The sequence below is a fragment of the Mirounga angustirostris genome, unplaced genomic scaffold, assembly GCF_029215605.1.
Source record: "Mirounga angustirostris isolate CCGP_5_RB_7025 unplaced genomic scaffold, mMirAng1.0.hap1 SCAF_2, whole genome shotgun sequence".
Lineage (NCBI taxonomy): Eukaryota > Metazoa > Chordata > Mammalia > Carnivora > Phocidae > Mirounga > Mirounga angustirostris.
In genome coordinates this window covers 177,199,515-177,343,693 of record NW_026991710.1, presented here as the reverse complement: position 1 = coordinate 177,343,693, position 144,179 = coordinate 177,199,515, and the positions used below count along the sequence as shown (strand labels likewise).

The following is a 144,179-nucleotide window of genomic DNA, read 5'->3' as shown; positions in this document are numbered from 1 at the left end:
CACAGACCCAGCCTGTGAGGTAACAGTGATCCGCTCTCCTCACACCCAGCCTGTGAGGTAACAGTGATCCGCTCTCCTCACACCCAGCCTGTGAGGTAACAGTGATCCGCTCTCCTCACACCCAGCCTGTGAGGTAACAGTGATCCCCTCTCCACAGACCCAGCCTGTGAGGTAACAGTGATCCCCTCTCCACAGACCCAGCCTGTGAGGTAACAGTGATCCGCTCTCCTCACACCCAGCCTGTGAGGTAACAGTGATCCGCTCTCCTCACACCCAGCCTGTGAGGTAACAGTGATCCGCTCTCCTCACACCCACCCTGTGAGGTAACAGTGATCCCCTCTCCTCAGACCCAGCCTGTGAGGTAACAGTGATCCCCTCCCCTCAGACCCAGCCTGTGAGGTAACAGTGATCCGCTCCCCTCAGACCCAGCCTGTGAGGTAACAGTGATCCCCTCTCCTCAGACCCAGCCTGTGAGGTAAGAGTGATCCGCTCTCCTCACACCCAGCCTGTGAGGTAACAGTGATCCGCTCTCCTCACACCCAGCCTGTGAGGTAACAGTGATCCCCTCTCCTCAGACCCAGCCTGTGAGGTAAGAGTGATCCCCTCTCCTCAGACCCAGCCTGTGAGGTAAGAGTGATCCGCTCTCCTCACACCCAGCCTGTGAGGTAACAGTGATCCGCTCTCCTCACACCCAGCCTGTGAGGTAACAGTGATCCCCTCTCCTCAGACCCAGCCTGTGAGGTAAGAGTGATCCGCTCTCCTCACACCCAGCCTGTGAGGTAACAGTGATCCGCTCTCCTCACACCCAGCCTGTGAGGTAACAGTGATCCCCTCTCCTCAGACCCAGCCTGTGAGGTAAGAGTGATCCCCTCTCCTCAGACCCAGCCTGTGAGGTAAGAGTGATCCGCTCTCCTCACACCCAGCCTGTGAGGTAACAGTGATCCGCTCTCCTCACACCCAGCCTGTGAGGTAACAGTGATCCCCTCTCCTCAGACCCAGCCTGTGAGGTAAGAGTGATCCCCTCTCCTCAGACCCAGCCTGTGAGGTAAGAGTGATCCGCTCTCCTCACACCCAGCCTGTGAGGTAACAGTGATCCCCTCTCCTCAGACCCAGCCTGTGAGGTAAGAGTGATCCCCTCTCCTCAGACCCAGCCTGTGAGGTAAGAGTGATCCGCTCTCCTCACACCCAGCCTGTGAGGTAACAGTGATCCGCTCTCCTCACACCCAGCCTGTGAGGTAACAGTGATCCCCTCTCCTCAGACCCAGCCTGTGAGGTAAGAGTGATCCGCTCTCCTCACACCCAGCCTGTGAGGTAACAGTGATCCCCTCTCCTCAGACCCAGCCTGTGAGGTAAGAGTGATCCCCTCTCCTCAGACCCAGCCTGTGAGGTAAGAGTGATCCGCTCTCCTCACACCCAGCCTGTGAGGTAACAGTGATCCGCTCTCCTCACACCCAGCCTGTGAGGTAACAGTGATCCGCTCTCCTCACACCCAGCCTGTGAGGTAACAGTGATCCGCTCTCCTCACACCCAGCCTGTGAGGTAACAGTGATCCCCTCTCCACAGACCCAGCCTGTGAGGTAACAGTGATCCCCTCTCCACAGACCCAGCCTGTGAGGTAACAGTGATCCGCTCTCCTCACACCCAGCCTGTGAGGTAACAGTGATCCGCTCTCCTCACACCCAGCCTGTGAGGTAACAGTGATCCGCTCTCCTCACACCCAGCCTGTGAGGTAACAGTGATCCCCTCTCCTCAGACCCAGCCTGTGAGGTAAGAGTGATCCGCTCTCCTCACACCCAGCCTGTGAGGTAACAGTGATCCGCTCTCCTCACACCCAGCCTGTGAGGTAACAGTGATCCCCTCTCCTCAGACCCAGCCTGTGAGGTAAGAGTGATCCCCTCTCCTCAGACCCAGCCTGTGAGGTAAGAGTGATCCGCTCTCCTCACACCCAGCCTGTGAGGTAACAGTGATCCGCTCTCCTCACACCCAGCCTGTGAGGTAACAGTGATCCCCTCTCCTCAGACCCAGCCTGTGAGGTAAGAGTGATCCCCTCTCCTCAGACCCAGCCTGTGAGGTAAGAGTGATCCGCTCTCCTCACACCCAGCCTGTGAGGTAACAGTGATCCCCTCTCCTCAGACCCAGCCTGTGAGGTAAGAGTGATCCCCTCTCCTCAGACCCAGCCTGTGAGGTAAGAGTGATCCGCTCTCCTCACACCCAGCCTGTGAGGTAACAGTGATCCGCTCTCCTCACACCCAGCCTGTGAGGTAACAGTGATCCCCTCTCCTCAGACCCAGCCTGTGAGGTAAGAGTGATCCGCTCTCCTCACACCCAGCCTGTGAGGTAACAGTGATCCCCTCTCCTCAGACCCAGCCTGTGAGGTAAGAGTGATCCGCTCTCCTCACACCCAGCCTGTGAGGTAACAGTGATCCGCTCTCCTCACACCCAGCCTGTGAGGTAACAGTGATCCGCTCTCCTCACACCCAGCCTGTGAGGTAACAGTGATCCCCTCTCCACAGACCCAGCCTGTGAGGTAACAGTGATCCCCTCTCCACAGACCCAGCCTGTGAGGTAACAGTGATCCGCTCTCCTCACACCCAGCCTGTGAGGTAACAGTGATCCGCTCTCCTCACACCCAGCCTGTGAGGTAACAGTGATCCGCTCTCCTCACACCCAGCCTGTGAGGTAACAGTGATCCGCTCTCCTCACACCCAGCCTGTGAGGTAACAGTGATCCCCTCTCCTCAGACCCAGCCTGTGAGGTAAGAGTGATCCCCTCTCCTCAGACCCAGCCTGTGAGGTAAGAGTGATCCAGTGCGGCGCTGACGGAAGGAGGCGGCTCAGGAGGGTTCGTTAGCTACAGCCAACAGAAGCGGGGGCAGAACCACAGCTCAGCCAGTACTTCCCATCACACCAGTACATCTCATACTCACTGGAAATGCTTAGGTCCCAAATACTTTCCCTCAAAGTATGGGCACCACTGAGGCAAAATAGGGCTTCCCGCCTCTGAATTCTCCCAGTGACCGCCTTGGCCTGCCAGCCTCCCGGGGCCGGCGAACACAGTGGCGTCACCGAACTACCAAATGTCCTGCCAAGCTCTCTAAACCAGCTGGGTCTCTCTTTAAACTTCTTGGAATCGTTCTCCTTCCTAAGGGAAAGGGTTGTGGGTGTTTTGTTCTTTGGGGCTTTTTCTCTGTGTGTGTGTGTGTGTGTGTGTTGCCTTCGGTTTTTATTCTGGCATTCTTTTGTGAGCATGGAACTGATGACTAAACAGGGTCCAGCAGCTTGAGCTGCGCTTCCTGTGTGAGCGGGAACGGCGCTGACTTCCAGCTTTCCGTCTGATACGTTATCCGCGGCGGCCGCGGCCGGCGCTCAACTCCCCGATGGCTTCCTTCCGCCTCGCGTATCGCTAGAGCCGTGCGTGTGCGCACGCGCGCACGCGGGCGGCCGCTGGGCGCGCTTTGCCCGTGCGTTTCGTGAGGGGTTGTCAGGTAGCCGGGGAGAGGCGCCTTTCCGTGGAGAGAGTGCGGGTCGCCTCGACGCAGGTATCCTCCGCGTAGTCGCCCGCGAAGGAGGGAGTTCTCGGCCCCGCTCGGCTTCCAGCCTTGAGGTTTTGTTAACTCCGAGTTCTGCTCCCGGCCACGCTTCCTAACACCCGACACTGTGTTGGTTTTGAAGCATTCCGTTTTCTTCTTTCTGACTCACATTCCGTGGGTTCTTTGTCTTCTTTCCTTACCCCCCTTTTAATCCCTACATTAGAGCCTCTTATATTTGAATTCTTCTAGAAATGGTCCTCCTTCACCAGCTCTTGTTATCCAGCTCCCATTGTCCCCAAAATAGTATTAGGAGGGCGGGCTTTTTCTTAGAAAGGGATCCAGAATGTGCTTGCTTCCTGTTCTGTTAGGGGGTTGGGCGTTGGCTTCTGTCTGGATCCTCCCTCTCCCTATAATATGGGCTGGAGTTGCTGGGCTGGCAGCCATTTCTCCAGCTCTGCTCTGTTTTTATCAGATTCAGTTAGATTGAAGTAGGCAGGATAATGGCACACTTAATTCATCTGCTTTCATGTCCGAGTATGAACATTTAAAATGGACCCAGGACGGGAAACTTGCCTGTTTTCCACCACCAGCTAGGGCTCCCCCCTCACTCCGTGGCTTCCCCAGATCCTCCGTGAGTGGGTTTGGCGCCATCTAGTGGTGCGATGGGCGAAAGCTTCGCTGTCCCGTTCCTGCAACGCTTGACGAAAACCTGTTCACCCTGAACAGGCAAGCAGGGATTTAAACAAAATACTGGGAACATTCGCAGCACATCACTTAGTACGCCCAGAGTTCAAATTTGTTATTAACCATGCAAATGTGTGTAAGTTACAGAATCCCTGGGACCGTGCACAGCGAAGATTTATGGGTGTGTTCGCTTCACATAGGAGTCCTGTTGAGTCTTTAACTTTTCAGTGAGGCTTTTGTATGCTTAGTGTGGGATTCAGATGTTGGGTGTTGGTAATTTATGCTCCTGTGAAAAACAGGGGGAAATGGCTTAATTTTTCTCAGCCTCAGTTTCTCTTTTTGTTATCTGCAAAAGATAATTTCTAAGGACCTTTCCAGTCCTTAAAAAATGTCAACCACTACAAATACTTTTGTTCCGTGATTCACCCTAGTGACTGTACATACTTCAGATCGGTGATTTTTTTTTTTCCATCTTCCAAGAGTTTAATCTTAACAGGTGGTGTAGAAATAATACCGATAATTATCTTATCATTTTTTAAAAAAATATTTATTTTAGAGAGAGAGAGAGGACAAGCGGGAGGGGCAGAGGGAGAGGGAGAGAGAGAATCTAAAGCAGACTCCTTGCTGAACAGGGAGCCCAACTTGGGGCTTGATCCCATGACCCTGAGATCATGACCTGAGCCGAAACCAAGAGTCTGATTCTTAAATGACTGAGCCACCCAAGTGCCCCATAGTTGTCTTGTCATTTATTGAATCCTGCTATATCTCTGGTATTGTTTTAGACACTTTACACACGTTCGCTTTGTTATTTGATCTTTCAAAAATTTTGGCTGACCAAAATCTGCAAGATAAATATTATTATGCTTACTTTACAGGTTAGGAATCTAAGTCTACCCCACCCTACTCTTCATGTTTACAAACAAGGAAAGAAGAGAAAAGAGAAACAAGTGAAAAATATGGCATTGTCATTGTTATTCATCATCCCACGATTCGCGGTGCAGAGCGCAGTGCAATTTGCCAGGTTACGACAATAGCAAATGTATTCAGGCCACATAAGAGGAGATATTTCTCTGTTTTTAACATACTCAGTAAGCTGCTGTCATCCGGTGATTGTTAGAGAAGTAGTTAAAAAAAATACACATTTTCCAAGGATTCAGGGGGAAGCGCACATTTATTAAGCTCTAATATGGTGTCCATCCTCTTCCCTGTGATGTGAGCAATGAGGAGAGGTGGAGAATCAGGTCCTCAGAGGTAACTGCCACGTCCCCGCTGCTGATCCGAGGATGGCAGCTGGCCGGGGCCCATCAGCACTGTTGCAGGAACAGCTGTGGGGTGCCCCGACATGGCACAATAACAGCAGTCTATTGTTTTTGTTGATTGGTTTGTTAGAGTCTTCCTTTTGAAAGCTAGAGAGCCCTTCCCAAAGTGCGCTGCATAGGGTGTTTATACATTTTATGTGGAAAACAGAGCTTCCAGGGTCAGTAGTATGGGATCCACTGGGCTAAATAAAGTTAAATGGGTTTGTGGCTCTAGCAGAGGACTTCTTGAAGCGTTTTGTATGTCAATGTGTACTTTTTATTTAATTTATAAATTGAATGTATTTTAACATACAAAATCAAATATCCCCCACTAGGTAGAGATAAGGCAGAAAGTAATTCTTGTCCCTCTACTAGAAACCCTGTCACCTAGTCACTGTTGATTTTTGTGTGTGTAAATTTCCAAGAACATTGGGGCACCTGGGTGGCTCAGTTGGTTGAGCCTCTGACTCTCGATGTCGGCTCAGGTCTTGATCTCAGGGGCGTGAGTTTAAGCCCCATGTTGGGCTCCATGCTGGGCGTGGAGCCTACTTAAAAAAATTTTTTTTTGTTTTTAATTTCCGAGAACATTGTAGTAGCATCATTTTGCTTATGTGGGATAGCACATTAATTCAATGAATGTTGAAAAAAATGCTCTGTAGCTGTCACCTGGCAACCCTGAGCTATAGTCCTACAGAGCAACTGTGAGCCCACTAGCTGCTGCCCCCTATGGAGGCAGGGTTACACGGTCCACCTTGCAAGCTCCTCCCAGCATCCTGCCCTTAGGTTACCCACCTAGTTCCTGTAGGCATCCGTCTTTGCTATCAACGGTTTTGATTAATGAGTGCAACTCTTGATCTCAGGGTTGTGGGTTCAAGCCCCATATTGGGTGTCAAGATTTCTTAAAAAAAAAAAAAAAGTCTGTTAAGGATTCCTATGGTTGCTAAACACTTTTTGGGAAATCCTATATCCTGATTCATGGAATCTTACCATTTTAATAATAACAGCTTTTCTATGTGCTGGACACTTAACATATGCTAATTTGACTAGCCCTTCAGCAGCCCCATAACGGAAGGTGCAACATCTATGATTTATAGAAGAGGAATTGAACCAAAGATTGGTTAAGCACCTTTCATCCCTAGACTACAACTTCCAGAATCTCTTAGCACCTCCTACTGTCTCCCTGCATTGGTCTCTGGTACCCTGTAGGACCTCTGCTTCTTAGAACTTCAACTGATCAGGACAGAGAGTTGTTGAGCATTTCCTAGCCCACAACTTTGCCTTCTTCCACCAGCTCTCCCTTCCCACTCCCACCCCCAGCTCACTGCTCTGAGCATGACACACACAAAGAGTTTCAGTGTCAGACTCTGTAAGATGTTTCTATATTAAGATATGAAGTGAAAGAAACAAAGAGTAGACTTTCATGTACACTCCAACTTGAGTATGGGAAAAGTGCTTTTTTTTTTTTTTTTTTTTTTTTTTTGAGTTTTCCTTTGGTTACATATTGAAGGCAAAGGTGAGCTGGACTTACAGTCAAAACGGATAGGGATGAGGAAGGAAGAGGGGCCATGCTGGGGTTGGAGAGGGAGGTAGGCCCTCCTCAGCCCCTCCACCCCAAGGAAAAGAAGACTAGAAGGAAAGATGGTGATTGTGTTAGAGTTGCAGGGTAATGGATTTTTTTTTTCTTTTGTGTTACTTTTCTGAAGTATGGTTCTATGCATTACTAAATGGGAGCAATTTACCTTTTTCATGCATTTATAAATGTCTTTCCAAAAACTGAAAGACATCTATCAATGCAGATGGTTACCACAGAATACCATGAAATAGTCTTTACAGTAGTTACTATTTATCGATTGATTAATAATTGCTATTTACCTTACATATAAAAGTTTGAATTCCCATAAAAACTCATCAAAGAAGCTATTATTGTGCTTTTTTGAAATTAAGGACACCAAGGTAAAGAGAAAGCCAGTGATTTTTCTAAGACCACATTGCTGGAAGTAGAAGTCACTATTGTCAGGCTCACAAGACTTCAGAGTGCCGTCTCAGATAAACAGATGTCTACAATGCCTGGATTTCTGTGGGCTGTTTTCACATAAATCAGTCATTTTATCAGTCTATCATCATCATTCATCTGGTGGAAACAGTTATTATCTAAGATCCCTATTCTCATGGTACCCCCAAATTTTGTTACTGTATGAGGATCACGTGAAGAGTGGCAAACACATAATAAGAATCTACAGCTTCGACAGTGCTCCTACGTCCAGCTTCTGACATTAATTCCTTAGCAGGTGAGTTGGCCTGTCTCCAAGATGGCCCCCAATGAGCCCAGCCTCCCAGATTCATGCTCTTGTGTAGTCCCCTCCCATGTCATAGCAGAGTTGTCCTGGGAGACCAAATGAACACAGCAGAGGTGATGGTCTGTCACTTCTGAGACTGGGTCATAAAAACCATCATGGCTTCTATCTTGCTTGCTCACTCTTGGATCACTTACCTTGGGGAAAGCTAACTGCCATGTCACAAGGACATTTAAACAGTCTGTGGAGAGATCCACATGGTGAGAAACTGAGGCCTCCAGCCAACAGCTCTGTCACTGAGTGATCTTAGAAGTAGTTCCTCTAGCCTCCTCAAGCCTCCAGGTGACTCAGCCCCAGCTGATACCTTGACTGAATCGTCCTGAAAGACACTGACTCAGACCCACCCAGCAAAACCACTTCTGAATTGCTGACCCACCAAAACTGAGAAGGTGAATGTTTGTTGCTTTAATAAGTTGTCGGGTAACTTGCTACATAGTGATGAATAACTAATAGATATTTCAGTTAATGTGTTTAGTTCACAGGACCTCCAACAGAGAGGAACTGTACTTGAAGAGCTGCACGTCAGGAGAATTAACCTGCACTGGGACCTGATTTAAATGGTGACATTCTGGATTTTGAGCTAATGCCATACAGGGGTGAGACTTTTGGGCAGCATTGGGAGGAATAAGAGTATTTTGCCTATGGGAGGAATATGATGGTTCAAAGTATGTCTACAGATTCTTCAACATCCCTTTAAAAAGGCGGAGCCTCATTCCCCTGTACTTAAGGGTGGACTGGACTTAGCAACTCACTTCTAGTAAATAGATCAAGCAGAAGCGACAGTGTGACTTCAGAGACCAGCTCATAAAAGTCACTGTATCTCCCCTTTGCTCTTCCTGTCTAAGGGCCCACTCCAGGGAAGGTCGTGAGCAGTGTTATAGAGAAGGCCATGTGACACTGAGACCTGCCAACAACCGTTTGAGCCAAACTTAGGGGAAGTGGCTCCTCCAGCCCCGGTCAAGCCTTCGGATGACAGCAGCCCCAGCCAGCGTCCTGACTGCAACCTCACGGGAGACCCAGAACCAGTCAGCTAAGTCACTCTCAGAACCTAGTCCTCAGAAACCGAGTGAGAAAATAAATGTTGCCTTAAGTTACTAAGTTTGGGGGTAATTTGTTCACAAGAGATCATTAATGTACCAGTGGTGAAAATTACGTGGTAAAATTTTCATATTTGGATTAGAAAGAAAGTTTTGAATAAATCTAAGCAAATTTTCCTCCTACTCAGGTCATGGAAATTTCAAATGCTCTGCAGTTATTCTTGCTCCTGGCCTTCCAACATATGCTCAAAAGTTCCTTTTGTCTCTGTTATCTAATTTTTACCCAAACTTTCTCAGTCTTTAGTAGCTCTCAAAGACCTAGAAGGAGAGAGAGACAGACCACATAAACATTGGATGGATAGAAACAATAGTATACAAAGGCAGCTGGTTTGTATATACTGTATTTCATTATATACATATACAGTTGAGGTCAAGTACAAATAATTCTAAGAATATACAGAGATACAAAACAGTCTGTAACTTTAGGTTCAAGTTAAATATTGCACCCTTGAAATTCAGCCCTGCTGTCTGGATTTTAAACTGGCTCCTCTAGCTTATTCACTTCCCATTGTCCTCAGCTCCTCCAGGGAGAAGGGCATGGAGGAGGGCCGACTGGGAGTCCAGGAGGCCTGAGTGTGGGACTGGTTCTTTCCTGATGGTGGAAGACCTCTCCCCTTGGGCCTGTTCTCTCTTCCAACCCCTCCCTGGCCCGCCCTTCCCTTCTCTCTTTCCCCCTTTCTTCTTGCCTGCACCTCAGGTTTTCAGCCCATTAGTTCTGTTGTTGTGATGCTCTGTGTGTGAGATTATAGTGTGCGTGTGTGTGTGTGTGTGTGTACCCAGGAAGGGGGCAGTGACAAGGTAGTGGGGTGATATCTGCCACACAAATAAATAATTGCAATATTCTGTGATGAATGTGTTGCCTGTCAACTGTCTAAAAGGCCACCAGAAAAACTTGATTTAAGAAAGCTAAGTTTCTTAGATCTCCTGCAAGGACAGAGAACATCATCACCCAGATTGTCTCAAGCACATCTCAGAAAAGGAAATTAGAGCAGAGTATTCATCTGGCTTCAGGGCCTGGGCTGGGCGATTTTAAGGTGAGACTTGCAAGCTGGAATCGATCGGGACTGGGCAGAGTTCTGCCTTCATAGCTTTGTCTGGATGGCTGGGCACAGACAAGGGGTTTGAGGCTACTCTTGATGCACAAGCTGTGAGTCTTGTAACCAAACTGTTTAGTTGGTTCACAGCCTTTTCTTCTAGGAACTTGTATTTCCTGAAGTGACTAGCTAGGTGGTTTTTGTTTGATCCTAATATTGTGTAACACAGGTGCAAGGAACTGTTGGTGTCAGCTCTCAGGGGCTGCAAAAGGAGGGACGAATTCATTCCTTCCAGGGGACAGCTGGGAGCGAAGAGGGTGAGGTTGGGAAAGTCTTGGGCGGAGAGGAGCGACTTGAGCTAGGGATCCTAGGGATGAAAGCTTGAGTGTGGATTCTCCAGGGGTGCAAGCCAGGAAAGCATCTAGTGTTTCTCAAATTTTAACGTTTGTATACATCAGCTGGGATCTTGCTGCAATATGGATTCTGCTTCTGTGGCTTTGGATTCCCAGACAGGGTTGATGCTCCCCGTCTGGGCACACACTGAGGAGTTAGGTCCTAGACCCATGGAAGGATGTGGAAAACCCTCGGGGCATGAAATGGTGACGTGCATTCAGGGAACACCAGCAGGGTGTTGGCATGGGTGTGGGGGGAGGGTGGAGAGGGCTGAGGTGGGAGAGAGCACCCCGACAGGAGGCCTTGTGTGCTGGGAGAGGAGCCGGGGGCTTTGTAAGCCAGGCTGCCCAACCCCACTGCGCACTGGCCTGGGCCTGCATTAGTGGTTCTGGGTGGGTCTTGTTAACTAGCGTGTTCTAAAACCTCCAGACATGTTTCTCATCCACAACCAGGCTGAGAACCACTTCTGTGAGCAAGGAGTGCCCCAGGAAGGTCCTTAAAGCCGGCTTGCATCTGAGGTGACCGAGAGCAGCAGAGAGCTGCAGCGGGTGAAGCAGCACAGGAAGAGGCCTAGTTCCCGGGGAGGGGAGCTTCGCAGATGTCCCCAAACTCTTGAATTGACGTGGATGAGGAGCTGCGCCTGGGGGAGCGAGATGGCCTGGTTTGGTGAGGAGAGAGCCCAACTTCTGGAAATTTGCTACTCTAGGCTTGAGATGTTTCCAGGGGAGCGATGGCCTAGAGCCCACTTCCAGTCTCTGGGCCTGGAGGAATGGCACAGGACTACCGATGCCAGCCAGCTGTGGGCACAGAGGAGCCCCAGTGGGCACAGTGGGGGCGGGGGTGGGGTGAGCACAGTGAAAATCTGTGGAGACATTTCCCAGGTTTGCCTAAGCCTGGCCCTGACCTGGCCCTGACCGCGTCCTAACACCATCCAGCAATTCCTACTCAGATATGTTATCAGAAAAATGCCTTTGTGCAAATTAGAGATTTGGAATTTGACCTGTTGATGGTACAGATGCTTGCTTCCTGGATTTCTTCCAATTTTAAGTTTGTCTTTTTCCTAACCAATAGAGAACTATGTTTTTTGCTTTATAATTAGAAGGGGAAAGGACAAATGTGGTAATTTCATTACCCCCCAGTTATCCTGTTGTCCTGTAAGTCCCTTACAACAAATGTCCATACCACACATTTGGTTAGTATATTACATTTTCCCCTGTGCTACTGGCCTTCCTTCCTAGCTCTGTCCTTTCCTGACACTTTGAAACTCAAAACTCCAGTTATATCTAATTCAATTTGCCAGAGACTGTTATCATTAACCTGATTTTACAGCTGGAGATGCTGTACAGATCAGAAAATTGATGCTCAGGGGGCGTCAAGCAATTGGTCAAGGCAGTCAGTCCTACCAGCAAGAGAGCGCCAAGGAAGAGGGAGTAACAAAGAAGGGAAGCCATTAGCTTCCTTTATCTCCTCCTGGTCCAAGTTCACCATGCTCTCTATGGTGTTCACTTGGTCCCTGAGGACTTTCTCCTCAGGCAGTCATGGGGAACCACATTCAGCTGTTGAGAAACAGGTCCCTTCAAAACCTAAAAGCCAAGGCAGTCAGTTCTTGGTTTTTCAACTCTAAAACTCCTGTCCAGGTGCAAGGCAACATTTTTTTCTCATCCCCACGCTAGATTCCCCAGTCTGGGAGGAAGGGCATTGGTCATTAAAGGCTGCAGAGAGTCCCCCTGGGCTTACCCCCCAGCCCGGTCATCCCAAGGCTGACCATGTGGTCTCCGTGTGGGTGAACACTAGATATTGCAGATCCAAGAACCAACTGTAAGCCATCAAATATTTATTGAGTGTTTGCCTTATGCTGAGCACTGTTCTCGGTGGGGAGATAGAGCAGTGGACAAGATGACAAAACAAAACGCCTGTTCTCTCGGAGCTCTATATCTTGGGGGTGGATGGAGCAGATAACATATACAAGTAAAATATAATATTTGAAGATGATAAGGGCCATGGAGAAAAATGAAACATGGAAGGGGAATAGGGAATGTGTATATGTGTGTGTGTGTGGTGGGGGAAGTGTTGGGGAGGAATGTGGTGTGCAGTTTTAGATAGGTTGATCAAAGGATAACTTTGATCACATGACATCTGAGCCAAGCCTGGAAGGAAGTGAGGGGAACATTGCTTATACTTCAGGGAACAGCATTCCCAGTAGAAGGAACAGCGAGTGCAAAGTACCTGAGCCACCTGAGTCCTGAAATGTTGGAGGAATGGGAAGGAAATAGTAAGTCTAGAGCAGAGGGAACAAAGGAAGCCAAGTAAGGTAGTTGGGCCAGTGCTGTAGGTCCTGGAAGGCCACTGTCAATTCTCTTCTTATGACTCCCAGGCCAGACCCGCCATGCTATCATCCACCATTCTGGGACTGCCCTGCCATTTGGCTCTCCCCATGCACACAGCCCCTTTCAATGGCCCAGGCCAGGCAGATGCCCTGGGAGTGGATGTGGAAGTTAGGGGGTTGGGTGGGGAGGCAGACCCCTCGCTGGGGGGTGGGGCATAGGTTGTGAGGGAAGCCCCCCATTCGGTCCTGTTTTCTTCTCCTGCCCTTATCTTTACCAGATTCCACATGTCATATTTTTAAGTTGTTCGAACCATCCACATTTCAACAGTTGATAGCCTGAGGTATTCCACTGTAGCATTAGCAGCTGAAGACCCATCATGATTTCAGTCTTTTAATGCTTTTTTTTTTTTTTAAGATTTTATTTATTTATTTGAGAGAGAGAGAATGAGAGACAGCACAAGAGGGAAGAGGGTCAGAGGGAGAAGCAGACCGCCTGCTGAGCAGGGAGCCCGATGTGGGACTTGATCCCGGGACTCCAGGATCATAACCTGAGCCGAAGGCAGTTGCTTAACCAACTGAGCCACCCAGGCGCCCCAGTCTTTTAATGCTTCTAAACATATTTAATATTCCCAAAAGATAGGCCTTCTTTTTCCCTCCACAGATAAATACTGTCTACTTTCAGTCAAGTACACATCTCTTCGGTCATCCAACTGCTTCCACATCTGGAATGGTGTGCGTGTTGGAAGATGTAACAATTTGCTTTGAGAGCCTTCTGTTTGTTGTCTCTGCATGAGCAGATTGGTCTGAATCACTCCCTGGTTAGCAACTTGTTAAGTTACCAGGTGTTTGAAAGACCCGCTAGTGTCCACTTGGGGGCCTCAGCTGGTTCTGTGGAGACCTGAGGGACCGGCCATGCCGATGGCTTCCTTCTCCAGAAGAGGGCGACCGAGGGCCATGCTGAGTGTGGAGGCCTCCGGGCAGGGTCTGTCTGAGGCCTCACAGCCGCCAAGCAGCCAGGAGGAAGCAAGGAAGCCATGTTCCCCTTTCCTTCTCCAGGCTCTCTAGTCAGATTCTAGTTCATTCTTAGTTTTGCATGTCTCTTTTCATTTCTCAGCCTCCTGTCCCAGCTCCTGGCTGTGTCTCCTCTACCTGCCCCAGACTCCTCCCAATCTCAGTCCCCCTCCCCACCCACACCTTTGCTGGTTTCCCGAGTCATCTTTCTGAAGCACCTGCTCACAAACCTTCAAGAGCCCCATAGCATTATAGGTTCAAGTTTAAAGCCCTCAGCCTAGCATCCGGGCCCTGAAAACTCAAACCACAACTTGCTTCTGCAGTTTTCTCTGCCTTTTACCCCCCTCACAAAAGCCCTCCCCCCTCTCCCATGTGGAGTGAGTAGAACAGGGGCGTTTGCGCGGACAGCCCAAGCTAGGGGCCTTCACCCTTTCCAGCAGCGTGACTTTGGCAAGGAGCCTGACCTCTTTGGGCCCTACTTTCTACACCTATACGTGGGGCTCAGTAATGCCTTCCCCTCGGGTTGGTGTGACAAGTAAAGGACACTAAATGTGAAGTTCTTTGCAGGCAGCACCCACAAGACAAATGTCGTTATTGTCCATCGTCTGTTTACTCTGAGCTTCCCTCCCTCTTTGCCATTGTCCAAATTCCCTGACCTCTTTACCTCTCAGCATTCCACCCTCAGAGGTCCTGCCTCCCTTCTGCCAACCCTCCTCTCCCTCAGAGCCCCATGGTCTCTGTAACTTCCGTGGAGCGCCCCTCGTGCCCAGAGCCAGGCAACAATAAACTCTCCTCCTGAGCACTGCCTGCCCAGCCAGCACGCTGCTAGGCACGGTAGGGTCCTGCAGTGAGAGGGGCAGGCCAGGTCCTGGCCCTTGTGATATGTATACTCTGGTAGACAAAGGAAATGCTAAGGAAATAAATGTGTGAGATGAATTTCAGAAAGGAGACTACACATGGCTCTGGGACCATAACTTCTATTTGGTCTGGGTTAGGCCAGGGACACCAAAGGCCTTCCTGAGAGAGATGCATTTAACCTGTGGAAACATGATTAAATTGGGCCAAATGGAGAGTAGAAGAATATTCCAGAAAGAGAGAACTGTGCGCATCTATTCTGCTCACTTTTAAGTCTGCAGGACCAGGGACTGTATCTTATTCCCATAAAGTCTCCAACAGTACCTAGAAAACCCCTTGCCCAGAGGTATTGTTCAAAAGTAGTTTAACACAAAATACAAAGGAATGAAGAGTTTTAAAATCACCATCTTCAACATGATGGAGAAACAAGCGTTTTCTGTTCCCATGGTTTCAGTACCTTTCTTGGGTTGGTTCTTTTGAATCAGTTACCAATATTACAGTAATAAAAAAAGACCAAAAAAAAAAAAAAAAAGACCTAGATCACCTGCTTTTGAGGGCCGGGGCCTCACAAGATGTTATGGTGAGTTTCTTTAGGATGGCTGTGCATCATGCCCAGGAGCGAGAGAGCGCTACCTGTGTGCGGGTATGCAAGTCTCTTCAGCTCACACACTGAACTCCTCCCTTCAGTAGACTGTGGGATTGGATCAGGACACCCTAACAAGCAACTTCAAGACAAGAGTCTTCTCGTTTAGTTGAAATTTGAGGGTCCAACTACATTTCTTTTGATGAGAAATTTTCAGTTGCCCCAGATGCAGAGGACCACAGGCAGCTTGCCACCTTACCCGGCTCCAGGATGGGCACCCCGGTCCCGCGTACTGCACAGGAACAAGGTCGACGGAAGAGACCCACCATACGAAATACGAAAGTGGCAGCTCCGTGCACTTCGTGCCAAGCCTGGCCATAGGGATCTTTGCCAAGGTCCCCAAAGCTGGGGCTAGTCCTCAGGCTGTGGTACACGGGCTATCCCCAGTCATGTTCCTTCCACTCCCAGGGGAAGTGTCGGGGGCCCAGCTCACTGCCCCAGTTGGCTCCCCGTGAGTGGGGCTGCTCCAGCCTCGCTCTCAATCAGTACAGCATCTCCACTGATAAACCCTTGGGGGGTTCTGGCCTCTCAAAGGCACGGATGGGGTTGACTTCATGGTCTTGTTCTCCTCTGGAGCAAGACAGCTCTGAACATGGAGGTCTGCCTGCCCTAATTTTTCAGGGGTGGCATGTGGGAAGGAAGGGATTTCCCTTTGGATCTCAAAATATCATGCCCATTTTACACTTAGCCAAATATTGCGGCCCCTTTCTTTTCAAGAGAAAGAGCGAGCTAGTAACTGATGGTTAAATATTGGTTACTGGTGATTTCATTTTAACCCTTGATCAGTTAACGCTGAGAACCAAGTACACATCATCAGTTTCATCTGTACTCAAATACAGCGGCCCCCTTTTCCGCGGTTTCAGTTACCCGCAGTCAACCTTGGGCGGAAGCAGGTGCTTCTTCTTCTGATCTTAACGCTGCGTCACAAAACCTACGTCATTAACCTCACTTCAATTCATCATGATGGCGTCTTATCAACTCACCTCGTCACAAGAAGGGTGAGTGCAGTATTTTGATAAATAGATTTTGAGAGACCACTTTCACATAACTTTTATTACAGTATATTGTTATAGTTCTATTTGTTATTAGTTATTGTTAATCTCTTACTGTGTCTAATGTATAAATTAAACTTTATCATGGGTATGCATGTATAGGAAAAAACATAGTATACAGAGGGTTTGGTACGATCCATGGTTTCAGGTGTCCACCGAGGGTCTCAGAACATACTCCTGGCAGATAAGGGGGGACTATAGTAAAAATCTTGAGTAAATGAACCCTTTACACCTGGGAGTCTTAGAGGACCATGAGAGAAGGAACTTAGACCTACAGGATCAAAGAGGAGAGGTTATCTTGGCAGAAGACAAAATAAAATCGAGACATGTCCCTCCATAGCCAGCTGATCCCAGGAACTGAATTCCATCAGCCAGAGCTGGACTCTTCCTCCCCAGAATGCTGAAGACGGGCTGGGAGTCAGTGGGAGTTGGGACAGCTCCTTTAAACCCACTTGCAGCAGGCCCTTTTTTTTTGTTTGTTTTTAAGATTTTCTTTATTTGACAGAGACACAGTGAGAGAGGGAACACAAGCAGGGGGAGTGGGAGAAACAGGCTTCCTGCGGAGCAGAGAGCCCGATGTAGGGCTCGATTCCAGGACGCTGGGATCATGACCTGAGCCGAAGGCAGATGCTTAATGGACTGAACCACCCAGGCGCCCCGCAGCAGGCCCTTTAAAGTGGCAAATGAGACTTTGTTCCTGGAGCTCGGGGCCGGGGCTGACACGGAGGACAAAGATACCAGGTAGAAAGGTGGCTGGAGCTGGAAAGGTCTTAGTCAACTCCCCCAACCCTGCCTTTTTTTTTTTTTTTTTTTTTAAGTTGGAGAGACATAAGGGGAAAAAACTATGGGTGATTCAGGAAGGTTTTTGTCTTTTTTAAGATTTATTTATTTATTTATTTGAGAGAGAGAGGCCCGAAGTGGGGCCCCAAGAAGGTTTTTAATTGCTAAAGGTGAATATGGCGAGTAGTGCCATAAAATACCCTGAATGGAAAGAACTATAGTTGCTGAACAAGAACATCAACCTGGAGCAGTGAGTTCAGGCAATTCTGAAAATGGGACCTGGGCTGGGGTCTGCAGTATGACAAAGATCTGGAAGGAAGTAAACTAACACAAGGAGTGCAAACAATGTGGTGTCTTGGGGGAAATGCAGGTCTGCTTCTTGGCTTGGGCAAATATCTCCTTCTTAGAGTCAGTGACAAGGAAGGTCCCTGGTGGGTCAAACACCTGGCAGTTTTCCACCGGCTGAGGCTGCTCAGCTTTGCTGCTTTCATGGGGACTGTTTCCTATGCCCTGTCTCTGGGGAGTGACTGTACAGTAAAGAGCAGGTTTCCTTCTGATCCAACCATTGAGAAAACCGTAAAACCGGCTAACAAATCTGTTAAGGATATAAGTCTTCATCTGAATCTATGCTTAGATATTTCAGAAAATGGCGGATGAGCACAAAGATGGAAGAAGTGATGGGTTTCTAAGGACAAACAACTAGCAAGGTTTTAAACCCTAGAGATTTCTGCCCAAGAGTACAAGGCACACACGACCGAGGTTTCATTGATACTGGCCGAAAGATTGGCACGGAGTGTATTTTGTTATCAGTACTTTTCATGTTTGCCTCCTGAGCAGCCACCACGAGGGGCAGACAGACACTCAGGGAGATGTGCTGGCTGCTTCCATCACAGAGAATGGGAGGTGGTCAGGGTGGTGCCAGGCCAGGGCACCATCTGCTGCCCGAACGCACTCCTGCTGAGCTGAGTTGTGCACAATGCCTCTCCCTTCACAACCCCCTCCCTCCATACCCCCCACACCCCCTCTCCCTCCACACCCCCTCTCCCTTCACACCCCCATTCTGCTAAGGAGCTGACAACCTGTGGATGCAGTGGGTCCGGAAAGGTGCTTGCATTCCAAGAACGTGAAAAATGGTGTTCTTTCAATATCAGTACCGTATTTCCACACACACTTTTGGATAGTCTCATACATTTTTATTCACCTTAAAAGATTGTTTTTTTAGTCAATAATATTCTTTTACTAAACCTTTAAAGACAACCTATTATTAAATGGTGAGTTTGGTTTCCTTTAGACAAAGATAATAGAATTCAATTACGAATTTGCCTGGTTTGAAGTATCAGGAGAGGTGGCTGTCTGAATGGATGGAGGTTAAGAACAATATCTGTCCTATCACACTCAGAGTGGAGATAAAAGGCATAATTTTCTTCACCTAATAACATTTTTTTAAAAGTACTTGTACACACAATTTAAATAAACTACCTAATGTATATCATAGGCATAGGAATTACACCATTTTAAATAATACTGATTACAAAAAGATCCTCAGCATCATTGGTTAATGCAAATGAAAGGTCTTCAGATTATTACAATGGTCAAGACATTTTAGATCAATTTGTGCTTTTAAAACTATTGCTAGCTGCTTCTGGGAAAGGCAGAAGTAACTGTATATACTGTAGAAAAAAAAAGTTTTTGCACTTTTGATACCAATAGACATGTCAACCTCAGAAGAAGCACAACCATATTTAACAACTATTTTTCAATTTCCCTGAAACAAAAAAAAATCTATTAATGAAATACATTTCTATGGTAATTGATAACTTAAGGTTTTGACAAGTACATTAAGAGGACTACTTTTTCTTGGTCACTCATAACAACAAATACTTGATGTCTAGAAATATATATATATATTTACAGAATACATATTTAAGAGAACATCTAAAGAAAATGGGACAGTTTTCACATCCATATTTAAAGTTTCTCAGAAATTCCACCAGGGTCCACATTAGTGAGCCTTCCCAATTGCCAGTCCTTCCCTAACGAAGTCCCTCCACATACGTTAATAGAAAATCTGATGGAAGAGCTCTGATTCGCTCATTAGAGAAATGCCTGACATTCAACCGAATTCCCTGCAAAGTGAGGATAAATATGAATATAACTTTTACAGGGAATTCAGCATTTAGTTATACTGGCTACAGATCAATGGTAGTGACCCACGGTCTTCTCCATGAGGAGATACTATCCAGAGAAAAACAAATGTTCCATGTGGAGAGAGTATGTTGTTTCATATGGATTAATTAGTAATTGGGTTGAGGTAAGCTTTATTTTTCCCAGCTGTAGTTGAAGAAGAGACGAAATATATATTTATTTGCCAAACGAGGGATCCAGTTTGACCATCAGTTCTCACAGGTGGCCCATCAGATGGGTCAGATGGATGGCATGCTAATGCTACTCCATCCAGAGAGGGCCATTGCTGGAGCCTCATCAACAGAGGAAGGCCTGCATCCAGAGGGGGGCAGAATGTGACAGGATTCTTGTTCCTGTGAATGCATCCCTTCCTGTGGGACCAGTGGGGAATCAAAAATAGGACAAATCACAGTCAGTATTTTCTCTGTGGTTAGTTCTTAGGTTTCTGTGTGTTTTCTGTGCCACACAGAATGCTTTCTATTTGCATTACACTTCTGGTTCTTGGTTGGTGAGAATTTTTTAAAAAATATTCCTGCTCCAGATTGGTGGACAATTGATACGGAGGTTTTGTGATTAAACCAATAATCATAATGTCGTGTCGGGGCCGGGAAAAGAGGAGTGGAGCGTTCTTGGTTGGGGCTCTAGGGAAGTCTCTGTAATGCACTTCACTCCCATGGTTTTTCCATCTGCTGGACGGATGTGTGATAATGCTTACCTCATATGCCCTTTGCATTGGCGGGATGAAGCGTGCGCCATGCATTTTTCTTTGGAGAAGGATTACAATTATGGCATTCAAAATCCAAGTTTATATCTAGGGGTTGTGGTAATTGCTTGTCACTCTGTAATTTCTAATAAAAGCATTGTTTAAAACAGCAGATTGCAGAACAGAAAAAAAAAATTGGGTGCAATTGCAGGGGATGAGCCTGAAAAATAGTCAATTTATGAAGAGCCTGAGTGCAACCCTAGGGGGTTTGCAGTTTATTCTGTCGCACGCATCATTTTCTTAAATATGCTTGTCAGAATGCTTATGCTGGAGGATGTTTATGTGTCGAGGGCAAGCTCGGTTACATTAAGTCCAGACTTACTTTAGGGTAGGCCTTCAACAGGCTAATATGCACAGCAATTCTCTAAGAGGGCGTTTTGTAGATTATGTCAAGTACAAATAGGTGGTAGGTATACAACGACATGGCTCCTTCGAGGCAGTTAATTTTAATATTCTGTGTATATTCAACATACCTGAGGTTCATTGCCTCATATCCTATGTATCTGGCACAGAGCAGGGTTCAGTCAACAAACAAAATGAGTGAAATATCTGAATAGCCCTCAATTTTCTCAGCCACAAAAAGGAAACACAGTAATAACAATGTTTCAAGGGTTGAAGAGTTGGAGCATTTTGTGACAAAGACTATTTTTCTTATTAAAATCAAATTGAAACAGGGTTACAAGTGAAAAAGATAGGTGTAAAAGATGTAAGGGATTACTATCCAATTATTGTGTAACTGTGACATCTTTGCTTAACTTTGCTGAAGTTCACTTGTAAAGGGGATGATCCCACTTACCTTGAACGGCTCTTATAATCGGCCGAGCACCGTGACTGTGTGTATCATACGGTGTTGTGCTTGAGAGCAGAGGATGGGAGCCAACCTGCCCACATTTGAATCTCAACCCCGCCCCTTACTACATGTGGGATACTTGCTATGTGTGTGATATTAGGCAATTTAATTCATTTCTTTCTGCCTCAGTTTTCCTAGAAAACAATAAGTATATTTATATACTTATATTTATATTGTGATGAGGATTACAGATAGAATAATTAATGTTAGATATTAAGGAAAGTTTTTTTTTTTTTTTAAAGAGTTTATTTATTTGACAGAGAGCAGGAGAGACAGCGAGAGAGAGAGCACAAGCAGGGGGAGAGGCAGAGGGAGAAGCAGGCTTCCGGCTGAACAGGGAGACTGATGTGGGACTCGATCCCAGGACCCTGGGATCATGACCTGAGCCGAAGGCAGACGCTTAACGACTGAGCCACCCAGGCACCCCTAGATACTAAGGAAAGTTAGCTGCTCTTATTATTTCACATTTTCTATATAATAGCAGGGAAGAGCTCAGGCCTGCCCTAATTTTTTTTTTTTTTCCCTAGGCTGCAGCTGATTAGACCCCATTTCCTCCAGAGATTTTAATAAGAAAAATAGTCTTTGTCACAAAATGCTCCAGCTCCTTTTGTGGGGATTAAGGAGGGCATCCTCCTCCCAAACTGAGCTCCGTTTTAAGGAATACCTTCCCCAATCAAGTTCCACAACTCTTGGGTTAGCCCCTCTGTCCTCCTCCAAACCCATTTAGTTTTATAAAAAATTCATCAGTGCTTATTTTTTGTGTGGCCATTAAGGTACAGTTACATTAATGTTCCTGGATGATTTGGATTTGGATCGCTTTCTCTCTGGATTACCTCCAGTATTTGCCCATTCAGTTGATGGTCAGCTAAAACATAGAGGAATTCTTGATATCTAGAATTTGGAAGAACATAGAAGGGCAAACTCGAAACAAGAATCCTATACCATCCTGCATTGGACAGTGTGGTAAGAGAGGAGGATGAGACTGATGTGATAACCTGAGACAGTTGTCACAGGGTTTGTTAGTTACATGACATGCTGGTACCACTTCATCACCTTAGTGACAGTTTAAAAAAAATAATAATTTAAATAGAGCACGTGCATGGTTGCCAATGTGGTGTTATTTTGATTGCATCCTTTCCCGCATGTTCATGCAGTTTACCCCAAATCATTGGACTGTGTGTCTCCCTTAAATTAATGGCCAGTGAGGCATCAGTAAGTCAGCAAGAGCTTTCTTTTTTTTGAGATTTTTTTTTTTTATGGGGCGCTGGGTGGCTCAGTCATTAAGTGTCTGCCTTCAGGTCAGGTCATGATCCCAGCATCCTGGGATCGAGCCCCGCATCAGGCTCCCTGCTCCACGGGAAGTCTGCTTCTCCCCTCTTCCACTCCCCCTGCTTGTGTTCCCTCTCTCGCTGTGTCTCTCTCGGTCAAATAAATAAATAAAATCTTTTAAAAAGAAAAAAAAGGGTTGCTTTTTTTTTCTTAAAAAACCTTTTTTTTTTTTAAATCTATTTTGAAAGAGAGAGCGCACATGCATGAGCAGGGCAGAGGGAGAGGGAGAGAGAGAATCCTCAAGCAGACTTGCTGCTGAGCGCAGAGCCCGAAGCAGGGCTGGATCCCAGGGCCCGGAGATCATGACCTGAGCCAAAATCAAGAGTCAGACACTTAACTGACTCAGCCACCCAGGTGCCCTGGCCAGCAAAGGTTTTTAAGGAAGAACCTTCCAGTAATCTCCTAAACACTTCCTGCTACTTCAGATAGTGGGACTCTGCAGGGATGCCAGCAAGGAACAGAGAAGGAACAGGGAAGACACTCTTTGATCCAGTATTAATAACGGAGTCCAAGTTTTCATATTACTTTGGATCAGCAAAATCTATAGCTAAGCAAGTTAAGGCAAACTGAACACTCCTAAGTAACCTGTGTATGCTTAAACTCACTTATGATTTGTATTTCCTTTTGAGGACAGTCCTAAAGATGAGCAAGATTTTTAAATGATTAAGATATTTACATTAGCTTGGCTCTTCAATGACATATATATATAATCTCCAAAGGCGGAAGTTAGAGTTAAGAGTGCTTTTCACGTGAATATACTAAAGCGAGGTTATCAACCATGGAGTGTTCAATATTCACACACAAAAAATATCTGGATGCATAGAATTCTTGTGCTCAGCAGATGAAGAGCAAAAGACTGCTATTATTGGTGGCTTCTTATTTACAGCCTTGTCAAAATTATGTGAAAATCTTTCTCAAGAACCAACCTAGAGAATCATCTAATGTAAAGTAGGGTGTGTGCTTAGGTCGCTCACACAGGTTAGGGCACAGCTATTTTGGTGCAGTCAGCCTAATATGCGGGGTTCCATGTAACTGGTACGCTCCCACCAGAAAGAGGTGACTTCAAGCAGATTTCTAGCAGCAAGGTTGGCATTAAAGATACATGTGACAACAAACTTCAAGGAGAGGAAAAATCCACTCGTAATAAAAAGGCCATCAAGACTTAACTGTAAGAACTTCTCCAACTCAGAGAATATTTTCTTTCTACTAAGAAAGCCACTTATACTCATGTTTAATGTCCTAATTTAAGAAATGAAACCCTATGATCCAGCAATTGCCCTACTAGGTATTTACCCAAAGGATACAAAAATACAGAATCGAAGGGGTATAGTCACCCCAATGTTTATAGCAGCATTATCAACAATAGCCAAACTATGGAGAGAGCCCAAATGTCCACCGACTGATGAATGGATAAAGAAGATATATAGATATATATATCTATATTTATATAGATAGATAGATATAGATATAGATAAATACACACACATACATACACACAATGGAATTATTACTCACCCATCAAAAAGAAAGAAATCTTGCCATTTGCAATGATGTGGATGGAGCTAGAGTGTATTACACTAAGTGAAATAAGTCAGAAAGACAAATACTGTATGATCTCACTCGTATTGGAATCTAAGAAAGAAAACAGATGAACATATGGCAAGGGAGTGGGGGAAAGGAGAGGGAAACAAACCGTAAGTGACTCTTAATGGTAGAGAACAAACAGGGTTAATGGAGGGAGGGAGGTGGGGGATGGGCTAGATGGGTGATGGGGATTAAGGAGGGCATTTGTTGTGATGAATACTGGGTGTTGTATGTTAGTGATGAATCACTGGATTCTACTCCTGAAACCAGTATTGCACTGTATGTTAACTAAAATTTAAAACAAAGAAATGGAAGACACTAAATTAATCTTTAATTTATATTCCACTTCTAGGTCTGTTTTCATTGTCCCTCTAATGCAAACTGAGTACCAAACACTACAAATCCTATATCTCATATATTGTACACCAGACAATCTCACCAACCAAAAAGGTGATGATGGGATCTCATTTTGAAGCCAAAAGAGATAAACACATCAGTCATTTTCAGATAAGCATTAAAAATAATCCTTTAGGTTTCTCTGAAAATAGCAACATTATCTTAAGATAGAGCACAATCACGGAGGAGATAAAGGACCCAAAACAAATGAAATTTTATACAAAACAAGAATTGAGTTTTTGTCCAGGATTACAGTGGTCTATAAATTAAAAAGACTTCTGTCAAATGTCAATTCCTAATTATATCTGTCTCCTGACCCATGACGTAGATTTAAACAGACCCATGGTTAATCTAAACAGATGCAGTGACCATACAACACCCAGTCTATTCATTTGCCTACAAAGTGGCAGAAATTCAACCTTGAATTAATAGGACTTAATTCTGCCTAAATCCCTAATATAACTAATAAAATGTCACTTTCGATAAGATAAATGCCCAGATTTTTTTTTTAAAACAACCCAACAATAGATCCTCTATCAAGGACAAATATCTTGCCCCTTAACAGTGTATTTGTAATGAGAACCAAAATAAAACGGTGCTTCAACCAGATTCTCATTTCCTAAATACCCCTTCAGTTCATAAGAAAAGCATCATTCTAGATGAAAACTCCTCGTTAGTCAACCTTGGTCTTATCTTAACCAGATATTCCTGCTTCGAATGAGGTCATGAAGATACCACCCGGGTACTTGCCATGGCATCTAGTACCCACACCTACCACTCTCTACAGGCTCACAATACCTTTAAAAACCTTCCGTGCAACATTGAAAACCTTGTTATTTGTGTATTTGGAAGCAAGTCTGCTTATCATTCAGAAAAGTCCTTGTAACACTTCTTGTCTCTCCACCATCTCTCACTTTTTGAAAGACTTCAAGTAAGAGCAAGGCCTTGGCAACAAATTAATGTATCGCGTGATTCCATTTACATCTGCGCAGTGGAGTTTACCTGGTATCTTACATATGGATCTAAAGTGTAGCCTGAGAAGCAGAACTCACCCACCCCCTTCATTATAAAAATAAAAACAGAATCTTGTATGGAATTGTCAAATCACTATGTTGTACACCTGAAACTAATATAACATCGTATGTTGACTCTACTTCAATAGTAATAAAAAAAAGTAAACACCCAGAATCTGCTAAAATCAGCATCTAATACTGACAAATGATATACACGTGTCTTCATAATTTCACCTTGCGGGCGCCTGGGTGGCTCAGTTTGTTGGGCGACTGCCTTCGGCTCAGGTCATGATCCTGGAGTCCCGGGATCGAGTCCCGCATCGGGCTCCCCCTGCTCGGCGGGGAGTCTGCTTCTCCCTCTGACCCTCCTCCCTCTCATGCTCTCTGTCTCTCATTCTCTCTGTCTCAAATAAATAAATAAAATCTTAAAAAAAAAAAAATAATTTCACCTTGCAGGGAAAAGAAGATCCCAACAATACTGAAGTTCACTTCCTATTGCTCCTTCAGTTCTCTTATATTAATAATTTACGAATACCCTTTGTCAAATGCTTTACGCGCCAGGCTCTGGGTTCATCCAAAGATTTAAAAGATAACCAACTCATCATCTTTACAAACCAAAGCATACATGGATTAAAAATAATAAAATTGGACACAAATTCAGGTAACCGTAACTAAACCCAGTGAAAAGAACATGGTCCACCTTTTGGAGGAATTGTCTAAAATGCCCCAGTCAGTCACAATTGTCCTTCTTCTCAGCAATGATACACCAGTTGCCATGATCATTCCCAGAGCTCAGAACATGCAGCTCTGCCACGTGCTCCTTCAGCAGGCCATAGAGCTCACCTTCTCGAAACACATGGTAGTAGCGCATAAAGGCTCCGGAATCCAAAACGTTGGGCTGTTGGTCTTCGACAGAAATTGTCTCCTCTGGGTTGGAATCTGTGGAGTCAAGTGCAGAAATCCTTCTCAGGATTCTACTAGCAGAAGGGGGACCTTCTTCCACATCACCTGCATTCATGCCGTTCTCACTAGTATTGGTGCCTTCCAGAAAATTCCCATCTCCATTTCTCCTAACTTCTCCTGGTTGGTCCCCACATAGATGTTTCACTGTGGCTGGTGCTCTCGGCCACTCCAGTTGCTTTTGAGACATCTCCACAAACACATCTTCGTCTAAATTTTGCTCCCTTGTTGAAAATGGTTCTTGGGGACCTGAGTCTAAACTGGCGTGTGGGGAAGGCTGGATGGATATAGTGCTATGGGCCCAACCGTCTGTATTTTTCAAGGGTCTCACCCTTTCAATTTGTTTCCTCAGAGTTGATTCGTCCAAAGACCTGGAGAAAAACCAGGAGCGAAAAGATTTTCCTAACGTGTTAGAGAATCCATTTTCTTCCTCCCCTCCCTTAGAAATATCTGCACAACACATTCTAGCCATCAGTGGCTCATAGTCCAGGCTGTGGGATCGTTGTGAATGACACTGCTCTTGAAAACAAACAGAACAGCTACAGACAGAGCAGGGAGGATGGTAGGGATGGCTTCTTTCTGAATGTGCACACGGCTGCTTTCTCCCAGGTTGGCTGGAGTCTGTGAAAAGCCGGGAGCATAAGGCCCTGTTCCACGGAACAAGCACATCTTGCTTCTCAAAGTGCCGGTTCTTTTGTTCCATGGCCCACACATAAATCATCAGCTGGCCTCCAGGAACTAAGACCCTGGCCATTTCTTTTATTGCTCTGATTCTTCTTTGTTTTGTAGAAAAATGATGTATGACTGAAAAAGAAGAAACTAGATCTCAGTGTGTATACATATACGTAAACTGATGCATTCAGACATTAGTATATTCCATACAATAACGATGCAATTTCAGCATGCAGGAAAGCCTCCTTATTTCCTACATGGCAGGATAGATGGTGGGAACAGCACAGCCTTGCTTTAGGGGAGACATAATTTTTGTCTCTGGCTCCTGTACTTTTTTGACAATTTGGGGCAATTATTTAACTTCTTTAGATTTCAGATTTCTTTGCCTATAATAAGACACTTAAATAATGTGTCCGTTCCAAATCCTCCTAGTTCCCAAATCCTGTGAAATTTGTTAACTAGAAGGATGATCAGTGTGAATTAATGAAATTTTCCTGGGAGCACTATGTTAGTAGCACTATATACTACTATTCCCTAGTATATACTAGGGAATATACTAAGTATTCCCTAGTAGAAAAACTATGAAATAATTCCTTGCTTTAATGAATGATTGGTACTTCTAAAGCACCAAAAGGTTAACACTACTAATCAATGTTAACAAAATTAATAAAGCAAATAGAAGTGGAGAAGAATGTTAAAGATTATTTTTCTATTTAGATAATGCAACAAAGATAAGCCAGCCAAGCCCAAGTCCAAGTAATTGCTTATAATTTTTTAAAAAGTTAATATATAATATTTAATATTTAATTAAATACAGAAGTTTGGGCCCATAGCACTGTATCCATCCAGCCTTCCCCACACGCCAGTTTAGACTTAGGTCCCCAAGAACCATTTTCAACAAGGGAGCAAAATTTAGACAAAGATGTGTTTGTGGAGACGTCTCAAAATTTAATATTAATATAAAGTGGTTGTGTATGTATTTTCAAAAAATCAACATATAAATCATTGTTTTACTTCTAATCCCTGCAAAGTTAAAGTGAGATTCAAGTAGGACTGCCTTTACCCAGCCTTAAGTGTGTTATTAGGCATATTTTCATCAAATAGTATGTGGAAAGCGCCAGTCTATTAGTTCCGAGAGGAGTTTGATCACAGTTCTGTGTCAAGAGAAACTATCAGATCTCTTTCCACAGGCAGGGGTAAGGCCCACCCCATGTCTCAGGTAGGAAGTTGGTTCTAAGGGGAGTCTGGACACTACTGCTCAGGTATGAGTAGTGAGAGGAGAGATGGAGGGGAGGCTAGGACAGTTCCTATAACCCTCACCACAATCCAGCTGGTAGTGGTGTGTTAAGCAGATAAATCTCTAGTTTACCTGCCACAGAGAGATAGCAAATATCTAACGTGAGATTATTATGGAGATAAAGCTGTCAGAGGAAGATCATTCAACAGGCACATTGGGTCTTGTTCCCAATCAGGTTTTTGTTCCTATTAGCAGCACACACACCCTGGTGTCTCCTGCCCCATGTAGCAGTGTGAGAAGCCAGAGGTATGATGAGGCTAAAATGGGTTTGAAGAACAGGAGCCCCATGTATTTTGTCCTAGATCTGTTAGTAACTCACCTTGTGATGTTTGACCAATCACTTGACTTCACGTGGCCTCAGACTATTCCCCACTCCTATCCCCACAGGGCCCTTTATAATGGTCCATTTGAAAGCTTACATGTCTAGAGACAGAGTCTTGAGCTAAAAGGAGGCACAGAGGTCAGGAGGACAAAGACTTAAGATGATGCTAATGTTCATATCTAGGACTATTCATGGTTGTTCGTATCTCCCATGACTTGCACCTAATTCACGCCAGAACTTCTGTGGGTGTATCTTGCAAATATGGTCAATCCTTATTATCTGTGAATACTGTATTTGCAAATTTTGCTACTTGCCAAAATATATTTGTACCCCCCCAAAAATAGCACTCTCCATGTTTTTGTGGTCATTTGTTGACATGCACATGATGGCAAAAAACTCCCATCATGCATGTTCCCAGCTGAGATCGAACCAGGTGACCCCTGCTTCCTTGGTTTGGCTTACCTCCTGTCAACAAGGGTCCTTTCATGGTCTATTTAGTGCCACATTTTTTGCATTTTGTGCTTTTCGTGTGTGATTTTGCTGTTTAAAATGATCCCTGAGCATAGCGCCCAAGGGTTCCTAAGCGTAAGAAGGCTAGGTTATGTCTCAGAGAGAAAATAGATGTGTTACAGAAGCTTCGTTTGGGCTGTTGGCATGAGCTCAAAATAAGTTTTCTTTAGGGGTACCTGAGTGGTTCAGTCAGTTGAGCATCTGACTCTTGATTTCTGCTCAGGTCATGATCTCGGCGTTGTGGGATGGAGCCCTGCCTCAGGCTCTGTGCTGGGCCTGGAGTTTGCCTGGGATTCTCTCTCTCCCTCTGCCCCTCCCCCTCTCCCCCACTCTCTGAAAAAAAAAATACATAAAAATTAAAAAATAAGTTGTCTTTAAACAGAGACACGGGCGCCTGGGTGGCTCAGATGGTTAAGCGTCTGCCTTCGGCTCAGGTCATGATCCCAGGGTCCTGGAATCGAGTCCCGCTTTGGGCTCTCTGCTCCGCGGGAAGCCTCCTTCTCCCTCTGCTTCTCTCTCTGTCTGTCTCTCATGAATAAATAAAATCTTAAAAAAAAATAAATAGAAACACATGTAAAACAAGGCTGTGTATTAGCCAGTTGACAAAAACGCTGCAACCAGAGGCTCACGGAAACCTAGTCCTGTAGTTCCCCTGGGAGCAATGGCTCCATATTCACTAATGAAGTGTTCAAGAGACTTAATACAGTATAATTACTGTGAATAATGAGAGTTGACTATGTTCCTTTTGGGGGGCCAAAAAGGAAAAAAGCATCACTAAAACCAGACTAATACAATAATCTCTTTTTAGCAGATTCGTAAGTCTTCAACATTCCAGGATTCTGGGCTTCAAAAGAAGTCTTTTTTAAAAGGAAAGTCTTTATATGTATTTGTTAAACATTTGTTCTGTGATGATTCATTTTTAATAGCATAATATCACTTTTATATTGCTGCTGCTTTTTTTTTTTTTTTTAAGATTTTATTTATTTATGTGCGAGAGAGAGCACTAGCAGGGGGAAAGGAAGAGGGCCAGGCAGACTCCTCACTGAGCAGGGAGCCCGCCAGGAGGCTAGATCCCAGGACCCCAAGGTCATGACCTGAGCTAATGTCAGATGCTTAACCAACTGAGCCACCCAGGCACCCTTGTATTGTTTTATGTTTATATTTAACATGTAATACTAAGTAACCTTTAGGCCATATTTTTTGGGAAAAGTTTACAAATAAAGATTTCTTCATTATATAAAAAATGTATTTTAAAACATTCTAAATGGAGCCAAAATGGGATATGAAGATACGTTTACATGAATTATCAATGTCAGGAAACTATATTGAATCTTTAAAGGATAAAAAAAAAAATCCCCTTTTGTTTAAAAATCATAATCACAACCTAAAGGCAAAAATAGTACAATATAGGGATTCTATAGCAATGTATTCCTACTGAGACCCCAGAAAATAGGGAGGTTGAATTCAATTACTGGATTCTAGAACTAGATAGGAAGTTACACAAGATCATTTTTTTTTTTTAAAGATTTTATTTATTTATTTATTTGACAGAGAGAGACACAGCAAGAGAGGGAACACAAGCAGGGGGAGCGGGAGAGGGAGAAGCAGGCTTCCCGCCGAGCAGGGAGCCCGATGTGGGGCTCGATCCCAGGACCCTGGGATCATGACCTGAGCCAAAGGCAGACGCTTAATGACTGAGCCCCCCAGCCGCCCCATCACAAGATCATCTTTAAAGTCCTGCTGTATCTTGATATTTTATGATATATTGTTATATAACTTTTCCAGTGTACAGGTCTCAAATCTCTATCTAAAAGCATTCAGAATCCATAGGTTTAGCATAAAGCAGAGCATTCCAACCTCAGCACTCCTGATATTTCGGACTAGATAATTCTTTGTTGTAGGGGGCCACCCACTAGGTGATAGTCGGTTGTACATATACACATCCAGTTGAGCCAGCTGAAAATGTCTCCGGACAAGGACAAGTGTCCCCTAAGGCTGGCGGGGGCAACAACATAAACCCAAGATGAGAACCGTTGGCATAAAATAAATAGTTGATTGGCACTGTTTTAATATATTGCTAAATTTTCACAGAACTGTCAAGCTATTCTTTTTTTTTTTTTTAAGATTTTATTTATTTATTTGCGAGAGAGAGAATGAGAGACAGAGAGCATGAGAGGGAGGAGGGTCAGAGGGAGAAGCAGACTCCCCGCTGAGCGGGGAACCCGATGCGGGACTTGATCCCGGGACTCCAGGATCATGACCTGAGCCGAAGGCAGTCGCTTAACCAACTGAGCCACCCAGGTGCCCCCTGTCAAGCTATTCTAAAACTAAGTGGAAAGAGTGCTTCTTTTTCCAATCTGCCAGCAAAACATAATGAATGTATCATTAGGTATGATGCTTACCTTTCAAAGTATTATGATTAAGAGACATGGAAAAGCAAAAACTATATATTTCTTCATGTGAAGATTAGCAAAAAGTGTCAACATACAGATTTCTAAACAGGGAAGTAAATATAAATGGACATAAGAGAGACAGACTATCAGAATTTTTCATATGGTTCTAAATGTGAAACCTAGCTGAAATGACCACATCACATTAATTTATAGTTACAGTTCCTAAAAATACATGGTGTGTTTCCACCTAAGGAAGCATTTTTCTTCAGAAGATGGCAACCAGGTGTGTTCTGTTTCTTCTGCCGACAAGGCGTGAGACTTCTGTTGAAAGCCGAGAGAGACTTAGAGCATTTCCCAGGCGCAGGAAAGCCGGGCAGTCTCCCCCTGCCCACAGTGGTGCCCAGTGGCACAGCCTGGACGTGGGGAGCCTCGCAGACTCTAAAACTGATGTCAACGCACAAAAAGAGCAAAGAATACGCTTCTCTGACCTCTCCGCGATTTCTCGTTCTTTCGGGAGAATGACCAGCCCCGAAACTTTCTTTCCACTCAAGATTCAAAGCATTGTAATGAGTTGCTTGGTGTAACGGGAATCCCTCCTCTTCATGTTGAGGCCCCAAATGGACTTAACAGTTTCGACTGCAATAAGTGGGGCTGTCGTAGAGCAGGTTTCCATGGCAACCGTCTCCTGCCAGTCCCAAGGACTTTCACGGCTGGGGCATCCAGGCCTGCATCCCCTTGCTAAGCAGAGATACAGTCCCCATCTAAGGTCAAATAGATCGAGTCCTCATTTCCTTCAGGAGAGAGCAAATAGTCTTACTCTGTATTTTTATCTGACAATCAGTTTTGTATCTAGTCAATTTTATGTAGGATCCCCTTGCTTTGACGAAGCTCGCTGGAGTCAAATAGATTAATCTTTTAAGTGTATTGGAGCAAATGATTTGCTGTGCAGAAGATTTTCCTCTTTGCGGAAAATTGCTGCAAGATTCCCTAGCGTATTTAAATAGGACTAACGGACTCGGTTTCAGAATTACGTGCATTGCGTAAGAGAGCCTTACCTGTGTCTATTTCAGGCATGGGGTTTTGTTTTTCTTTTCATTTGTGGCCTGTGTGTTTGTATGGGCACATTTGCTGGGAAAATAGCAACATAATCCCTAGACTTCTGAACAATCTTTGGCATTAAGAGAGCTGAGTGGCATTATAAAAATAACGCAGTCTGGGACCAAGTGGGGCCATCTTCCCTGGTGCCTTATGCATCAGTGAGCTGTAGGCTGCATGACACAGCCTGCCAGGTGACATTCAGTGCATCAGTTTTATAATGTCCTGCTAATAAAGGACACACTCGCGACCTAAAGCAGGTAATATGACTTCTAAAGTTCTACTTCACATTGGAAAAATCTGGCTTCATTTCAATATAACCAAGTACAAAATATTCCAATGAGTAAAATTCCCTTAATGCTTTCTTACTCATAAGTAAGAGAACTGGGAATGAGTCATCGGAGAGAATACAATACCAACTGGAAGGCTTGACTAGTTATCACAATCCCAGGTACCACCATCAAGTACCTTTGAGATTAGTTCAGTAATCCAGTTGAAATATTTTTGATAAAAATTAGATCACGTGAATCACATAGACATTTCTACAAAGAATGCACGTTGAGTTGTGAGAAGGGCCTCCACCATGTAATGTCATTCTCAAGGTGAAGAGTGAACGTGTGGCCAGAGGCTGCCTTACCTCCTATGGAGATGATAGCATCCAAGCCCTGGTCCCTAAAGGGGAGCTGAAGGTTGTCACATACCATGACTTCACATCCTCTGCTCCGGGCAATCTCTACCAATGGCCCACAGTAGTCACAGCCCAGGGTGTACACCTGGCTGTTCACTTTAAGATACTTTCCAGTCCCACAACCTGTAAGAGAAAAACCTGTGTTACGCGCCGTCCTTTCTGGGAAAGTAGAACGCACAGTTTTTCTTATAACAAGCAATAGAAATAACTTTGTATTAATGAACTGAGACCAATGACAGCATGGCATGAAGGTATTCACAAAAGCCAAAGAAAAACCTCCAGAGGGCACTTACAGATTTTCACTTATAGGAGGAGAGGGAGAGGAATCGGGAAAAAGAAATTATATTTATCAAACATTTAATGAGGTCATGCCTGTAGGAGTGAGCACGCAAGCACCACCAGAGACTGTTAGCTGGCTCACGGCAGGAGAGGGGGGTTTCCTAGACCCCAGGAGTGATGCTCAGTCCTTTATAAAATCTACCTTCACATACATATTTCATTATGCGAAGGTCTGTGTGTGATGGCATTTATTCTCATATTATCTCTCCAGACATTTTTTAAAAGATTTTATTTATTTGACAAGGAGAGAGAGAGCACAAGCAGGGGGAGTGGCCAGGCAGAGGCAGAGGGAGAAGCAGGCTCCCCGCAGAGCAGGGAGCCCGATGTAGGACTTGATCCCAGGACCCTGAGACCATGACCTGAGCCAAAGGCAGACACTTAACTGACTGAGCCACCAGGCGCCCCTCTCCCCAGACATTCTTACCACTCACTGGCTGTGTAAAACAAACTACTGCCCACCATTTTTCATTAGATATAAATAAATGAATGTATACAATAAAACATGCTTTTCAGAAATGTTGAATTTGAATGAAAAGGGAATTTCGGTATCTTTTCATCCAATCTATTGTCAGTTCTAGGTTTTAAATGATCTCTGTTGACTCAGTATGCAACTCTTAGAATTACTTTTTTCTTAAACAGACCATTTTTGACATTCATTTTCTGGTGGCAGAGACCCAAAGAATTCAATATTTACACAACCCAAAGATCTAGATCAATCGGATCTGATACTACAATGAAGAAGGAAGCAATAGGAGTGAGTAACCATCATGAAACAAAGCCTTCTAGGATCTGGTACCTAGTATTATATTTGCACAGACATAGCAGCTAATTCCTTTTCCAGAAATATTTAAAGATATCATTAGAGCTGATATTTGTGCCTACTGGCATTAGCTCTAGATTTTTCTCCCTGAAAAAAAAAGTCTACCACTAATCAAGGACGTTTAGTTGGCTGCTTCGGAAATACGTCACAATGCTCTAATAACTCCCTCTTGATAGGCCATTCAAAATTATATGAGACACTAAAAGCATAATTAAAGTTCATCGATGCCAGCTGAGACAGTGGCGAGCCTGTGAATAAAAAAATAAGATTTCCAGTGTGATTATTTCAATGTAAATGATTGGGGTCTTAGAAATATTTTAGATCTCACAGCCATGGTTCCCAAGAATGCTTACGAGAAAAAGAAACCAATATTTGAGGGGAGTTATGGGGAAAATAGGAATCACAAAGTATTTAAAAATGGCAGTCCTGAGTATTTCAAAGATGATGGTCATAGTTGAAGAAAAAATAGTCTTGCAAATCCGTTTGCTTTTTTAATTTTAATTGGCTCAGGGGATACATTTTAAAAAATGGAAAATTATCATAGAGAGACGAATAAGAACAGGTTCGTGATAGACTGCTGCTTATCGGTGGTGGGGGTGGGGGATGGGTGAAACAGGCAAAGGGGGTCCAGAGCACACTTATCGTGATGAGCACTGAGCAATGTACAGAATGGTGGAATCGCTACATTGTGCACCTGAAACTAATATAACACTGTCCGTTAATGATGCTGGAATTTAAAAAGTAAAAAACAAGAAAGAACAACAGGTTTGTGGACCATTCGAGCTAGAGGGAGGTGTTCAGAGGGCATCTGGCAGTACTGAAACCACTCGGGCCTTTTCCTGAAAGGCTTCCAAGGCCCATGGAACCCTTGATTTATCCCATATTCATTATTTTTAAGCTTTTATTTATTTGTCAGAGAGAGAGAGAGCACAAGCAGGGGGAGGGGCAGAGGGAGAGGGAGAAGCAGACTCCCTGCTGAGCCGGGAGCCCGATGTGGGGCTCGATCCCAGGACCCTGAGATCCTGACCTGAGCTGGAGGCAGACGCTTAACCGACTGAGCCACCCGGGTGCGTCCCAATCCCACATTCATTTCTGATGACATTCAGTTTCAAGGATAGTGGTGGATCTCCCAAGTATGATGCCATTATTTATCTTCCAACTGCATACACTGAGATGCTAAAGAGGGGCAGATTCTATCCTAATGAGATGGGGAACACTGCCAAGCCTAGTGACCCCATTATCTTAAATGTGCAAGAAGCCTGTCAGAACATTTTTGATATTGCAGCAAGCTCCAGCACACAACACTCATGCAGCTTTACAAAATCTCATTAAAGGATAACCTCTCGTAGTACTGAAGTGAGCAAACAGAAGGCGCCTGTAGGCTTCCATTCCCTCTTTTCCATTCTGCACCACACTCAGAGAAGGAAACAGATGCTTGCCCCAATTCCACAAAATGCTTTGGTGCGTGGTGGGCAAGTGTTTGCTAGAAATAATTAATCTGTTTCCCCTTAAGTTTGTAGGAATTACATTTTTTAAATTAAGTTTTTGTTTTGTTGCTAAGACCGTTACCTGAAAGAGAATTCTCTTTTCCCATGGGAAAGAGAAGAATGTATAGCCTATTTATTTCCCATTTTATATACATTTCTTGAAACCAGAGATGAAGGGATATGTTTTATTCTGTAGGCATATTATGTGCCTACCACAAAGCAGAGGTTCTACATTTCCATTGACTCAGTGCAGGAATGGTAAATAGAGAATGACTTAGCAAATCAAATCTGACCACAGAGACTGGGAATAAGTACATACAGTGAAGAGGCAAAGGGAATCTTAATTATTGAAAAGTTCATTTTTATTATGTACGCAAAAATGCAATTTTCAATACTACTGGGACAGACGGTTGTCTCTGATGTCGGGTAAAAAGGTAACCTTGCCCAAAAAGAATCGGGCTCTGGTCTTTTTCCGGCTTTCGAAGCTAATCTAAATAAAGCTCTCAAACCCCAGAACACCCTCCATGCCCCATCTAATGTCCTTAGTGACAAGCCCATTTTAGGTAATGGCATTGCCATGACTGCACAGTGCCTAGCATTTCCTGAGAGACTTGGGATTTCTGCTGTCTTTGAATCATGTAAGTTCTTTTCACTTAGGCTATAGTTCCTGCTCACTTAATTCTTGATACCTGCCCTGAACACTTAGTTGTCATCAGGAACCCTTCACCCACACCTCAGCAAATCAGCTCAGCTGGGGAATTGGGTGAGGTGGTTAATAAAATTTTCATCAACTGAAAGTTGCACCACTTAAATAGTGAAAACAGCCTAGGAAATTACTGTATGGGCAACTGGAACCTGATTACCTCCAGATGTTTGTTACTTATGCAAAGTTTTACTCATAATTAACTATACATTGCTAATCTAATAACTAGTCAAGTTGCCAACATAACAATTGATTTTAGCGAAGTGGAAAACTGGAAAGAAAAAATACTTCCTTTTGGAGATAGTCATATTATCCTACTTTTTTTTTTTTAAGATTTTATTTATTTGTTGGAGAGAGAGAGAGAGAGCACAAGCAGGGGAAGCTGCAGGCAGAGGGAGAAGCAGGCTCCCCACTGAGCAGGGAGCCCGATGTGGGGCTCCATCCCAGGACCTTGGGATCATGACCTGAGCCGAAGGCAGCTGCTTAACTGACTGAGCCACCCAGGCATCCCTATCCTACTTTCTTTTCTTCTAATCTCCTTAGGCTTCTTTCTTTTCTTTTCATTTATTTTTTCTTTAACTTCATTTTTATTTTAAAATCTATCTCTCAGGGTGCCTGGGTGGCTTAGTCAGTTGAGCATCCGACTCTTGGTTTCAGCTCAGGTCATGATCTCAGGGGATCGAGCCCCCCATTGGGCTCCATGCTGGGCTTGGAGTCTGCTTGGGATTCTATTTCTGCCCTTCTCCCTGCTCTCAATCTCTTTCTCCCTAGACTGTCTCTTTCTCTAAAATAAATAAAATATTTTTAAAAACCCTATCTCTCATTGTGTAATCAAAATAGTACCATTCATTTATTGAGTAGTTAAAAAACTGTAAAAGCACTAAATTCGAAAGATACAAATGGGTAAAAAAATATATATATACTAGATAAAATTATGGAGTTGCACAGGGGCATCTAAAGAATATTATTTGCACCATAATTTGTAGGAGCGAGATCGAGCAGACAACATGTATCTGTTAATAGGGTGCTATTATCAGAGAATGCCATGCAGGTTTTAATGTGAGGCAGCTGTGTAAGTACAAACATGGGATGATCACAATATATGAAAGGAAACAAAAGCTAGGTTTGTATAACATACCACCATTTGTGTAATCAAAAAAGGACAATCCACCCATATGCACACATATGCAAATGCTTATACTTGAAATATCTCAAGATTATACAAAAAGCTCATTGGGTTACTTGGTGCCGTAGGACGGGGATGGCATATTTTTCACCGTATACCCTTTGGTACCTTTGTTACTGAGCCACGTAAGTACATCAGCCAGCAAAACAATTTTAAGCAAATGGGTTACTTGGTGCCGTAGGACGGGGATGGCATATTTTTCACCGTATACCCTTTGGTACCTTTGTTACTGAGCCACGTAAGTACATCAGCCAGCAAAACAATTTTAAGCAAGAGGTAGTCCTCCTTTTTTTAAATTTTTTGTTCATATCCTTTCCTCATTTTTTTTTTTTTTGAAATTTTGGTCCTATTGTTTTGTACTGACTTTAAAGAATACCCTGTAGATTCAGTAAATTATCCAGTTTTCTATCAGATAAATTGCAGATATTTTTAACTTAATTTTTGTTTTTTGACTTCATTTATATATGTCTAGATTTTTGCCTTGTAGAACTTTCAACTTTTTACATGGCCAAAGATATCCATATAGTCGATCTTCTTTTTTTTTTTTTTTTAAAGATTTTATTTATTTATTTGAGAGAGAGTGAGAATGAGAGAGAGCACATGAGAGGGGGGAGAGTCAGAGGGAGAAGCAGACTCCCCACCAAGCAGGGAGCCTGATGCGGGACTCGATCCCGGGACTCCAGGATCATGACCCGAGCCGAAGGCAGTCGCTTAACCAACTGAGCCACCCAGGCGCCCCCATATAGTCGATCTTCTTTACTCACAGGTTCCATATTTGCACGTTCACCTATGTGATAAAATCTGTGACCCCCAAGTCAATACCCAAGCACTTGCATGGTGGTTCACTGACAAGCCTGTTTATAGAGCAGCAAAAATTTGGAAAAATTTGAGTTGCCTGAGGTGTCTGGCCAGTGTCTTGTTTTGATTCTCATCCTACCAACAAGTGCTCTTTCTGTGGTCTATTTAGTGCCACATTTTTGTGCTTTGTTCCAGTGACTTCATGGTTTAGGATGGTCCCTGAGCATAGAGTTAAAGTGCTGTGAAGAGTTCCTAAGCCCAAGATGGCTATGACGAGCCTTATGACGAAATATATGTGTTCAGTAAATTATGTTCAGGCATGAGTTATATAGTGTGTTGGCCTTGAGTTTAATGTTAAAGAATCCATACTATATCGTCATAATGTGTCTTCAAATACACAGAAGCATGAAACAAGGTTAGGTATTGATCAGTTGACCAAAATGTTGTGACCAGAGGCTCACAGGAACCTGATCCTACATTTCCCCTCAGGGCAGTAATTCAGTATTCACAAAGTCAGTGTTCATGGCAATTTTATCAACTTAACGTAGGTACTGTGAATAATGACAACTGTATTGTCTTTTATGATTTCTGACTTTCCTTGGTGTTACACACAGAAGGGGCTTTTGCCTCTGAGGATATTTTTAAAAATAATCTAGTTGTCAATCATCCAGTCCTTTAACAATTTAATTTTCTCATATTTATATCTTTGCTTCATTTGGAATTTTGGGGTAAGGTATGAGAAAGCAGCATATAATTATACTGTTGTCCCAAAGCCACTTATGGAATGGTTCCTTTTCTTCCTAACTGATTTTAAGATTCTGGCACTTTGCTGACATCGAGGGTGGTAAGAGTTCCAAACTCACTGTATCTTCTGAAACCACAGTTAATTTTTAAAAGTTGACATGATAGAGGTAGTTTTCAAAGTCTCTCCGTTTCTATATGGCATGCACCCCTTTCCCAGATTCCACCCTGCTCATACCACCTTTAATATGCTAAAAGCCATGGATACAGGTCTGTTTCTCGTACTAATATTTAGAGTAAATGTTTAGAGTAAATGTCAAATCAGATGGCATTGGTAACTGCAGATTTATGACTCTCCTGGGCACAGTCTGCACGCAGTTGCTGGAAAGCAGTTTTAGGTGGGCATGCCTCAAGTGGGAATCCTACCATGTCTTAAACCTTAGTCTTAGATCTGCTGGGTTGTGGTTTACCACTTCTTGATTCAGAAAGATACTGAGCCAAAGTCCTCCAGGCAAATCAGTGATTACGAAGATATGATCTAATTAAAGAAAGGCTCTAATAATGAAAGACCTATGGAATAGTTAAGGGAAAAGGATCTATGAGACTAATAAGAGGTTACGGGACCTCTTGTGTAATCCCACAATTCTGGCTCTTCTGTAGAAGGCAAGAGAGCCAGTCACGGTGAGCCACCAAATGTTATTTACAAATGTGAATGTTTCCAAGTTTTAAATGGTCAATTTCACCTGCAGTCATTTCAGTCATGATTTATTCATTCAGTGCCAGGTCGATTTTGTTGGAGGATGTGCGCAGAGGCTCTCGAAAAGGTCACCATTGTGTGAATGTAGATTTCAAAAAGTTTCCTACTTTCTGACTTATTGAATTTCTTTTTTTTTAAAGATTTTATTTATTTATTCATGAGAGACAGAGAGAGAGAGGCAGAGGGAGAAGCAGGCTTCCCGCGGAGCAGGGAGCCCCATGCGGGACTCGATCCCAGGACGCTGGGATCATGACCTGAGCCGAAGGCAGACGCTTAACCATCTGAGCCACCCAGGCGCCCTGACTTGATGAATTTCTGCTATAAGGTTGAATAGTCTAGGTACTGGCAGGCCAAGGACACAATTTCAGACTTCTGGTCAGAACAGAAATGTGAGATGCATCTGAAAAGGAAAGACACAGGAGAATATATTTCAGACTACGGGGCACAAGCCCGGGTTACCTATGTCAGCAATGAGGCTGCCGGGCTTCTGCTCCTGGAGGAACTGGCGGACGCGAGGCCAGGCTTTGCTCTGCAGGTCACTGAAGTAAGGTGCCGTGCTCTCATACACATCATGCACGTGTTGCTTCTCCAGCTGGGCAGCTTCATGATCCATCCTGGGAATGGGGCCACCCCAAGAAATGCAGGTCAGAGTACGCACCAGAGATAACTGATGGAGGATGCGGATTTACTAAAATCGGGGACCTACAGCCGTCAAGGTTGTACTGTCCTTACACTCTCTTTTGCACTGCGAAGGACAAAACCTGCAGTGTGACCCCACCATAATTGTCCAAAGGCTAGCAAATGCATAGTGTTTACCTGCAGATCTTCGGAAAATAATGGTTTGGAAACGAGCCAGCCACCCTACGTTCCTGTGCAAGATCAATTCTTCATTTTGGAAGCATATATAAAAGGCTTACCAAATGGTTCATTCTGGATAAAATTATCTAATGCTAAATACGTTTTTAAAATTTTATAACAGGTAGCTCATCACTCCAATCCAATCACAAAGCCCTATTGAATCTACCTTTTTTTTTTTTTTACAGGTCTTTGAAATTTATTGTAGTCACATAGGGAAAAAGTCAGGTTTAATGTTTTTGGATTCCAGCCATTTCTCTATTTCCATACTAATTCTGCTTTAGAAAAGGTGCTCATCTCCTGCCTGAATTACTTCCACAGTCTGTTAACAGGTTTTTTGTTTCTTTTTGTCTTTTGCCCCTCTCAACCTCTTTCCTTCACTTATGCCACAACTGTTTTTCTAAAACATAAATCCAGTTGTGTTGCTTTCCATCTCAGACTTCTTCAGAGGCATTTTATACCTTGTTCAATCAAGTTCAGGTGTCTTAGTGGGGCTTACGAGGCTCTTTCTGATCTGGCCCTAACTTACCTCTCAAAGCCATTTCTCACCACCCTTCCGCAGCATCAGATGAGCTGTATTACTCAGTGAACCATGGTTTCTCAGATGCGACACATTCTCTCCCTGATCCAGGGGCCTGAACAGATGCTGTGCTTTACCTGGCTAACTTCCATTCATTGTTGACACGCACATCACCTCTTCCAGAAAAGCCTTGTCTGACCTTTCATGCAGCATTAGGCAATCAGGAGTGGAAAAATGCAAGAGCAGTCTTAGAGGCCTCTGCTGTGTTGGGTTTAATCTTTTAATTATTCTCTTGAGGCCTGTGAGTGAAGAGTATCCCAGGGAAGTGGCCAGGGGCTCAGCTTGCGGCTTTTTACCAATCAATATCAAAGTATTTTCAATCATTTGAGAGCCCTACCGGTGCGCATCAGCTAGTTTCGTGCTGCCCTTTGTACCCCTGTGCACCCCGTGCATACCTCTACACATACAAAGGGCTATAATAGTTTATTTGATATTTTCCTCTAGTGCTGGCTGGAAAATCCTAGAGATCAAGGGCTTGTCTTATTTAACGCTGAATCCCCTGGAGTTTGCACACGGCAGACCGTAAATAAAGGAATAAACGAACATAACTGGAATGGAATCTAACCATGACCACAGAAGGTGGCATTGGCTTTGGGAGAAGAGGGAGTGACCGTGGGGCATGTGGGAAGAAAGGAACCTACACTCACAAGCTTGCAGATGAGAGAGCAACAGGAGAAGGGCCCAGTCTCTAGACGGCCCCTGCGTCCCGCTCCCCACCCTCCATCCTCTTACACCCCCACCCTGGGAAGTAGGAAGCACTTGAATAAGATGGTGTCTCATTAGGAACTACAAAGTACCTTCCCTTCTTACTCCCCTTTGCATTTAAGAAATATCTTGTGGAGAGATACTTTGAGACTACATAAATATCCTGTTTTTCAGAGTCTCATCCGCCAGTTTCAGCGTCCTACCCATGGGTGATTCTTGCCCCAAACAGTTAGTACCATAATCATCACCAAATGATGATATCCTAATTCCATCATTCCTTCTATTGCAAGGAAGAGCTTCTCAGGATTTACTCTTAAGAAAACAAATTAGCAGTAGACTCTCCTTAATTACCATGGACCTGCCCACAGCCCCTGCAAAAAAATCTGGCAAACTCCTAACAGAGTACAAATCTCATTTGTGAGGTCTGACAAAACTTCCACCCAAACTGAAACAGCTTATGTTGCACCCTCAACTGGAATTTACAAAGTAAACAGATGGCTGCCTGTAACTTCCTACACACCAGAAAAGCCCAAACGCCCAGTGCTTTTCTTTTTAATCAAAATCTCCGTAGACTTAAGTCTCTTTAACACTTTTTCCCCCTCAAGGAATCAAATCAGACAATGCAATTTTGAGGAACCCTAGAACAAAGACATTTTACTTTCTTGTACTTGCACATGTCAAGTGGCAATCAGCATAAACTCGATGATCTTCAATCTGGCTCCAACTACAAGCTCAGAATTTGTAGTATCTGAACAGTACCCCTTGCAGACCTTCCTCTAAGTCCTCTCCCAAATTGCTTGGCCTCTACTGTAAACAAAGACCTATTTTAAAGTGTGTGAACAACAGAAATCCACTTTGTTTTTATTGCATTTTAAGTTAAGATTATATACTGCAGAATAAAGAGCTGACTGTGAACCTGATTTGTAGAGTTGGGGCTCTCCGATGTGACATTTTTAACACTGGATTTAAATTTCCTGCAATATTTTCCAGATGAATGTTATACATATAGGTAAATTCCTTGTGAATTAGGTAATGTGATTAACCTAGTGAGATTAGTACTAAAATAAGAACACAGGGTTCAAGGTGCGGCTAGGGAGATGGGGTTTGGTTTAGCCAGGCTTCTTAACCTGTGTGCTGTCAGATTCTAGGCCCTTGTAGCTAGCTGATGCCTTGTTGGTGAGCCATGAGAGAAGGTAAAATAATCTGGAAGGTAAGGAGAAGTCAGAAGAAGTAGTGCACTGAAAATTCAAAGAACTAATTTGGGTTTTACTTGAAGTGCAATTGAAAGTAGAAAGTAGTTTTCAGTTGGTAGATGGGTTGGGGGGGTGGGTAACATGATCGGACTTACAATTTTAAAAGATCGCCCTAGGCATATCTAATTCTAATTAGACTAGAATAGCTATTGTTTTTATTTGTCCCACCAAGTTCACCATCTCCCTTGTTCTGATAATTTGTATCTTGTCCTCCCTGGAGGGGCATGTGACTCAGGCCTGGCCAATCATGGTATTGTATTCCGGATACAATCATTGGTCCAAGGTGGGCAGGTGATACCAGGTGAGCCAATTAGAGTCCTTCCTGGAGAGATCTCTGTGTGGAACTAAAGAACCAGTGGCCTTGGGGCACCTGGGCGGCTCCATCGGTTAAGCATCCAGCTCTTGATTTCAGCTCAGGTCATGTTCTCAGGGTCTGGAGATCGAGCCCCCATTGTGAAGCCTACTTAAGATTCTCTCTCTGGGGCACCTGGGTGGCTTAGTCATTAAGCACCTGCCTTCAGCTCAGGTCATGATCCTGGGGTTCTGGGATCGAGCCCCGCATCGGGCTCCCTGCTCAGCGGGAAGCCTGCTTCTCCCTCTCTCACTCCCCCTGCTTGTGTTCCCTCTCTCGCTGTCTCTGTCAAATAAATAAAATCTTTAAAAAAAAAAAAAAGAAAAGCTTCTCTCTCTCCCTCTGCCCCTCCCTGCTCCACCTCACTCACACACACACACACTCTCTCTCTCTCAAAATAAATAAATAAAAAATTTTTAAAAATTAAAAAAAAAAAAAGAACCAGTGGTCTTGTCCCTGGCATCACAGAGCTAGAGAGATGTGAAGGTCAGGCTGCCAGTGACTATGTTTCCCCCACATGCAAAAGAGCTGTCTTAAGGTAGAAGAGAATGAAGTCAGGCAAAGCAAACAGATGAGAGACAAACGCAGAGAGAAGAAACATGGGAAGCATAAAGTCCTGGTTCTACTCCCTGAGACTTTGGTTCTTGCAGTTCTGGGGGCTACTCCTTATCCTACCCACCTCGGAGTCCGTCAGTTCCCCTTTGTAGTTACACTTGTTGGGTTTCTGACCTGACCGCCACAAGAGTCCTCTCTAATCCAGCCTTACTTCTTATACTAAGAACTTTGGGTTTTGTTCTATGGCTAGCCTATATTCCTTGGAAAATGGAAGCGAGGAGAGAAAGTGATAGGAAACTAACAGGAGAGGTCAGTGGCTTGATGTGTTTCCCAGGGAGAGAGGAACAAAAAGAAGGATATCAGCAATTCTTCTAGCAACTGGGTCATCATTAAGAAGTCACAAATACTTGGTTGTCCTGTTCTGAGCATGTGATTAGGATAACACTTCTCCACCCAACTTCATTCAGACAAAGCCTGGATTGTGACCATTAAATATGATCAGAAAAGATGTGAATTATGTCTGGGCAGAAGCTTTAATAGCCAGCATGTAGCTCCAGTACTGTTTTCCATGTCTCTGCAAAATCATGGAAACAGCAGTGTAGGTCCCTGATGCACAGACAGCGTGGGTGTTTTAAGCCAAAAGGAATAAACAGCTCACCTAAGAAATGTTGAATAGGTAATGAAAAAGTAAAAACTATCAGTTATATTCTATTGGAAGGTACCCTGTTACTATGTGAGTGTGTCTAAATTTTTTCCTTCATAAATATTAACATTATCCTTTTTACTACAGATGTAACAAAATTGGGGAGAAAACTGAATACAGTACTGTATCCTGTCTTTTAAAACTTAATATCGTGAGCCAAGAAGTGACTTTTGCCTGTGGTTTTCTCCAAACTTCTCAAATAAATGTAATTTCCTTCATCCCTAAATTCCACAGGACCTGAAATGTTTCATAGTCTACAAAGTATTATAATAACTTAAGTAATTCTACCAGATTCTGAACTCTAAAGAAGCAACATTAAATATACATCTTTGGTGAGCCCATGGTATCTAGCACTGGTCTTAAACAGGTCTAACCATGTTTAATGAATAAATGAAAAATGAAACTCCAGGCAAATAAACAATATTTTTAAATTATTTTAGTTGTAACAGTTTAGGTATAATTGATGTATAACAAACTGCACATTTGTAATGTGCGCAATTTGATAAGGTTTATACATATGCACGTGGGGAACCACAAGACAATTATGATAAAGAATGTAGCCATCACCTGCAAAGTTTCCTTATGTCCCTCTGTAAGCCATCCCTCTCACCTTTCAGTCTTTCTTAATGCTGTGTTTCTGGACAAAGAAACAGGGATAGATAGATGGGTGCACACTGAGACATGCCCAACACCCACAATTTCAAATGCAACTTTGAAATTTGAAATGAGTATAAAAAAATGAATTACTTTTAATGATCATTATAAAACCATGCCTACCACACACATGTATAAATAGTAAAAACATTCAGAGGAGCTGAAAAGGTTTCCCAAGAAAAGATTTTCCTAGTATCTCATCAAGGAGATGAGACACTGAACTTGACCCACAGAGAACACAGAGAACTCTGAGAGGCCTTGTTTTGTCCCCTGGAGTGGCTCCTTGTCCCCAGAGAGAAGTCACCATAGCTGCATATTCTCAGGACAGTTCCTTTCATAACCAGTCCTAGAAAGGCAGCTCAGAAACTGGGATAATAGGCTCGAAGCTCATGGCCCAGTCACCAGGAGGGATTTGTCTTTTGTTTGTGATGGCAACTTCTGTTATATTTTATCCTGAGTTTCTTTCTGCACCATTATTCTCTCTACAGTCAGTCCTCCCTGTTTTGGCTCAATGGAAAACATACTCATTTGTTTTCTTATTTAATTCTGTCTCCAGGTACCTACCTACCAATGACATTTCTAAATTAAACTCTCTTGCTATGAGGTAAAACAATAGAGCTTTTAGAGGAAAAAGACAGCTTCTATATAACCTTGAGGTTGGTTAGGATTTCTTCAACAGGTCCTAGAAAGAACTAACCATAAAAGGGCAAATAAGTAAATTAGACTATATTAAAATTAAGACATTACAGGGCACCTGGGTGGCTCAGTCGGTTAAGCATCTGACTTGTGGTTTCAGCTCAGGTCATGATGTCAGGGTCACGAGATCGAGCCCTGCATCAGGCTCTGTGCTGGGTGTAGATCCTGCTTAAGATTCTCTCTCTCCCTCTCCCTCTACCCCTCCTGTCACCTCCCTCCCCCACCCCCCTGCTTACACTCCTCTCTCTCTCATGCTCTCAAATAAATACATAAATAAAATCTTTAAAAATAAAAAAATTAAATTAAGATATCAGTAGGAGAGTGAAAATTCAACCCATAGGATGTAAAAAGGTAGTCACAGTACATACATCTGACTAAGGATTTGTATCCAGAATATAAAGAATTCTTCCATACCATTAAGCAAGAGACAAACAACCCAATATAAAAATGGGCAAAAAACCCACAGAATTTCACCGTGGGCAGGAGATGAACAGGAAACACATGAAAAGGTGCCCATCTTCGTTCATATCAGGCAACTGCAGATTAAAACCACAGTGTGATGCTACCACCCACGTGAGAGAACAGCTAACAGGAAAAAGACAGAAGATACCAGGTGTTGGTGAGAACATGGAGCTGCCAGAATTAGAATATGCTGCTAGTAGAAGTGTAAATTGCATCAGCTTGTTTGGAAGACTGTTGGCAAGTGACAACGAAAGCCAGACATATGCATATCCTGTGGCCCAGAAATTCTGCTCTTTATGTATGTGTATATGTATCCAAAAGAAATGCTCACATAAATTCACCAAAAGACAGTCTAGAATTTCCACAGTAGCATTCTGCAAAACAGCACAAACCTGGAAGCCATGCATTATGTCTGTCATCAATAGAAGAATCAAAGAAATTGCCATGGATTCATACAACGAAATACTGTAGAGTAATAAGAATCAAAAGTCGGCGACTATATGCAATGGGATGGCTCAGTCTCCTAAATATAATGTGAAAAGAGAAAGACACAAAAGAATACAGAGTATAGGATTCCATTTATGTAAAGTGCAAAAACAGGTAAATCTATGCCATTAGAAGTGGAATCATGGCTACCTCGGGGTGTAGGAATTGCAAAGGAGCGGGGGGGGGGCACTGTCCTGGAGTGTGGGTAATATTCTATTTCTTGATCTGGGTTCTGGTTACACAAGGGTGCTTATTTTGTGAAAATTCATCTAAGTGTACACATATATACTTCCCTATATATTTCAATGTAAGAAAATCCTTTTACTTTCAGACAATTGTCTTACTATGAACTTTAAAGGATTTTTAAAACTCAAAGCTGAGCAGAATATCCTTTCTCAGCCATGTCCTGCCATTGCCAGGGTGAATGAATGTCATTCATTTAGTGCCTTCTAGGGGACACCTAGAAACTGGAGATCACTAGGGTCAAAGATGAGTTAGGGTACCATGTTGATGCAATATTCCCATGAAATTAGATTATGTAATAATATATACAGAAACTGTTGAGTTTTTAGCTCAGATGAAATTTAACTGAGGATTTCCTCTCCTCGTTTTTCTTGGAATAAAACTATAAGACTTTTTAAAGAACATAAAAACGACCTGAACAAATAGAGATAAACCCAATGCTTGGGATGTGGACCCAACCACTGTGACTTCAACAACCACACACTTAACAATTCTGATTCACAAATAACCCTTAAGGACATGGTCTAGGGAAATTAACTGAGGATTTCTTACTAATTTAAATAAGATAATGTCTCATGCCAGATTATCCAGTAACCTGTGAAGAATAAAGTCCATTTGCTCTCAGTAAAGATGTCCTATCAGGGCAGTGTCTAATTGGTCTGCTGCAAGAAAAGAAACTCACTTTACCAACCCTAGATTCATGTGTTTATTAAATACTAAATAGCTTTACCTAAATATCCAATGTGAAATTAAGGATGAATTATGTTAGCTCTGGCCTCCAAGTAGCACAGCTACGATGATATATGAGGATTATGGATCTCAGTAAATGGATGGGAACAGATATTATATAAAGAATCCAGGAGAGATGCTGCCTTATCCTTAGCTTTCTAACAGCATGTGGATCCAATTCTTACCATCATTCTCTCACTACCTTGTTGTTCTATCATTACTGTTACTCATTAAGACAATTCTCAGACACTTCAGTGCCTTGTTAGAAATGATCGGACAAAATGAAATTTCCTGATTTATTACTGCTATGTTGATCAGCTGGAATGTTTAGCCAGCTGTTTATGTGGCTCTCTACAAGAGCACTTACTGTACTGGAAAAACCTGCTGAGTTTATGGGAGAATAAAAACTTTCAGAATGATTTCACAATATTTATAAGCCATAGAACCAAGGAAACAGCAATTTGGAGCCTAATTGATAGGAGGGCAGTTAATCACCTGAACAACACAGATGTAATAGAAGAAACAGGGCCCCCCAAAAAACAAAGAAGGAGCCAAAAATATGTGCCAATACAGTTTTTCTTTTCTTTTCAAGATTTACTTAATTATTTGAGAGAGAGAGAGAGAGAGACAGCAGGGGGAGGAGCAGAGGGAGAGGGACAAGCAGACTCCACGCTGAGCGTGGAGCCTGACACAGGGCTCAATCTCATGACCCCTGTGATCATGACCTGAGCTGAAATCAAGAGTCAGATGCTTAACCGACTGAGCCACCTAGGTGTCCCTACAGTTTTTCTTTTTAAAGGTGTAAAATGGAATGATAAAGAAAAGGGGAAAGGCACTAGGGGAAGAGAAAAGGAGAAGAAAAAGGAAAACAAATATATATTGAATGATTATCACGTGCTTCTTATATGTTAATGCAGAAGAAGCAAGACACGGGAAGTGGGAAAAATAGATAAAGATCTAAGAGTCCCAATTTCATAGGGATAAAAATAAGAAAGAAGAGATAAAATATATAATGTTATGTTTTTATTAATTTTATATCTATTCCAATTAGGGCTCAGAACTAGATATTTACATTCTAATTTCATTGTTCATAGAATGTATTACTATTAATCAATCAGTAATGGAAATCAGACTCTGACAACTTGTAACTATACAGAGTAATCCTATACTCTGTATTCTTTTGTGTCTTTCTCTTTTCACATTATATTTAGGAGACTGAGCCATCTCATTGCATATAGTCTCTTGTAACTACAAGAGAGATTCGCTTGAACTTTTGTATTAAAAAATTAAAATTCAAAATAATGCCAAAAAGCTTAAAAACTCTTGCTCTAGAAGTCTAGAATTGTAGTAGGCTGGAGTTTTATGTATTATGTTCATTTCCAGTGTAATTGGAAATTGTTAAAAAGGAAATTGTCTAAAAGGAAATTGTCTGTGAGCCCTGCTTGTATGTAAAATAACACATCTCCAAATGAATGAATGAGAAATTGGGATCATCACCTTAGAATTCAATTAAATTGCATTTATAAGAAGTATCTATTCAAAGACTGACCAAAGCTGGATAAGCCACTGTGTTTCTTAAAGCCCTTTGGGGGTGCCTGGGTGGCGCAGTCGGTTAAGCAACCAACTCTTGGTTTTGGCTCAGGTTGTGATCTTAGGGTTGTGATCTCAGGGTCATGAGATCGAGTCCCACATTGGGCTCTGCACTCAGTGCAGAATCTGCCTGAGATTCTCTCTCTGTCCTCCTGCTTGTGCTCGTGCTCTCTCTCTCTCAAATAAATAAATCTTTTTTTTTTTTTTTTTTTTTTAAGCCTATTAACCTGACTTTCAGGGAGAGTAGCAAACTTAGAAATTCTATCACAGCTAAGGCATAGAAATCAAATAAATCACTTCAGGTCACCCAATGTGTTTGAAGATCTGACTGCTACAAAAGGAAGGGAAGGAGAGAGGGAGGAAGAAAAGACACTAATGTGTGGACCCCAAAGCATGAAGGCATGAAGGTATTGCTGGGGGTAATTTCTGGTTCATATCTGTTTGTTTGTTTTAAACCATAAGACTTTAGTTTGAAAGAGAAGAGGGTCTGCCAAAGGTAGTTGTGAAAAAATTATTTTGGAAACCTAAGATTCTGCAAAATATCTGATCTCTCCCCAAGCCTAAGGCCATACACTTATGACCATTATCTGTATTCCCAGACATTTTAGAAATTAAATACTATTTATTTATTTATTTGCGAGAGAGCATGTGCGTGTGGGGTGGGGGAGAGAGAATCCCAAGCAGACTCCCTACTCAGCATGGAGCCCCACATGGGGCTTGATCCCAGGTCCCTGACATCATGACCTCAGCTGAAATCATGAGTCAAATGCTTAACTGACTGGGCCACCCAAGCGCCCCGGAGATTAAATACTTTTTTAAAATTTCTGCTTCTCCGCTCTTCCTTTGAGGAACTGCCCCTGTCTCAGACTCCAAGTGATGCTGGGGCCTGCTAGTCACGTAGGCCAAGGGGTGGGCACATGATCCAGTCGAGGACAGTCTCTCTCCCCTGGGAAACTGGTAAGAGGTAGTTGGAACCCAGTCACTAATGGCACAACCCTAAAGGAAAGATCCTCAGGTTTCTTCCAAGTGTTGCCTTTCCTGAGGTTTGGTTTATAGCTCTTCTGTCAGCTCCTTAGTACACTCCCAACAACTCCGTCCTTCATGCCCGATGAAGCGTCTGTTTTGATGTTTGCTGCCAACGGACTTTATTACAGACTTGGACGGGTCTTCGCAACCACGGCACTCACCTCAGGGGGTGTCACAGTGGACAAGTCGCACTGTGGCTGCCACAGTTCCCCAACAGGACTTGCCACAAATAGACGAGAGAACCCTTGTTGGAGCCCAGTGGCACTAGAGCATGTTGGGATGGCAGCAGCATGTGGGACCCAGCGCTAGCCTAAGAGATCAGCGTTGTGGTACTTCCACCGCCATCTTTGCTGTCTCTCCGCCTTTCTTTTTGCCCTGCCACAACCTAGTATCTGAGCTGCTTCTGCAGCCTTCCAGTCTCTCTGTCCCCCTTGCCTTCCTCCCACTCCCCACATCTCATATCCGTAAGGCCAGGAGTTTGCACCACCCCTCCTCCTTTAATCATGGCTTGCTGGAGACACTGTACATTTCCGTGGTAAAAAGTGACTGCAGGGACCACAGAGTGTACGTGTTACTCCTGGCTTGAAGGCTGCAACTTGTCATTTTCCCTCCAGGAACCCAAGAAAAGCAATTTAGAATCTCTGTTTCATGTCAATTCTGGATAATTTTCCAGATAATGGATAAGGGCCATTTAATAGGGTTGAAAGCCCTTCAGGGGTCTCTATTCTCTGCGGGAAGAAGCTTGTACTCCTCGGCCTGGCATTCAAAGCCCTCCACAACCTGGTCCCAGTCAGTCTTCCCAGACTTCTATCCTGGGGCCACCATATCTCAAATTCTCAGCTTCCACCTGAAGACCTCTCCTCACCCTTCCCTGAGTGGGTCTCGTACAGCTCCTCATTCAAGGCTTCACTAAAGCCAACGGACTGTCCTCTGTCACCTGAGATGCTCTATCACCTTCCCCTTCCAAAATCTCACCTGGCCTTCGAAGTCTAGCAAGCTTTGTCCTCCTGCATAAAGACTTCACGGAGAGCCATAGATATCAACCAGCCTTCCCACTCTTTCTGTGTTCGGCATATTTATTATCTCTATCACTCTTGGGACATTTCTCCTGATGCCATCTTGAATTCTCAACTTTGTATATGTGCCTAATGAGACTAGAAGCTCCTGGAGGGCAGGAACTGGACTAGGACCTTTCTTTGTCTTAGGATAGTGCTGAACACAGAGCAGTCACTCAATATTTAACCGTAGAACCAAGGCATCAATGAGCCCTTTCCTTAGCTCCTTCTGCAGGACAACAGTACTTTACTCCAGGACAAACTGGTCCTCAAGTCTTTGGTCAGAAATCATAAATGCCCTGCTGGGGACCAACAGGAAACAGGGCTAGGACTGAGCTTTTTCCCAGTTGTGTTTTCTATTTCATGATTTCCTGCCCTGGCAGAGGCTGTTTCACGCATGGACCCTAGGCATGCAGAAGTCATATTTTTGTAACTAAAAGCAAATATAAGCATTGTAAATTGTTCTCCCATTATAAATGCCACAGAAGACACAATATTAAAAAAGAGAACATAAAACTCTGCTTTAAATTTTAAAGACCTACTCAAATTGCAATTCTAACATAACAATACAAGTTGGTCATGATAGTTCAAAGACTTAATTATAAAATACCTAGGTTTTTGGGTTTTTTGCCTTTTAATCTATGATCCTTCAAACTTAACATCTACATATTATTTTCAAGTCCAGATGATACTGCAAACTTTTGTAGGATAACAGCTATCATTTAACAGTGCTCTTTACTAGAAAAGCATTTTGTTCTCTAAAAAATACTAAGTACATTCTTGTAATTTTCACTTACCCTATACAACTATTTTCAAATTCTTTTTACTGCCTTATACAAAAATAAACTCCAACTTACTTTATATCACATTATCATAATTTAAAATTACAGCGATTGGGACTAATGAGGTCTGCCCAGTGCCCCAACACCCTCATGTTATTTGAATTGCAGTAAGAGTTATAAAGGTACTAACCTGAGTCATCTTGTGATTACAGGAAAATTACTTCTTGCCTTTGTGAAGCGTGGCAGTTTCTACCCTCAGAGAGTGACAGTTTTAGCTCATGACTTTGTCAGTGTGTAACGTAAATGAAAAGCAGTCGAGTGAAATCAAACAGCGAGGTCCTTCACGCGATGAAGCACTTTGCGTGAGTCTCTGAAGGGAACACAGGCTCTATTCGGAAAAACACAAATACTGAATGTCATTTTACAAAATACAAATATTGAACCAGAGACAGCCCAGGTTGACCTCTTAACCCATGCATAAATTACCCAGAGAAGAAGGGATTAGAAAGAACTGGGACTATGTGGACAATGCCAGAACTGTAAGGGGTTTCTGAATTAATTCCTAAGCTTTCTTTTTTTTTTTTCCCAAAGATTTTATTTTTATATTTGACAGAGAGAGCGAGAGAGGGAACACAAGCAGGAGTGGGAGAGGGAGAAACAGGCTTCCTGCAGAGCAGGGAGCCCAACACGGGGCTCGATCCCAGGACCCCGGGATCATGACCTGAGCCAAAGGCAGACGCTTAATGACTGAGCCACCCAGGTGCCCCTAATTCCTAAGCTTTCTATAAAATATACAGTACTTTCTCCCAAAATTACATTGAATGATCTCATCTTGTTCGTAGAAAAATTACAAGCATTGAGAGTCAACTCTGAATCCCATGGCCTAAGGAAATGTATACTATTTAAGACAATGTTACCAAACTGCATTAAATCATTCCAGTACAATTTAACTGCTCAGTATTTGCACATCACTTTGAGAAGTACTCCTACTTATTCTTCATTGTTCACATTTATTTTCTTTTCTCATCATACAGTGGGTCTGTCAGGAAACCCATCAGAAGACTCTTAGTTACTTAAAAAAAAAAAAAAGAAAAAAAAGATGGGCCTTGCATGCCAAAAAGCACTTTGTAATGTAGAAGTCTTGGGGTATAAAATGAGGTCTGGAGGGATGCCTGGTGTGGTAGGAAAAGCCAATTCTGTAATACACTGGGACCTGATTCCTTCTCTGTAAATGAAGCAAATGGACCTTAATCTAGATCACAGTTCTCAACCATGTTCCCCAGTCTTCATTTTCTTTGTATGTACACGTCACTGCCAAAATATAGACAGTGATTCTCAGGATGGTGGGGCGGCATGCATGTGGCTTCCCCCAACTTCCCCCTGTGCTCCACACCACCCCAGTCTTGGTCCCTATCTAAGAATCACTGATCTGGAGGTGCTTTGGAAAGCTTTATTTTGGGTCCTCAGAATATGCCTATTTATTAAAACGTCAGTCATCTCTCAATCGTATCAGGTATATGATCTGCACCACTGAGAGCCCCAAGGGTTGACTTTTTAGGAAAAACATTTAAGAAGGGTCTTGAAAGAGCTATTTGTCAAAGGATCTCATCTTTACTCATGCAATTTTAGAGCCTGCCTTTATCATCAAGGAGATGATGTTTCTTTACTGAGCCCTCACGCTAGCCCCCAAAAGAAATGCTCTCTACTTGGATCGACACTTGCATGCCCTGACCTAGGCACTCAAAGGAGTGCCAACTTGGCTATGCACCTTTCCTTCAGGCATTAGTGCCTAGATGTATTAACCTTCTCCAGTATGCCCCTGAAGATGAGTCCGTAATAGTAGCCAGTGAAAGGAATCGTAGAGAGTGCCGAAGGCATCTCTGAGCTACGTGGATGGGAGCAGGGGTGGGGAAGCTTTTCTGTACGCCAAAATCATACCTTCAACACCTATACATATAATTGACTTTCCTTATGTTTACTAACTTATGATCCAAATTTGTCCCCATTGAAAATGTGTGAATCATTTTATCTTCTCCAAGAAGCTGTTGGGCAAAGACAAAAGAGGATAGTATCTATCCTTTAAAATTGTTGAATTCAGATGAGTCCTTTTACCATATTAGCCCTATATCTCTGGAATAGTTAGTAGTAAAAAATGTATTTTCTGCACAGCAAAGAAAACAATCAACAAAACTAAAAGGCAACCTATGGAATGGGAGGAGATATTTGCAAATGGCATATCCAATAAAGAGTTAGTATCCAAAATATATAAAGAACTTACACAACTCAACACCCCAGGAACAAATAGTCCAATTAAAAATGGGCTAAAGACATGAACAGACACTTCTCCAAAGAAGACACACAGATGGCCAACAGACACATGAAAAGATGCTCAACATCCACTCATCATCAGGGAAATGCAAATCAAAACTACAATGAGCTATCACCTCACACCTGTCAGAATGGCTAAAATCAACAACACGGGAAACAACAGGTGTTGAGGATGATGTGGAGAAGAAGGAACCTTCTTACACTGTTGGTGGGAATCCAAACTGGTGCAGCCACTATGGAAAAGAGTAGGGAGGTTCCTCAAAAAGCGAAAAATAGAGCTACCCTGTGTTCCAATAATTGCACTACTGGCTATTTACAAAAAAAAAATCAAAACAAAACAAACAAAAAAACACTAATTCAAAGGGATACATGCACCCCAATGTTTATAACAGCATTACTTACAATAGCCAAGATATGGAAGCCACCCGAGTGTCCACTGATTAATGAGTGGATAAAGAAGAGGTGGCATATTATATATATATAAGGAATATTATTCAGCCGTAAAAAATAATGAAACCTTACCATTTGCAACAACATGGATGGAGTTAGATAGTATAATGCCAAGTGCAGTAAGTCAGTCAGAGAAAGACACCATATGATTTCACTCATACGTGGAATTTAAGAAACAAAACGAATGAGCAAAGGGGGAAAAAGAGAGAGAGACAAACCAAGAAACAGACTCTTAACTATAGAGAACAAACTGATGGTTACCAGAGGGGAGGTGGGTAGGGAGGTAAGTTAAATAGGTGACAGGGATTAAGGAGTGCACTTGTTGTGATCAGCAGCGGGTGATCTATGGAATTCTTGAATCACTATATTGTACACCTGAAATTAATGTAACACTATATGATAACTATACTGGAACTAAATTAAAAAAAATCTCCTTTGGCAATAGTGTAGGCTTATATTGCCCGGCCAGGTTCACAATGAAGACAGAGAAAGAACCCAGTTAAATATTTTAGGTATGATATTAAGCATGTAAAGCCAAACATAAGGGATATTGAGGAGAAAGGATCAGATTAATAGGACTGGGGAACTAATGAAGAGCACGCTGAAGAGGAAGCGGTAATAATAATAATGCTGACATTGTAAGGTGTACCACCACCATCTGAAAACCAAGTGGGAGAGACAATGAAAGGCAAACAAAATGAAACTTTGGTAATGACTATATATAAACCGATGAACCATTGTTTGGAATACATGTGAATGTATCAAAGAAGGTTACTTAAGATTTATGCGTCTGCAGGAAATAGGACATAAGAAGGACTGGATGTTGGTAACTGACTCTGAACCGCCATGATCAGTAACAGGTTATATTTCATGTACTGGCGTGGGCTGTTTGTACATATCCCTTACATTCTCTGATTGCAGCATTTTCCAGGTAGGAACAATGTAGCTTATGATGGCTGCATTTCTGCTGGGTATTGCAATTTACACAGTGCTCAATAAAGGTCTATTGTATAAATATGTGTAGAAAGGAATAGAAGAATAAAAAAGATGGCCCTTTAGATGGTGCTAAAGTCCACCATCAGAGGGAGGGTGCTGGATATGTTGTTTCCATCGTGTTTGGAAGACAACAAAGTAAGATGGATATGAAGCTTCAGGGCATCGGCTGGACTAAAGATCATTTAAAAATCATTATCCCACATCTTGGCAGTTAGGGCCATGAGAGTAGATTAAATCAAAAGAAATTATGCAGTGTTAAGAAAAGGAATGAGGTTAGAACACCAAGGATCCCTAATATTTAACCCTCACACATGTTAGTATCAGAGGGAAGCCTAGCCATGTGCTGCATTATAGCTCTACCATAATTAAATTTAATGCAAGAAACACTGACTGCGTCCCTACTAGGCAACAGTTGTTTTGGTAGCTATGAGAGGAGCAGAAAACGGGTGGTCCTTCCTCTCAAGAATCTACAGGCTGCTATAAGAGTAACACAGAACAAACACTGAATGACAGTAGTAGGAAGCAAGCACATGATTTATTGATAAAAAATATAGACAACGAGCAATGTTAGCTTCTATAATTTGGAGTGACACTTTGAGTATTATTCCCTCTACATAATGAGGCAAGTGAAACAGGATGCTCTTCTAATTAATATTCCCTACCCTACACAGAAAAGCCCTTAATGATACACTAGAGAGATTACAGAAGAAATGGTAGAAAAAGGAACACTGGCATTTCTAATTAAAATCTCATGAGCAGAACAAGCTCAGGGCCTCCAAGCTACATAATATGTAGCCGTGGGAGAATATGACCCTCTCTGTAATCCCAGCAGGGTCCAAAGGTCACCCCAGAGTCAATGTACATTGAAAGAAAGCAGACAACGTGAGGGAAATATATCTTAGGAGAAAGACCAAATATTCCCAAGAATACTTTGTTTTCCTGGAAAATTTTCAAAGATTACATGTCGAAATTGATTCCATTTAGGAGCAGGATACTATCTCCAAAATCTCAGTGAAGGAAATGAAGGTTCTCCTCTCATCCGGGTGAGGAGAGTGAGTGTACGAGGGGGAGGGTGGTTACAGGAGGAGATACAAAACAGGAACGAAGAACTCACAGCACAATATTGATGATGAGATCTGTTATCGAAGGCCACTCCTCCACAGGCAATGAATGACTAGACCAGATTCATGAAACTCTATTATAGTTCATTATGATTTTGTAGATTAGAGGCTGCTGGGAAGTCAAATATGAGTATGAAGAAAAATGAAACTATAGCACCCTGCTACCTCCAGGCATTTGCTGCTGGTGTCAATTTGACAAAACCAGCTCTGGTCTGTGTTAAGATAAAGGTAATAGGATCTCCAGAATGGCAGCTTGGAAGAAGTTTGTTTTGATGTTACAGAAGGGCAACACCAGGGAGAAGCAGAACCTGACCCATCTTCTTTCCTCTTAGGAAAGAAGGTTTCAGCAGGTCAGGTGCTGAGGAATCCCACACTCATCTTACTGTCAAACGATTGTTCAAGAAGGAGTTTTACATGAGGACTATGGTGTCAATATAAAACAAGACATGATTTTCTAAGAATGGAATAAGGGGATAAATGTGAAGATGTATTATGTATTTATAAAATGTGTTTATAATACGATTGATCCAAAGGAGGTATTCTTGAGGTTGTTGTGAAAAAAAATCTGATTATTTGAGATTCAGCAAGAGAGTCACATGCATACAAAGTATAGTTAAGATCTGGACGGTCGGGTGCCTGGGTGGCTCAGTTGGTTAAGCGACTGCCTTCGGCTCAGGTCATGATCCTGGAGTCCCCGGATCGAGTCCCGCATCGGGCTCCCTGCTCGGCGGGAAGTCTGCTTCTCCCTCTGACCCTCCCCCCTCTCATGCTCTCTCTATCTCATTCTCTCTCTCAAATAAATAAATAAAATCTTAAAAAAAAAAAAAAAGATCTGGACGGTCAAGCATCTTATCCTATAGACTCCACCTGCATCTCTCCTCTTACGTGCCTCCCATTCTTTCCCCACTGCCTCAACTAGGAGTTCCCACTCATGGATTTCACAGACCTCCCCCCAAATCTCAGAAGGACATCTGGAGAACCAGAGGGGCCAGCTGGTTCTTTACTTGAAGGCTAGGATGGACACACACACACGCACACACACACACACACGCACACTTTTAAAGCGTATAATTTACCATCACCATAATTGCATAGATGAATGGATAATTTACCCCCACAAAAGTTGGGAGGCCCATAATTTTGAACTAAAGAAGTCCTTTAAAATTGAATAATATTTAGCTTTGTGAAAAACTGACTAAACGTCCTTTAATTTTCTCATTCCATTATATTGATCACAAACCAACACTGAAATACAAAACTGAGTTTTGGGGACCAGATTAATATGATGGTTTCCAGACCCACCAGTCCCCCAGGCTTCACAGCTCTGCGCCCTAAAATTCATTCTCAACAGCATGGTCAAAGTCATGTCTCACTCCTCTTCAGACTTAAAGAGCAAGTCCAAATACCTCAGTATGTCCCATAAAGTCCTCTGTGATGTGACCCCAGCCCACCCTCCAGCATTTCCCACTATGATGTTCCACTCGAAGTAGCCAGTCAGCAAACTGCTTGTTACCATAAGGACTTGGCACCAGAACTTAACTCAACGATGGCTTCTTTCATTGAGAAACTCTTGCTGGGATGAAGGATAAAGGAATCCATGTAGATACTTAGCTGATTTGCGGTCAAGGACAAACTCCTTTGCTCGTGTCACTGCTCTACATGTGTAACTTGAGTTTCTCTGAATGCTTTAGACATTTGATGTCTTCATGCTTTTTGCTCATCTGTTCCTTCTGCCTAGAACTACCTTGCTCCCCTAGACTACCTGAGAGACACAACTATCTTGGAAGGGTCAGCTTGCGCCATATTCTCTATGAAGGCTCTCCTGTCCCCCAGCTAGACTCACCACCCGGTGCTCCCTCATGCCTCCCCTGCATTACACGGATACACATCACCAGCACCGTGGGGGCCACTATTTGGTCTGTCCTGGCTACTTCACGTGGTGTTAATGAAACAAATACATGGAATCTCACACAACATTGCTTTGGACCAAGAAACTTACCTTACAGAGAAAGAAGTAATAAATGATGTCCTATCACTGATCTTACCATGGACCCGATCACCTAGAAATCTTGGGCCTTTTCTAATGGTAGAATGGCCTAAGAAAGACTCAGTTAAGGTCCACATGGGAAACAATATCTTCTGACCTCAAGATGGGGCTTGTATATATGATTCTGATCTATGTGATATGTGATATCCTTTTTTCCCTATAGGTCTTGGGTCTGGGAAACATGAGGTAGGAGGGAAGGGAGAATTTAGAGCAATGCCACTAATAATTACATCTAATTATTTTTTAAATATTTTCTCTCTGTTGTTATGGCTCTGGGTTTGCGGGTTTAGAGGTCCTCACACTCCAGGAATTACTATTATTACTATGGCCATGGAGGCTCATGTGGCAGGTGGCAGGAGGCCCCCGCATCGGTGGTGGTAGGTCCTGGTCAGGAACCATGGATCACATGGAACTGAAAAAACATTCCTGTACTCATTTGTTTATGTTTATTTCCTCCAACTTGACTTTCGGCTCTATATGGACAAGGACCATCCCCACCTCATCTCTTTATCCATAATACCTCTTACTGTATCTGGCAGATTTGGTGGTGATGGACAATTGCCAAGTGAAGGAATGAAGGCTCCCAAGTAACTAGAAGCATCAGTTAAAAAGCTCTTGTTGGATTCACAACTTTTAAAAGGAAAGAGGCAAATAGTAAGTCATAAATTAAAAATATTTTTTTATTTTTAGTTGTGATTAAAACACAAAATAAAATGTATCATCTTAACCATTTGTAAGCGTACAACTCAGTAGTGTTAAGTACCTTCACATTGTTCTGCAACAGATCTCCAGAACGTTTTCATCCTCCAAAACTGAAACTCTATGCTTATGAAATAATAACTCCTCATTTCCCCTTTCCCCAATCCCCAGCAACCACCCTTCCTTCTAAGGATTTGACTACTTTAGATACTTCATATAAGTGGGCTCATACAGTATTTGTCTTGTGACTGGCTTATTTCACTTAGCATAATGCCCTTAAGTTTCATCCATGGATTTCCTTCCTTTCTCGGGCTGAACAATATTGCACTGTATGTACATATCACAGTGTTTATCCATTCATCTGTCGATGGACATTTGAGTAACTTCCACCTTTTGGCTATTGTGAACAATACTGCTAGAACATGGGTATGCAACAAGCTCTTCAAGATTCTGCTTTCATTCTTTTGGGTAAATACCCAGAAATGGGGTTGCTGGATCATATGGCAGTTCTAGTTTTAATTTTTTGAGGATCCTCCATACTGTTTTCCAGAGTGGCTGCATCATTTTATATTCATGCTGATGGTGTACAAGGGTGCCACACCCTCCCCATGTGTTATTTTCTGTTCTTTTTGTTTTTTAATTTTATCCATCCTAATGGGTGTGAGGTGCTATCTCATTGTTTTTATTTACATTTCTCTAGTAATTAATGATACTGAGCCTCTTTCATATGCATGTTGGCCATTTTTATGTCATCTCTGGACAAACACTTATACAAGTCCCTTGCCCATTTTTATTTTTTTATTTATTTTATTTTTTATTTTATCCCTTGCCCATTTTTAAAGTCAGGTAATTTAGCTTGTTCTTTTTTTTCTTTCTTTCTTCTTTGTTGTTGTTGAGTTGTAGGAGCTCTTTATATATTTGGGATATAAACCTCTTATCAGATATATACTTTTAAATAGTATCTTCCATTCTGTAGGTTGCCTTTTCACTCTGTTGTATCTTTTGGTGCAGAAAAGATTGTCTTTTATTAAGTTTGATGTAGTCCCAGATAAGTTCTAAATTTTATCCTGGGGTCTACATATATTCAACAGTTACATATTCAACAAGATAGTTGATATCCATATGAAGTAAATTGTTTGGGCGGGGTGTGGAATATTCTGATTCCCATGGGCTCATAGAAGTACATCTGCTAACCTATTTGCATTTGTTATCATATACTCCTTCCTCCTGGAAAAAAGACAAGGGATGAACTGCCCATACTTACCTATAAAGCAAACCCACCAGCTATATGCTGATAGCTCAACAGCTTCTTTCTTGCAACTCTCTCCCCTCTCTTGCCAACCATCAGTTTTCCCTTTGCCATTAAATCTTCCCCATTAATATAAAAATATGCTTCAATATCTCAAAACAACAACAACAACAACAACAAAACCCTCCCAGGCATGACCACAGATCACTGTCCAGTTTAAGCCCTAATTTCCCTGCTTCCTTTTATGGCAAAATTCTTCAAAAACACTGTGTCTACTTGTTGGCTTCCCTCTTATTGCCCAATTTTCCAGCATCATGCTGATCATAAAACACCATAAAACATAAAACAACCCTAGACCACAATGCTGGACCCAGCAAATGGAGTAGTCAGGGGAGCTACTTTCAGGGGAAAAAAAAAAAGCTTTGCTACTGTTGTCTCCCTTTTTTTTCCTTTAAATTCAATTAGCCAACATATAGGACATCATTAGTTTCAGATGTAGAGTTCAGTAACTCATCAGTTGCGTATAACACCCAGAGCTCATTACATCACGTGCCCTCCTTTATGCCCATCACCCAGTTACCCCATCCCCCACCTCCCCTCCAACAACCGTTTGTTTCCTATTGTTAAGATGCTTTCATGGTTTTTCTCCCCCTTTTATGCAAGAAAAAGGTAAAATGCTTTTGTTTTCCCAATCATGCATCCGAGGGCCATTTCCTTTCCACCAACCTCGAGTCACTGCTTTGAGTGCAGACTGCAACACTCTGCCTTGTGTCGCCCACAGCCTTCGCAGAACCGTCATGTGGAACAAGTCGGATGTGCAGGTGATGTGATGTCCCTGCAGGCCTATTCTGTGGCACTCATACTTCTACTGCTCTTGTTCTCCGACTCGCTTTGTTCATAAACACCCTGATTTTTTTTTTTTAAATTAATTAATTTATTTTTTTATTCTTATGTTAATCCCCATACATTACATCATTAGTTTTAGATGAAGTGTTCCATGATTCATTGTTTGTGCATAACACCCAGTGCTCCATGCAGAATGTGCCCTCCTCAATACCCACCACCAGGCTAACCCATCCTCCCACCCCCCTCCCCTCTAGAACCCTGTTTGTTTTTCAGAGTCCATCGTCTCTCATGGTTCGTCTACCCCTCCGATTTCCCCCGCTTCATTCTTCCCCTCACGCTACCTTCTTCTTCTTCTTTTTTTTTTCTTAACATATATTGCATTATTTGTTTCAGAGGTACAGATCTGAGATTCAACAGTCTTGCACAATTCACAGCGCTTACCAGAGTACATACCCTCCCCAGTGTCTATCACCCAGTCACCCCATCCCTCCCACCCCACCCCCCACTCCAACAACACTCAGTTTGTTTCCTGCGATTAAGAATTCCTCATATCAGTGAGATCATGATACATGTCTTTCTCTGTTTGACTTATTTCACTTAACATAATACCTTCCAGTTCCATCCACGTCGTTGCAAATGGCAAGATCTCATTCCTTTTGATGGCTGCATAATATTCCATTGTATATATATACCACTTCTTCTTTATCCATTCATCTGTCGATGGACATCTTGGCTCTTTCCACAGTTTGGCTATTGTGGACATTGCTGCTATAAACATCGGGGTGCACGTACCCCTTCGGATCCCTACTTTTGTATCTTTGGGGTAAATACCCAGTAGTGCAATTGCTGGATCATATGGTAGCTCTATTTTCAACTTTTTGAGGAACCTCCATACAGTTTTCCAGAGTGGCTGCACCAGCTTGCATTCCCACCAATAGTGTAAGAGGGTTCCCCTTTCTCCGCATCCCCGCCAACATCTGTCGTTTCCTGACTTGTTAATTTTAGCCATTCTCATTGGTGTGAGGTGGTATCTCAGTGAGGTTTTGATTTGGATTTCCCTGATGCTGAGCGATATTGAGCACTTTTTCACGTGTCTGTTGGCCATTTGGATGTCTTCTTTGGAAAAATGTCTGTTCATGTCTTCTGCCCATTTCTTGATTGGATTCTTTGTTCTTTGGGTGTTGAGTTTGATGAGTTCTTTATAGATTTTGGATACTAGCCCTTTATCTGATATGTCATTTGCAAATATCTTCTCCCATTCTGTCGGTTGTCTTTTGGTTTTGTTGACTGTTTCCTTTGCTTTGCAAAAGCTTTTTATCTTGATGAAGTCCCAATAGTTCATTTTTGCCCTTGCTTCCCTTGCCTTTGGCGATGTTTCTAGGAAGAAGTTGCTGCGGCTGAGGTCAAAGAGGTTGCTGCCTGTGTTCTCCTTTAGGATTTTGATGGACTCCTGTCTCACATTGAGGTCTTTCAACCATTTGGAGTCTATTTTTGTGTGTGGTGTAAGAAAATGGTCCAGTTTCATTCTTCTGCATGTGGCTATCCAATTTTCCCAACACCATTTGTTGAAGAGACTGTCTTTGTTCCATTGGACATTCTTTCCTGCTTTGTCGAAGATGAGTTGACCATAGAGTTGAGGGTCCATTTCTGGGCTCTCTATTTTGTTCCATTGATCTATGTGTCTGTTTTTGTGCCAGTACCATGCTGTCTTGATGATGACAGCTTTGTAATAGAGCTTGAAGTCTGGAATTGTGATGCCGCCGGCTTTGCTTTTCTTTTTCAACATTCCTCTGGCTATGCGGGGTCTTTTCTGGTTCCATACAAATTTTAGGATTATTTGTTCCATTTCTTTGAAAAAAGTGGATGGTATTTTGATGGGGATTGCATTGAATGTGTAGATTGCTCTAGGTAGCATTGACATCTTCACAATATTTGTTCTTCCAATCCATGAGCATGGAACATTTTTCCATTTCTTTGTGTCTTCCTCAATTTCTTTCATGAGTATTTTATAGTTTTCTGAGTACAGATCCTTTGTCTCTTTGGTTAGATTGATTCCTAGGTATCTTATGGTTTTGGGTGCAATTGTAAATGGGATCGACTCCTTAATTTCTCTTTCTTCTGTCTTGTTGTTGGTGTATAGGAATGCCACTGACTTCTGTGCACTGATTTTATATCCTGCCACTTTACTGAATTCCTGTATGAGTTCTAGCAGTTTTGGGGTGGAGTCTTTGGGGTTTTCCACATAAAGTATCATATCATCTGCAAAGAGTGAGAGTTTGACTTCTTCTTTGCTGATTTGGATGCCTTTGATTTCTTTTTGTTGTCTGATTGCTGTGGCTAGGACTTCTAATACTATGTTGAATAGCAGTGGTGATAGTGGACATCCCTGCCGCGTTCCTGACCTTAGGGGGAAAGCTCTCAGTTTTTCCCCATTGAGAATAATATTTGCTGTAGGTTTTTCATAGATGGCTTTTATGATATTGAGGTATGTACCCTCTATGCCTATACTCTGAAGAGTTTTGATCAAGAAAGGATGCTGTACTTTGTCAAAAGCTTTTTCTGCATCTATGGAGAGGATCATATGATTCTTGTTCTTTCTTTTGTTAATGTATTGTATCACATTGATTGATTTGCGGATGTTGAACCAACCTTGCAGCCCAGGGATAAATCCCACTTGGTCATGGTGAATAATCCTTTTAATATACTGTTGGATCCTATTGGCTAGTATTTTGGTGACAATTTTTGCATCCATGTTCATCAGGGATATTGGTCTGTAATTCTCCTTTTTGAGGGGTCTTTGTCTGGTTTTGGGATCAAGGTAATGCTGGCCTCATAAAATGAGTTTGGAAGTTTTCCTTCCATTTCTATTTTTTGGAACAGTTTCAGAATAGGTATTAATGCTTCTTGAAATGTTTGGTAGAATTCCCCTGGGAAGCCATCTGGCCCTGGGCTTTTGTTTTTTGGGAGATTTTTGATGACTGCTTCAATTTCCTTAGTGGTGATAGGTCTGTTCAGGTTTTCTATTTCATCCTGGTTCAGTTTTGGTAGTTGATACAGCTCTAGGAATGCATCCATTTCTTCCAGGTTATCTAATTTGCTGGCATATGGTTGCTCATAATATGTTCTTATAATTGTTTGTATTTCTTTGGTGTTGGTTGCGATCTCTTTCACTCATGATTTTGTTGATTTGGGTCATTTCTCTTTTCTTTTTGATAAGTCTGGCCAGGGGTTTATCAATCTTGTTAATTCTTTCAAAGAACCAGCTCCTAGTTTCGTTGATCTGTTCTACTGTTCTTTTAGTTTCTATTTCATTGATTTCTGCTCTGATCTTTATGATTTCTCTTCTCCTGCTGGGTTTAGGCTTTATTTGCTGTTCTTTCTCCAGCTCCTTTAGGTGGAGGGTTAGGTTGTGTACTTGAGACCTTTCTTGTTTCTTGAGAAAGGCTTGTATTGCTATATACTTTCCTCTTAGGACTGCCTTTGCTGCATCCCAAAGATTTTGAACAGTTGTGTTTTCATTTTCATTGGTTTCCATGTATTTTTTTAATTCTTCTTTAATTTCCTGGTTGACACATTCATTCTTCAGTAGGATGCTCTTTAGCCTCCATGTATTTGAGTTCTTTCCGACTTTCCTCTTGTGATTGAGTTCTAGTTTCAAAGTATTGTGGTCTGAAAATAGGCAGGGAATGATCCCAATCTTTTGGTACTGGTTGAGACCTGATATGACCTAGGATGTGATCTATTCTGGAGAATGGTCCATGGGCACTAGAGAAGAATGTGTATTCCGTTGCTTTGGGGTGGAATGTTCTGAATATGTCTGTGAAGTCCATTTGGTCCAGTGTGTCATTTAAAGTCTTTATTTCCTTGTTCATCTTTTGCTTAGATGATCTGTCCATTTCAGTGAGGGGGATGTTAAAGTCCCCCACTATTATTGTATTGTTGTCAATGTGTTTCTTTGCTTTTGTTAGTAATTGCCTTATATAATTGGCTGCTCCCATGTTAGGGGCATAGATATTTACAATTGTTAGATCTTCTTGTTGGATAGATCCTTTAAGTAGGATATAGTATCCTTCCTCATCTCTTATTACAGTCTTTGGTTTAAAATCTAATTTGTCTGATATAAGGATTGCCACCCCAGCTTTCTTTTGGTGTCCATTAGCATGGTAAATGGTTTTCCACCCCCTCACTTTCAATCTGGGGGTGTCTTTGGTTCTAAAATGAGTCTCTTGCAGACAGCATATTGATGGGTCTTGTTTTTTAATCCAGTCTGTTAGCCTGTGTCTTTTGATTGGGGCTTTTAGCCCATTTACATTCAGGGTAACTATTGAAAGATAGGAATTTAGTGCCATTGTATTGCCTGTAAGGTGACTGTTACCGTATATTGTCTGTGTTCCTTTCTGGTCTATGTTACTTTTAGGCTCTCTCTTTGCTTAGAGGACCCCTTTCAAGATTTCCTGTAGGGCTGGTTTTGTGTTTGCAAATTCCTTTAGTTTTTGTTTGTCCTGGAAGCTTTTTATCTCTCCTTCAATTTTCAATGACAGCCTAGCTGGATATAGTATTCTTGGCTGCATATTTTTCTCATTTAGTGCTCTGAATATATCCTGCAAGTCCTTTCTGGCCTGCCAGGTCTCTGTGGATAGGTCTGTTGCCAATCTAATGTTTCTACCCTTGTAGGTTACATATCTCTTCTCCTGAGCTGCTTTCAGGATTTTCTCTTTGTCTATGAGACTCGTAAGTTTTACTATTAGATGTCGGGGTGTTGACCTATTTTTATTGATTTTGAGAGGGGTTCTCTGTGCTTCCTGGATTTTCATGCCTGTTTCTTTCCCCAAATTAGGGAAGTTCTCTGCTATAATTTGCTCCATTATACCTTCTGGCCCTCTCTCTCTTTCTTCTTCTTCTGGGATCCCAATTATTCTAATGTTGTTTCGTCTTATGGTATCGCTTATCTCTCGAATTCTGCCCTCGTGATCCAGTAGTTGTTTATCTCTCTTTTTCTCAGCTTCTTTATTTTCCATCATTTCATCTTCTATATTACTGATTCCCTCTTCTGCTTCATTTATTCTAGCACTTAGCGCCCCCATTTTTGATTGCACCTCATTAATAGCCTTTTTGATTTCTACTTGGTTGGATTTTAGCTCTTTTACTTCTCCAGAAAGGGTTTCTCTAATAACTTCCATATTTTTTTCAAGCCCAGCTAGTATCTTTAAAGTGATGATTCTGAACTCTAGATCTGACATCATACTAATGTCCGTATTGAGTAGGTCCCTGGCAGTCGGTACTACCTCTTGTTCTTTTTGTTGAAGTGATTTTTTCCGTCTTGTCATTTTGTGCAGAGGAGAATAGATTAATGAGAGAACAAAATGCTAGCAGAGTAACCACGTCCCCAGAAAATATACTCTAAACAAATCAGAAAAGACCTGAAGCAGTGGGATAAGAAAGGGAAAGAGAGAGAAAGGAAAAAGAAAAAAAAAAGAAAAAGAAAAAGATAAAGATAAAAACAACAAACAGAACAAAACAACAACAACAAAAACCCAGAATGTGATCAAATATGATCAGGCTGGTATATAGATCAGTGCCACACACTAGATTTGGGGTGTATTTTGGTCTTTTAGAAGAAAGTGCCTCCCAAAATTTTAAAGAAAGAAAAACTTATATATGTACAAAAATAAGGGTTGATATGATGAAGGGATGGAATATGATTGTAAAGATGGAAAGTATAAAAAATTTTATAAAAGGAATTGATAAGAAGTTGTTTGAAAAAAGAAGAGGATTTAAAAAAAGAAAAAAGAAAAGAAAAAAAAAGGGAGAGGATGTGATCAGGCAGGGGAATAGAAAACACCATATACTAGAAATTTAGGGTATATTTTAATCTGTTAGAAGAAACTATCTCAAAATTTTAAAGAGAGAACAACTTATATATATAAGCCAAAAATATGGGTAACTACTATGAAGGGATAGAATATGACTCTAAAAATGAAAAATAAAAATGTTTTTTTTTAAAAAAGGGATTGATAAGATGTTGGTTGAAAAAGGGAAAAAGAAAAATTCAAAAAGAAATAAAAAGACAAAAAGACAGTTAAAAAAAAATTAACTTTAAAAGACTAAAGAATCATGGTAAAAAAGCCCTGAATTCTATGTGCAGTATTCCAGGGCTGGAGTTCTGCCGTTCTCATTGATCGGTAAACTTGGTCTTGGCTGGCTGTTCTCGCTGATCTTCTGGGGAGGGGCCTGTTGCCGTGGTTTCCAAATGTCTCTGCCGGAGGCGGACTTGCCCCGCCCTTGCCCCCTCCCGGCTGAGTCATCTGCTCGGGTTTGCTCTCCGGGGCTTTTGTTCCCTGCGAGCTTTCCGTACAGCTTTGGAGGCGGAGAGTGAAAATGGCGGCCTCCCAATCTCCGCCCTGGAGGAGCCAAGAACTCGGGGGCCCGCTCCTCAGTGAGCCCCCAGAGAAAAGCCGTCAGTCACTCCCGTCTCCCGGGTCTCCGGCCGCACTCCGTGCTCGCCCGGCCTCTGACCACATGTTTCTATCTCTGGCTCATGACCCCGGGTGGAGTCTCCAAACCCAGCAGATCCCTGCGGTGCGCTCCCGCGTGGCTCCTCCAGGGGGAGGAAGGTGAGTCTCCCCGGATCTGCCGCTTGTTGGGTCCCTGCTGGAGGAGCAGGGGCCCGACTGTGCCGCGGATCACGGTTTATGGCCACCCCGAGCTGAGAGCCCGCGCCTGGGCTCCGCCTCTGCAGCCGGCTTCCCTGCTCCGTTACCTGGGAGCTCGGCCACACTCAGGCACCCCCGGTCTTTCTGTGACCCTGAGGGTCCTGAGACCACACTGTCCCGGAGGGTTCCACCCCCGCTTAGCCACCAGAGTGACATCCCTCGGCGGAGCCGACTTTTAAAAGTTCCGATTTTGTGCTCCGTGGTTCTATCACTTGCCAGAAGCGGCCGACGGAGGCCCCTCCCCCGCCGCCTATCCTCCCGAATATCACCTCAGATTCACTTCTCTGCACGTCCTACCTTCCAGAAAGTGGTCGCTTTTCTGATGAGAGAGTTGTTGCTCTTCTTTTCTTCGATCTCCTGTTGAGTTTGTAGGTGTTCAGAATGGTTTGATCCCTATCCAGCTGAATTCTTGAGAGGAGACGAAATCCAGGTCTCCTGCTCCTCCGCCATCTTGCTCCGCCCCCACACCCTGATTTCTGAAGCGAAGATTCCCTGTCCAGTATAAGAGCAAGGTCCATATTGCACTGCAGTCGGGAAGTTCTCATCTCCGGCTTGGGCCTGCTGCCATAGTGAAGCCGGCGGCAGGAAAGGTGGAGCGTGGTGGTATCGCTTTGGGACCTCCTCCCTTACTCCCAGGGCCAGCTTGCTTCCAACCTTCCAGTGCTGGAGTGGTTGGAGGGGTGGCTGGCAAGGCGATGTCCGGGAGCCAAAAAAGTCCCTTTTTGACGGGAACTGGTGTGAGCTGATGGTGATCTCTGGACATGGAGGGAACCGAAGGCTGCTTCTCTATTTCATGGAGCATTTGGTGGCCTCTGTGGAACACTTTCATTGGTTCTCTGTAGACCCTCATCGCTGCAGACCTCTGACCTGTCGTTTCCTGACAGGAGCGCGCTGTCCCGCTGACAGCTTATGATGGTTCTCAGCAGCTGGTCACCTGCTCTACGCCTCCTGCAGTTTCACCCGCCATCTTGTCGGCCCTCTGGTTGAGACTGTGTTCAGCAGCTAGGCCAAAGCCGTCTGTCTTGTGTGGCCCACATCTGGTCTGAGGAAAACACCTTTGATCCATCCTCAGTGAGAGTGCTGGTATTTCCCGAACAATACCCCCTCCTCGGCTGCCATGGGCTGCTTCTACCAACCTTTACATTTCTCAGGCATATGCTTGACCCCAGACTGCTGTGCTCTAAACTGCAGGGGCCACAGCTCGAGCTTTCTGTGTGGCCCCCCTGAAGCCCTGCCACTTGACTTGAGGATGGGAGAAACATCTCCCTCCCTTCTCCCAAGATGTTGTGCGTGTGTGTGTGTGTGTGTGTGTGTGTGTGTGTGAGAGAGAGAGAGAGAGAGAGAGAGAGAGGAGGAGGAGGAGGAGGAGGGAGAACATGGAAAGGAGGCATCCACAGTAGGCCAAAAAATTCTCTCTAAATAAATCCTCACCCCAGTGTCTCAGTTCTTCAACATGGGGTGGCCTAAGGGTCACAAAACCAGATTTCATAGTATTCAGCCTTAAAAAGGATGGAAATTCGGACATATGCTATAACACAGATGAACCTCGAAGATACGCTATGTGAAACAGCCAGACAGAAAAGGACAAATATTATATGACCCACTTATCTGAGGTCCCCAGAGTAGTCAAGTCCATAGAGACAGACAGCAGAATGGTGGCTGCCAGGGGTTGGGGGACAGGGGTGGGGGCAGTGGACTTACTGCTTAATGGGTACAGCGTTTCAACTCAGGGAGATGGAAAGAATTCCGGAGATTGGTTGCACAACAATGCAAATGTACTGAATGCCACAGAACTGTACACTCAAAAAGGGTTAAAATGGTAAATTTTATGTTATATACATTTCAGTGCAATTTTTTAAGAACAACAGATTTCAACCACTTCTGCGAGTTCTGCTTGAGTATTCTAGCAAGGAGTGCCACAACCTGAGAGTACCTGCCCCTGCTGGGAACATCTTTGGGCCTGTTGTTAAGTCAGTGTCCCTCCATACCCTTCTCCACGCTGCTCTGTGTGGTGATGTGGGGGCTCTGCAAACAGCGTGTCTTCCTTGTCAAGGGGCTCTGCAGACAGGGTACACTAAAGGGAGGCTGGCAGGTGGAGTGGGGAGAGGGGACCAGCTTCTTTGGGTTGCTTCCTGTTCTTGCCTGAGTTACCCAACTCCATCGGTCCCCTCTGACTTCCCACGGTCTGGCCCTGGCTCCGGGGCCCTCCTCCAAGCTGCTGGGTTCTAAAGAGCCCAACTCCTTCTCTTTGTTCCCCCAACACATGGGGGGGTTGGGGAAGGGAGGGGGGCAATTGCCGTTACTTTTGCTCTCCAGCCTTATTTATCCCCACTTTGCATTTAAAGCTCTCTGATACCTGTTTAACCAAATCCCTCTATCAAATTCCCTCTATTAACATAACTAGGGTGGTTTCTGTTTTTCTGACCTGGCACTGAGTGATACTGCTGTTTTTTTGCACTCGTATGCAAAAAAGCAAAAGCAAGAAAATTCCATTTCCGCGTCCTGCTAGAGTTGTTTATTACCGTCGTCCCCCAACTAGTTTGTAAATACCATGGAATCAGGTGTTTGGGGTTCACTGACGTAGACACACAGTACTTTGAACACTGCCAGGCATATGGCAGGCGCCCAATCATCATGGGATAAATGAGTAGGAAATATTTCATGTCAACATAAAACAAAATAATTTTGGTCATGAAAACAGGCTTCTAATATATAAATGTTATAACCACATGCCAATATTCGGGGGAAAATAAGTAGTTGATCTCTACAAAACTCTCTGAAGTTCTTAACAATATCCGTTTTCTGCTTTTGTTCCTCCCCATTGTCTTGTTTAGTAATTTCGTAAGTGGGGGTCTCTCCAGTTTTTTTCTTGTACGTTAGGGCATGTTATCCATGAGACAGTCATTCAGTATGATATGGTGATTTAGAATAAGAAACCTATATTTGGTCTTTGACCACTGTTCCTGGCACATAGCTCCTAAAACCCTTAACTTTATTATAAAGGGCCCTAGGGACATCTTTTGTTATAATATTTAGGTTTTTTCCTAGCTATTCCTGAAGTAGCTTCAGAGCATAAAGGTGAAATGGGTATCTTTTGTTACTAATAAATAACAAGCCTCTTTCACCCATACCTGAGTTTATGTTAATGAGGTGACCTTTGGAAAGCCCCTAAGGATGGGCTGGTTGCCAGGGGAGTAGAGGGTTGGACCTATAGGCCCATCCCCCAGACCTCCAGGGAAGTGAGAGAGAATGGAGGTTAAGTTCAAACATCAGTGGCCAATGATTTAATCAATTGTGCCTCCATAAAAACCCAAAGGATGAGGTTTAGTGAGCTTCCATGTGTTGGACAAGAATGCATTCATGTCAGCCGGGTGATGCACCTCAAACTCTAAGGGGACAGAAGCTTGGAGCCTTAGGTCTTGGGAACACGTGATGGATGGCTGGTCAGAAGCACAGGAGATAAGCTGGACCTGTAATTGGCGTCTGAAGTGGGGGGGAGGGGGCAGTCTTGTGGGGCTGAACCCTTAATCTGTGGGATCGGAGGCCATCTCCAGGTAGACAGTGTTGGAATTGAGTTAAATTGTAGGGCACCAGACTGCTGTCCCAGAATCATGTGACATGCGAGAATCTCCACACAGCTGGTGAGTTGTGTACTGAGAGTAGAGAAGCCTCCCAGGAGGGTGTCTTTCCTCTCCATTCACTCAGTCACTAAAATATATAGCTTGAAACCTGAAACACAAATGCGTGAAACCTCACAAATAAAACTTGAAGAGCAGAACTCGGAGCATTTTGGTGTGATGAAGAATACTGTATGGGGAGAACACCCAGGCCCAGCTCTGTCACTGGTGCATGACCCTGGGCAGGTCATTTAGCTTCTCCAGGTCTGCGTTAGTTCCTCTCCGATATAGAGTGCCCTTCCTCTTTTAAGACTCTGATTTTCTTTTTTCTTTTAAAGATTTTATTTATTTGACAGAGAGAGACACAGCAGAGAGAGGGAACACAAACAGGGGGAGTGGGAGAGGGAGAAGCCGGCTTCTTGAGGAGCAGGGAACCCAACATGGGGCTCGATCCCAGGACCCTGGGATCGTGACCTGAGCTGAAGGGAGACGCTTAACTGACTGAGCCACCCAGGTGCCCCAAGACTCTGGTTTTCACATAGAAATGTGCTTTACCATCCCCCAAGGGCAACATAACAGTCAAGCACTGACAGCCTGTGTCAGACTTGAACTTCCTCTTCTCTCAGTCCCCACACACATTACCCCGCATGGTCTGAGCCTAGATGGGGGTGCAGAGACGGACAGTAAGCCGTTGAATAAAAAGCTCTGGTGCCAATTCCTACCTCGTGTTCCAAATGAGGTTATCGTTTTCTGTGGGAGTATCTTCTAAGCTTGGCTGGATATTTTTAAGATCTGAATCTGGGGGGTAGCATTAATACTGACAGCTACGTTCAATGTCTAGCACATTGGAATACATCGCAAAGCTCAAAAAAGACTAGGTCGGGGCAGCCAACTCTTCTAGTTCAGTGACACATAAAGGTTTCAGAAGGCGCCAGGCAGGATGCATGCTCATGGGGAAGTAGCCCTGCAGCCACGGCAGAGCCACGAGGGAGCTTTGGGATGATGGTACCAAGCTAAGTGCAGCGAACTGCCATCCACACGCTCTCTTGAGTGTCATTGGTGAGTGAGAATGTGGCACAGTATAAAAATCAATCAAGTACTGGGGCGCCTGGGTGGCTCAGTCGTTAAGCGTCTGCCTTCGGTTCAGGTCATGATCCCAGGGTCCTGGGATCGAGTCCCACATCGGGCTCCCTGCTCGGCGGGAAGCCTGCTTCTCCCTCTCCCACTCCCCCTGCTTGTGTTCCTGCTCTCGCTGTCTCTCTCTCTGTCAAATAAATAAATAAAATCTTTAAAAAAAAATCAATCAAGTACTACTTTAGAAATAAAAAGTGAGGAGAGATTACAAACAGGATTACATAAAAAATAGATCTCAGAGCCTAAAGTTCAAGGACAGTGAAAGAACAGACTAGTCTGCTTACTGGTAACTGATGTCTACAAAAGTTAACAGTACATTTGTTTTTTGGTGTTTTCATTCAATTTTATTCACAGACGTAAAATACAGTGTGTGTGTATATATATATCTCCACATACATATCCACATATGTATACGTATACACACACTCCCAAAGTATATATAGGTAAGAAAACCAAGTAGTACTGGAATTATCACCAGGAAAGAACTAAAGGTAAGGGAGTCTTGGTATCAATAAAGGAGCCTAGGATCTCAAATAATTTTCTAGAGAGAGAGAGCGCCCAGATGGAAATCCAGCTATAATCCAGAGGGGAGGGACTTTGGTTTTCCAGACACAGGAGCATGCATCCACGCTGACCCTCTGGGACACTGGTCAGGCAAGGCCAGCAGTTGGTAAAGGGCATGACATATACCCATCATGCCTCCGCTCTTCTAGTAATTAACAGGCATTGTTAAATTGGAAACTGCACTTCTGGGGTCCCCTGTGAGCCCTGGGGTCAAGCTTTCTGGGCTGCCTGTCCTCACCATCCTGAGGACTGGTCCCTCTCAGAGGGCGCAGCTGAACATCAAGTCAACATGCGACCCTCAGTTCACGCCTCGAAATGTCACTGTCTAAGATTCCTCTTAACCTGATTGTATTCCATAAAAATTGAGACCTCGGAGTAGAGAACACGAAGAGATTTTGGTAGTTAATTGGAAGCTGTAGTAGCTCTCTATGACAAATAAATCAGAAATTGATAAATGATTAATGCTTATGAAAGGAAAATTCCAAAGAGCAAGCCTGTGGTTTTCTAGATTAAAGGAACAGAAATCAGGAAAGTCTGCCCATTGTGGTCCCCTTCCCACCCTCATCTTCATCAAATAGGCAGCCTCCCAGGACAGTCACATATCTCTGCAGACCTTTATGGTCTCTTAGTGTGTGTATGTCTTTTGTGATTTGGGGGAGCATCTCATTTAAAATAGAAATTCATCTTTATCCCTTTTAGAAGCTGTATTACAAGGTCCTTCTGCCTATACAATGACTTGTCACAATGCTTCAAAACGAATTCAAAACATGTTCAGCACTTCGTGCCAGTTACTACTTTGATATTGACATTCACTATTTGGAGTTAAGACGGTGTTCTAAAAACGTATTTAATACTCTGCTGGCATTCTAAGTGGATTAGTGACTGTAATTCTCCTAGGAGAGTGACAGCTTCCATACTTAATTAACAAGAAAAGTTGAAAACTCAGGAGGCTTTGCCTTCCTTGGAAATAACTGATGATTAAGGGCAGCTTTCCTTAGAAAGGAATATGCTTAGGTATTGTGCATTAGTGAAGAAAAGTTTAAAATAATCTACATGGGTCAAATGCTAAGAGGAGAAAGTCATTTTAATGTCAGTTCTACCACAAGAAAAACCTCTGGGGTGAGCAAGTCATCATCCTCGTCCCCATGACCTCACTGTGGTGAGCTTCAGTCTGTGTGCAGGTGGTAGGGAGAGCAGGAGTTGAGAACGTGACTTTGAAGCCCCAAGGTCCTGAGGTCAGGACTTCGCTCTGCCCCGGCCCCTTCCCATTGCGGATTACATTTGTTCCTGAGACTTTGGGTGGTTTTTTACATATGCTTTTGTCCAACATACTAGCATTTAATTTAACTGATCAAAGATTTCAGGGCACTGCACATATCTTTAGATGCTCATTTCAGAGAGAAAACAAATACAGGAAATGATTTACCCAGAACCCTAGAGTGAACCAGTGTTTGAACATGGAACCCACAGAACATGCCTCCTTCTCAATCCAATTTTTCAGTACTGTAAAAAAGTTTATTTTCACGCTACCTAGAATTGTACGACTTAAACCTCCCGTACTGCTGGAGTATCGACCATTGGTGTTTGTACTGATGAGGAGAGTTACGTAATCCTAAAATGCCTTTATATTGTAGGAGGATTATATTCTCATAACATAAAATCGACAGGGACACTGTAAAATGGAAGCAAGGTAATGAACATACTGTGACCTCTATTTCTTGTTCCTGCGATCTGGGGAAATGAAGCTTTTAGCCCTCCACCATGGACCTCCCCACTGTGCCCAACTTCTGAACAAACAGGCTCAGCTCATCTCTGCAGGCTGACTCCCCTGATTGAATGCCCCAGAAGCCAGGGTCACTCTGAGCTACCCCATTTTGTTCCTACTCTGGGACGGTGCTGGATGGGATTAGCATATGCCATCCATCTCCTGTATGAGTCTGAGAAGTCCTATGCCAAATAAATATGTACTGAACTCCAATTTAGACCAATTTTATTAAAAACCTGTATCACATAATTTAACATTAGAAATAGCCCAGGTTGATCAAGGTATTATTTATTTTAATGACTTTTATGGAAATCTTTCTAACATAACACACATACTTTTGATGTCTTTCTAAATAGCCTATAAATGTCCTATTTTTAAACTGGTAACATAGGAGCTAAGTCTGACAAAGTATGAGAGAAGAGTGATGCTGTCTGGGGCTTGATAGAGAGTCTGCATCCACACCAGGTGGCATGAGGTTTTGAGTACTTCTTCACTGTTTCTGCTGTCAGCTCTTTTCACTCTGTCTTTTACTCGGCCTAACAGAAATCAGGCAACTAAATCTCTTGAAATCCTACCTAAAATAGGAAGAAAAGACTTCTGGGTCATCAGAGGGGTCAGCTTTGGATAAATCCTTTTGGTGACATCTGTATTGACCGCTCTCATGCTTTCTGGGTTCCGAGTCGTGAGCTGGATGCTGGAAAAGGCTGGCAGCCCCTGTGACCTCCTGCCAAGTCCCTGGGTCCTGGCCTTCTGATTGGCAGCCTTTTGCTTTGTAACCCGAGCTCCCTGACACCATCTCCTTGCTGTGTTCACTTCAACGCTAGTTCTGTCTCCTTTATCCTGAGCTCCTAAGAGCTTGGATCTTGTAGTTTCTTCCACGGTCTGCAGCAACCCATACCTGCTCAATACTGATGATAACTGATGCTGGAATGTTACATCACGTGCAGAGGCTTTCCATTCTCAGTGCCACAATTATGAGAGCTGTACAGACGTACGAAACACGCCAGCTAAGAGAATGGTCTAATTTGCAGGCAGCTTGCATTGTATTTTGTAAGAGTATGTTTGACATTTTAAGCTTTGCTGTGGCAGTAAATTGTACTCCTTCTAGCAGGAGGAGTTATTAAGTCTGTGCCCAGAATAAACCAGACTGTTTTGGAAAGTTTAATTTTTTTCAGTTTTCATACCCCTTTTATAACTGTGTTTGTCTCTTCAGAGATAAGCCTGTAAGGAAACACAGCCTATTATTTCTAATTTCAAGTTATAAATACCATTCTTTAGCCTTCACGGGGTTGCATCATAATCTCCTTAAAAAATAAATATAAGAGTTCTGATTCTAAATTAAAAATTAAAAATAAATAAGACCAAAGATTTAACCTGAAGCGTCTATGGCTGATGGAGGTATTTCCTGGTGATGGCCATCCAGTCCTTAATGGAATCTAGGCTGCCGTCTTCATGGCCTGAATGTTTGTGTCTCCCCCAAAATTCATATGTTGAAGCTCTAACTCCCAATGTGGTTGTGTCTGAAGCTGGGGCTTATAAGGAGGTAACTAAGGTCAAATGAAGTCATAAGGGTGGGGCCCTTATAATGTCCTTAGAAGAAAAGACACCAGGGAGGCAGCTGTCACGCTCAGTAGAGCATGCATCTCCTAAGCTTGGGTGTGGAGCCTACTTAGAAAAACAAATCCAAGCAAGGACACCAGGGAACTCTCTCTCCGTGTGCCCACAGAGGAAAGGTCACGTGAGGACCCAGCAAGAAGGTGGCCGTCTGCAAGCCAGGAAGAGGGCTCTTCCCAGAAACCAGATTGGCTGGCACCTTCATCTGGGACTTCCAGCCTCCAGAACTGTGAAAAAATAAACATCTACAGTTTAAGCCACCCAGTCTGTGCTATTCTGTTCTGGTCGTCCATCCTGAGACGCCGTCTATTTTGTAACACGCACAATTACTGTGCCAAGAAAGTTGTTGATACACCATCAACTGTAAGATGCACCCCAATTCCTGTGACGTTAAAACATGAAATGTTAAAAAAAAAAAGTTGAAATTCAGTATTTTAGAAAAACAGTTTTTAAAGAACACAAATCATGAAGATGACAGTAACGACTTAAGTTTTTTAACACAGCTTTTTCCTGAGAAAGGCCAATAGTCTGCTTTAGTCATCTGATCTCTGTTTTATGGCCTCCTAAACTGTTAGAAAATGAGATGCTGCAGAGCTCATGCATGAGAAAACTAGAGCCAAAAATGGGCAAAGAGGTATAAAACCAAAGCTTAAAGTTGTATTGTTTGCATTGGGAACCTAATTTGATTTCCCCAGAAAGCCTGAGATGTTGACAAAACAGTGCCCTATCAGGCTAACTCTGCTCCTCCTTCACTAAGAAAAGGCAAATTTCTTCAGTTTCCCTCCTTGCCACCCCCACGTCTCCTACATCCCTTTTCCTCCCCGGGATTGTCAGATGCCTCTCAAAGACTGGCATCTCTCTGTTGATCTCATCTCTCCTGGCCTCTGGCCAATCCTTTCTCTCCATCTGCAGCTTCTCCCCAAGTGACCACTTCTCTTCTGAAACAGGAACAGAAAACCACACACCAGTACAAGCCATTCCCAGGCCCTGCATCTGCCCGCAAGCTTTAGATTCCCTTTTCTAAGGGGTCCGCAAGCCTTGCCTACTTTCTTGTCCTTCACCCCCCTCTCAACCCACTGCAGTGTGAATGCTCTAGAACGCCACTCTATCTCAACAGACCCTCTGGTTTTCCTGCTGCAGGCTTCAAACACTCGGTTTTATGGCAACATCACGGTTTTGAGGAAAACTGTGGTTAAACTGCCCAGGATGGCCATTCTGCTGGCACCTCTGGGACTGACATGGGCTTTCTGAAGCTGTTGGCCATCCAGCAAGCAGGGAGCCTCACCCAGCTAATGTGCTGCCCAAATGAAGGTCTCCCGATGCTGAGCAAGGCACAAGAGGAGGTGGATGCGGGGCATAAAGGCCGGCAGGGAATACCATCGTGCTGAGGTGGGGCCGATGTTAGCTGAGTGTGGAAAGACGTTTAAGTTCTATGTCATAGTAGGTGCAAACTAATGCCCTTGGTGTCACTTATAAATACCTGACAGCCAACTGGTAAAGAAAAGAAAACTATGTCAGCTTCTTAAGGACTAAGGACTAGAATCCACATGTACTGATTCTATAAGCCCAGAGGCCCAGCAAACCCAGCAAAAGGTCTAGTTTAGATAAACGGATCCAGGAAAACAGGAGTTACTCAGTCCCAGCTTTGTCTAAAGGAGCTGTTGCACAGAGTATTCAATAACCTGGAGAAATGCTTTAGTGATCACTATTTACCTACAATAAAAATTCCCGTGTAGCCACTTCGGAAAACAGTGTAGAGGTGCCTCAAAAAATTAAAAATAGAGCTACCCTATGACCCAGCAATTGCACTCCTGGGTATTTACCCCAAAGACACAGATGTAGTGAAAAGAAGGGCCATATGCACCCCAATGTTCATAGCAGCAATGTCCGCAATAGCTAGACTGTGGAAAGAGCCGAGATGCCCTTCAGCAGATTAATGGATAAAGAAGATGTGGTCCATACATACAATGGAATATTACTCAGCCATCAGAAAGGATGAATACCCAACTTTCACATCAACATGGATGAGACTGGAGATTATGCTAAGTGAGATAAGTCAAGGAGAGAAGGTCAATTATCATATGGTTTCACTTATTTGTGGAACATAAGGAATAGCATGGAGGACATTAGGAGAAGGAAGGGAAAAATGAAGGGGGGGACATCGGAGGGAGAGATGAACCATGAGAGACTATGGACTCTGAGAAACAAACTGAGGGTTTCAGAGGGGAGGGAGGTGAGAGGATGGGTTAACCTGGTGATGGGTATTAAAGAGGGCACGTAATGGGGTGCCTGGGTGGCTCAGTTGGCTAAGCGGCTGCCTTCGGCTCAGGTCATGATCCTAGGGTCCTGGGATCGAGCCCCGCATTGGGCTCCCCACTCAGCGGGAAGCCTGCTTCTCCCTCTCCCTCTGCCTGCCACTCTGCCTACTTGTGCTGTGTCTCTATCTCTCTGTCAAATAAATAAATAAATAAAATCTTTAAAAAATAAATAAATAAATAAATAAAATAAAAAGAGGGCACGTACTGCATGGAGCACTGGGTGTTATACGAAAACAATGAATGGTGGATCACCACATCAAAAATTAATGATGTATTGTATGGTGACTAACATAACATAATAAAATTAAAAAAATAAAAATTTTCCATGTCAGAACAGAACATAGTTCTTCCTCCATTGTTTTACTGGCCAAGTGTTCTTTGATGTCCTGTTTTCATGGATGAATCATAATACCCAGAGCACTGGGAATCATTCAAAACACCAAACTGTGTGGTTAAAAGCTTACAAGCTGACAGTTGAGTCAACAGGGCATACCTTGCCTACAGCACAGAGAGCTGATCTGCTTTTAGCTGCACAAACGGTGGGATTTCTAGTAGTTTCTGCTTTTCGAAGATTCACAATCATTGTAAAGTGGTATGCTACACATAAAACCATCAATTTTATGCCAGGCTATACCATCTCAATGAGAAGTAAAAGCTTCTGGATGCACATACTGCAAATACATTTCAAAAGGCTCAAATTTTCAGGAGTAGGACAGATTATCAGACAAAAGATCATAAATTACTTTGGAAAAAAAAAACCAACACAAAAACCTAAAAACATCGAGCTCAATATTCTGCTTGCAGGTTTCTTTTTTTTTTTTTTTTTTTAAAGATTTTATTTATTTACTTGAGACCAGACAGAATGAGAGACAGCATGAGAGGGAGGAGAGTCAGAGGGAGAAGCAGACTCCCCACCAAGCAGGGGGAGCCCGATGCGGGACTCGATCCAGAGACTCCAGGATCATGACCTGAGCCGAAGGCAGTCACCCAACCAACTGAGCCACCCAGGCGCCCACTGCTTGCAGGTTTCTACATATACTGCATACAGCTGGGTGTGCCTGTGTATCTATATAGCTTTTTTAAGGTGTATGGTCTAGCCCACTTCGCCATAGTCGTTCCTCTGCAGGAATGGCAGCATTCCTTGCTGGGAAAACAAGAGGAGCTCGGTCTGCATTTCTGCCCACTTGATACAAAGGCTCAAGAGCTTCCCGCAGAGGAGAGCCAGCGTGGAGAATCCCAGCAGTGTCTGCAGCGGGAAAAGTTGACGGCTGACAGTTGGCGGGACCTGGGGAATGGCTGGGCCGCTTCTGGTTTCAGGTGTATCAGTGGATCCCGTGGGCCCAGACCCAAGTCTTTAACCAATATGGGAAGGAAGTAGTTTGCTCAGAAGTCTGATTGCATGCATCTGCCTCAGCTGCTAAGAGCTTGGGTGAACAGTCTGGTACAGTGTAGCTGGTTAGATGTCTCTGCTGGGAAGAGAGGACAGAACCGCTCTCATCTATTCCCTTCATTGACTTGGAGCCATGTTCCCTGCACTCAACATGCCACCCCCCCGATCCCTGCAGGTAACATTTTCTCCATCTTCTACGCTAGCACCAAGTGAAGGGTGTCTTCATTTTTTAAGACACATTTTATGTAATTTTTAACTAACATCTTGCATTGTTGTAGAACATTGGTTAAAACTGATGAACCAATATTGATATATGATTCTTAACAAATGTCCATAGTTTATATTAGGGCTCACTCTTTGTATTGTACTGTTCTGTGGGTTTTGCCAAATACAAGATGTCTCGTGTCCATAATTACAGTATCATTCAGAATAGTTTCACTGCCCTGAAAGTCCCCTGTCCTCCATAATTGATCTTCCCCTCCCCACCCCCTGCCAAAAATCCCTGGCCATCACTGGCCTTTTTACTGTCTCAGTCCAGACTCATATACTACTCTTTCCAGAATGTCCTATATTTGGAATTATACAATATTTTGCCTTTTCAGACTGGTTTCTTTTTTTTTTTTTTAAGATTTTATTTATTTATTTGAGAGAGAGAGAATGAGAGACAGAGAGCAGGAGAGGGAGGAGGGTGAGAGGGAGAAGCAGACTCCCTGCCGAGCAGGGAGCCCGATGCAGGACTCGATCCCGGGACTCCAGGATCATGACCTGAGCCGAAGGCAGTCGCCCAACCAACTGAGCCACCCAGGCGCCCAGACTGGTTTCTTTTACTGAGCAATATTTATTCAAGATTCCTTCATGTCTTTTCATGGCTTAATAGATATTTTCATCATTCAATATCATTCTATTGTATGGATATACCACAGATTATCTATTCACCTACTGAAGGACATGTTGGTTATTTGCAATCTGGGGGTGTTTACATTATAACATCTGTGTGCAGGTTTTCATGTGGACTCGCCTGTTAGTATTTCAGTCCTTACTGAGACAGGTGCAGTCTGGTGAGAACAGATTTGTGGGCACTGTTCATTCTGGAAAGCTGTAAGATAGTCACTTTGGGTCCATTTTTCTCAAAGCTCCTTAGTACCTGCTGGGCTCTTGGCTACCATTTCTGATTGGCAGATTAACCCCTGCAGATGTATTTTTTGAAGCTTGGCTCTTACTGATAACCAAAAGTTTGTCAAGTTCCCTCAAGGCTGCAGTTACAGACGAATTCGTTTCTTTATTGACTCCAGAGAGGGCTGACATCTGCCACAGAGACTTCTGAGAGGGACATATGGCAATTCCTTGTTTGTTCCCGACATGTCAACATTACTTTCCAGGTCTATAGACCCCCGGTGGAAATGAAAGTGCTTAAAATTTCAGATGAAGAGTTATACTTTGATGCTCCCATTTCCATGAAGGGATTATCAAAGCTGAGATCAGACGTACCAATGTTCTTGACATTGACTTTCTCATATCTACTTCTACGGCCAAAAGAAGAACATTTTTCTCAGTATCTGGAAGGTCCACACTCCCCTGTAGCCTGTCTCCTTTCTTCTCAGCTTCCAAACCAACAAATGGCAGTTGGTTCTGCGGCCTGTTTCCAGGAAGTTCATGGTCCCCTGTGTTACAAAGATGTTCTAGGTCACGTGGAGCCTCCTGTTATTCAGGCTCATGCTGTTGATTTCCTGGTTCCTTATGCTGCTGAAGGCCATCCACTTGACTCAGATTCTGATGTTCTAAATGCCAGCCCTTTTCACTTAGAAACATCCGTGATCAATGCATCATGGTAGCAGAGACAGAAAAACTAGCTTCCTTTCTTGTGTGCAGATGGAATTTGAACCCCTGGGTGTTTTTTTCAGCAGATTATCTGTAACAAAGGATTTTTCTGATAAATTCTGTAGAGGCATCACTGGACTCCAGTCTGACAGAGTATTGTACTGAAGAAGTATGACCAGAAAGATCCTGTAAAGGAAAAGAATGTTCTTTTTCCCTCCATTTTTAATTTCTTCACTTAAAAATCAATATTGTGGGTATACGCCCAAAAGAATGGCAAGGAAGGGCTCACAGAGATGTTTGCACACGCACGCTCATAGCAGTATTATTTACACTAGTCAAAGGTGGAAGCAACTCAAGTGTCCATCTACAAATGAATACACAAAATGTGGAAATACATACAGTGGAAAAATGGAAAAATATTCATCATTAAAAAGAAAGGAAACTCTGATACAAGCTACAGCATGGATAAAACCTGAGAACATTATGCTAAGTGAAATAAGCCAGTCACAAAAGGACAGATAGTTTATTACTCCACTAATGTAACATACCTAGAGGAGGCAAATTCAGAGACAGGAAGTAAAATGGTGGTTGCCAGGAGTGAAGGGGAGAGATGAACGGGGACTTACTGTTATAATAGGTTCAGTTTCAGCAAGGCAAGACGAAAAATATTCTGGAGATGAATGATAGTTGCGCAACAATATGAATATACTTAATGCTACTGAACTATACACTTCAAATGGTTTAAATCTAAGTTTTATGTTATGAATATACTTACTATAATTTTTAAGAAATCAATATTGCAGTTAATGCAATAATGTTATACAACCAGCATCTTAATCTTGGGTGACCATAAATCCTGGTTTGTTGGCCTTGGTCCCCATTTCTGCTTCTTTTCCCAGGGCAATCATTAATAGTGCCCCTTTCACTCTTAGAAGTGTCCCAGATTGAACAACACATCATCTAGTCACCCTAGATCTGTTTCATAATTGCATAAATCATTACATTGACATTTTCATTTGCAGATGTCTTAACATTCCAAATGTGCCTGCATTTTCTCAAGTACTCTAATTATAAATTCAATGTCCTATAGAACATTAAGGGTTCTGATCTTTTTTTTTTTAAACTTAAAACGACACCCATTTATTAGCTCATAGTTCTGTAGGTCCGAGGTTTGGAACAACACAGCTGAGTTTCCTGCTCAGGATATGACAAAGCTGAAATCAAGATAGTGGCCAGGCTGAACTGTCATCCAGGGGCTCTGAGGAAAAATCTACTTCCAAACCTATTTTGGGAATTGAATTCAATCTCTTGTAGTCATAGATAGGATGGAAGTCCCTGATAGGACTGAGGTCCCCCTTTCCTTGCTGCCACGCTTAACATTTTTTAAAGCTAACAGACTACTTTCTGAATGTTGACTAAAGAACCAAAAGCAGTCCTCTTTTCTTACAAACTCATTATTTCTTTAAACACTAAAACCCTCTAACTTGTGACAAGCTTACTTCGGTATCTGTAGGTTAAAGGGAGAAGATAAAAGGCCCAGTCTGGGACTGTTGATATATATATATATTTTTTGGCCTCTCTTGGCTGCCTTTTTATTGTTTTGCTGTTGTTAAAAATATCAGTAGAGGGACGCCTGGGTGGCTCAGTCGGTTAAGCGTCTGCCTTCGGTTCAGGTCATGATCCCAGAGTCCTGGGATCGAGTCCCACATCGGGCTCCCTGCTCCGTGGGGAGCCTGCTTCTCCCTCTGCCTCTGTCTCTCATGAATAAATAAATAAAATCTTTAAAAAAAAATATCAGTAGATATTCTTAGAAATCAGAAATATGTCTATGTTTCAATTAACTCTGCCTTTCACCTTACCATGAGAAAATGAGAAAACCACTATTCTCCATACTGACTCTAAGAGGACCATTTTACCCACCATAACCCTTTATTACTGTCTCCCCCAGAGTATCAGTCTCTTAAAGGCAGAGGCATCTATCTTTAGCACCCAGCACCAATCCTGGTACAAAAGAGGTTCTTAACAGCCACATCTTGAGTCAGTGACTAACCAATCATTCGATGATGTTCAAATACTAGTCTTGCTTGATTGTCCTCAAATTTTGCTTTAAAATATACGCCAAAAAAACCATGCTTTCTCTACCCACCTCCCGCTTCAATTTAGCCCATCAATGATCTAACCAGAGTGAGTTCAGATTTGGATGTTCTTCTACTTTTTTTTTTTTAAGATTTTATTTATTTGACAGACAGAGACAGAGAAAGGGAACACAAGCAAGGGGAGTGGGAGAGGGAGAAGCAGGCTTCCCGCTGAGCAGGGAGCCTGATACGGGGCTGGATCCCAGGACCCTGGGATCATGACCTGAGCCGAAGGCAGACGCTTAACCGACTGAGCCACCCAGGCACCCCTGGATGTTCTTCTATTTTTAAGAACTACCTTTACTTGGAAAATAGGAAGATTTTGATTTTCAATCCGTAAAAGGAGTTGTGTCCTACAACGTAATCTGCAACTAAGCTCCATATAGCCGAAGATAAGAACTCATCCCCCTTAAAACCCGGTGGGAGGGAAATCCAGGTTTTTCTCTTGAATGTTTACTCAAATATGAATGAAAGAGAAAAACTGTGGGAAGGGGGAATCAGAGATCCTAATGTGTTACTGTAACATGGATTACTACTACTTACTTTCCCATACAATTAATCAAGTCATAGTGTAATATTAGATTCAAACAGTTCCATCCTGAGAACACAGGGTAAGTGGGGCTTAGGTGAGGGCTCAGGATGGAAGACAGTGGATTCGTCTTGAAGCTGCAGTTACAGAGCAAAAGCACTGTGTTTAGTTTGGGTGGCTTGGGGTTGGACTGGCTACACTCTTGTTGTCACCATTGGACTGGAAAGAACACATTCATATTATAGTGCGGTTTACCCCAGGCAGCATTTGTAAATCCGCATTTAAATGCTTTCATCACCTACCAGAGAAGATATCTGAATGGAATATTGCCTTTTGAGACATAAAAATCAATTAAAAATAGATATGTGTCATAGACTGACCAATGCACTAAGTTACTCCATTTGTTTCAGTTACTCTGCTCTCATTTTCTAGATCCAAATATCAGAGGCAAACATAAAATTACTTCGTTCAATAATCAAGATTTGTTCCTAGATGCGCTAATGGAACTTCTGACTGCCGATAAACAATAATTTATTACTTGGCGATAGTAGAGATTCAATCATATTTACTTTAATGGTTTGCAAAAACAGAATCTGACAAGCACCAGGGTATGAAATAAGTGATTAGAGTCAATACTCTTATTTTAATCTCCAATTAACAGGTCATTTCTATCTTTGTAATCCTTAAAAAAAAAAAAAGAAAAGAAAAAAAGCACCATTCAAGTTATAGGTTAAAGAAAGGTTCGGTAGAAACACAGATACATAGATAATTCATCTAAGGAAAGACCCAGCCTGCCAGGAGCTATTTCTCTTATCAGACACGGCATTCTTCCTTTGTACTGCTATTCATTAAACGTAGGCTATCTGGGACTTTGGTGGGGAGAATTTTTTTAGAAATCAATTCTCCCGGTATTTGACTTTGATTACTAAACCGAAACAAAGGAAAACTATTTCACTTTCAAACAGAACCACATGCAGAGGCAGGCGCTTGGTAATTTTTAGGTATTTATTTGCTTGATGCTTTTTCCAGCAATTTTGACTGTAATGACTATAATATCCATCTGTTTGAAATGGAAATTGGTTAAGCCACTGGATCCTTTTTGGATTCTTACAATAGATCATCTACCTGCTTTGAATGAAATATGCTAGGTAAGGCTCTGAGGAAATAACGTTTTAGATATATGTAAGACGCGATGGGGTGTCACTCCGCGTTCGTGTTCATTCCCGTCTCCTACAAGGGCGCATTCTGCCGGGAGGCTGGGAAGGGGTAAACTACATTTCCCAGAGTTCCTTGCAGTTAGGGTTCTGGGCACATATCGGGCTGCTAGTTTGTTTTTGTTGTTGGTAGCTGTGTTCAGTCACTGGCTTCCCGGGTGGAGTGTAGCAGCTTCTCTCGTCACTGTGCTCTTGATTGTCAGCAGTTCCGGTGGTGGCCCTGATTCCCAGCCCCCACACGGTGGCAATGATGGCAGCAGCCCCCCGGGGGGCCCAGTTCAGCAGTGCTGCCTGGGTGTCACCCCTAGAGCTCAGCCTGGATCCCCGTCTCTCCTTTCAGTGGCAACCTTTCCTTCCAGCCTTCTTGTGAGCACCTAACTCCCATGTGAAACCCCGGTCGGCTTCCAGTAGCTAGGATAGTTTCTATTATCTGCAGCCTCCCTGGTCCAGGGAAGAAGGCAGAGATGAGGACACTCAGTGCACAAGGCAGCAGGTCTGCCTGAGGAGAACTGCAAGAAGGAAAAAGTTTGTGTCCATCTGACACCTACGGTTAACCATGAAGAACAGGAAGAAGGTCAAGGGCCATACGATCCAGAACTACCCAAATGAGGCCAACACTGTGGGGCCTGAGGTTAAAGCCAGAGCATAATTATAAAGGCTGAGAAATAATTATGGGGGCCCCTAGAGAGAGAAAAAAAAAAAACATTAAGGAAAAAATGACAAAGAGGGGAGAGAAGAAGGAAAAAGAAGGGAACAGGGAATAAGAGCGAATAAAACCATGCATATGGTGGAGAGAATCAGATGCCAAATTCTTCACTGAGCTTGCCTGAATGGTGCTGGGAGCAATCCCCCAAGGAGGCATGCTGCCTCATCCAGACTCAGGAGGCCTTTCCACGGGTGAAATGCAAGCGCGTCAGTCCCGACAGCTCTTGAATAGATATACAGATTCAAACTGGATCAATATACCTATTTGTATATTTCCAGTTCTCCTGTATACATATATAGGACAAATAAATTTGTATTTATGTATATAGGATGGCGGGAAATACGTAAAATACATATATTAAACACAAAATCTGTTAGATTTTTTAAAAAGGAAATTAATCCCAAGGGTTTTAAAGTCGGACACAGTAATGCAAAGAGCTGACGAACTAGTCAATTAGGTTTAGGTTCTGATCAGCTTAAAAAAATGACTGTAAATATTCTTTTGATAATTCAATAGAGTAGTCTGAAAGCCTAAGGTAAGAGGTTTACCCAAAACAATTAAGAGTTCTACTGAGACTGTAATCCTTGATACAAAAGAAAATGTGTCTCGCAGCAGAGGCCTACTGTTCCAGCCTCATTCACAACATTGCCCCTTCGTCAAAGATACCTGTGCTCTCCTGGGCCCGCCCCTACAGTACCTGAGCGTGCAGAGTCCCCCTACGGTATACCTGCACGTGCGGAGTCTCCGCAGGGCTGTTCCTTACCTATTAAAGGCTCTTCCTTCCCCCAAGAAAGGACCTTCCTTCACAACCCCAACATCACTGCCGGAAGCAAGCATTCCTGACATCCCTCCCATCCTAGGTCAAATTCCCTGCTTCTGCCCTTGACATTTTTCCTGCCTCGCACTGAGCGCAAGTGTAATTACAGGTTTACGTATGTATTACCAGCAGACCTGTGCTCCACAGAAGGTTAGGTCTGAGTTTCTTGCTATTGCATTCTGAAGGCTTAGCGTGGAGCCTTAGGTGCCTAGGCAATGCCGAACAATTGAAAAGCCGAGGGAATGTTATTGCTGCCTCATCCCCAAAGTCCAAGTACCCCATTGCAAAATGCGTAACTGCCCCTCGGGAAACTAGGAATTATTATCATTTTATGAGGGCCATACTTCTAATGGCATTAACAGAAACGAGCCAATGACATGTTTAAATTCTATTTTAGAATTTCACTTGGTCACCTCTCCCTCCCCTTAACTATCTCATCATTATTTCCAAAAACCACCACAGGTAACTTCTTTAACCCTAGATAAGCCAAAGGCCTGTCTCAGGTGGAGGATATGCAGATTTGACAGGGTGCGCCTCTAGCTCCCAGAGGACGCTAACTCCTAGGAGTCTAGTGTATACCACGGTGTATACTATGAGAACATACTAAGTATACCAGGACAGGGGAATTTACCTGAATATTCAGTGCCACGGTCAATTACACAGCAACCCCTCCAGAGCTCCCAGGAGATGACACTGAACTCAACACATTTCTCCTTGTAAGACTGCTCACAATGTGCTGACTGCATACTCAGTATTATATACAAATTATTTCATTTGCTTCTCACAGCCACGTCGGGAAGTCTCATGATGGCCATTTCACAGATGAGGAAATGGCTCAGAGATGGGATTCACTCCAGGGGATCCAATGCAGACTCTAAATTCCTTCTTGAGTGGTTACAAGTTTGCCTGGATGGGAAGTAAATACTCAAAGTGAATGATGTCAACTCCTTTTGGATACCTCTCAGCTAGGGGCTCTATGCTACATATTCTCTTATGACATCAAGAGAAGAAAATCACAAAAGCTGAAGGACATGCAGTTGGCCATTTAGCACCGCTATGCTGGCAGACCTTCCAGGGACCAAGCTATACCAGAATCAGGCTCCATTTTTATTCCTTCAGTCTGTTATTTTTTTTTTTTTACGATTGATTGATTGGTTGATTGATTGATTTAGAGAGACTGTGAGTCAGGGGAGAGGCAGAGGGAGAGAATCTTCAAGCGGACTCCCTGCTGGGTGTGGAGCCCTATCCGGGGCTCGATCTCATAACCCTGAGATCATGACCTGAATGGAAACTAGGAGTCGGCAGCTTACCCAACTGAGCCACCCATGTGCCCCCAGTCTGTTCTTAAATAAATCCCCAGCATCTTAGTACTTTCATGCCAGTCTTCTCAGAGCACTTCCTCATTTACCTACAAGTAGAAAGGTAAGATTGCCCAGACCAGTGCTGACAGCCTCATCTCAACAATGCATTATATATACCAAGAGCTAAATCACAATGAGAGCTTGACTCAATTCCTATTTAAAATACACAGTAGAACATCACCATGCAGTAAACACAAAGACTTAGTTGCATGTTTTTCTCAACATTAAGGTCCTGTATATGGCCAAACGGGCTGGTCCTTTGCGCCTTCTTCAAAGCAGTGATAGAGCCTTCATCATAATGTATTTCAAATTTTGGATACTAGTTCTCTAAAGGTGCATGAGAATTATTTACAGTGACATGCCTATAAGTATTCACATGCCCACCTGCCAGAAATACTATAAGCATTAATACCTTCTTTAGAGTCCTCAGAATCCCCAATAAGATTTGGCTTTGGAAAACCCACATAAACATAGACCTAAAATTTACTGGGAAAGCACCTCGGCCTCTCCCACTTGCAAACAGAATTAACCATGCATAGTATGTTCAATTTCATATCCTGCCGGTAAGTAAAATTTTATTAAAACCTTGAACTGCCTTGGTGATTTGGATATATTAAAACACACACACACACACACACAAAAGGACAAATTATTTCCGAAGAACATCACTACAGCAATTGAACCTTTCTAGAGATACACTTTCTTTTGAATTAAAAGAGCCTATGGAGAGCTCCCTTCTCAAGTCTGACCAAACGCATTAATAAAGCAGTAGCCTCTGGAGCGGATTCCTTAGTGAGGAGATGCTTTCCAACTTGTCAAGGGTCCCCTTTAGAAGAAGTTATCTGCACTCAGTGGCCATCAGGGAGTCATTTTCATTCCTCGTAAATGATCCTCCCCTCTGAGCTCCTCTAAAGATCCTTCACCAGCACTGGAGAGTCCTTTACACTGCATTTTCCGTCAGGCATCAAGGACAGAAAAACCTACAGTCCTCCCTTCTCTAAACTTCAGACCAAATTAACCATTCATTAGCCAGTAATGTCAAGGATGCTATATGCTAATGAGTCACGTGACTGATACTACGTTTAACCACTGGAAGGCGTTAAATGCCAATTGTTGCCTGTAATACTGCTAATAATCTAAACCTCAAAACGATATAGATACTTTCTAGCTCTTTGCCCACACGAAATGTTCAATATACATTTAAAATTCATGCATACCAACCGATATAAAGCTTTGCACGCAGATGTTTACAGCCTTACCCTCTTTCTACATAAAGCGTTTGTATGCTTACGATATTTACCACAAAGAACTCAGGTAATACCATGAGCTACACCTACGGCAAATATTACGCAAATCCTACCGTCTCGTTTTGAAATTCCTTCTTAAACTGGTATTTTTGTCGTCAGCTTTGGCTATTTCAATAAGTTCTTTCAGATCACCTAAAAAATATTCTGACGAACTTTCTGGTTTTAAGTTCTTAGTTCCCTGCCTCCTGCTAGTTAAAAATCAGTTCCCAGTGGTCGCTTCTAAAGGGAGAGATACACGTGTATTCCATGAAAACACAAATTCATTTTCACCTTTAAGACACTCAACATGTCCCCTGCAGCTCTTGAGTTCTGATTTACCCGGTGTTAACATCGGAAGCACCTCCCGCAATCCCCTACGGCAAGGCAGGCTCGCCCGTTCTGATCACGTCTAAGTTTTCAAGGTAAACAGGTCACTCTCGGCGACCGGAACGAGAGAGGAAGAGCACGAACTCACCTAGGCGGTCAGACCCCGGGCGCGGGGACCCGAGCGCGCGAGGCGACCTGTCGCGCCCCCTCCTCCTGCTGTGCTGGGGGAAGGCGGGCGCAGGACCGGCAGAACTAGGGTGGGAAAGAGGCTCGCCGCCGCTCCCCTCTGCAGACCACTGTCAGCACCACGGTCGCCGGCGCTTTCCGCACGGCATGGGGGCGGGAGACTCTACGGAACCGAGTAGTTGCAAGGCTCTCCCGGCGCCGGGGGAGAGAAAGCCGCTTTTGCATCAGAGCCGGGGGCCGTACCTGGTGCAACTTCCACCCCTTGACCTATTTTAGAGTGCGAGAGCGAAAGCAATCGGGAAAAACAGACGGAGCGCGCGCGGGGGAGCGGGGCGCCGGGCCGCGCGTGCCCGAGCGGGAGCGCGCGCCCGCCGGGCCGGGGCTTCCAAAGAGAAGTTACGGCGAGGGCGCCGGAGGCCTCCCGGGCCGCGGCTCGGCGGGCAGACCTCGGGGCTGGCCCCCTCCGCCCGCCCCTCCCGCCGCGGCCCGGGGCCGGGTGTCGCCCGCCCTCCTCCGCGCGCGCTTCGCGCGGAAAGCGCCGTTCCCGGGGCTCGGGGGCCTTTGGGCGGGCGCCGCGACAGCAGCTGGGTGACCGCCGGCGGCCCCGGGCGCGCGATTCCCCGCCCCCACCGCCATCCCCGCCTCCCCGACCCGCCCTCACCTCTCGGGAGGCGGCGCTTGGGCTCCGGCAGCCAGGGGATCGAGGCCCGCGGCGCCTCCAGGCCGGGAGGGCTGCCGGCCTCAGAGGGGCGGCGGGCGCGGCGCGGAGCGGGGGGAGTGTCGCCTCCCCGCCCGGGGCCCTGGGAACGCCCCGCCCGAACGTGCTCGGGAAGTGAGGCTCTGCGGCTCGCGCCCGGCCTGGGGATGGGGGTGACCTTCCTGCCTTCTTCCCAGGCTCTTGTCATCCGTCTTTCCCGGCGTGGCCCGTCCTGTGTGGGAGAGGACACCGCTGGGGCGAGTGCACCTGGCCGGCCGGGAGCACGGCAACGCAGTACCTGGGATGACAACAACGTGACGCTTTAGCGCGTCTTTTCTCGTTGGATTCTTGCAACCCCCTACTTCCACGGGGGATGAGCCCACTGGGTGTATGGGATAATCGAAAATCGAAGGGATTAAGTCCAAGGTGCCAATGCCAGAGTTTCCAGGTCTTTTCACTGAAACAGGGTGCTTAACCTGTTAAGAGTTTTGCAAAACGAGCCCCCATCAAAATAGCATCTATCAGAAGGAGGGATGGAACTTAGGTTAGAAGTTTGTGCTAAAATCGGACACATTGCGTCCCCAAACCCCCCCCCCCCCACCCTCTTGCTTCTGTAACAATAGGGTTTAACTACTTTCTGCCAGGTCCTTAGCGTGATAATCATCAACCCCCATTGTAGACAACTCACTAATCATCAAAGGCCTGTGTACTTTAAAAAAAAAAAAAATGCACGTGCCTAGTAATTGCTCTGTTGCCCTGTGTGTATGAATTTGATGTTCCTGATGCCAAGCAGGAGAGAGGGAACTTCATGTTGAGCTGTTTTCCAGGCGTGGTTTTTTGTGGGGACCCTACTATAGGGCTCGCATAGACGCTGGTGTATTTAAGATGCTACTAGGAAGGCGGGTGAAGATCAGCATACATAGTTTGTGATTCTGAAATAATTTGCTAGCGCAACAGTATATTGGGGTAGGGAAGGGAACTTTTGCTTGGGCATCTTTATTACCATGCCCAGGATAATCAAATTGACATTTCCTTTTTCTATGGAACTCTGCCTTTTGCATTTAAAAGGGGAAACAGGGCGCCTGGGTGGCTCAGTTGGTTAAGCGACTGCCTTCGGCTCAGGTCATGATCCCAGGGTCCTGGGATCGAGTCCCACATCGGGCTCCCGGCTCAGCAGGAAGCCTGCTTCTCCCTTTCCCACTCCCCCTGCTTGTGTTCCTGCTCTCGCTGTCTCTGTCTCTGTCAAATAAATAAATAAAATCTTAAAAAATAAATAAATAAATAAATAAATAAATAAATAAATAAAAGGGGAAACAAAAAATCATGAGCCTGATTTTACATGTTCTTCTTGAGCTGGTTGCCAGCCCACTGCAGTGCCACTGCTCATTTTTCTTTCTATTCAACGGAGCTACAAATGCAGTATGTCCTTGGGTGCAAGATATATACTGGATACTGTGATGTTCCTTGCCATTTTCTAACAGTATAGCAGGCAACAAGGCATACCTCAATTAGTGTAGTGACTTGCACATAATAGATGCCTAATAAATATTTGTCAAGTGAATGGGGTCTCAACAGACTGTGATAAATACAAAAGTGGGCTGTTTTAAATTCTTTAGGAAAGCATGAGGGAAATCAGTTATAGGTGATGTGGTCAGGGAAGGCATCCTGGAGGTGGTGACAGGTGCAGGATCTTGATACGGAGAATCGGCTAAGGAGTGGAAGTAAGAAAGTCTGTTTACTATGTTTTTGAGATATGGCAGAGACAGAGGTTCTTAACATTTTGTAGGCGCATATAAAAATCTGAGAGAAGCTTTGGAACTCTCCTATATAAAAAGCAAATGTAAAAAGATTTGCATACATTTTCTGGGATTTCACGGACTGGCTTAAAGCAGATCTGTGGAATCCCTAGAGGTCTGTGGACTTGAGTTACCATTTCCTTGTTTGGAGGCAGGGAGAAAAATAGAAGAGATTATTCTATTTGAGGCCATCATAAGAGGCATTTCCATGGCCACCAACAGCATTTGGGTACTGACTAGGGAAGTAGAAAGAGAAGTGTGCTATAAAGGAAATTTGTACAATAGAGAAGTATGGCACTCCCTCTCTTGAAGCTAGCACATAGCATTTGTATTCTTTTTGTACCTGAGAATTTCACTTTCATCCCTCAGCAAAAAGATAAATGAAAATATGACTGTCAAACACTGACAATTGCCGATGCTGGGTGGGTACACAGAGGGGGAGGATGGGCAGGGTATTGCATTATCTCATTTGTGATGTTGGACATTTTTCATGAAAAAAATTTTAATTAATTTTTACTGTCCAGTAGACATAACCAATTCTATGACATTTCTTAATTTGGCTTGTTAAAATAGAAATTTTGGGGCGCCTGGGTGGCTCAGTTGGTTAAGCCACTGCCTTCGGCTCAGGTCATGATCCCAGAGTCCCGGGATCGAGTCCCGCATCGAGCTCCCTGCTCAGCGGGGGGTCTGCTTCTGCCTCTGACCCTCTTCCCTCTTGTGCTCTCTCTCTCTCATTCTCTCTCTCTCTCAAATAAATAAAATCTTTTAAAAAATAAATAGAAATTTTGTATTAACAATTTTTTTAAAGAAATAATACAAGCATGCCAGTGATGCCAAACGTAAGATTCCCGTAGTCTCACCTTATCCACATTTTCACTTTCCGTGGTCTCAGTTACCTGGCCATCAATTAGTCCAGAAGCAGGTGCTCCTCCTTCTGACGCATCAGAACATCAGTGGTCACCTGACCATGCTTCAGGGCGCTGGGGTCATTCCGCACACCTCCTTACCTCTCCTCGCCATTTTATCATCTCACATCATCATAAGAAGAAGGGTGAGTGCTGAACAATCAAATGTCTTGAGAGACAGACACTACTTTCACATAACTTCTATTACAGTATAGTGTTATAATTGTTCCAATCTCTTACTGTGCCCAACTCATAAATTAAACTTTACCAGAGGCACGTGTATATAAGAAAAAATATAGTATACGTAGGGTTCTGTACTATCCTCAGTTTCAGGCATCCACTGGGGGTCTTGGAAGGTATCCCCTGTTGAGAAGGGGTATGCCTGTATTATTAATAAGTAGAGTCTATATAGAAAGCAGGTATTCTCTTTTTTGTTTGTTATTTTATTTTATTTTATTTTATTTTATTATGTTATGTTAATCACCATACATTATCTCATTAGTTTTTGATGTAGTGTTCCATGATTCATTGTTTGCGTATAACACCCAGTGCTCCATGCAGAACGTGCCCTCTTTAATACCCATCACCAGGCTAATCCATCCTCCCACCCCCCTCCCCTCTAGAACCCTCAGTTTGTTTTTCAGAGTCCATCATCTCTCATATCGTCTCCCCCTCGGATTTCCCCCCTTCATTTTTCCCTTCCTACTATCGTCTTCTTTTTAAAAAAATATATATATATGGATTATTTGTTTCAGAGGTATAGGTCTGTGATTCATCAGTCCTACACAATTCACAGCGCTCACCATAGTACATACCCTCCCCAATGTCTATCACCCAGCCACCCCATCCCTCCCACCCCACCCCCCACTCCAACAACCCTCAGTTTGTTTCCTGAGATTATTCTCTTATAGTTAATCATGAACTGTGTTGGTGATGGTCTCAACAGAAGTTAGACCACTGTGGAACATTTAACAAGTATTCTGTTTCTTTCTAAACATATACTTAACTATATTGTGTATTGCTTAGTTAACTAAATTACTTTATTATATATATATATTTATATATCATATTTTATATCTTATATGTATTATATAGAGAGTGATTATATATAATGTAAATATAGAAAATATGTTCTATCAAAAATGTAGCATGAATATATAAATATGTATAATATTGTCTTATGTATTATTATGTCCTATGTTTTATTGTCACATACGATTATTATTACGTAGCTTAGCTCAGTTCCTTTATTAATTAGCTCTGGGTCTGGCGTGTGCCTCTTGAGAGGCAGGTGGCAGCCAAGGTTCTCTGAGTATCTGCCCTGCGCCCTTCGGAGAAAGGCAGTGAGGGTGGCTCTTCACACATAGGAACCATGACTAACCCAACAAAGGATTCGTGTCCGTCTAAAGGAGCTGTCTAGTTTGTCCTGTGGCCTATAAGGTGATGGCTGGGAGCGGGCCACCAGACAGATACGTGCTGAAGAGGATGAGACCTGACGAGAGCTTTGCCTGAGTGTCTCAGAGGCAAGGCCTGGATTCGAACCCAGGCAGCGAGGGCTCCAGAGCCCCTGTTCTTAACCACTCTGTTCACTGCCCCAAGAGAGGCAAAGACGGAGTTAAACTGAGCCAAACACATGACCGAGTCACCCTGGGTAAGCAGTGGGTGCCTTGACAACTGGGGAACTCCACTCTACTCTCCCTGGGGTGCGTTTCCTCGTAGACCTTCCAGGACCTTCTGAGTTGCTTGTGGCTGTGGAGAGCACGGCTTGTTCTTCCTTACTTTCTCATGTCGCTTCATAATAAGTAAGTAATATCCACGTCGAGAACCTGTTTCTCTCCTTTATGACCTGAGTGGACACAACTGCGTGTCGGCGTCCCGGCCATCGGTAGCACCGCCATGACAGAAAGGGGGAGCTGTTCGCGGCGCCGTTTTTTTAGTGGTCTTCTTTCCTCCTAATAAAACCAGAAGATTCCTTCTTAGAGATGTTATTTGAAATCAGATTTCTGCAAATCAAATCGTATGTTTCAACCGAAAAATTTTTTGGTAAAGTCAATCTTTTTCCACAAGAAATCACATTTGTTTTCTCTGAGCTGTTATGAAAACTATATCCAGAATTTAGCCATTATTATTTTTCACCATTGATTTAATGGACACATGGGAGGAAATGTAATCAATAAATACTAAAACCAAATTATTTCATGTCCCTTCTGCTTGAGATCCAATAGCAGCCCTCCACTGCTTTCTAAATACCACAAATAGGCCACAGTGCCCCTCACAGCCTGGCCCCGACCTACCTCTCTGGAGATTTCTCCAGCTTATTGAGCCTCAATTCCACACCCGTGGTTTCTTAAGTTATGGCATTAATGTACAAATTCATGTCAGCTGTTTTCCTAGAGCTTGTGACTATTTATTTTTTTATTTTTTTAAAGATTTTTTATTTATTTATCTGAGAGAGAGAATGGGAGACAGAGAGCATGAGACGGGGAGGATCAGAGGGAGAAGCAGACTCCCCGCCGAGCAGGGAGCCCGATGCGGGACTCGATCCCAGGACTCCAGGATCATGACCTGAGCCGAAGGCAGTCGCTTAACCAACTGAGCCACCCAGGCGCCCCTGTGACTATTTATTTATTTGGTTCTCATTGCCTGTCACAGTTCTTACTTAGCATTTAGTTAGAGCTTAATGCATATATTTGAATCAGTTAATTTGCATACATTGCGGTAAGCCTCAAACTATGTTGCATGATACTTACGTAACTGTTTTATTCATTTCACCTTTGGCTCTCTACTACATGAAAAGCCCTCATCTGAGTACTGGCTATTAACCACTTGGGTGCTTATCTATTATTACTATAATGGGGACTTTAAAGAAACATTGTTGTGTTCTTCCCTTCATTTCTCCTCCTTTCAAAGTCATTCCGTAGTTTTGAGTGATTTTAACTAGTTTAGCATGATAATATCTTGGTGCATAATAAGGAAACAGGACCTCTCCACACGTGGAATTGTAAACAGAGGCGAGGTGAGCCACTGGATTACAGGAGGAAATTGTACTGTGCTCCCAGAATGATCACCGGGGGAGACTGGAGATAAAACCGTCTGACAACAGGGCTAGAAAAGGCTTTGCGACCTCATTGGTTTCAAAGGATTCCCCATAATAAACCAGTCAGACTGGCCTGGGGATTAAGGAGCTCACTGCTGTTCATACTATAAATCAGCACATCCTAGGAATGGAAGCGCTAACCAGAAGCTGTCTTTGGCATTTGGGGCGAGCATGCCCAGGGGTCAGTATGCCCTCCACTCAGTCCTAAACCCTACACTTCCCCAGCCACTCTGGTGCCAACAGAATCTGGGGCTCCTGCTTTTACCCAAAGGACTGGTATTCTCCAGACCCATGAAGTTTTCAAGTCCTCCTTGGGATAAACAGTGAATTTCCCAGCATGGAGGATAAGACAGTTTCTTCTCTGATAGGGTTTTATGGGTTTTCTGTCTTCCTGAACTATGTAAAAAATAGCCCTGCCAAAAATTGCAATACTTCTCAAGCACCTGTCCTTGGTTTTCTGCTTTTCTCTCTTCATCATCTTTCCCTGGACAGCTTCATCCACCTTTATAACTGCCAGCAGAATTTCTGTGTAGATGAATAAAAAATCTGTGCCTCGGAGCTGGTCTTCTTATAAACCTCCAGATCCACATTGCTGACATTCTGCCTGACATCTCTCTCAGGGTGACCTCAGTACATTTGAATCTGAGATCCTATGCCCTATTGATCTAACCCAGTGACTCTTTTCTTTCTCCTAGGAACCCCTGGCATGCCTGACATATCCTTAAGCTCTCTACTTCTCCTTGTCCTTCTCATCCCATTGCCAGCCACCACTGGCCAATGTTACCTCTGTAATACTTTTACTTATCCACTTCTCTCCCTTCTTACTGTTGCTACCATAGATGTTTATGTCCTATTACTTCTCACCTAGATGATGATAGTAATTGTTGGATCTGGTCTCCTGACTTTCAAGGCCATCTCTTCCTCAAAACCTTTTAGCTTATATCTGGAATTAATCTCTCTGTCCCGAGCATTTATCAGTCTTTATGTATACCCTATGTATGACAATTATCACTAACTTTTGTAAAAAGTACTTGTTCATTCATTTATTTATTCAACAAGTATTCATTGAACATTTATTATGTGCCAGGTACTGTGCTAGGAAAGCAATGGTGAGCAAAATGGATAAAATACCTACCCCCATGGAACTTATGGTCTAGTGGGATGACTGCCATTAATCAAATAATTACAGACATCACAAAGAAAATGTGTAGTTCGCCGGGTGCCTGGGTGGCTCAGTCGTTAAGCGTCTGCCTTAGGCTCAGGTCATGGTCCCAGGGTCCTGGGATCGAGCCCCACATCAGGCTCCCTGCTCAGCAGGAAGCCTGCTTCTCCCTCTCCCACTCCCCCTGCTTGTGCTCTCTCTCCCTGTCAAATAAATAAGTAAAAAATCTTTTTAAAAAAAATGTGTAGTTCCCAACTGAAACAAGTCCCTGGAAGGAAGATTACAAAATGTCATCAAAACTCATGTGTCCCATCTGTCGCTAAAGGGAACACAGCAGCTGAATTTATCCTGTGCCCTCAGAGGCTAGCCCGGAGCTGAGACTATGGAGGTGTTTAATAAGTTTTTGCTGAAGGAACAGATCCATCTCCTTCTGATGTATAAGTGCATGACACTTTCTGTGTTGCACAGTGTTGGATAAAATACCCAGCCGGTGCTTCCTTGGATGCTGATCTCAATTTGTTTTTGTTTCCATGATCACAGACCCAAGGGTCATCTATCTCCAAATGCACCCTGTTTCTCTGCCGGCATGACAACATGTAAATTCTTGTGCTTCTAGCAGTGTTATCAAGAACATTCTTTGCTGTTCTTACTCTCACTCATAATACGCTGTTCTTACCAGCACAAGCCCATGGTCCTTCTGCCTTATAGTGCATAATGTTTGTGGAGGATGTAAGACAACATTGTATCTTTTGCATCAGGGGGCATCTGTATCATCCTCCACTATCCTTTGTGTCATTTTTCTACTTCGTCCCCATCTCTGGAGTGGTTTGGGTATTCCACCTGCATCCTTTTTCTAATTTCTGCCTTGTTGCTCTTTCATAAGCTTCTGTTTGTGATCTTGTAATTTTTGGAGTCAGCTTTTAGCTGGAACAGTGAGTGACACATGTCTCCTGGTCTGTTTCTCTCTCTCTCTCTCTCTTACTGTGCTGTTATGTAATTTTTTGCAAGAAGCACTCTCAGACACAGAATCTCAGGTATGATTTTTTTTTTTTTTTGGTATGTGTTGTTTGTTTTTGACTTGGAGTGGAGAGGGAATGGGAAAGATGACCTTTTTTGTCATGGTAGGGAAAGATTATAAAAAATAAATTCCAACAACAGAGAACGTGTTATATCTTAAAAAAAAAAAAAGGAATATCTAGCATGTAGAAAAAATACAGAGCCATGATTTTGAAGACAATTTAGTGACCTGGAAATACAATATAATGTTAAATGAAAAAGCATTTTGGTCGCTTTTGTAAATATTGCAGATTTACATATATGTATGGGGAAAATACTGGACCATGTATACTGAAATGTTAATAGTGATTTCCTCTGGATGATGCAATTTTCATTTTTAAATTCTTCTATATATATTCTTTAAGATTTTATTTATTTATTTGAGAGGGGAAGTGCACAAGCAGGGGGAAGAGTGTGTGGCAGAGGAGGAAGGAGAAGCAGACTCCCTGCTGAGCGGGGAGCCTGATGTGGGACTTGATCCCAGGACCCTGGGATCACCACCTGAGCCAAAGGCAAATGCTTAACCAACTGAGCCACCCAGGCGCCCCTCTTCTATACATTTTTTTTTTAAAGAGAAAGGGATTACATGTAGTTTCAGAGCAAAACATATTCCTATTTGTAGCCACTACTCTTGTCCTCATGGATTTTATTGATATTATATCCCTGCCGTTACCAATCAAGTGTGTGAGAAGCAGTATCAACACGTGGAAAGCGGTCTTGTTCCTTTTTTTAAATATTATTTTAAATTCTCGAGTGCAGTCGTGCAAGTAAGTCTACTTGTTTTCAAGATAGCATTCACAATTACCACAGCATTCGCTTACCCAAAAGCTACTCATGGCACCATCAAAGACACAGATATGTGCCCCCATCTTGTACTGTAGCTCAGTTACTTGTCCTGTTACATCCTGTTTGTCAGATAAGATGAAATGTTCGGCTCCCGGCTAAGTATCTTGACTGCATCTACCTATTGGTAATGGTAATCTTGAGTTCATATGGAAGTCAGTCCTAGGAAAAATGGAGTAGAATCTCTGTGTGTATGTGTATATCCTTTGGTGTGTGTGTGTGTGTGTGTGTTCCTGGGGATTTGATAGTCTGGGGAAAATGAAAGGTGACTTTTGATGTGGTTGTTTTTATTTTTCTCTAATGATATTTTTGGAACCTTTGGGGGTACAACTTTGGAAAAAAATTAGAATAAAGTAGCATTTAAGATTAGGCACTGATATATGTTACCAGAAGTTAACTTACTGTAAAATAGTTTCAGAAAACTATGCAATAAGAAAATTTTTTAGAAAATTAATTGCAGTAGTCAAAGTACAACTATTATCTTCTGAGAAGAATCCAGACAATAAATACCATGCTACCACAATCCTAGTGAAAAACCAGACTTCTTTAACCCTGATCTGAGTGAAGATCTCTGAATCTGAGATTACTTACCTGAAAAGTAAGAGTTAAGTTACAGGATCACTGAGGGTCCTGCAGTGGTCTTAAAACAGAAAGCATTGTTTGGGGTGCCTGGGTGGCTCAGTCGTTAAGCGTCTGCCTTCGGCTCAGGTCATGATCCCAGGGTCCTGGGATGGAGCCCCGCATCAGGCTCCCTGCTCGGCGGGGAGTTTGCTTCTCCCTCTCCTACCTCTCCTGCTTGTGTTCCCTCTCTAGCTCTCTCTCTCTCTCTGTCAAATAAATAAATAAAACTTTAAAAAAAAGCATTTTTTTTAAAGATTTATTTATTTATTTGAGAGAGAGAGAGCATGAGTGAGAGCAGGGGAGGGGTAGAGGGAGAGAATCCCAAGCAGACTCCCACTGAGCACAGAGCCCAGCAGCAGGCTCTATCTCATGAGCCATGAGATCAGGACCTGAGCTGAATCCAAGAGTTGGATGCTCAACAGACTGAGCCACCCAGGCCCCCCAAAACAGAAAGCACTTTTGTTTGGATCTAGTAAGTTTTAAATTAAGAAGGGATTTGGTTCTTCTTTATCTTACTCATTTATGATCAAGTCAGTTCTAAGAACAATGGAAAAGTAGATTGAGGAGGACAAATTTGAGCAGGAGGTTCCTGTTTTCCAAGCTGGATTTCAAAGGCTCGGAAGTGGAGTTAACAGCTGGTAGTAGCCTCTACTTAACTTATGTGAAGAATTTCTGAAGAACTTGCTGTGTGGAAGAGGAAAGAGACAAATTCTGTGAGGCTCCAGAGGGCAGACTTGGGCCAGCCAAAGTGAATTATAGGGAAGAATGAGGAAGATATTTCTAAAGTTTGAACTGCCTGAAAGCAGGGCTCCTTCAAGAATTACACTTTTGGGATGCCTGGGTGGCTCAGTCGGCAGTCAGCATCTGCCTTTGGCTCAGGTCATGATCTCAAGGTCTGGTCCTGGGATCGAGTCCCACATCTGGCTCCTTGCTCATCGGGGAGTCTGCTTCTCCATCTGCCTGCGACTTCCCCTGCTTGTGCTCTTTCTCTCTCTCTCTCTGACAAATAAATAAATAAAATATTTTTTTTAAAAAAAAGAGTTACACTTCAGGCCCCTGGGTGGCTCAGTCATTAAGCGTCTGCCTTCGGCTCAGGTCATGATCCCAGGGTCCTGGGATCGAGCCCCACATCAGGCTCCCTGCTCAGCGGGAAGCCTGCTTCTCCCTCTCCGCCTGCTTGTGTTCCCTCTCTCGCTGTGTCTCTCTGTCAAATAAATAAAATCTTTAAAAAATAAATAAATAAATAAAAATAAAAAAAGAGTTACACTTCTTTGTCACTGGACAGGCAGACAAGGAGGCCGGCTCACTTACTGCTCATGTTTGCAGAGGAAATCCACACATCAGAGAGGATGCCATGCCTCAGAGATTCTTCAAAATCCTCTCCAGAGCTGGGATTCTTTGATGTGCTGTTGACAAAGGGTGTTAAGCAGTGATGGAACACAAAGTCTGTTCAGGTGTTTGGACAAAGAGCAACCCAGCCTTTGCAAGTCTAATTTCTCCTCCCTCCTCCAGATGGTTTCATCTTCTGTATTATGGGACTGACACTGGTTTTGTCTGGAAACAGCAGTCCAGCCAAGATATAAAAGAACGTGGAAAGGGGTCCCAGAGATGGGTTTCAGCCCATTGTTAAGAACTGGGCTGAGACCAGAGCAAGGAATATGCTTTAGCAACCACAAAGCACCTGTGCACAGGTAATCAGGGAAAACCACGCCCTTGGTTTGGCATAAGACTGTGCTCACAGTGCTGAGCTGGAATTTGTACTTCCTTTTTCTCATTTAACATGAAAGAAGAAAAGGAAATAAAATAGGCAAATGAAGATAATCAGTAGGAAGGTGATTAAAAGCATTAAAAAAATCCAACTGAGCAAATAATCACAAGAAGCCCAGTAAGGATATTTGGGTTTGGGGGGTTTTGTTTTGTTTTGTTTTGTTTTGCGTTGTCTAAAAGCAAAATTAAATAGCCATCACCCAATAAGAATAACACACCAAGAGAAAATGTCTTTCTGAAGGGAAGATTGCAGGTGAAATGGCCCAGTGGTTAAGTCACTGCCAAGGGGCAGACAGGTAGGAAAGCCCTCTGCCCGTGCGTTTTCTATTACTGCAGGAGAAAACATGCCTATCATTTCCAACAGTGGCTCTTTCATTCCCCAAGGCAAAAGCTTGTCCACATTAACCATTCTGGCCACATACACGCAAATGTAATGTAATATAGGTAGGCTTCCCTCATGAGCTCGATTCTTTCTGATCAGAAATCAAATTGGTAGAACCTGAAGAGGACAATGTAAGAGAAATGTCAAGCACAATTTTTTATATCCAAACTGAATACATGTTAAATGAATCCTCTTCACACGAGAGTTAACTTGACTGAAGAAATGTTCATTGGAAAGAGAAAGCCATCTTGCATGGAAATAAAAATGAACTTTTTTTTCAAAAATTCAATCTATACTTAAATTCATAAATTATAGTATATGTATAAATTAGATGTATTAAAGCCCCAGCTTTGAAAAAAATCTGAAATGGCTTGGAGTTCTAGAGCTCTGTATCTCCGATTGTCATGTTCAACTGTTAGTGAAAGTTGATGTTAGAGATTATTTGGAATTATTCCAGCATGTATTGATTCAGGCTCCAGGTGCATATTAGAGAAAGAAGGAGGAAAACAAGGATTTGAAATCATATTTTAGCTCTTTACCACCAAGCTATTACTAAAAGAGAAAAAAAAAATCTCAAAGCAAACAAAACCAAACAAAATTATTTGCTTCTTAGGAGATTAATCTTTAATGTTGCTGGCCAATTATACTAACATAAGAATAAAGCAAAGAGTTTCCCTAGGGAAGTCTCCCTGTCTTTATGAGAAAATAACATAAAAGAATCCCATCATGTTAATAAAGCAATTATGTGTGCATACCAAGTTTAAAAGATGTAAGGGCTTTTTGAGATAATAGAGAGCATGTGAAAGAAACCAATGTTTAAAAATATCTGAAAATTTAGAATTATATGAAAAACAAAATAAAATCCATAACTGCACCAGTTAAAGACATCATTATTTTTTTTAAGGTTTTATTTATTTATTTGACAGAGAAAGAGAGCATAAGCAGGGGAGAGGCAGAGGGAGACAGAGAAGCAGGCTCCCCACTCAGTGCACGCTTGTGCTTTCTCTCTCTTTCTCTTTCTAAAACAAACAAACAAAAAATCACCATGACAGCTATGTGAACTGCATCTTCCCTCAGAGAACAAATACTACTCTCTGGTTAACATCTTCCATTTTCTTTTTCACAGCTCTGAGTTTTAAAGGGCCAATACATTTGTCTCTGTGTTTGGGGAGTAGGATAAGCCTACCTTACAATTATATATGGAAACCCAGTGAACACTATATCTGAGGTTTCTTTATAGTAATATGACATGAATCATAAACTGAAATAATATAAAGGATTGCTCTGTATTTTGGCACTTACCATACCTTACATTGTGTTATTGCTCTCATTATAGGTAAGTCCTGATCCCTGCCTGAATTGCCAACCCCTTCAGTAGATTATATCATTTCTTGCATTTCAGAATCTAGCACTTCATCTTGCACAATAGTTATTCAACATTTGCTTGCAATATGCGTGACGGTGATTCTGTTGAGTGTATCAGTTATTTAATACTAAACACTTAAATGCTAAACAGTAGTCCCCTTACATGAATTAGGCTTTATAGATAATCTTGAGTCTAGCAGAGATAATGCTTAGTGATCGACAAACCAGCTCCATTTACCTGCTCGGCACATGGGGAGATTGCACAGCCCAGCCTCCTTTTCTGTTAAATGGGACCATGTTCCTGTGACTTAATTCTGGCCAAAAGAATGTGCACAGAAGTGATGGATGCCTTTGCAGTGTTGGTCCTTACTCCCTACAACCTCCTCTGTGACATGATCTCTCTCTCTGTCTCTCTCTCTCTCTCTCTCTCTCTCTCACATACACACACACGTACACACATGCACACACACAGAATTCGTATGGAAAACAGAACTCTTAGAATCATAGGCCCGTGAATCTCCATGTGAATACTAAACTTGACTGTGAGACTTGGGGGTTGTTTGTTACAGCATCCGATATCCTAGCGTGTTGATTGTGTGCTGGGGTTCGGTGATGCACTATGCCGGATGTTTTCTCTTCCCTTTGCTCCTACTCTTTCTTCTACCTGATGTCCCCTGGATCCGTGTCCTTACCTATTAAAACCCTACACATGACTCAGCACAAATATCCCTTGTTTGAAGCTTTGTTTCCTATCAGAGGCAGAATAGTCTTGCTAAACGGTCACAGAGCTTTGTTACCTTACTGTACGTTCCTAGCTGAGTGTTGGTCGCCATTGTATCCCTAGTGCTTTGCCCAGTGGTTGGCCTTTATTAGCACCCAGTAATACATGTCAACAAATGGATGGATGGATGGACAGATGGATGGATGGATGGACGGACGGATGGATGGATGGATGGATGGATGAGTGGGTTTCATTTCTTCCACAGGTTTGATAAATTCCTTGTTTGTAGGATCATGGCTCCTTTATCTTTATACTTCTCAGTGACAGGCATAGAACCTAGCATATGGGAGTCACTTAAAAAATGTTTGGGGAATGGCTAATGTATCATTGACAATGATAGAGGTGCAAATTTTTTTTTTCTTAGACTAGGTGTTCAATGGAGTTTTAGAATTCTTCAAATATTTAGTAACTTTCACAGATGGGAAATTTATCACTAAATTTGACCCAAATTCCTCCAGTTCCAATTTCAATTCTTCCATGATTCTCAGTTACCCTACACTCACAGCACTTTTGAGCAGGAGGAAGTTCAGTTTCCATAAGCTATTTCTGTCTGATTGATGTATTTACAGAAGAGATGGCAATGATTCAACTGCTCTAAATCAATACGGCTGCATGATTTCAGAAAAGATGAGATTTTTAGAGTCTTCTATCATATAGTCCTTTTCCTGTGTGGTTTCTGTAATTGATCACAAATTCATGCTTGTATGGAGGTGGAAAAATGGGGATATAATTATTGGGGGAGAAATTAGGAAGGTGGCAGTAGGAGATGCTGCTTCTATTACTGAAGGCTCAGCAGTTAGCCCTATAAATAGAAAAGAGAATACACAAAAAATAAAAATAAAAAAAGAGAATACAAAGTATTTTCCAAATATAAAATCAAGAAATATGTATCTTGTGAGTAAGGTGGTGAAAATTACATGAAATTAATTCTGAAAAATATAGCCATTATCCAAAATATAAACACGATCTGATTCCAGGAAACGCAACTAAGCCTTGAAAATGCCCACCATGGCCGTGTTGAACAGCCCCAAATTATGCCCTGAAATATGAAAATATGTATCTATTGCCAAATATTATAAGGACAGCAAAATAAGCTTTTCCATTTTCATGGCACAAATAATATCCAACTATATTTTGGTAAAAATTTACAATAAGGAAGATGTACAGGGGGAAAAAAGGCCCTTTTCACAACCTCCTTCTCACCTCATACATTCTTCTTCCCAGAAGTAACCTTTGGTAAGGGTGCGTGTTGTCCCTCTGGACTTCTGAACGGTCACCAATGCACACGTTTGCCTATCCAGAGGTGATAGGTGTGACAGGGGACAGTTCTTCCCTAAATGTCGTCTGCCTGCATGTATCATTCTGCAACTTGTTTTATCTATTCCACCACTGTGTCTTGAAAACTCTTCGCAATCCATACACGTAGCTTTGCCCCGTTCTTTTTAACTGCCGCTGTGGCATCCATCATGTGGATTTGCAATATTTTATTTAACCATCTCTCTATTGATAGAGATTTACATTATCTCTGCCCTCATCATGATGAACTGCCATAATGAAAAAAATCATTGCATTTGTCTGTTTGTTTGTGTGCATGTATGAGTGTCCCTGCAGATTAGAAAGTGAAAAGTGGAGTATCTGTATAAATATCAAAGGATATTTAGAGTATTTTTAAAATTTTGGTGAATGTTCCTCAGTGCCCTTCCACAAAAACCCCACCAATGTATTGTCCCAATTACAGTGTATGAGAGTACTCCCTTGTCAATTCTGGACATTAAAAGTCTTTATAATTTTTTTTTGCCAATTTTCTAGATTTAAAAACAACCCTCATTGTTCCTTCCATTTGCATTCCTCTAATTATTAAGGAGGTTAAACAACTTTTGCCATCTATAGTTCTTTTGTGAGTTACTTAACTCATTTCACTTTCTCTGATTTCACTGGGTTGGGTTTTTTTTTTTCTTATTGATTTGAAAGAGACTTTATAAATTCTAGATAATCCTTTGTTTGCTATAAATGTTGCAAATATTTTCTCCCAGTCAGTTACAAGTCTTTTTAATTTTGTTTGTGTATCTTTGGTCATATGACAGCTTTAAATTTTTAGGTAAATTTTTTTTTTGAGCAATGGCTTCTGGGATTTGCATTTTGCTTATAAAATCTTTCTCCTTCCCATGATTATAAAAATACTTGCCTGTATTTTCTTATTTTGTTATTGTTGTTGTTGTTGCTGCTGTTAGGGTTCAAGATAAGGATTATGGTCAACACAGCGGAGGGAATGCCTCACTGACTGGCCATCCCACCCTGCTTCTAGACTTCCATATAACTAGGGTTTGGGGATGTGAGTCTAGTTCAACCAATAGGAGGTACTTACAAAAGACTTGTATTTGAACTGAGTTATTTAGAGAGAGAGGAGAAAAACAGTGCATGGGCATATCTTTACAGGCTTGGATCCTGGTGGAGGCAGCAAATTCTGGAAGCGGCAGTGATGGTGGCTACTCCTAATTTGACAGATGGATTCCTGTTTCGGCAGCTTGCTGGGATGGCAAAGGGGTATGGTTCTGAGCAACAGCTGTGGTCTCGCTTCCGGATTCTGTAGCCTCTTCTTATAGTTCACACATCAGTTCCCTTGGCTGTTTAGTTCTGTGATGTGGCTTTGGTAGGCATTCCTGGAAATGCAGCCTGGAATCTTTTTCTTCACTTACTCACTACAACATTTTGTGAACTCTACATCCTCCTTATTAAATTCCTTAAAAAAAAAAAAAAGATTTATTTATTTATTTTAAAGAGAGAGAATCCCCTTACATAAAATCTTAAAAAGAAAAGAACTATATTTTCCAAAACAACAACAACAAATAATGAGAGGAATGGCATTATTTTACATTTTTTAAAAGATTTATTTATTTATTTTTAGAGAGAGGGAGAGAGGGAGCTGGGGGGGAGGGGCAGAGAGAGAGGGGGAGAGAGAGAATCCTGAGCAGACTCCCCACTGAGCACTGAGCCCAACTCAGAGCTTGATCTCACAACCCTGAGATCATGACCTGAGCTGAAATCAAGAGTCAGATGCTTAACCAACTGAGCCACCCAAGTGCCCCAATATTTTACAGTTTTGAAAATCTCTTTAATATCTGGCTTAATAAAAAAGAGTAGGTTTCCTAGATCTGCTTCTTCATCCAATCTGCTGTGATAATGCTGTCTAGATTGAAATGTGTGGAAAAAAAAAATGGCCTCACACAGATATGTCCTTGGGAAAGGAAAGTGTTTTAATAACATTTTCAGGTAAGTGTGGATATTTTTCTTTATTACTACACCACAACTTGATATAGAGTAGTTTCATGAGGTTAGTAAAAATGTGGAATCTGAAATGTTATCAATGAAATTTTTATAGTCTAATTCATTAAAATCCATTGATCTGCCTTGCACTTTTAATAGATTTTTACCCATACATTTTGCAACACGATACATAGGTCATTTGGCAACTATTACTGAGTTATGTTGACCATCCAAATATTAACAGATTTCTTAAGCAAACTTTAAAAATTCTACTCATTAATATCACCACCGATCTCATCAGAAAAGTTGTCAAGTATTGGAAGGCTGACAAAGTAATGCATAGTGAATACACGTTCTCCAAAATTTTAATTTTTACATAAGAACTTAAATTTTATCATGAGCAATAAACACTGTCATTTGTTTTCTTTGAAGCAATAGGTCTACTTCATTCCATTTTCAAGAAAAGGTTTGCCAAATACCCAAGTCTGAATAACGATAGTTTTCTATAATTTGTTCTTTCAAGTAAAAATAGTGCTCCATGGGACACCTGGGTGGCTCAGTCGGTTAAGGGTCACCCTTCAGCTCAGGTCATGATTCCAGGGTCCTGGGATCGAGCTCCACATTAGGCTCCCTGCTCAGTGGGGAGCCTGCTTCTCCCTCTCCCCTTGCTCCTCCCCCCTGCTCGTTCTCTCTCTCTCTCCAATAAGTAAATAAAATCTTAAAAAAACATAGTGCTCCATGAACAAAGTAGATGAGTTATTAAAAAAAAAACAACAACTTTGAGTTAATAGAGCTTTTTGGAGTTCAGAATCAAAGGTAAGGAATTGTAGATCTGACCTACACATACTTCGTTACTGATACCTACATGTCTTTTCAGGGATTCTCTTGATGGGCTGGATAATCAGTTTATTTGACAAGTATATACTGAGCACCTGCCATGTACCAGACACTGTCATTCTTGGTCCCAAGTATAACAAAACAAAGCCGTGAAGCTTAGATTTTAATGAGGTGAGGCAGATTATAAACATGTAAACAGATAAATATAGTCCCAAATATGAGGAAAACTGAAGCACAATGCAGACATAAAAAATGACAGAGGTGTGAGCGAGGGGATAGGGTGAAGCGGGAGAGGTGTGGATGGAGGGTGAGGGACAGTGCTTTTTCACTAGGGTACTCTAGGGTACACTAATGTACCCCTAGTACATTAGGGGAACATGAGGGGAGGCTGCCTTGGCCTTCGGCTAGAGATCGGTATGAAGTATGGCAGCAAGCAAGGTAAGTACCTACAGGCTACTCTGGGCACAGTGGACAGCAGGTGGTCTAGAAGCAGGTATGTTCTAGCGTGTTTGAGGACCTGTGAGGCCAGAGTTGCTACATCAGAAAGAGCAAGGAAGAGCATGGAAGGAGAGCTTGCTGCCAGATCAAGTCTCAGAAGGACTTGGGATCCCATTCAAGCATTGGCATGCCATTTTGTGATGGTATTGAGCAGGGTCGTGGCATGATAAGGTTTATGATTAACAGAATTACTCTGGCTTTTGAGTGGTGAAATAAGGGAGTGTACTGGGTCATGGGGCCTGGGGCTCAGTATCCCTACCTCTTTTTAGAGAACCTCCTTATCCTACAGAGACGAGAAAGCTGAAAACCACATCCCCCATGATAGAGGTTCTGCCCATCAGATGCATTTGCATGAGATTTAGTAAGGGAAAGGCCATGAGCCATTTGGTTTTTCTGTTTTCTGCTGGAAAGTATCATTGCCAGGAGAAGTGACTTCTGATCACGGTGGTGTTTTGTTTGCGGCAAAGTAGCATAGCACTGGATGCATGTGCTTGCCTAGTTGAGAGATTGTAGAAGTGGTAACAGCTCCCTTGGTGGCCTGGTTCTACAATGGATCATCAAAGTTTTCACTGGGGGCTCAAGCTGGCATTTGCTTCTTCGGTCCTCCTACTGATTCTACAAGCCATTAAAATGGCTTCTAGTAAATTTCTTTCTGCTACACTCACAAGATTAGATTCTGGTCTCTGCCCCAATAGAGGGAGCCAAGGTGGAGACTGGGAGCCTAATTAGGAGGCTATTTATTCTTGCAAAGAGAGATGATGGCGGGATGCTGCAGGTGATAGTGGTGAGAAGTGTTTAATTCAGAATATATTATAGAGGTGGAGCCCACAGGATTTTGATGGATTGGATGCTCAGTGAAAGAGATTGAGGATTGTCAAGGATGATTACAAGGCTTCTGAACCTGGGCAACTGAATTAACTGTGGTACCATTTTCTGGCAAATTTGGGGGGTAGGCCAGGTTTGAAGGGAAAAAAAATACGGAATTTAATTATGGGCAAGTAGGAGATGCCTGTTAGATATTCGCATGGATATATGGTATAGACAGGTGAACACGAGAGATCAAAGTTTGTGGGAAAGGCTAAAACTGGAATTTATAAATGTGGGAGTCTTCAGTACGCAAATACTATGGATGAGATTGCCTGTAGAGGAAGTGTGGGGAGAAGAGAAGAAAAGAGGAGGGGTGGGGAGGGGAGTATGTAACAAAATGGAACGCTAGACATTTGAAAGAGGAAGAGGGTTGAGCAAAGAGACAGAGAAAAGCAGCAGGTGAGGTAGGCAGTGTCCATGCTCTCCAGCCAAAGACACCAGGAACGTGCCCGTAGGTGAACGAAGCTGAGTTTATTACCTGTTGCAGCAAAGGGCAAACACACCCCTTGCGGAACCATGGACATCTCAACAGGAGTGTCAGAATGACTCTCTTATAAGATCTGGGCTTGTGTCAGGGGACTTTGGGAAGTGAAGCAGGGCTTTTTGGTTTAGATTAGCTGCTGTCAGGAAGGGAGAATTCTATGATTGGATTTCTGAACAGATCTCTGGGGAAGAAGGGGAGAGTAGAGCCAGGGCAAGACTGTAATTGATACGGAGGCTGCGGTCCCTTGGAGGAGCCAGGATAGGGGATGTTTGGGATTTTGTAGGTTTGGACAACGTTCACACGTAGGACTCTGTTAAGACCGCATTATGAAGCAGTTTTGTTTTTTTGTTTGGATGCCTAGTGGTCACAGAGTGACCTTGTCTGAGGCTGATGTTCTATGAAACGGTTCATGTTCATGGGGAGAACACCAGGGCCCAGCTGTGAACACAGGGCCAGCTCCTAAAGTGCAGCAAGGCCTGACTGGCGGCCTCAGGGTAGCTCCTAGATGCCAGGAGCGGCTTTCCTCTTTCTCAGAGGAAAACCAGGAGACAATGGTGTCATCAAAGCCAAGAGATCAGGATGATTCAAGAAGGGAAGAGCAACAATTCTTTAAAACACGGCCAAGAGGTCTGGTTAGATGGAATTAGGAAGTTCCTGTCAGGCTTGGCAATATTGAGTTTTTTGGAGACTTTGACAAGAATGTGGAAAGTTAACTGAATTAAGACTTAAAAAAAAAATCTGAGTTCTAGTTTCAGCTATTATTTTAAAACTAGCTATTTGACCTTGGACAAGTCAATTCACTTTTCTGAATTTCAGCTTTCTGTTTGTAGGATGAAGAGGTTGACCTTGATGGTGACTAAATCCCTAGGGAGGACAGTGTGGCATGGAGTCTTTATTTACTGTAGAACAGTGGTTCTCAAACTTGAGCATGAATCAGAATCACCTGGAGGGCATGTTGTTTGGTTGGGGTTTTTAAAAATTTTTTGTTTTGTATTTTATTTTATTTTATTTTGTTTTGTTTTATTTTATTTTATTTTAGAGAGAGAAAGAGAGAACGCATGCAGGTGGGGGGAGAGGCAGAAGGAGAGGAAGAGAGAGAATCTCAACCCTACTCCAAGCTGAGCACTGAGCCCAATGTGGGATCAGTCTCACAACCCTGAGATCATGACCTGAGCCAAAATCAGGGGTCGGACCCTTAACTGACTGAGCCACCCAGGCACCCTTGGAGGGCTTGTTAAAGTACAGGTTGCTGGGTCCCACCCCCGGAGTTTTGATCCAGCAGGTCTGAGGGGGGTGCTGAAAGTCTGCATTTCTAGCAAGTTCCCATACAAGGCTACTGCTGCAGGCGGGCCCAGGGGCCACGCTAGTTAGTGACCCACTGGTATTGACAGAAGAGAAATGGACTCTGTGATCACACAGATCTGGTATCAAACCCTGGCTCTACTTCCTACGTCTGATGTCTTGAGGAAGTCACCAAAACTCTTGGAGTCTCAATTGCCCCGACTGTGAATTTCCAAAGTTGCTGCTCCCCACCCCTTGGCCTTGGCAGCCTCTGTTTCCACTCCACACCCCCTCTGAAGCAAGACTTAACATTTCTCCACAAAGCAAATTCAAGGTCAATTTTATTAAAATAGGGTTTTTTTGTTTTTTTTTTTTAAGAGGGGAATAGAAATGGAGGAAACGGTTTACGATGTGTTCATTTAGCAAGTAAGTTACCATCTTAAAATCCTACACACATTCCTTTTCCATCCTGATAGTCTCCTCAGCCACCAGCCTTTTGGTTTCCTCCGCTTCATCCTTGAACGGGCTCTCATGCAGCCTTTTCTTTTCCTTCTCCTCCACTCTTCTTATCCTTCCTATCTTTCTCTGTTTTTCTTAAGCAGAGCACTTTTGCTTTAGCATCTTCACTATATACTGTAGTATTTCCACTGCATCTCAAGATCAGCCAACATTGGACTCTCAGGTGAGCAGAATTTACACCAAGTAACACTCAAGGGGTTTAAAAGGACACAAACATTTAGCTTGCATCCTCTAACAAGGTAGTAAGACCATCTACCTTTATGGGTGTTTGGAGGAGTAAACGAGATATGAAATGTCATGTGCCTAGCCTGGTGCCTGAAATACAGTATAAAAATCCGTTTTTACTCCTCCCTACTCCCAGGTCTCCAATTTGTGATTTATGATTTTAGCTTTTTCTGTTCTAAGAACAGTCTTAGAAAATATCTAATTCACAGTTGGCTAGCATTCCCAAATAAGCAGTCTTACTCTCCCTGGTGTTCTTTGCCCTCTCGACACGGTTGATAAGGACTCACAAGTGGGTTCTAATTGCTTACACTGGTTGCCTTGGGAGCCAAGCATCAGGGAACAGGCTGATGGATCAAAGTACAGTAAAGACAATCTAAGAGGCTCGGGGCGCCTGGGTGGCTCAGTTGGTTAAGCGACTGCCTTCGGCTCAGGTCATGATCCTGGAGTCCCGGGATCGAGTCCCGCATCGGGCTCCCTGCTCAGCGGGGAGTCTGCTTCTCCCTCTCCCGCTCCCCCCTCTCATGTGCTCTCTCTCTCTCATTCTCTCTGTCTCAAATAAATAAATAAAATCTTTAAAAAAAAAAAGACAATCTAAGAGGCTCTTTTGATATATTTTCATTTCCATCTCACTATCCTTATCAGTCAGTTCCTACCCAGTAGCTAGAAGTTTGAAAAGCCTAAACTTAATGTTCTAGCTTAAATTCAATGTTCCAAGAGCCTTCTAACCTGACAGCAGTAAAATATTTAAGTCTATTAGTCTTTTGGTTCCAGGAATTTCACAGAGATGCTTTTGTCAGATGATTTCCAGCAAGGACATATTAAAATGCATTTGTCTCATCTGTTTGTGAAGACTTTGACTTGGAAACAGTTTGTTGGAGGGATTCGACTGTAGGGTCAGATGCTTCTTTTAAGCCCTCATCAGCCAGCTCTTCGTTTAGGACATTTGAAGCATGCACTTACTGGGGCGCCTGGGTGGCTCAGTTGGTTAAGCGACTGCCTTCGGCTCAGGTCATGATCCTGGAGTCCCGGGATCGAGTCCCGCATCGGGCTCCCTGCCCGGCGGGGAGTCTGCTTCTCCCTCTGACCCTCCTCCCTCTCATGCTCTCTGTCTCTCATTCTCTCTGTCTCAAATAAATAAATAAAATCTTTAAAAAAAATAAAAAATAAAAAATAAATAAAAAATAAATTGAAGCATGCACTTACCAACAGAGGTAGGAGCTAACTATTGATTCAAGATATTGACAGTACTTGGCAGGACTCGGTTTGTATAACCCAGACACCGAAATGGATTTTTAAATTAACCTCGCTGCTCGATTTTCTCTTCAGCCCCCAGATCTGGGAAAATACTCCATTAACAATCCGATGCTGAGATAATTTTTTTGGGTAGTTTTATGGTTTTATTAACACAAATATGACGTGCACAACAAGTTGTCTATTCATTTTCTTCGCTGCGCAGCCTGGCGTTGGGATTGGTGACTCTGATTGCCAGCTGGGCTGCTCTTTCCACAATAGCTTTGCGGTTCTTGGAGGAGAGACATTGTGAGCAATCTCTGCACAGTAAGATTTGTTGCACATCAGCAGCACTTCAAGCTCCTTGACGTTGTGGACTAGGAACTTCCGGAAGCCACTTGGCAACATGTGCTTTGTTTTCTTGTTGCTCCCATAACCAATGTTGGGCATCAAGATCTGGCCCTTGAATCTTCTGCGCACCCTATTGTCAATGCCTCTGGGTTTCCGCCAGTTGCGCTTAATTTTGACATAGCGGTCTGACTGGTGCCGGATGAACTTCTTGGTCCTCTTTTTAACGATCTTGGGCTTCACCAGAGGTCTGAGGGCAGCCATGATGCCCAGTAACAGATAGCTGCCACCTCCACAGGCAGCGCCGAGGAAGAGCCGATGCTGAGATAATTTTTAAGAGCTGCACCTACTTATGAGGGTTCCGACCCGGAACTTTTGGCTTGCTAAGTCATATTCAGCTCCCACCCTGCATATCTCTGCCACCCTCAATTGTCCCAAATACCGTTCCCTTCCTTGCACTTCAGATCTGTGCCCCACATTCCCTTTGGAGATGGAGGCCTCTCTGCCTTTTTCATTTTTCTAGTCTCTGGAATGCACACATAGGGACTTACATACGGTAGAGAGAACTCAATAAACATTCAAGCATAAAGAAGAAATCAAAACCTACAGATCCAGAATTTGAAGCCCACTGAAGTTGTTTACAACCTTGAAATAAGATTCTTGCATTTATGTCTTAACATCTCAGAAAGCACGCCGAAGATTTTATGTAAGAATACTCAAGCCGCCCCTCCCCTGCGATCTTCCAAATTGTCACGGGAAGCATGGTGTCCTCAGAGACTGCCTTAATCTATCGAAATGTGGCCCTACACTCAGAGTTACATATTCTAGTTCCTAAACATCACCTTTTCAAATTTAGCACATCCCTCTCTTAAGTCCAGGGTCCACACATTTGGAACCAAGGGACATCATCTGTTGGCCTTTTCTTTCTTTCTTTCTTTTTTTTTTTTTTGAAGATTTTATTTATTTATTTGAGACAGAGAGAACGAGAGACAGAGAGCATGAGAGGGAGGAGGGTCAGAGGGAGAAGCAGACTCCCTGCCGAGCAGGGAGCCCGATGCGGGACTCGATCCTGGGACTCCAGGATCATGACCTGAGCCGAAGGGAGTCGCCCAACCAACTGAGCCACCCAGGCGCCCTGTTGGCCTTTTCTTAAGTAAGGAAACTCTCAGTCCAGTCAACCTGCTCCTTGGGCCATCAACCCAACTCCACATGTATAATAGACCCACAAGGATACATCTGTGTGTGAGCTGTAGAATCATGATCATCAAGAGACATAAAACTTCTAGGACATTACCCTGCAATCCCTTTTCCTTCAAGGGCTGGATTACACGAGGCATAATTTTAGCTACATAAATCAGTAGTTATGATGGCTAAGGAATCCTCTTATCTGAGTTCTTTTCCTTTATTTCCTTCCTTCCTTCCTTCCTTCCTTCCTTCCTTCCTTCCTTCCTTCCTTCCTTCCTTCCTTCCATCCTTCCTTCCTTCCTTCCTTCCTTCCTTCTTTCCTTCCTTCCTTCCTTCCTTCCTTCCTTCCTTCCTTCCTTCCTTCTTCTTCCTTCCTCCTTCCTAAATCTGTAAAAAGGAACAAATAAGACTGTATTACTATGCTGTGCCAGGAGCTGTATACATTCAGCGGGGTCGTATCTCTCTCGTTATTTTGATTCAGTTTTTTCATTAGCAAATGACATAATAATATTCCCGGTTGATTCCTCTGCCCAAGGTTTCTATTAAGTTAATAGAAGAGATTAAATCAAGGTAACTGAAAAGATTTGTCATACCTTTAATGCAATCATTCATTTCTAAATCGAATTACAGTGACAAGCCTAAGGCTTGAGTCATCTCCCTTCTCCGATAGGGGAGTTTTATACTTGGCAGGATGCACATCTGATATATCAGTAGTGTTTTCAGGCTTTGACTTTGGTAAAATAGACTCTGTGAAAGCAGATCCGCTGCCTACAGGTGTGCATAAACAGTAACTACTACAGAGATAATGGAGGACATTTGGGGGAGCCTTTCCTTCCCTTTCCTCATACTCTTTGTAAACAGATAGGCAGATATACATTGGTAAAGAGAGTCCCAGCTGATACATGAAAAATTCCACACAAATGACCAGCCCATCCAAGCTAGAAGGAACATCAAGGAAAGGAAGACCTGTGTTTGGGCGCCTGGGTGGCTCAGTTGGTTAAGCGACTGCCTTCGGCTCAGGTCATGATCCTGGAGTCCCGGGATCGAGTCCTGCATTGGGCTCCCTGCTCAGCAGGGAGTCTGCTTCTCCCTCTGACCCTCCCCCCCCCATGTGCTCTCTCTCTCAAATAAATAAATAAAATCTTAAAAAAAAAAAAAAAAGGAAGACCTGTGTTTGGGAGAGATGAGATTGGAGGAAATAGGGAAGGACTGCCCCTCTGGGGAGGAATATGGAGGGACCCCAAGCAAGAGAGCCTCCCCCAATGGATAGCCTCCTGTCCACAACTTCTTTTTTATTTTATTTTTTTATCTTTCTATCTTTTGGAACTCACTTTGCATAGGGATGCAACTAGATATGGAAGTCCATACTCATTCGTACATCAGTGGGACTTACCCTAAGCATTTTAATTTCTCAATATACTGGAAAATTGGAGGCAGGGAGGGGTTGTGGAAGGGAGCATAAAAGCATTATATTTCTCATCTTTCACATAGATACCAAATTTTTCATCTAGGAAATCAGTAAGTTATGAAATTATGTGAAATTATGAAATTAGCCACCAGAAGCACTGCCAAATAGAAGCTGGCAAAGGGGGAAAGGGACTAGGTGGGGAGAATCTAACTTTCCAATTTAAAAGTTTCTAAATAATTTTAGAAGGTCACTCTCATCAATAACAGCTTAAATAAACTGCAGTACATCTACACCATGAAATATTATGAGGCCATTGGAAAGGGCAAGGTAAGGAAGACCTGTCTCTTCTGATAAGGAATGATTCCAGGAGGTAGAGCCGATGACCAAAATAGTTCCAGTACAATGTAGACAATATGATCTTATTTATGTAAGGGGGGAAAAATCATATGCAGAGCAACCTTTCTTCTAGGTTTGCCAAGATGTTCTTGGTCTGCTTTTTCTCTAAGTGTAATTACTACTTGTGCCTCTTCTGCATTTGAAAGTGTCCCTGGGTGACTCAGTTGGTTAAGCGTCTGCCTTCAGCTCAGGTCATGGTCCTGGGATCGAGCCCCGCATCGGGCCTCCTGCTCAGTGGGGAGCCTGCTTCTCCCTCTCCCTCTGCCGCTTCCCCTGCTTGTGCTCACTCTCTCTCTCTGTCAAATAAATAAATAAAATCTTTAAAAAAAAAAATGAAAGTGTCCCAGTTCAAACAGTCAATTCTGTGCTGCCCTCCCCTGCCTGTGTTTGCGTTAAGCGTAGAAAGCAGTGTGTGAGGGTCCACTCGAAACTGTGCATTGGAGAAGGCCGAGGGGAGAACTTTTCTTCTTTACTGACTATATTTCCAAATCATATTTTACAGCAAGCATGTATTATTTTGTTTGGTTTGGGTTTTGGAATTTTTTTAGAGAGGGGTTAACAAATAATTCAGAAATACATTCTTCTCATAAGAATTCAAATAATGCATGTAAAACAATGTTGATCATTTCTCTCCGCCCAGCTTCTCCTCCTGAGGTAGAATCTATTACCTCATAAACAAATGCTGTTTGTTTTTTTTTTTAAGTAAATGGGATCAATGTGCACAGAGACTTAACTTTATATCTTAGAGAACTATGTCTGCACACACCATCGTTTGCTTTCTAACTGTTACATAGCATCATAGTGCAGTGAGCTTAATTTAGACCCCCCAAAACTGATGTGGAAGTCCTAATCCCCATACCTCAGAATATCGCTGTATTTGGAGATAGAGCCTTTAAAGAGGTAATTGAGTTAAAATGAGGTCTTTAGGGTGGGTGTCTATATAAGCAGACCAACACAGGGGCAAGACGCATGGAGGAGACAGCCATTGTGAAGGAAGGAAGGAGGCTTGAGAAGTTACCCCAGCTGATATCTTGAGCTTGGACTTCCAACCTCTAGAGCTGTGAGAAAGGTGTCTGTTGTTGAAGTCGTGCAGGACTCGGATCCGGGCATGTAGTTACAGCAGCCTGAGCAAACTAATACACATAGTAACAAAGTACTCTAATTTATGTAACTGTTGCCTTGTTGGAGATTTAGGGTTTTTTTCCTTTCTTCTCCCCCTCCCTTTTTTTGTTTGGCTCTTACAAATAATACTGCAGTGAGACTTCTTGTACATTGTTCTTTATGCACAGTTTTAAGACTTTCTCTTTGTGCACATGTGTGAGAATTTCTCTTTGATACATATCAAGGAGAGGAATTGTTGGGTTGAAAGAATATTCGTCTTTTAACATTTTTTAAATCCTGCTAAGTGGCCCACAAAAAAAATATCTGTAATAATTTTTCTCCCACCAATACTATAAGAGAGAATTTATATCTTCACATTCTCCACCGTGTATGATATTATCCATTTTTTAAAGTTGCCAAATTTGGAGGAAAAAAATTTCAAATTTGGTATATATTTTATTATATAAATTTTCCCTAAATGTTTGATGATTATTGATTTTTTTTAACATAGTGAGTTTTGTATTTTTAAAAAAAATCATAGCCTGTCTGCAAGGATTGTCAGAGAGGGTTGGGATGTGCTGCAGGGTCCTGAATGCCAGTCATAAGAGTTCTGGACGTGAGGATAGGTGATTGTGCAGTGCATTGCTTGGCGCATGTGGGAGACAGGATGTGGCTGACTGGCCTGGGAGGTTCTTTTTGCTGTTCCCCAACCATTACCTTGGTATTTGCCCCAACACTCCCCCCAGCTCTCCCATCAACCACCTCAAGGAGCATTTCAATCCACCTTCCACTGCAGTGCTCTCTTACTTATATGATCTTTCAGTCAAATATCCCATCTCCTTTTAGGAGTTTTTCATAATTTCTGTTCAACTGAGAGCATACCAACTTGTTTTCTGGACACATTAAAAAAGTACACATGTATACACACATACACACTTACTTCAATCTGCCATCTTTCTCTAATCTGCCTACAGTGCAACCTCATTAGGAGTGTATTTGAGATGGACTGAAGACAGATATTGATTTCAATAATTTCAGGAATTGATGGGGCGCTGGGGGGCTTAGTTGGTTAAGCATCTGCTTTCAGCTCAGGTCATGATCTCAGGGTCCTCAGGGTCATGATCATCTCATGATCGAGCCCCACGTCGTACTCCCTGCTCAGCGAGTAGGCTGCTTCTCTCTCTTCCTCTGCTGGTCCCCTTGCTTGTGCTCTCTCTCTCTAATAAATAAATAAAATTTTAATTAATTAATTAATTAATTAATTAATTAATTTTAGGAGTTGAAAACCAAATGGCCTCCAGAATGAGCCCCTTGTTGTGCTCAGTGTGGGTTGAATAGTCTAAGATGTGTATTTTTTGGTACAATATGGCCCCTGAATGCAAGCCAACCACTTCATCGGATGCTTAACAGAAGAAACAACAGTCTGTTCCAATGACAGAGGGATAGCAGTGCCGGGCTTACCGAAACACCACAGGCTGGTCTTCAGTGTAGTATCTTCCTACAGAATGCGCGGTGGCAATTTTGGCTATAGGATATTTTACTTACAGGTTAACTTTTGAACCCACTGCTAACACAGAAGGTATAACTCTGTTGTGTTAACATGATCACTTGTGACTTTTAAAAATAATAAAGTATTTTAGAAGAACATCTAGTTGAGATCGACTGGAGGTAAATATTGACTTGAAGGGCAAGATGTATAAAGGAATGAGATAGTAAGGGATTTGGGAGCATGGAAATGATGGGATGGAGAGCAGCGGCAGGTGGAGAACACTGACCACACTCAGGGGAGCGGAAGGTGATGTTTCTACCCAGAGCCTCACTGGAGCTCATAGAACATGAGCTGGGGTAACCCACCACTCAGCAATTGACCAAGTAGGACTTTAGGGCTATTACAATCTTTGAAATTATATTTATTGAGAAGTATAGTCTAGGTTCCAACAACAATCTTTTATTTAGTCAGAGTATTGGCTAATTGTTTGTGTTTTTGTTTCCAGATTCCTGCCAACAATTTAATATTGATTTTTGCCGTCTGTTACTTAGTGTGTCTCTCAGATTTGTTTCAACCAAATAATTGCTAAAAATGAACTTATCCAAATCTCAGATTAAAATGTGAAACAGGGCAGAACAGAGATGAGAATTGCATGGTGCTTTGCAGGAAGGCACTTCACCCCCTGTAGTTTATAATCCTTACAATTTTGGAGATAAAAAGCATTTTTCAGAATATCTAATGCAACACTCATATTGACCTGATAAGTGGGTTCAAGGACATACAATTCATTTTTCATTTATTTAAGATGTGTGTGTGTGTGTGTGTGTGTGCTGTTTAATCTATTATGTGAACTCACTGTTAGTGGAAGAGCCCAGATTCTTCCCTGACTCCAAGGTCAGTGCTCTTTTTCATGGATTCCTTTGATAATGAATCATGAGTCATCACTGTTTGAGTACAGATATTTACGCAGCTCTTAGAGCCCCTACCTTACTTTCATCTAAACCTGCAAGGATATCATAGATTATTCTATAACATACTTTGTTGATATTAACATAAAGTTGACTATAGCAGAATTCTAAACCAGATCCTCAAGATTCCTGGACCCTGGTTATTTGATCAAATACTAATCTCCTTACTGCTGTGAAGAGATTTTGCAGATACAATTAAAGTGCCGTATCAGCTGACCTTAAGAAAGGCAGATCGTCCTGGTGTGTCTGACCTAAGCACATGAACCCCTGGTCAGAGAAGAGAGGAAAGAGATGTGCTTTGGCTGGCCTAAAAGAAAGCAAACATCCATTCTGTGAACTGTCTGGGGGGTGCCATGTGGAAGGAATGTGAAAGGGACCTCTGGGAGCTCAGAGCAACTCCCGCTCAACAACCAGCAAGGAAGTGGAGACATCAGCTTTTCTTTTTTTTTTTTTAAGACTTTATTTTATTTATTTATTTGAGAGGGGGGGGAGAGAGAGAGAGAGCATGAGGGGGAGCAGCAGAGGGAGAGGGAGAAGCAGATTCCCCACTGAGCAGGGAGCCCAATGTGGGGCTCCATACCAGGACCCTGGGATCACGACCTGAGCCAAAGGCAGATGCTTAACCGACTGAGCCACTCAGGCATCCCAATGTTCAAATATCTTAATTTGGCTTGGGAGGGCTGGCAGCCTGTGACCCCAGCCTGTATTTCTAGCATTGTCCTGTCATTTTCCCACATCCAACTTGGCTCATTCCTGTAGACCAAGTCACATTAGTTCAGGTTTCTTTGACTTTGCATGTGTTTCATTTTTTGAGACACAAATTTTTCATCTCTCCTGTGATGAGTCCCTGTACCACAGGCAGACATGCTTGCTGTGCTATTTAAACTCTCATTGTATTTTGTAGAGCCTCAGATCCCACATCATATTATGTGATAATCACAGTTCGCCTCCTCCTATGGGATTGTGAGCTACTTGAGAAAAGGGACTATTTTTATTCATCATATTTTATGACAGAAGTGAGGCTCAGGCTTAATTTTCTGAGCTCTCTGGCTGTATTACTATTTTCTTTATAAAAATTGGGGCAATATTAGCCTGTCTCTAAACTTCTACATTTTTTTTCCTTTGGATTAAAGTTTCAATTTTTTTTTATTGTGACCAATCAGGGGAAGCAGAGGGAGTAGAGAAGTGGAAAGAGGAATATTGAGGCAATCGTAAGGAATGAAAACGAGGGAAGGAGCAATGCGTGAAGCAAAACTTCTGAACTTGAAAATCTAGCTACTTCTGCAAATCTCCTATGTGAATATTGTTCTCTTTTTCATACACCAACACTGTAGCCTATTTTCCTTTGGTTTCACCCTTCGCAGGGGCCATTCATAACTTTTACTTCATTTTAAACTGAACCCACCCTCACTGACTGCTCCACATACAGCCACCAACTATGATCATTTCACATATTCTATTTTTTTTAATTTTTTTTAATAGAATGCTTTTTTAAAGATTTTCTTTATTTGAGAGAGAGAGAGTGAGTGAGCGAGTGAGAGAGCATGAGGGAGGGGGGGCACAGGGAGAGGGAGAAGAAGCCTCGATATGGGGCTCGATCCCAGGACCCCGGGATCATGACCTGAGCCGATGGCAGATGCGTTTAACCGACTGAGCCAGCCAGGCACCCTGATCCTTTCACGTATTCTAAGTAAGAATCAGTACTCCTGGTATCTGTATTGGAGTCCAGTGAACAGTGTCAAACAAACTGAAAGGCACACTGTTAAAATTGTCCTCTTCCTGCTCTGTTTTTCTACTTTGTGGACTGATTTTAAATACTTCTATCTAATGTAGAAACTGATGGCGCTTCATAAGTATCTTCCCTCTCTTTGCCCTCCACCCATTGCTTCTTCTTTTGGATGATCTTTTGGATTAACAAATATCCCTCTACATGTCTACAGCTTCTCTTGCAGTTGGGTTGGGCGTGGGTCTGCCAGTTAGAATCTGGAGAAAAGTGAAGCAAATCACTTGAAGTCCTGGCCCGTGAAAGATCCCACACACCTCTTTCACCTGTTCTTGCCCTACTATGGTGACCTTGAGGGTCCCATACACCAGATGGCACCATCTCAAAATGAGGAGAGCCAACTGGTTTACCTCACTTTGTGTGAAACTGCTATTCTATTAAAGCCACTCGAGTTTCAGGGTTTAGTTGTTCATGTGGCAGAGCCAAGCCATTACCTAGCTTAGTCTGCTAAACATTTAAAACTTGAAAATCCATAAAAATTCACTGGCGGCAAATATGTAACTGAAAATAAAAGATGGATTTGGAAGAAGTCATTCAAGAAACTCTGCATTTTTTTTTCAAGTGAAGCTTTGTTGTTAAAATTTAAATGCTAAACAAATGCTATAGACGCACAAGATTATAATTAAAGGAATTGGAAGGAAATACATTTCCCACGCACAGATATAATTTTATCCAAGAACTAGGTTGTACCCCTTCCAGTATTCTTTCAGAACTCTTAATTATAGAGATTACTAGCTCAAGGAACAGGAGGTTAAACATCTGCTTCCTAAAATGAAGCCAAAAGCTTGAAACAAATAGGCTGAATCATACTGAAATTAAAGAATGAGAGGCTAAAATTAAATATCTCCACCAGCAGCTTATACTTGTATTGAGATAATCCTGTATCAAGGGCTCAATGGAAGGGGGGCGGTTAGGTAGTGAGGGCATCAAGACAAAGGTCTTCTCATGTGGCCGCCATTTTAGTTGAGCGGTGGGACCCAGAGAGGTGAACTGTGTAACGACGTTAGAACATCCCTAGTTGGCACTCTTTCACCATTCCCAGCAGAATACAGGTTAGCGGGATTGGGGTGGGGGTGGGGGGTGACCAGGAGGCAGGCAGGATGGAGCTGTGCCATCTCTGGAACAGAGAAGAGACTGGATAGATGCGAATCCATCAGGCCTCATGGTGGTGTCCATTGTTTAGTCCTTTGTCATAAAAACACAAGAGTCTAAGATTCATTCTTCAGGTAGAACTGAATCCCCACCTTCCTTTTTAATTATATATTAAATATATCTATTAGAGTTTCATTTTAAAGCTTATTTTATTTAAATATTAGATGTTTTTAAATGACAGAAATTATACGTGGTTGTATAACATGTCTGTTCTATGTTTTTTGGTATGTGATGGTCAGTCAGGTGTGGTCACAAGAGGGGACACAGGACAGGCTCAGGGAAACAAAGTTTCTTATTCTCATAGGTCTTAGAAACAAGAAGCCGCTGCACCCCCAGCAGGGCCACATGGGGAAGCCTCCTGGGAGTTAGGAGCCAGAAAGCAGGAGCAAAGGGAAAACCAAAGCCAGAGCCTGTGCTGGGCATTTTTCAGGAAAGGCAAGGCAGGGCATGGGAAACAGGTTAGGACTGACTAGTTTCAATACTTTCTGAAGGCTCTAAACTATAGGGATGGTCCCTAGATGCCTGGCCTGAGGTGATTAAGGCAGAGGAATATTGCCTCCTGGTGTACAGGGACCAGAGAAAGGAGATATGACTCTGGATTGATTAGTTTGCCCACCAAAAGCTCATTTCCTGCTGAGCCTTTTACCATCCCTAAGGATTGGCTAGCCCAGGGAGGGGAGATCTCCCCTCAGCCAGAAAGGCTTTTAAGGTGTCAAACATAATACATAGAAAATTTTAAAATATAAATAATAGAAAGTCAAACAATATAGAAGCATAAAAATGAAACATTAACAATCTCACCCATACCCTCCCCCAAGTCCCTTATACAACTCCACCTTATCTGAAGTAAAGTTAGCACTTTGGTGTGAAAAATCCATTTTTCTCTAGGCAAACATATGCAAACAAACATGTTGACTCAAATGTAGGAGATATTTTTAATAAACATGGAATCACACCCTGTTATACATCTCTCTGCCTCTTATGCTCTCACTTGCCTGTATTTGTTCCACACTAATAATTGCAGATGTAACTCATTACATTAATTTTTATGAATCTGATAGGTGATAATGGCTTAATTTTTTTCATTATCTCATCTTTATTTTTTATTTTAATTCCAATATAGTTAACATATGGAAGTTTACATGGAAGTTAACACTTCTATACAACACCCGTTGCTCATCCTAAGTGCCCTCCTTAATCCCCATCACCTTTTTCACCCATCCCCCCACCCACCTCCCCTCTGGTAACCATTAGTTTGTTGTCTATAGCTAAGAGTCTGTTTCTTGGTTTGCCTCTCTTTCTCTTTTTTTTCCTCCTTTGCTCCTTTGTTTTGTTTCTTAAATTCCACATATGAGTGGAATCATATGGTATCTTTCTCTCACTGACTTATTTCACTTAGCATTATACTCTCTAGATTCATTCATGGCATTGCAAATGGCACGATTTCTTTCTCTTTTATGGCTGCAATAATATTCCTTTATATCCTTTATATATATATATATCCAATATATATGTTATATATATATATATCCAATATATATGTTATATATATATATTTAGGATAAATATAGGATGGAGATATATATATATATATATATTTTTTTTTTAGGATATATATCACCTCTTCTTTATCCATTCCTAGACCTACTTTGTTGAGGACTCTTATCATAAATAGATATTAGACTTTGTCAAATGCTTTTTCTGTGTCTATTGAAATGATCAGATGGCTTTTAGGTTTCATTATTTTTCTAGTTTATATATTTTTTTGACTACTGATAACACTGAGCATCATAGATGAAAAGCTTCGTTGTTGAATTATATAAGAATACTAAAAACCATATTTTTCTCTTGGTCTCTTCTGAAGGTTTTATCCCCTGAGGAAGTTGGTTGAGTTACCGCACGCCACACCTAAGTGCAGATCCTTGCTCTTTTTCTCACATGTCTGCATTATACATCTTCTGTCTCCCTGGAATAAGATGAAATAGAACTCTGGCCACTTCCAAATTCCTTTGCTTTGATTCAGGCTGCACAGAGGAGATTGTTACAATTCTATTTGTTATTATCTCATCTTAGGGGATAATGAAAAGAAAATAGCTGTCAACCACTTCCTTCTGAATGTTGTAATTTATTTTCTTTGAGGAATTAATATTACATTGAATACACTTAGCCTTTGGATATACTTTGGCTTAAAGGCATTTTGTGCTGTCACTGAGACCTAATGACACCACTCTTCTGTGGTTTGGGTATGGTTAAACCTTGTCTTGCTAAACAGCATGAATCAAAGAACAATAATAATGAAGCCCTGGTTTCTCTGGGTAAGCCTAAGGTATATAAACCTAGGACAGCTAAACCCTGACTTTTGATAGAATGGCCTCAGGGTGGGGGTGGGGGCATATTGGTGAGGTGGCAGTGGCCTTAGCTTAATAGCTAGGAGCAGCACCCCAGATCAGTATAAGGGGATGATGCTGAAGTGGTTGTATTAGAGTTCTCCAGAGAAACAGAATCAATAGGATCGATCAATCAATTGATCTACTATCTATCTATCCAGATATTACTTTTAAGGAATTAGTTCATGTGACTAGGGAGCTGACAGGTCTCACACTTGTATGGCAAATCAGCAGTCTAGAAACTCATGTCAGAATAGATTTGCAGTCTTGAGGCTGAAGGCTAGAAACGGGCAGAATTTGTATGTTGCGATCAGGAGGCAGAACTCCTTCTTTTCCAGGGAACTTCAGTCTTAGCTCTTAAGGTCTTCAATGGTTTTGATGTGGCCCACCCACATTACAGAGAGTAATCTGTTTTACTTAAAGTTAATTGATTGTAAATATTAATCACGGCTAAAAATACCATTACAGTAACATCTGGACTAGGGTTTGACCAAACACCTGGGCACCATATTTTGCCAAGTGGACACACAAAATTAACCATCACAATGGTGTATATTTTATTTGCTTCTGATGAATTTAAATGATACAACTGTTATTTTTTCTCTATGGAACAAGAACTTTAAAGTGGAGCCTGGCTATAGTCAAGCTATAGTCCAAAAGCTAATGTCCCATTCATTTCTAGCATTATCTAGCTCCATGAAAAAACAAATGCAGTGACCGTGAGCATATCCTGCTTTAGGAAAAGGGTAGGAAAATAAGTAGAAAATGCATGACTTTCCTATTCTCCAATGTACTTTGTTTTCATCCTTTGTCCATTTACCCCAATAAATTGACCTCTTTTCCTTTTTAAAATAACTCGTATTAAGAGTGCTCAAATGAAATGGAATTGATCTTTTCTTTGGCACAGTTTTTCCAGTTAATGGGATAAGACATTCTGGAACACACAGATACATTTTACATAAAATTTGCACCTGAGTTGTTGGCCTTAGCATCTATTGATCAAATTTTTGGAGAATGTTAAAATCTCCACTTCTACTCACTTGTATATTTTAAACATAATTTATCAAGGTGAAATCACATAAGATAAAATTAATCACTTTAAAGTGGACAATTCATTGGCATTTAGTAGACTCACAGTGTCGGGCAAGCACCAATTTCTGTCTGCTCTGTTCCAAAACATTTCGATCATTCCAAAGTAAAACCCTAACCCATTAAGCCATCTTTCCATCTAGCCTCTGACACCACTAATCTGTGTTCTGTGGCTACGGATTGATTTATTATGCATATTTCTTATCAATGGAATCATGCCATATGTGACATTTTGTGTCTGGCTTCTTTCACCTCGCATAATGTTTGCAGGTTCATTCAGATTGTAGCATACATCAGTACTTGGTTCCTTTCAATAGCCAAATAATAGCCCATTTAATGTATATACCACAATTTGTTTACCTCTTTGTTGATGAACATTTGGGTTGTTTCCACCTTCTGGTTATTCTAAATAGTGCTGTTACAAACACATGAGTGCATGTTCTTGTTTGAGCACTTGTTTTCAACTCTTTGAGGGTCATATGGTGATTCTATGTTTAACTCCTTGAGAAATTGTCAAACTGTTATCCACAGTAGCTGCACCATTTTACATTTTCATCAGCAACATACAAAAGTTCCAGTTTCTCACATGTGTGCTAACACTTATCTTTTGTTTTGTTTTTAAATTTTATTGTATTCCAGACATCCTATTGGGTGTGAAGTGGTACCTTATTGTGGTTTTGATTTGTATATCCTCAATGACTAATGATGTTGTATATCTTTTCATGGGCATTTGTAAAGTCTTAATATTTTTATTTCATCCTGCATCTTAGGTACATGGCAGAGTTTCTCATCTGATGGAGCATAGCATAGTCACAGATATGCTAAATTATTGACATCCTTAGCCTGTACCAGGGGAGACATAAGTGGCCAGAGTCCATGGGGTCATTCATCTCAGGCTGTGAGCAGGATCCTCCACTTTCTCCACTGGGCCATATAGTTTTATCATTTTTGATGTGTGCCAATAAATGAACAATTTTGGGAATACTGGTTTAAGGGGGTGTAGAAAACCATAAGCATCTTGATCTGTCTTAGTTAATGGAATAACAAATCGACTCAGAGATGTTTTATAGAACTGGAATTTAATTTTTTCAGAAATCATAACACAAGACTTTCTATAATGGCTCAGTGAGAATAGACATCCTTAGACCACATTCCTAAAAAGGGCATTGTGTTAATGTAACTAGGATAGAAAAGTCTAGTGATATAGCAATCATGATAAATCTTCTAACTTGGGGAATTTGAATCTTCAAAATGGCATATTATATAGGAATACTTAAAACACTAAAATGCAAAGCACTATGTATTTATTTTATATCATGACTTATGAGAGACAGATATTTTGGATAAAAATCCCAATTCTAGGCAATGTGAGGATCATCTGTCTAAGGTTAACGTTAGGCATGGTTAATGACAATACTTTGATAGCTTAACTTATCAGATATTCCATATAAGTGGTGCCAAATTAATAGTGATATAGATGGGACCAATCGTGGCTGGGACCCAGGGATAAGGATAACCACAAGGGTGGGTTAGGGGGTTGGGCATTATCCGATAAGCAGAAAATCCAAAGAAGTACCAGGAGATAGGCAACTGGTATCAGGGAGGACTAGCAGAAAAGAGGAAGCATTAGTTCATGAAAAAGACTGAGGATGCCAGAAAGCAGTCAAAGTAAAACCTTGGGACATCCCAACAACCATCTTTCTCATTGTATCTTCACATGTGGAAAGCCTAGAGAGAGATCCCATGTCTCCCCTTCTTTTTGTAAGGGCATTAATCCCATTGTGAGGGCCTGTCATTACCTAATCTAACACCAATCACCTCCCAAAGGCCTCACCTCCAAATACCATAACATCAGGGGTTATAATTTCAACATATGAATTCAACATATGAACACAAACATTCAGTCCATAATAGGCAGTGACCCCCCCCTCCCCAAATCACTGGTCCCTAAGTGACTGACCATAGGATAAACTGAAATACTGGGGTGATGCTGAGCCAATAAGTTAATGTCTTTAAATGGAATTGGGAATCATAACTCAAATGAGCTTGCAACCTTATGCCCTATTTAGAGTTATGTACAAGAGCATTTAGTTGCATTTTGAAATCCTTGTAAAGCTTCCTCCGACAGGGACTAGATGTCATCATGTTGGATTTCTGGGCAATAAATGAAAGATGTGATACTGGATGCTCTTGGTGATGGAGAAAGCTTTGAGACAGGCCACCCCAAGTCAGGGTCTCCAGCTCAGTTCAGTCCTGGAGGACAAACAGAAAGCGTTGATAAGTGTTAGATTTTGTGGCTCCAGGGAAACCTCATTCGAACAAGATTCAGACACTCGCATCAAGGGTCCTGTTGACCAAGTCAACCCATCATTAATACCCAGAATCTGGGTATTAATCCACAGCTCTTTTCCCCACCCAGGATGTTTCTATGCTCAGAGAAAACAGAAAATGTAGCTCTTTTATGCAGTTATATCGGATTAAAATGAACCTCAAAGACAACCTATGGCCAATGAAATCTAGAACATAAAGACTAGTATGTCAGCCAGAGAGTCAGCAAGCTGATGCAAACCGCACTCCATACTCAGATGTTCAGTCCTTATTGACAGCCTTCTTCTCTCAACCCTGGCATGGAGCCCCTCACAATTCAGAGCCCAGGGGAATGGAAAGTTTTTAGCTCTGGTACCTTTCCCCCCGCTCCTCCCCCACAAAAAAAAAAACATGTATTTTTCTGGGCAAAGAGTCAGTGTGAATTGCAACCAGGAAGGGAAATGTATTGGATAAAATACACTTCAGATAAATATTTTCTAATGATCTACAGGGTGAATGGTGCTACGGAATGTTTGCAGGTCATTAGAAAATGGCTGGCCATCTACCCTCCCTTGTGACAGATTGTGACACAGAAAAACCTCCCTCAGAAGTGGATGTGTCGTCATGGCATCCTGAACACGACCTTGCATTTCCTAACAATGCCGTTTTCCAGAAGAAATTAAGTTATTTCATTTCTTAGCTAAGTGATAGCATGCATGAATATGGTATAAAACCTGGCTTCTGGAGATGACACACAAATAAGTAGTAAATCCTCTTGCGAAACCGATACTAGAATATTATTAGATAATTTAATAGCCTTTAGTCCTCAAATCAAATCTCATAAGAACCAGTTTCTAGAAGGAAACCTAGCAAAGAGAAAGGGAAGAAAACAAAAACAGCAATGTCAACAGCAAAATCTTGTATGTAGCATCATTTTGTGCTATCATGAGAATATTTCTTTAGAAAATAAATATCTCATCAGGGTGGCAGAAACAATTTTGCAAGTTTGCTATAAACACTTTTTTAAGTTTCTACAAATAATTGTTCTATAAATAATTTCTACAAAATTAACACTATTCTGTAATGCAGCTTTCCTAATGAGGGCCAGTTTTATTTCAGAAATTATTAAAAATATTTTTTTCTTTTTGTATTCATGCCCCTGGGTTAGTTATTATGTATCTAATAAGGTGAAGATGGAGTCTTTACCTAAGAAATTATTTGGGATCATTTAAGCCTCAAAGTTTATTTTTTGTCAGTTTGACTATTGATCACATTAATCACAATAGTGACCACATTAACCATTTCATTGCCAAATTTCTTCTTCACACTATTTTTTTTTAGTGTGTCAGTGTGGGTATAGTATTTGTGTGGTTTGTTTGTGGTATATGTGTGGTGTGTTGGTATATGTGAGATGTATGTGTAGTGTGTTTTTATTTTAAGTGTGGTGTATGTGTGCATGAAACATATGCGTGGTGTAGTGTGTAATGTGTGTGTGGAATATGTATGGTGTGTTATATGTGCGGTTGTGTGTGCTTTATATGTGCTGTGTCTGCTTGATATTTCTGTTGTGTGTGTTGATGTGAGGTCATGTTGCTGTGTATGTGGTACACGTGTGAATAGTTTATTGTATGAGTATAAGGTGTGGATTTGTGTGCATGGTATGTGTGGGGAATGTGTGGTGGGTGTGTTGGCAATATATCTGGTGTGGGTGTGGTATATATGTGTGGTGTATGTGGGGTGTGTGGTGTATGTATCTGTGTAAGTGTATGCGTGAGGTGCGTGTGAGGTGGGCGTGAGGTGCATGTGAGGTGTGCGTGAGGTGCGTGTGTGGTGTGCATGAGGTATGTGTGAGGTGCGTAAGGTGTGCGTGTGGTGTGCATGAGATGTGCATGTGGTGTGCATGCGGTGTGCGTGAGGTGCGTGAGGTGGGTGTGTGGTGTGTGTGAGGTGTGCGTGAGGTGCGCGTGTGGTGTGCGTGAGGTGCGTGTGTGGTGTGCGTGAGGTGTGCGAGGTGTGCGTGTGGTGTGCGTGAGGTGCGCGTGTTGTGTGCGTGAGGTGTGTGTGTGGTGTGCGTGAGGTGTGTGTGTTGTATGCGTGTGGTGTGTGTGAGGTGCGCGTGTGGTGTGCGTGAGGTGCGTGTGTGGTGTGCGTGAGGTGCGTGTGTTGTATGCGTGAGGTGCGTGTGTGGTGTGCGTGAGGTGCGCGTGTGGTGTGCGTGAGGTGTGTGTGGTGTGCGTGAGGTCCACGTGTGGTGTGCGTGAGGTGCGTGTGTGGTGTGCGTGTGGTGTGCGTGAGGTGTATGTGGTGTGTGTGAGGTGCACGTGTGGTGTGCGTGAGGTGCACATGTGGTGTGCGTGAGGTGCGCGTGTGGTGTGCGTGAGGTGCACGTGTGGTGTGCGTGAGGTGTGTGAGGTGTGCGTGAGGTGTGTGAGGTGTGCGTGTGGTGTGCGTGAGGTGTGCGTGTGGTGTGCGTGAGGTGCGTGTGTTGTATGCATGAGGTGTGCGTGTGGTGTGCGTGTGGTGTGCGTGAGGTGTGCATGTGGTGTGTGAGGTGTGCGTGTGGTGTGTGTGGTGTGCGTGCGGTGTGTGTGGTGTGCGTGAGGTGCGTGTGTGGTGTGCGTGAGGTGCGTGTTTTGTATGCGTGAGGTACGTGTGTGGTGTGCGTGTGGTGTGCGTGAGGTGCGTGTGTAGTGTGCGTTAGGTGCGTGTGTTGTATGCCTGAGGTGTGCGTGTGGTATGCGTGAGGTGTGCGTGTGGTGTGCGTGAGATGCGTGTGTGGTGTGCGTGAGGTGCGTGTGTGGTGTGCGTGAGGTGTGTGTGTGGTGTGCGTGAGGTGTGTGTGTTGTATGCGTGAGGTGCGTGTGTTGTATGCGTGTGGTGTGCGTGAGGTGTGTGAGGTGTGCGTGAGGTGCGTGTCTGGTGTGCGTGATGTGCACGTGTGGTGTGCGTGAGGTGCGCGTGTGGTGTGTGTGGTGTGCGTGAGGTGCGTGTGTTGTATGCCTGAGGTGTGGGTGTGGTGTGCGTGAGGTGCGTGTGTGGTGTGCGTGAGGTGCGTGTGTGGTGTGCGTGAGGTGTGTGTGTTGTATGCATGAGGTGCGTGCGTGAGGTGCGTGTGTTGTATGCCTGAGGTGTGCGTGTGGTGTGCGTGAGGTGTGCGTGTGGTGTGCGTGAGGTGCGTGTGTGGTGTGCGTGAGGTGCGTGTGTGGTGTGCGTGAGGTGTGTGTGTTGTATGCATGAGGTGCGTGTGTGGTGTGCATGAGGTGCGTGTGTGGTGTGCGTGAGGTGCGCGTGTTGTGTGCATGAGGTGTGTGTGTGGTGTGCATGAGGTGTGTGTGTTGTATGCGTGTGGTGTGCGTGAGGTGCGCATGTGGTGTACGTGAGGTGCGCGTGTGGTGTACGTGAGGTGCGAGTGTGGTGTGCATGAGGTGCGTGTGTTGTATGCGTGAGGTGCGTGTGTGGTGTGCGTGAGGTGCGTGTGTTGTATGCATGAGGTGTGCGTGTGTTGTGCGTGAGGTGTGCGTGTGGTGTGCGTGAGGTGCATGTGTGGTGTGCATGAGGTGCGTGTGTGGTGTGCGTGAGATGCGTGTTTAATGCGTGAGGTGCGTGTGGTGTGCGTGAGGTGCGTGTGTTGTATGCATGAGGTGTGCGTGTGGTGTGCGTGAGGTGCGCGTGTGGTGTGCGTGAGGTGCGTTGTGGTGTGTCTGAGGTGCGTGTGTTGTATGCGTGAGGTGCGTGTTTGGTGTGCGTGAGGTGCGTGTGTTGTATGCATGAGGTGTGCGTGTGGTGTGCGTGAGGTGTGCGTGTGGTGTGCGTGAGGTGCATGTGTGGTGTGCATGAGGTGCGTGTGGTGTGCGTGAGGTGCGTGTGTGGTGTGCGTGAGGTGCGTGTGTTGTATGCATGAGGTGTGCGTGTGGTGTGCGTGAGGTGCGCGTGTGGTGTGCGTGAGGTGCGTTGTGGTGTGTCTGAGGTGCGTGTTTTGTATGCGTGAGGTACGTGTGTGGTGTGCGTGAGGTGCGTGTGTGGTGTGCGTGAGGTGCGTGTGTTGTATGCCTGAGGTGTGCGTGTGGTGTGCGTGAGGTGTGCGTGTGGTGTGTGAGGTGTGCGTGTGGTGTGCGTGAGGTGCGTGTTTTGTATGCGTGAGGTGCGTGTGTTGTGCGTGAGGTGCGTGTGTGGTGTGCGTGAGGTGCGTGTGTTGTATGCATGAGGTGTGCGTGTGGTGTGCGTGAGGTGCGCGTGTGGTGTGCGTGAGGTGCGTTGTGGTGTGTCTGAGGTGCGTGTATTGTATGCGTGAGGTGCGTGTGTGGTGTGCGTGAGGTGCGTGTGTTGTATGCATGAGGTGTGCGTGTGGTGTGCGTGAGGTGTGCGTGTGGTGTGTGAGGTGTGCGTGTGGTGTGCGTGAGGTGCATGTGTGGTGTGCGTGAGGTGCGTGTTTTGTATGCGTGAGGTGCGTGTGGTGTGCGTGAGGTACGTGTGTGGTGTGCATGAGGTGCGTGTGTTGTATGCATGAGGTGTGCGTGTGGTGTGCGTGAGGTGCGCGTGTGGTGTGCGTGAGGTGCGTTGTGGTGTGTCTGAGGTGCGTGTCTTGTATGCGTGAGGTACGTGTGTGGTGTGCGTGTGGTGCGCGTGTGGTGTGTGTGAGGTGCGCGTGTGGTGTGTGTGAAGTGTATGAGCGGTATTCGTGTGGCGTATGTCTGGTGTCTGGTATATCTATGGTGTGCAATATGTGTTATGTGTGGTGTATGTGCTGTTAGTGTTTGTGTGTGGTATATGTTTCATGTATGTAATGTTTGTGATGTGTGTACAATGTGTGTGTGGTTGATGTGATGTAAGTGTGGTGTGGGTATGGTGTGTGTGTGTTGTGTGTTTGTGTGGTATATATGTGTTATATGTTTGGTATGTATGTGGTATATATGTGCTGTGTGCGGTATATGTGTGCTGTGTGTGTGTGTGGTTTATTTGCCATGTGTGGGTGGTATATGCGTTGTGTATGTGTGGTATGTGTGTGCTATATGTGTGACGTGTGGTTTGTGCATGTGTGTTTCTGGTATATATGTATCGTGTCTGCATTTCACACTATTTGGAAGCCACAATAGTTACAAGGGGGGAAATCCATTTTTATTATTCATTTAAAGATCAAAATGACTGTGATAGGAATATTTTACCTTAAAATATTAACTCACCAACAATGCCAGAGCCATAAGATCACTAAGATTATGGTGGAAAATGATTTTTATAATATATTTGCCTTTTATAATATATTTGCCTTTGGTCTACCCAATCTGGTTTTAAAAGGCTTTAAGAGGCAGTGATAGGAAGATTCTTTTTTCTTTTTTTTTAACCTGAATGTCTCTTCTCTCTCTAAAAAACAGACTATACGACACTGCCGAGAAGCTAAACTTTTAAATTCATTAACAAGAAAGCTAGAAATAGTTTAGCAACTGAGAAAAAAAGATTTTGAATATTAAAATCAAAGGTCATAACAATCTCAGTACTAAATACTGAATGTCCCTAATGCAAAGGCTCACAGCACTGATAACACCGTTAAAATTCAAATGATTTTATTCAGCTCGGATATGGTTCTTATAGAGCCTATTTACTAAGTGTGAGTGTGTGTGTGTGCATCCACAAATCCTGGTTGGGAAGAATGGGTGTTACCACGATTAAATATGATCGTGAACGTGTGCCTGTAAAGGTACATTAACTGCCCGAAGAGCTAAAACCGGTGAATCTTAGTAGTCTAACAGAAGAGTTTAATTTTACTCATATAAAGTCCAGCTGGGTTCGGGCCTTACTCAGACTTTGCCACTCAAAATCTTTTGTTTTATTTTTGACTGTTTGCGGTATAGAAGCAGTCTGCTTTTTTTTAATCCTGCAGGGCCTGAAGTTTCCAGATGAGCCCCTATCATTTCTGCTTGCCAACTGGCCAATTCTTGCTTAAGCCCCTCTCTGCCATAAGCGATCTCAGCTCTAAGAGCCGCCACTCCCTGCTAACGTTCTGTTTCCTGGTCTCTGCTTCAGGGGGCGACCAGGAGGCTGCCTCCCAGGTGAACTGCGTTGTCCCTGCTCCACCTGGATCTTCAGGCTGCCTTCCTCTGTTCTCAATGTCTCCCCCTTTTCACTGCCTGAATGCTAAGCTAAGTCAGACTTTAGGCTTTGGTTGAGCGGTACCCCACGTCAATGTACCAATTTCTGTACAAATCATGGAAGGATAGTCACAAAACATTAACCCCCAAACCTCAACTGCATAAGCGAAACCTGGTCCTTGCTCACATGCGATCCACGAGGGGATTTAGGAGGGGAATTACAGTCCAGATTTAGATGGGAATTAGGGTTTGCTTCAAAAAGAAGTGAGGGAGATTTGGAATCCCACTCACTTTGTGGAATTTCTGAAAAAAGCCTGCTTTTACCTGAATTAAGTGCATGATGTCTTTTTGTGAGTCGCATTTTATCCAAACGCCTCCGGCCCTTGGACGTTGAGTAAGACGCCAGATCTCATAGAAATAACTTCTAAATACGTTTTCGCTATACCGGCTTCCTCCCATTCTTTAAAGCATCGGGATGGGACTGTTCACAGATATTGGGAGGAATCACTGAGCGTGAAGTGAATAATGAGCTCAGCCTAGCAACATGAACTCGTCCTTGCTGATTTGAAGCAAGACAGAGGCTGCGCGTGTCGAAGTTATCAAGGCTTAGTGGTTAGGAGTCAGAGCCTCACTAAAATCTCAGCCCGCTATTGACTCTCTGTGTCTTAATTGCATTTCTTAGCCTCTAGCTTTTAATGTATTAGTATCCTACCTGCAGAGCAAAGCAGGGAGGATCATAACTTTCAGGACTTTACGCAGGTATTTAAGGAAAGAAGGGTAGACACTGCTCTTAAGAAACCAATGATCTGGGTGCTAGCTGTACTTTTTGCAACTGTGTGTGGTATTGTTCACACCAGGCTTTCGTAGCAGACCAAGCTAAGATAGAGATGTGTGTATATGGATTCCAACAGATACATGTTTGTGCATGCATGGGTAGGTGGGTGTGCACATACGTATCTTGCACATAATTTCAGTGTTTTCACTTGCATGAACACTTAGATTTGTTTTAGCCAAATTTCCATTTTGATTTGGGAGGCCTTTTTTTGCATGACCCTGTAACAGCTATTCAGCTGGCAAGAGTCCAATTAGCAAGGAATTAGGAGGTACCTGGTATAAAATAAGCATCAGATAAATATATTTTGTGTCATTTATTATAAACATGGGTGGCCTAAATTAGCCCACCATGAGTAGTGTAGATTTGTCCTTTGCTCTTAGGCAAATAATTGGAAGGATGCAATTAATGTTACAAGTCACAGTCACAAATGGAATCTGTGACACCCTCTTTATCCCTGAAGCACAAGTTATTACGGATGTGAAAATAAAGAAGTGTATGTCCAGTATGCTTAAATCTCAGACATTGTCCTTTTTTGAAAAAAAACAAGTCAAGATTTCTGTTTGGAGGGGGAGGTGCCTGTCATTTCTGGAAGGAACATGAACCTGTCAATGGGCAGATTGCCCCAGGGATTATTCCTAGCTAGAGTACTGTCATGCCTTGGCTAATTCTGAATAGGAAACTAGCCACTGCAAGTCAAAATGTTATTTTAATATATTATTTATTAAAGTAATATTTATTATTACCTTAAGGTAAAATGAGAGTTACTTTCATACTGTCAGAAGTAATTTCTCAAACCCATGCTTTTGATGAACCTGATATTCATTAATAAGTAAGCACCTCACAGATATTAGTTTATTTTTATAATATCTTAAATCAATTTGATAGATTTTTACTTTATAATGAGCAGAATATTGTGCATATCATGAGCAATAAAATTAATCATTAACCTAGGGATCATGAAAAATTAATTTGGAATGAGTTGACAGCCATCATGTGGGCCATTATTTCATTAGAGACAAACTTGCTGAACTTTCTGTCATGCTATTATTATATAATAGAGGATGTATATGCCTCCAATTCTTGGCACAGAGCTCCTAAAACCCTTGTCATTTCTTAAGTGATAAGAGCACTAAGAGCATCCTTTGTTCTAATATTTTGTCTTTGAGCCTGGATCCTGACACAGAGCTCCTAAATCCCTTGGAATTTCCTGGGTAATAGCAGTATCTTTAGTTCTAATGAGGTGACCCTTGGGGGGCTCCTGCGTGGGGGGTGGTCACCAGAAAGACCAAACCACAATTAGAAGCTTGATATTTTCAGCCCCATCCCCATTCTCCAGAAAGGGGAGAGGGATTGGAATGGACTTATTGATTGATCATGCCTACGTGATGAAGCCTTTCATAAAAATCCCATACTGTGGCATCTGGAGAGCGGCTGGGGTCGTGAACACGTGGGGTGCTGGGAGAATGGTGCACCCTGAGAGGGCATGGAAGCTCCGCACCATGCCCCCACCCCACCCCCGTACCTGCTGCTTTACACATCTCTGCCCTCTGGATGCCTATCTGTATTCTTATCCTATCTTTTTATAAGAAGCTGGTAAACAGGGGCGCCTGGGTGGCTCAGTTAAGCCTCTGCCCTCGGCTGAGGTCATGATCCCAGGGTCTTGGGATCGAGTCCCAAATCGGGCTCCTTGCTCCGCGGGGAGCTGGCTTCTCCCTCTCCTCCCTGCTCGTGCTCTCTCCTACTATCTGAGTCTCTCTCTCTCTCTGTCTCAAATAAATAAATAAAATCTTAAAAAAAAAAAAAAGCTGGTAAACAGTGAGTAAATGATTTTCCTGAGTTTGGTGAATCTCCGCAGCAAATTAACTGAGCCCTTGGAGGGGATCATGGAAACTCGCAGTTTATAGCCCATTGGCCAGAAGCACAGGTGACACCCTGGACCTGCTATTGGGGTCTGAGGGGCGGTGTTGCGGGACCCAGCCCCCAACCTGTGGGTTCTGAAGCTAGCTCCGGGGAGATGGCGGCAAACTGGAGTTAAATTGTAGAATCCCCGGGGGGCGTCGCAGATATTCTTTGGTGGGGGGAATCTTGCACACATTCGGTGTCAGAAGTGCCATAGTGAGGTAACAGCGTGAGAATAGGGAAGAAACACACACGAGGAAGATTTTAGGTTTTTCCTACACAACTACCATATTATATTTGTTAATGCTAATGAAAAATGCCACATGCTTTATAGCCAGGGTTATTATTATCACTTTTTGTACATAATTAAGTTGTGTTTCTGTATCTTAAAGTATTTTTTAACCATTTTATTTATTTGTTTTAGAGAGAGAGAGAGCATGATGGGGGAGAGGGAGAACAGTAGGAGAGAAAAAAATCTTAAGCAGACTCTGAACGGAGCCTGGCGCCCAACATGGGGCTTGATCTCATGACCCTGAGATCATGACCTGAGCCAAAATCAAGAGTGGACGCTTAACCAACTTAGCCACCCAGGTGCCCCTGTATCTTAAAATATTTTTTATCATTGAGTATCAGTATAGAGTCTCATGTGTACAACTAACTATATTTGGTAATAGTCTTGTGGCCAGAGAGAATTAATGAAGTCTCTCCAGTGTCTAAGTTATTATAGAGAATTTGGGCATTGTCTCTGTTGGATATGGAGTTAAGTAATCTTTGAGTGTAAAAGTTACCCAGAGATGCTCTAATATCATTCTGTAATTTTCAGATAGTTTTACAAATGAGGGAATTTGAGCTCAGAAAGGTGACATGAACTAGTGCAGAATGACCATTTCATGGACGAGCTAGATCCAGAATCCAGGCATTGGTCCCCACATGCCTCCTGTATAGCGGACCTTCCTTGAATGTGAGAAATAAGTAAATGAACAGTCCACAATCAGATCTATAAATCAGGTGATCTGAGTAAGGCCCGACCAGAACATCATTAGGTAAAGCTGATGACAAATCAGCGTTCACAACTTGAAGAGGCTGAAGATAGTAATTTTAAGGAGAGTAAGAAAAGTGTGTTGACTTGCCTTTCACAGCTCTGACTTTACTTTCTTTAAAATTAGTTGCATTGATAGCTATCACGACCCTAACCATCATATTAAAAACATGTTTTTATAGGTGGAGATCTTATTTTTTAAATATCTTCATCTTGTAAGCTGCAGTGCATGAGCTCTAAAAAAATCAAAATTACGTCTTGATCTTTTCTTGTTCTTTTGTTTGGTTGGTTGAATGTTAGGCTGTCATTTATTTAGTCTTGTTTGTGGTCAAATATCAGTGTTGCCTAGAATATGGCAAGTTTGCTGATAATGCTAATTAAATTTACACATTTCATTTTTTTTTTAAATCATTGATCGTCCACCTTGATGTTGGACTGCTCATGATACCCCAGAGCCCAGAAATATGCTTCTTTTTTGTACATCAAGTACATCCACTTAACATTTAGAATTAGCATGGGTTTAGTTCCCTTTAGGCATTTTATGTTCAGTGCTACAAAAGAATGACTAAAATAACCAAGATTCAAAAGGATTTTTATAGAGCACATATAATGAGCCTGATTCTCTGACTCACAGGTCATAGATGGGTCCCACTGTCAGGCTAGCTAGAGAGGAAGAAAACTTTTTCTTGCCTCCTGGTCAGGAACAGGTAGCCAGCCCCTTATTTCTTCTATTTCTGGAGCCTAATGCACACCTGAGAACAGAGCTGTTCCCCGAGCCCCTTTGACTTCCTGGCCTACTCACTATCCAGAGAAGCTTTTGTGATGCCGCCCAGAGGGCTACAGTGCTCAGGAGCCAAAGTTATAGAACAGCCACCAGGCCAGGCCTTGCTTCCTTCACTCTGTAGATAGGAGGGACTTCTTTGAGCTCAGGGAACTCGCAGGGTCTCTGTGATGATCATTTCAGACAAAAGAGCAAGTTTGTTTTTACTGCCTATTCCTATGAATCTCTTTTATGGTAGAGCTTGGGCTTTTATTTTATGTATTTTTTAAGGTTTTTTATTTATTTTAGAGTGGGGGAGGGGCAGAGGGAGAGAATCTCAAGCAGACTCCCCGCTGAGCACAGGGTGGGGCTCGATCTCAGGACCCCGAGATCATGACCCTGAGATCACGACCTGAGCCGAAATCAACAGTTGGACACTTAACAGACTGAGCCACCCGGGCGCCCCAGGCTTGGGCTTTGAAATCAAAGTAGAAGATTAAGAAGAAGTGAAGGACCAAGGACCGAAAGACAGACTTTCCTAAGATCTATAACCAGCTAGTGGCAGGGTTTGCATTTATTCCTCTTTCCTCCACACCACCTTTCGTTTCTGTTTCTCTGCAGTTTCTAATTTCTACTAGTTGCTTAGTAATTGTTACTGGTTTAATGTGATTCAATTAAGTTAATCATCATGCCCAAAATATGCCTGTTCCTAGTCCCGATTCTGTGTCTTATATTGCCATTCCTTAGGACGTTGATTTGTCATTTTTGGATTACAGTTTTCCCCTCAGAACTCAATTGCTTTGTTGCATTTACTACTGTGCAGATGACATGTGAGGCCAATCTAACTTTTCACTTTATTTGTAATCTTGCTTTTTTCCTTCCTGGACATTTGTAGTACTTTAAATTCCATTCCAGAGCTTGAAACTCCTCATGTCATTTCCAGATGTGGCCCTGTCTTCATGAATTTTACCCAGTAATCAATATTTAGTGTTCTTTAAATATGTTAACTTAGGCTTTTTTTTTTAGCTTAAGAAAGTTGTATTAACGAGCACTGGGTGTTATATGCAACTGATGATTCACTAAATTCTACCCCTACAACTAATAATACACTATATGTTAAATAAATTGAATTTAAATTAAAAAAATTTTAAAAGAAAGTTATATTATTTCTTTTAATGGTTATTTCTACCCCTACCTTCTGTTATCTCTCTGGATTTCCTATACATTATATCCCTTGTGTCTAATGTATCATTTTCCATCTCTTCAGTCAGTTCTAATTCTTCTGGTCTAGCTGGAAGGACAAAGAAAAATTTTGATTTACTAATAACAGACATATCAAATTTGGAGATCCAGCATCTTGTAGAGAGGTAGTGGGAAGTACTGTGAGCAATCTCAGCAGCGAGCTTACATTCTGTACCATTTCTTCTATACATTTTATGTGACCAATTATGCCAATATTAAGCCCCAGTCAGTCTTACTTGGCTTTCTGTAGTGCCCCTTCCTACCTGGTTGATCTACTAGTGTCAGGAATGAGCCCCTTCCATGCCAGTTTTGGTCTGCATTTGGGTCATCTCTACTGTTTCCGTGGCAGCCCCATTGATCAAATGCTTTGACTCATAGAACAAAGAGTACCTCCAAGTTGTTTATCTCCCAACATTCCCCTAGGCATGCCCTTGCCTCTTACTCTCACCCTCTGAGTGACAGAATGTAAGGGGATTCCTCTAGGATCTCTCAATTTCATCCCTAAGTACATTGCTTTTTTCCAGAAGGGAGTTTCACGCTATCTCCAATGCTCCCTCCCCCCCAATCTGATCCCACCTGTACTGTTTTTAGCTGAATTTCTTGACCTTTTTGACATGTGGATGACACTCTTCCCTAGTTTGTATAATAGGCAAGGTAGTCTCTACAGATGTTTCCCCAGGCCTGGATGAAGTCTTAGGTGTCCTGTATGATGCTCTCACCCCCTACATATTACTGCTGATGGAATTTCTTCCATGAGGTTGGGTATACAAAATGGGATCTTCTGATTTCTCTTTGCCACATAAATGGAAAGAATAAGTAGATGAATGAATGATGAATAGCTGTTAACCAGGTGAAGAATGGAGCAAGACATTTTAGGCAGAAGGAATAACATTTATAAAGAATCTGAGGACAGATACTGGCAGAAAGTCAGTATGGGTAGAGTATGGTAGGTGAGGGTGTGAGGGTTCACTTTATGTGTCCATCAACCCAGGATGTGGTATGCAGAGATGTGGTCAAATATAATTCTGGATGTTTTTCTGAGGGTGTTTTTGAATGAGATCAACATTTAAATAGTCTTTGAGTAAAGCAGATTTTTCTTCATTCAGTTTAAGGCTCGAATAGAACAAAAAGA

The 144,179-nt window shown here is 42.9% G+C and overlaps 2 protein-coding genes across 11 annotated transcripts; both read right to left on the bottom strand.

The window, feature by feature from the left end:
• Nucleotides 1–23,658: 23,658 nt before the first annotated feature.
• TRMT9B (tRNA methyltransferase 9B (putative)) lies at nucleotides 23,659–92,659 on the bottom strand. 10 transcript variants are annotated; one of them, XM_064585603.1, is made up of 5 exons: nucleotides 92,561–92,659; nucleotides 52,860–53,057; nucleotides 40,403–40,557; nucleotides 33,062–33,235; nucleotides 23,659–26,939 (listed from the first exon to the last, which is right to left on the bottom strand). In XM_064585603.1, exons 3-5 carry the CDS (start codon nucleotides 40,554–40,556, stop codon nucleotides 25,906–25,908), a joined length of 1,362 nt encoding a protein of 453 aa, XP_064441673.1. In that variant the 5' UTR covers nucleotide 40,557; nucleotides 52,860–53,057; nucleotides 92,561–92,659; the 3' UTR covers nucleotides 23,659–25,905. The 10 variants fall into 10 exon arrangements, 2 of the variants coding, with proteins under 2 accessions (XP_064441673.1, XP_045735711.1); XM_045879755.3 differs by lacking the exon at nucleotides 92,561–92,659 and adding an exon at nucleotides 91,862–92,524; XR_008506471.2 differs by lacking the exons at nucleotides 23,659–26,939; nucleotides 33,062–33,235; nucleotides 40,403–40,557; nucleotides 52,860–53,057; nucleotides 92,561–92,659 and adding exons at nucleotides 74,848–77,419; nucleotides 89,371–89,645; nucleotides 91,862–92,522.
• Nucleotides 92,660–115,720: 23,061 nt separating this feature from the next.
• On the bottom strand, nucleotides 115,721–116,257 carry LOC123847388 (large ribosomal subunit protein eL32-like). The gene is given in 2 exon segments (XM_045879288.2): nucleotides 115,721–115,877; nucleotides 115,880–116,257. Coding segments are annotated over 2 exon segments (408 nt in total). The 5' UTR covers nucleotides 116,189–116,257; the 3' UTR covers nucleotides 115,721–115,778.
• Between the last annotated feature and the right edge of the window lie 27,922 nt (nucleotides 116,258–144,179).

Coding starts and splice junctions, on each gene's coding strand:
- TRMT9B (XM_064585603.1), bottom strand. CDS start 40,556: ATGGATCATGAAGCTGCCCAGCTGGAGAAGCAACACGTGCATGATGTG. Junction 33,236..40,402: donor CAGCCTCATTGCTGACATAG/GTAACCCGGGCT, acceptor TTTCTCTTACAG/GTTGTGGGACTGGAAAGTAT. Junction 26,940..33,061: donor TGCTATCATCTCCATAGGAG/GTAAGGCAGCCT, acceptor CTTCTTTTTCAG/TCATACATCATTTTTCTACA.